At 41.2% G+C, this 123,085-nt stretch overlaps 4 protein-coding genes across 4 annotated transcripts in view; all 4 read left to right on the forward strand.

Annotated features, from left to right (window-relative positions):
* Positions 1–17,373, forward strand: part of LOC115523165 (serotransferrin) — a 25,377-nt gene extending 8,004 nt beyond the window's left edge. The window contains exons 7-17 of the mRNA XM_030328884.1: positions 86–264; positions 1,235–1,412; positions 2,874–3,028; positions 4,612–4,702; positions 5,289–5,327; positions 7,043–7,201; positions 9,762–9,906; positions 11,071–11,135; positions 14,104–14,288; positions 15,484–15,673; positions 17,191–17,373. Coding sequence (XP_030184744.1) covers positions 86–264; positions 1,235–1,412; positions 2,874–3,028; positions 4,612–4,702; positions 5,289–5,327; positions 7,043–7,201; positions 9,762–9,906; positions 11,071–11,135; positions 14,104–14,288; positions 15,484–15,673; positions 17,191–17,225 — 1,421 coding nt within the window. The 3' untranslated portion in view covers positions 17,226–17,373. The remainder of the gene's footprint in view (positions 1–85; positions 265–1,234; positions 1,413–2,873; positions 3,029–4,611; positions 4,703–5,288; positions 5,328–7,042; positions 7,202–9,761; positions 9,907–11,070; positions 11,136–14,103; positions 14,289–15,483; positions 15,674–17,190) is intronic.
* A 5,013-nt stretch (positions 17,374–22,386) lies between these two features.
* LOC115523167 (signal recognition particle receptor subunit beta-like) lies at positions 22,387–28,125 on the forward strand. The gene is made up of 4 exons (XM_030328887.1): positions 22,387–22,578; positions 23,322–23,416; positions 24,250–24,327; positions 28,023–28,125. The coding sequence occupies exons 1-4, from the start codon at positions 22,425–22,427 to the stop codon at positions 28,107–28,109; spliced, it is 414 nt and encodes a 137-aa protein (XP_030184747.1). The 5' UTR covers positions 22,387–22,424; the 3' UTR covers positions 28,110–28,125.
* A 9,271-nt stretch (positions 28,126–37,396) lies between these two features.
* Positions 37,397–60,908, forward strand: LOC115522811. The gene is made up of 12 exons (XM_030328422.1): positions 37,397–37,510; positions 38,098–38,136; positions 39,846–40,004; positions 42,554–42,698; positions 43,859–43,923; positions 46,884–47,068; positions 48,263–48,400; positions 54,239–54,353; positions 55,008–55,364; positions 56,108–56,202; positions 57,036–57,113; positions 60,807–60,908. Exons 1-12 carry the CDS (start codon positions 37,438–37,440, stop codon positions 60,891–60,893), a joined length of 1,536 nt encoding a protein of 511 aa, XP_030184282.1. The 5' UTR covers positions 37,397–37,437; the 3' UTR covers positions 60,894–60,908.
* A 9,283-nt stretch (positions 60,909–70,191) lies between these two features.
* On the forward strand, positions 70,192–117,499 carry LOC115522812. Its single transcript, XM_030328423.1, has 16 exons — positions 70,192–70,305; positions 70,895–70,933; positions 72,650–72,808; positions 75,368–75,512; positions 76,677–76,741; positions 79,711–79,895; positions 81,090–81,279; positions 82,803–82,834; positions 87,069–87,183; positions 87,838–88,194; positions 88,937–89,031; positions 89,866–89,943; positions 93,633–93,715; positions 105,184–105,320; positions 106,459–106,513; positions 115,590–117,499. The coding sequence occupies exons 1-16, from the start codon at positions 70,233–70,235 to the stop codon at positions 115,801–115,803; spliced, it is 2,022 nt and encodes a 673-aa protein (XP_030184283.1). The 5' UTR covers positions 70,192–70,232; the 3' UTR covers positions 115,804–117,499.
* The last annotated feature ends 5,586 nt before the right edge of the window (positions 117,500–123,085 follow it).

A 123,085-nucleotide genomic window follows, 5' to 3' on the forward strand; every position in this document is an offset into this window, starting at 1 on the left:
TGGGATTGCAAGGGATAGGGACAGAGACTACAGCTCATGGCTCTGTCCTGGCTACAGTTGGCTCATCCAGGCTTTCTTCCCCCAGAGAACCTGCCAAACAAAGCTGACAGGGACCAGTATGAGCTGCTCTGTCGGGACAACTCCCGGAAGTCAGTGGATAGATATGAGGACTGCTACCTGGCCAGGGTTCCTTCCCACGCTGTTGTGGCCCGAAGTGTGGGGGGCAAGGAGGACTTGATCTGGGAGCTTCTCAACCAGGCCCAGGTACTGAATTCACTGTTCTCCCTCCTGCTTAGTGGTTCCTGATTGGATTTGGGGCATTTTCCTACATTCCCTTCTGGCCACTATGGAATTCCTTGTTTTCAGGACATAGTGGGAACTGTGCCACATATTATCCACTTGTGTGAAAGTGCCCAGCAGGGACTCAGAGTCACACAGGGTCTAGTCCTGCATTACTGCTTAATTCTATTTCTTTCTATCTAAACCAGGACTTCTAGGCCAAGGGCAAACACCCCCTCCCCCATAAGGCCTTCCATGACATCCCCAGAAGGAAATGATCTCTTTCCCAATGTCCCTCAGCCTGACTACAAGGGTGCTACACATACAGCCAGCTTTATTTCCTTAGAGCAGCAGAATCCCAGCACTGAGCCAACCTCCTCTCATCAAGCCATTCCATCTATCAAGAGTTTAAGTGGTAATCACACAGGGTCAGCCTCTGAAGGAGATCCATTTCTTATACTCAGTAAGCTGTCAACCCAGCCAGGGGGATAGGCCACAGAAACATGTTGCATGACTGTAAGAGGGCTGGGGGTGGGGAAGTTGCTGGGTGGGAAAGAGCAGTCCTTTCTGCCCTCTCTCCTGGAATCTTGAAAATTTCATGGTTTTGGGGCGCCTGGGTGGCGCAGTCGGTTAAGCGTCCGACTTCAGCCAGGTCACGATCTCGCGGTCCGTGAGTTCGAGCCCCGCGTCGGGCTCTGGGCTGATGGCTCAGAGCCTGGAGCCTGTTTCCGATTCTGTGTCTCCCTCTCTCTCTGTCCCTCCCCCGTTCATGCTCTGTCTCTCTCTGTCCCAAAAATAAATAAACGTTGAAAAAAAAAATTAAAAAAAAAAAAAAAAAAAAAAAAAAATTTCATGGTTTTAATTTCATTTTCTGGGGGGTTTGTTTTTCTTCAGTCTCCTTTTGCAGCATTCCTTGTTGCTGTAGCCATTTACTATTGTGTTTTACTATATACAGGAACATTATGGCAAAGACAAATCTACAGCCTTCCAGCTCTTCAGCTCAACTTTGGGGAAGGACCTGCTGTTTAAGGACTCTGCCCAAGGGCTTTTAAGGATTCCCCCTAAAATGGACACCTGGCTGTACCTGGGATATGAGTATGTCACTGCTCTTCGGAATCTAAGGGAAGATATGCGTAAGTACTAGGGAAGGATCATGTGACCTTAGGAGCTAGGAAACCTGGTAAGGGAAGGGACCAGCAATAGACTCTTTCCAGGTACCAGAAGCCCACCCTGACATTTCTTTATCTGCCCAGCTTTGCCACCCAGTGTCAGACTGATGCTAAATGGTATTGGTCATCATGAGATGAGCCTGGATATCACCAAAAGGCATTGAAGGAAACTTATGCTTAAAATGATTTGGATTGATACTAGTATCATTTCCCTTGTATAAATCAGGGCCACCCTGCCTGGCCACTTTGTGAAACCAATTAGCCTGGCACAAAGTAAGGCAAAAAGAACAAAACTACTACAGACTTGTACATCTGCAGCCATATTATGATCAACATGTGCCATAATGAAGCTGGAGCTCTGGACGGGTTAATCCTGCTCCTGAACTTCCTTGGATCATTGTGGGGTTTGCTTGATCATTCTTTCATTCAACAGACATTTATTGATCATCTAGCCATAAACTGTGCTAGGTGCTGCGCATACAATGGTGAGACCAACATATATAAGATTCCGCTGCCATAAAACTTTCTCACCAGTGGAGAAGACAAATAATGAATAGTTACTCTACTGAATGATTGATTACAAATGATAGATTTGCTCAAAAGAAGGGAAAACAAACACAACAGAACAAAATATCATGGTCTGATGAGACCATGAAAACAAAGAAAAATAGATCCTGGAGCTGTGGGAAAGCTTCCCCGAGGAAGTGACTTGAACTGAACTTGAAAATTGAATAGATGTCCATTTATTCAGCAGACATTTATTGCACTGACCACAAGCTAGGCACTGCCTTTGAATAATGAGGGTGCCTTGGAGAATAAGACAGGCATAGCCCTTGCCCTGGCTGAGCTTATGTTTTCCTGCAGGGAACAGATAATAAACAATGAACAAATAAATAAGAACAACTCAGGATGTGCCTGTGTAGCTCAGTCAGTTAAGTGTCTGATTCTTGATTTTGGCTCAGGTCCTGATCTCATGGTCATGAGATCAAGCCCCACATTGGGCTTGGTGCTAACAGCATGGAGCCTGCTTGGGATTCTCCCTCTGTCTCTCTAAATAAATAAATAAATAAATAAATAAATAAATAAATAAATAACTTAAAAAAATAAAGTATTAGAAAAAAAAAGGAACAACTCAGGTAGTTAAGTGCTATTTCAAAAAGAAGAAAAAAAACCAGGAAGAGCCTGACTGAAGTGATAGAGGGGTTGTGAGTGAAGTTGGCTTCTTAGAAGAAATTATCGTCTAAATGATACAACAAAGAGATTGTTACTGCCTTTGTTTTCTAAGGCTATTAATTCCTTGAATGGGATCTGTTTGTGTATTGCTGGCAAAATCCCAGCACTTTCATGAAGACAGTTAGCAGTATTCGTAGCCAGCAGGAACTTCTGAGGCCTCATCTAAATCTGGTTCTCTTCCTTATGCCCTAGGCTCTGATACCTCAAAGGATGAATGCAAGAAGGTGAAATGGTGTGCAATAAGTCACCATGAGAAGGCCAAGTGTGACACGTGGAGTGTAAACAGCGTAGGGAAAATAGAGTGTGAAACAGCCGAGTCTACCGAAGACTGTATTGCCATGATCGCGGTATGTCATTGCTGCCCCCACAGGGCAGCATCTCTACCACGGCTCTCTGCCTGTCCCTAAGGCTGAGTGAGTGTTCTTAGGAATGATATAAAAACCTGCATTCCCAGGAACCTTGCCCTCGTGTGTGGGAGCCCAGCCCCACAGGAGCTTCAGTACTTTTGATTTTATGGATCTGAAGGGCTCCTTAGGGTTCTGTTTCCTCCTGGTGTTAGTACACAGTGGAGGGCACTCTGAGCTGTGTCCGCTTATGGGAGGCTGGACCATGGTGTGGTGTGCCTGAGACCCATGGTGTGCCATGACAAGTGTGACAGGGCTGTGCTGATTGTGCAAGCAGGCAGAAGTTTAGCTTTGTTGATCACAAGAGCATCCCATGTCTGCTTTTGGAATTTTGAAAATCCTGAATGGTACAAAAAAGAAAATGAGAAGTACTTATAATCTTCTAACTCAGAGAAAATCCTGTTAAATGGGATCATATCATATTCACAATTCACTACACTTTTTTCTGATATCTAGTTAGCTTTTCCTATGCCACAAATCATTTTTTAGAAAACATGATCTTTTAATGTTGTAACCTATTTCATAGTGTGGATATGATGCAGTTTACTTAGCCATTTATCCATATTATCTATAATATCATTTAGTCTCTGTCTTTTTGCTGTTATGAATTATACTTGCATGTTTTACATTTTATGAATCATACATTTTACTGAGATAGTTTCCCATATATTTGATTACTCCTTTAGGGTATATTTTGTCAACATTTATTTATTTTTTTTGGGGACAGAGAGAGACAGAGCATGAATGGGGGAGGGGCAGAGAGAGAGGGAGACACAGAATCGGAAACAGGCTCCAGGCTCTGAGCCATCAGCCCAGAGCCTGACGCGGGGCTCGAACTCACGGACCGCGAGATCGTGACCTGGCTGAAGTCGGATGCTTAACCGACTGCGCCACCCAGGCGCCCTATTAGGGTATATTTTGAAAAAGTATATTGCCAGGCCCAATGGTAAGCTTGGCAATCTTGTGGAATTTAAGCATCTCTATAATTCAGGACTTATAAACCTGACAATTAGGTCGTTCAAGAATATTTTACTCATTCAGTAACACTTTGACTACACCAAGCACTGAAAGAGAATGCAACCGCATGGCCATGATTCAGGGCCGGAGCCCCATCAGGAGGCATTCTATGCCACAGACATGGCCTTGTGTCCCTGATGCCACTCATCTGTCTTACAAATAAGAACTTTGGTTTCCAGAAAGTTATTGTAGAAATGTCTGTAGGACAGTGCATCCTTATGAGAGGATAGGAGGACTCAATGTGGGTCTTTGCTCCTGGAAAAGCTAAGCAAGGCACCCCAAAATAATCATCAGTTCATCATGCTTTGGGTGAAAATGAGAGTACATTTTAATTTTCTGTGCTGGGTGTTCCTGACTGATAGATCCTCTGGGGGTCTGGTATAAGTACCTGCTATCTCCTGGGGCCTTCGTGGCCTGTACTGGGAAGGCTGCTTCAAGGAAAGAGCTGGAAGAACAGGTAGGACAGGAGATAGCCTCGTCACCTGCTTTAATGTGCTGTGTCTTTGCAGAAAGGAGAGGCTGATGCCATGAGCTTGGATGGAGGCTTCATCTACATAGCAGGCCAGTGTGGTCTAGTGCCTGTCCTGGCAGAGAACTACAGTAAGTGTAGGGAGTGTCTCTCAGTGTTTTATTTCCTTTGGGCCAGTCAGAAGAGATGGGAAAATCATAGCCTGATTCACACCGCATTGGCCATAAAGCTCTTGCTTACTGAGCACCTCCTGCTTCCTAGGCTCTGGGCTCCCCCCCCCCCCCATCTCTAATCCCCACAGTCATGGCAAAGGACAGAATCTTCTATCATACTTTCCACCAGGGGGATAGGAAGCTTGGCACTGGGAAGTTCCAGCTAAAAGTGACCTCTCTGCAGAGGACAGCTGGGATTCCTGGAAGGTCTTCTTGCTTCCCCAAATCACTTCTCCTGTAGTCCCAGTGCAGGGATTCAAGTATAGCCGGACGACAGTGGCCACAGGACAAAACAGAGCAGGAAACTTGAAATGCACAATTTTTGGCTAACTTCCAGAGGCCAGTGAGTGAAAGTGAACTTGAATCATCCAGACAGCCTGGAATGTTTGGGAATGTGGTAACATATAGATTGTTTTCCTGACTCTTTTTATTCTGAGCTGCACATAGAAATGGCATGACTTTCAATGAGTAAATGTTTAATGATTTTTTCATTTTTTTCTTCCAGAAACTGAAGGCCCTGAGTGTAGCAACATGCCAGAGAAAGGTGAGTTGGGATTGGTACCTCAGGAATTTCATTCTTATTACTTTGGGGAAAGGGTAAGGTATATTTAAATTCAAATCAGAAGTAGGTAAGGCAATAAAAGAGACCAATTTTTAGACTACAAAAGAACCCTAGAAGGATGATAATTGATAATGATGGTTACTCTTTTAGACTTGCCATGACTTGCATGCAGGATTTCTCATTTAATCCTATTAAGTGGGTACTGTCATCCTTTAAGGATGCCATAAGAGGACCAACAGCTCATGCGGTTACAAGTTGTCTAGGCTCCTATATCCAGCAAGCAAATTTACACCCTCCTCACCACTCCCAACTCTTTGTATTACATGAGGCCTGGACAGTTTTAGATGAGAGTTAGCACCAGGAGTCTTGCTCATATGTGCCTGGCAGGCCTGAGCAGAGCGGCTCACACGGGCATATGTCTAGGAGCATGAAATTACCCAGTCTCCCAGCCAGGCTGGGCCCAGGAACCCAGGCCGGTTTGGCTCTCAGTTAATGCTCTGGTGGGGGTGGGTCTAGAAAGATGGGATAGGAACAAGACTGGAAATCTTGTCAAGGTGATCACTGGGTCCCAGAGCTCCGGTGCTCAGATCTCTCCAGCCATTTTCCAGCCATTAGTGTGCAACTTTGTCCTTGTGACCTCCCCTGTTACAACCTCCCAGCCTCTCCCCCTCATTCTAGGAGCCAGACTCTTTAGCTGAAAATAGAAAGACCTGGTCTTACTCCACAGATAAGGCTTCTCTGTTTTCTGGTGTGAACAGTTGACTGAATTAACTAAATTGGAAGGTTGAAATCATGGGTTGATATTCTATTCACAGTTTTAGGAGTAGCCTGTATTTCCTGCTACAGATGGCAGCTGACTTGATTTTGAATTTCTACTTCACATATTTATTTTGGTGCAAACCTGTATTCTCCTCATGGCCAGAATATTCCCTGTAGTTTATTGGGTCATTTACTACTCTTTCCTAATTGTGACTGTATAAAATGTAAGAGTCACATGTGCTTTTCAGTATCCATTCCTCTGATACCCCACAGTGGAAGGTGAGTTGCTGGTTTGTAACTTTACTAGTTTTATGCATTTAGGGAAGACTGGTATACCAACCGTTGCTCTGATGATGATCTTTTCTTACTATTTTGTTTTTTAAGTTCAGAATAATCTCCATCTGACAGAATGACTGGCACTTCCTCTCAGTCTTGCTTTTTTGTTTTTTTAAATTAATTTATTTATTTTGAGAGAGAGAGAGAGAGAGAGAGAGAGAGATCATGAGTGGGGGGGGGGCAAAAAAGAGAGAGGAAGAGAGAGAGAATCAGAGAGAATCCCAAGCAGGCTCTGCACTGTGAGCCCAGAGCCTGACACAGGGCTCAAACTCACGAACCTTGAGATCATGACCTGGGCCAAAATCAAGAGTCAGACACTTTAACGACTGAGCCACCCAGGCACCCCACGTTTTGTTTTTATAAGTAGGCTCCATGCCCAGTGTGGGGTTTGAACTCATAACCCTGAGATCAAGAGTTGCATTCTCTACTGAGCACGCCAGGTGCTACATCTCAGTCAGTTATTGGGAAGACCCTTTCAAAGGCAGAAGGAATGATTCGGGATAATTTTGTTTCCATAGGGAAATGGCAGATTTTGATTGTAGATAGATACTCTGGAAGGCCTGGGGTTGTTAATACTTTCTTTTTTTGTGTCTTTCCTGTAGGGTATCTTGCTGTGGCTGTGGTTAAAAAATCAGCAGATGAATCCCTCACCTGGAACAATCTGAAAGGCAGGAAGTCCTGCCACACTGCAGTAGATAGAACTGCTGGCTGGAACATCCCCATGGGCCTGCTCTACAACAGGATCAACAGCTGTGAATTCGGTAAGTGAATCTTGAGAGGGTGCTGTGATCAGAGCCAGGCTGGAAAGAGGTATTCTGGAAAAAAGTGGTATGGTGCAAAATGCTGTGGCCCTGGTTTTATAATAGTAAAATTTGGTTAAAATGAACCTCAAGGAGATACCTAAAAGGGTTACTAGGGCTGGGGAGCTAAATAAGACTGGTTCTTTTTGGTTGCACATATGGCTTGAGTAAACATATGTTTACTTCTCTCTTTCGTTTAAAAAAAAAAAAAAAGAGGTAAGCAGTCACTAGAAGCCCAGGCTCCTCTCTTTCTGTTCCACCATTGTGAGCACGGGGCCTCTGTCTTCAAGGTCAACCATGGTAGCCATCACATCCATGATTCAGGCAGCCGCAAGGAATAAAGGGAGCTTGAAGTGTAATGCCACCTGCTGTCGCTTTATTAAAGGAGCTATCCAGGAAATCTAAATGAATTACTTCACGTAACTTCTTACTGTTCAAAACTCAGGCACACAGTCACTCTTAGCTGTAACAGAGGTTCGAGAATGTCCTCTTTTATTTGGGCATGTTCTGTCCCAAATAAAACTAGAACTTTGTTCAAAAATTAAAAATAGAACTACTATATGATCTAGCAATTTCACTTTTGGGTATTTGTCCAAAGGAAAACACTAACTCAAAAAATTATATACATCTCCACGTTCATTGCAGCAGTATTTATAACAGCCAAGATATGGAAACAGCCTAAGTGTCCACTGAAGAACGAATAAAATTTGAGATACACACACACACACACACAAAACACTTTTATTCAACCATGAGAAAGGAAGAAATCTTGCCATTTGCAACAACATGGATGGAACTTGAAGTTGTTACACTAAGTGAAGTATTTTAGGTAGAGAAAGACAAATACTACATAATCTCACTTATATCTGGAATCTAAAAAAAACCCCAAGCTCATGGATATGGAAAACAGATTGATAGTTGCTAAAGGTGGGGGGTGGGGCAATGGGCAAATGGGTGAAGGGGCAAAAGATACAAGCTTGTAGGTATAAACTAAATAAATCCTGGGAACGTAATGTACAGCATGGGGACTATAGTTAATAAAACTGTATTGCATTTTTCCAAGTTGTTAAGAAAGCAGATCTTAAAAGTTCTCATTACAAGAAAAAAAATTTTGTGACAACATACGGTGATGGATGTTAACTAGACTCATTGTGGGAATCATTTTGCAATGTATTGCTATAGCGAATCATGTTGCACACCTGAAACTAATGTAATGTTACATGTCATCTATCTCCCAATAAAAAACAATGGAGAAAAAATTAAAAGAAAAAAACCCAACTAGATCTTTGTTACTAAGGAATAAGGGGAAATGACTGTTGGGTGGACAGTACAATCCCTGCCACTGGGCTTTCTAGGTAATGTGAATGTGTGGAATCCTTGGATCTCTTTAAGGTCTTGGCAATCTCACTGAGGGGCTGCCCAGCTCTTAGGCCCTTTCAAAGCAGTGAAAACCAGTTTATTCTCTGTGTCCACTGAATATCTTCAGGTATGAGTTTAGTTCTACCCCTGAAAAATGTATATGTAAGTTAACCATAGACAAATATTTTCTGATGGTTATTTACATCAACTTTCTGAGTACTTCCTCCTTGACACCTCCAAATATGTGCAACTGCTTTAAAAGGAGAGGCCTCTGGGGCACCTGGGTGGCTCAGTCAGTTAAGCGTCCGACTTCGGCTCAGGTCATGGTCTTGTGGTCTGTGAGTTCGAGCCTGGCATCGGGCTCTGTGCTGACAGCTCACAGCCTGGAGCCTGTTTCAGATTCTGTGTCTCCCTCTCTCTCTGACCCTCCCCCATTCACGCTCTGTCTCTCTCTGTCTCAAAAATAAATAAACGTTAAAAAAAATTTTTTTAAATAAAAATAAAAATAAAGGAGAGTCCTCTGAAGACAGTTATGAACCAGACAAGTCCTGTGTGTAGGGACCGGGGATATTTCTGCACTGGGGTGTTCTCTGACAGCAGTTTGAGAGGAGGCAAAGTATGGCTGGGGTGATACCCAGAAAGCTTGGGCTCCCCACCAGCAAGGGCACTACCTCTGCTCTTCTGAACTTCCTGGCAGTTTCATAGCCATCAGAGAGCAGCTGAGCTGTGAGTAAAACCCCCAAGCTCTTAATTGAGTTTGGAGTTCTAAGTTCTATTAAAGTCTCTTCTAAAAAATAGCAATGGAAGGAAAATCCTGAAAACAAGTGGCACATGCTCAGGGAGTGAGACCTTCAATTTTATCCCTTTTATGTCAATTTTCATGTCATTTCCTTCTCTTCTCTCTTTAGATAAATGATGACACTATCCACGTACCCATGGAATCCTCTCTACCTGACTTGTAATGCTCTACTGACATCTATTCCCAGCCTCAATTAAGTTTTCTTTTAAAGCCTGGACCCTGGCAGGTCCTGACTTGGTGGTGGGTCACAGAATGAATATGTTCCACTTATCCTGGGCCATACACACCTGTTATGTGTTAGATGAAAGCTACTCATATTGATTCAGTTAGGAAGAGCTGACTTTCTCTTGTCCTTCTACACAGATAAAATTTTCGAACAGAGCTGTGCCCCTGGATCTATGCGAAATTCCAGTCTCTGTGCTCTGTGTGTTGGCTCGGCAAAAACTCCAGGAAAGGAGTGTTTTCCCAATAGCCATGAGAGATACTATGGTTACACGGGGGCTTTCAGGTGAGTCTTTTAATCCTGACACAAATATAATGATAAACCCAGCCCTGACAAGATTGCTTTTTAGGAACTAAAGTGAGATTATTATGTTCCTGGCCTGTTAGTCTTGCATGTATTAGGATGCCACATTTAGCAACTCTATTAGAACCCTGTGTGAAGGAGCATCCAAGTGCCTCCAGAACACTATCTCTAGACCTGGCTCTCATAGCAAAGACTGACAGTACAATGCAGATTAGAAGTTCTCAACAGGGGGGCGATTTTCCCCTCAGGGGAAATTTGGCAGTGTCTGGAGATGTTTTTGATAATCAAATGGGGTTGGGGGAGGGTGCTACTGGCATCTAATTGGTAGAGGCTGCTAAACATCTTACACACACAGGAAAGCATCCTACAACAAAGAATTGTTTGGCTCAAGATGTCACAATTGCCAAGGTGAGGAAACACTGCCATAGTTGAATACAGGAGTCAGGAGTCTGGTTCATGCTTTTCTAGGCACCTCTGGGGAACCTATGTATGGCCATACTCACCCGGCAATACATAAAAGTAACCTACAGGACTTCTACATTCCCAACTGCCGATTCTATTTCATGGGGTATTTGTTACTTATACAAAGATGCCTATGCACCTTTTGACCTTATTGCTTTTTAACTGTCTTATGATTCAGCCTTTTGTTAGTAGTTCATGAGTCCATCATCTGCACAATGATGGTGGTATTCTAACTGAACTTCTCAGTAGTGAAGGAGAAAAGAAAGGTTATCCTAATTCTCCAGTTAGAACCACCTGGTGAGTTAGTGTAACTACAATTCACAGTCCACAGATTCCCAATTTTTACAAAGTACAGTATGAGTAAGGAATCACCGTATTGGGACACTGCCCCTCTAATATCTCTATTGATGCTAGGGAAGTGCTGTAGCTCTATTGAAGAAACTATGCCATAACTTAGCATTTAGTGTATGGAATTGAGATTAGATAACCACAAAGCTAATTGGAGGTTTTGTTTTCTTTTCTTTATTACTTACATTAGTAATCTGTAAGATTAGTGATAGAATGGGAGTCACAATTGCTGACATCAGATGGCTAGCCCTGGATCTATCAGGTGGCCCTCCTGAATGACAGATGTTGTCTCTCTGACCTTCTCTCTTCTCTTTCTCTCTGTCTGGGACTCTGCAGGTGTCTGGTTGAGAAGGGAGACGTGGCCTTTGTGAAAGACCAGACTGTCATGGAGAACACTGGGGGTATGTTCACATGCTCCTCTGTCCCCACAAATTGGGGTTTCTGGGTTCACTTATGGTCAGGATGCCTTTGTGGATGTGTATGTACTCTGTTAGACTCCAGAGCTCTGACCCTTGACCTGTTTTTTTCAGTGGAGAGAGAAGTGTTCACCTGGGTAGGCAGAATGGTAAGGACCATGAGGTTCTTCTAGTGGCCCTGAATTGGTGCAGGCATTGCCTTTCCCCTAAATACTTCAGTGCACACTTTGTAGGAATGAGGACATTTTCTTACATGCCTACATTATAATTACTGAGACCAGGAAATTGATATTAACATGCATTTAATATTTACCATGTTCACAGCCCATACTAAGATTTTGTGAATTATCCCCAAAAGGTCCTTTTTAACTATTTCCTATATTTCTGGATCCAATATATATTGGTCCAATATATATATTCCAAATATATTCTAGGTCCACTGAAAAAAACCTAGAGACAATAGTACACCAGAGAGAATGAACACCAAGATCTTTACTTCTAGAACCATTCTCCAATAGCAGGAGCCAGGGACACTTGGAAAAATTGCTGATTCTAGGGCTGGGGCAGGAAAAATATAAGGTTGAGCCTGGAACATCATGGTGAAAATTTTGGGATATATCAAAATATACAGGAGCCATTTTTAATGATCCCCACTGGCCAAATCTGGGACATTTTGAGCACTAGAAGAAATAATAATGGTAGTAAGATAATGACTTGTTCAATAAAATGGGAATATGGGATAATAATATCCTGATTAAGCAAATGAGGATAAAGGGAAACATCTTCCTTATTGTGGGACAAGAATAAATGGAGGAATACTGTAATTATACAGTTAAAAAAAAACTATCATTTGGCCAACAGTATAGTAATAATTGTTTCAAGCAAGAATCATCAATGGGTACTAAAACTAGTGGGTGAATATTAGATGCCGTGACATTAAAAAACCTAACAAAAATTTTTTTAAAGTTAGTAAGAATGAGCACTCCACCTGCCCCCTCCTATCACTAACTGCTTAGAGAACCTGCTACAGTGCAGGTAAGTATTATCTCGCTTCCTTTCTCATGTCCCTTCACCCAATCCCAGATCATCCCAGCAACTCATCTAGAATGAACTAGTTTATCACCAACTCCTCTGAGAATCCTTCCAAGATGGCATGCCCCCATCCCACAACAGAATCTTCCATCCATATGACTAGTACATTGGGTTCATCTCATTCTGTAATAAACTGTGGCTACAGAAACTCTTTGAGCTCTTTTTTCCTTCTTTTATACCCCAACTATGGTAAGTGGCACACAGAAGTTGCTAAGTACTTACTTGAAGGACTACTGTGTTGGCTAATTTTTCTTTCTTTTCTCCTATGACTTTTGCTTTTTCCTTTAAAGGCTGCCCTTTTTCCTATGACTTGAGTTTTACCCCTAGATTGGTTCTTTGTTACCCCTTGATTTTTAAATTTTTTTTCTTTGGTACTGTTCTGAGTGGGGTTTCTCTCTCTAGGTCTCACCTCTGCACCCTGCAATGACTCCAAAATCCTTACCCCCTGAGAAGAAGGTAGAGCAGAGGCCTCAACTGCCTTCTAAATAACACCCTGGAGTCTCTATTTGCCATGTGGTCATTTTTATATACAAAGTTCACTGGCACTGCAACCTCAACCGCTATGAGTCCAAACTTCTACTATTTCTTTCAAAATCCACTCCTCTTCTTAGCTTCTATCCCTTTTGAGGCCTTTATCGTCTGCCCTGACAGTTGGGCCTAGGTTAGTCTCCCAGTCAGTATGTATAACACAGGTTACACACCTAAAACCATGTCTCCTCCAGCCATCTCTCCCTAATGAATATGTTCTCACCAAGATGGTTCTCTGCTCATACAGCATTTAGAAATATAAATAGAAAATGTTACTATCTGCATCCGGAATTGTTGCTTTTGGTTTATGTGCTATTTTCCCGCTCCAATAAGACTGTATCTGACAGAGGGCGGACAACATAGTACTGAATAAATGCTTAAATTATGAAGTAGAACAGAATTGGTTTGGAGAGAATGATGGTGGGTTTCATTTGGAGGGAGCTGAGTTGAAGGGAATGGTAAGAAAGGGCAGGATAAATGTTAGAAGGTGAGCAAAGATGTGTGCAGTTACTCATGGGAGAGACACAGGCAATTTGGAGTTTTCTATTAAAACTGTAAATCTATATTTGGGGAGGGTAGGAAAAGAGGTATTTTTACTTTATAAATAATACACAGCTTTATGGTAGCTAATTCATGCATTAGTTGTTCAATTAAATAAAATTAAATAAAAATTAAATTAAGAAAAAGATTGCAACGCTGCCTTTTAGATGAGAAGTAAAAACTAGGAAAATATATTTGAGAAGTGCCTCAGGAGGAAGGAAACCTTGAAAATGGGTGAGATTTTCTTTTTTTTTCAGGGAAATTACAGAAACAATGAAGAAGCTGAGAACAGGATATGGACCTGTACTCACAGAAGCATGTGTGCATTTATTTTCATGTAGAACCAGTATGAGCACATCAGATTTAGAACACTGGTCCAGCTTGCAAAATGGCCCCAGGGGAAGTTCTTTTGCTTGCTGATGCCAGATTGTATTGCACAGAGGGCCACGTTCTTTCTGTGCTAGAGCAAGAAGTCCAGATGCTTTGGAATTTAGTAGAAATGAAGATGTTTTTGGACATCATTCACAGATATATTTCACTTTCTCCTGGTTGGGTGGGACAGGTTGGAAGGGACGGTCACTAGGAATTCTCGGTTGAGTGTTGAATCTGTTGCATCAGACTTATATACATGTGAGTATCTCTTCCTCTCCACATTACTGTGACCCCAGTGTGTGCACTTCTGCTGGCCAATGGCTCTAGGTCCTTCACATGTCAGTGGGTTGGTTATGTACCCTCAGTGAGGGTGCCTGACCAAAGCTATCAGCTGTGGCTGACCCACCTTCTCTGTCCCCAGGAAATAATACTGAAAATTGGGCTAAGGATCTGAAGATGAAAGACTTTATGCTGCTGTGTCCTGATGGCAGCAGGAAGGCTGTGACAGAGGCTGAAAAATGCTTCCTAGCCCATGCCCCGAATCACGCTGTGGTCTCACGGAAAGATATGGCAGCTTGTGTTAGCAAAACGTTACTTGAGCAGCAGGTATGGACAAGCCAGGGCCTGCCATTTTTTCTTCCTGGGTGTGTGTGGATTATTTGGGGGAGTTCAGTGTTAAGCACAGCCCTCACTCCAGCATTCTCTTTCTGGAAACTAGAATTGGGAGGCTGTCACTTGTGGAACTGGATCTCCCAGGCCCAGGTCTGCTTATATCTCCAGGTCACTGGAGATTAGTTCCCACGTGATCCACTGGCTCTGGGGTCCATGCATCTGCTTTCTTGCTCACCCTTGACTTTGCTCTATGGTACCATCATTTTCTCCTTGTATCCTTTTTGAAAATGAAGGAGAGTAATCTTGTGTCCTAGCCCTCACTGATAAAAGTCATGAAATGTGAACTGTATTTCTCTTGTTTAGAGAGACTGAGAACCATTTCAACAGCCAGAAACACAGGACCTCTATCCTCAGGCAGCTTGTCCTCTGGGAAGAACAAGCAACCCAGGGCCAGCCTTGTTGTGAGGGGGAGGGGGAGAGGCTGCCTGAGTATTCTAATCCTGAGAGTCCTCTACCCACAAACACCACTTTCCCCTCAACAATAGCTTCCTGCCTGCCATTAGTTTTCTTTAAAAAAAAAATTAAGATAGCATATTTTCGTGAGCCCTCTTAAGGTAAATGATAATAATAATTAGCATTTAATGAACATTTCTTAGGTGCTAGATGGAATGTTAAACTTTTTGTAATCATCATTTCACTTATAATCCTACAAGGCCTAGAGTTAAGCCTCTTGCCCAAGATGGGATCAAAGATGCAGTCAAACATGAAATTTAACAACTACCTATACCACCCCTTGTTGTGCTCCGTTTAATATCTTCTTTGATAGTAATACTTGGAAGGAACATGTTTCTGTCCTCTCATTTCCTGGAAGCAGTCTCCAAGGCCATAGCCAATGAAGTGGGGAAGAGAGATCAGGGAAGTCAGGAGTGACTAGGTGGGTGGGAGGGACTTTCCAGAGGTGAGACTAGGATGCACCCCATAAAGGACATGGGGGCTCATGAAAACATGAAGCTGGGGCCAAAAATGGGTCGACGCCAGGCGAGACATATGGAAACATCCTGAGGCATCCTCTGCAGCTTCCCTTTCTTCCCCAGGGCTGGTTTCCAGCTTTCATCCCCCTGAAACCAATCCTTGTATTCTCAGCTATTCACTGCCACAGACCCTCATGTGTTTTCCCTCTATCTGACAGGAGATGTTTGGAAAAACTGAAAATGACTGCTCGAGCCAGTTCTGTATGTTCCACTCAGACACCAAGGACCTTCTGTTCAAGGATGACACAAAATGTTTGGCCAAACTTCCGGAAGGCACAACATATAAATCTTACTTAGGACCAGAGTATATCACAGCTGTTGCTAACCTGAGACAGTGCTCCACCTCAAGTGAGTAAGAGAAACAGCATGGGGAAAGATGCCAAGCAAACATGGGTGGGGTTCTAGGTGGTGAGTAGAAAAGGAGGAGTGGGCTGTGGCCCTCTGGGGATGACCAATAGACAAGACGAGATGATGAGAGAACACTGTAATCCCAGCGCGTGTGAAAGGCTTCTTGTATGGGCAGATGGTAAGGTGGACACAGGCTCAGGGCACTAAGGTAATGAACTGCCCAGACATGAAGAATTCCATGTTATTACTAGGGAAAGGAAGAGGTTGTATGTACCCAATGCTCATTGCTCTGCAGTAAACTCCTTTTTTAAAATTAAAAAAAAAAAGTTTATTTACTGATTTTGAGTGAGTGAGAGAGAGAGAGAGAGAGAGAGAGAATCTCAAGCAGGATCCACATGCTGAGCCTGACACAAGGCTTGATCTCACGACTGTGAGATCATGACCTGAGCCAAAATCAAGAGTGGGATGCTTAACTGACTGAGCCATTCAGGCACCCCTACTAAACTCCTTTTTATATAGAGCTGAACTGTCCAATATAGCAGCCTCTAATTATTTATGGCTACTTAAATTTAAATTAATTAAAATTAAACAAAGTTAAAAATTTAGTTCCTCAGCTACACCAGCCACAATTCAAGCATTCAGTAGCTACATGTAGCAACAGACAGGTGAGCAAACAGAATATTTCCATCATCACAGAAAGTTCCCTTACACAGCACTGCTTTTGAGAGCTTGAACAATGACAATTTTTATAATTATAAAGTTGCTATACCTACTGCTCATTGAGAACACCAGTTTTCTAAGCCTCAAAATAACAATAAAACACACCTTTGCACTTTAACTATGCTGGACATCATTGAATCCCTTGAAATCATTCGGAAGAGGTGAGAGAATAACATGTGGATGGAGGGAGGTTATTCTTTAACTCCTGTGTGCATATAAGTGAGCCATGGTCCTTAAAATACTGATTCACAGGCTGTGGGGATACTGATTCGGCAAGTCTGTGCCAGCGTCCCATAGTTCCAACATAAGGAACACGCTTACCCACAGCCACCGTTGTGAGCACCCAGGTTACATTTACCTAACCTATATCCTCCAGAAAAGGACAAAGTCTCGGTCTGCTATTCTTTGCTCCTTCCCCAGCCCCTGGCTTGGAAACTGGCATGTTCCAGGTACTTGTTATTAGTTCCTCACCTGACTAAGGAGGCCAAAGAGGACAGTCCCACCAGGCTCCTTCCAGCTACATGGATTTAGGTGTAGGAAACATGCCTATAAGACACAAGGTGCGGGATGATACAGGGCAGGGAACCCATGTTGCCATCCTTGGTGCACAGTACTGCCCAGAAAGATACAGGAGCTGGGTGGGCAAGTGGAGAAGGCTACTGGGAGAATGGCCTAGTTCACCTGTAGGCCCCTAGTGCGTCTGAGTGCTTTTGTCTCTCGCTTAACTGCTCATTCACTCAACAAAAAATAAATATAAGTAGATTTTGACTGACCTACCTCTCTTCTCTGCTCCACAGAACTCCTGGAGGCCTGTACTTTCCACAAAGATTAAAATTCAAGAGGAGGAGCCACACCAGATGGAGATGGGAGCTCATGTGACCCATAAGCTTCCCTTTAGGTCTTTGTTTGGCTTCACAGTTTGGCAGTGGTGCCTCTGCAGAACATAAAATAAAAATTATTATGGTGTTATCTTTTAAAAACTTCATTCTTTTCTAAATGTTTGGCCTGGAAGAATTTTTTTTTTAAACACTACCTGACTAAATACATTTGCAACTGAGCACTTCCTTCAGAGCTCAAGTTCATCTGACATCTTCCACAGCTTTGATTGTGGTACCACAGCCAAGTAGGAATTCTTTCTGAAAGGGGTCTGCATGGTCATTGTAACAGAATCAAGTGTAAGTGGCTGTGTGTGTGTTGGGGGGGGGCAGGAAGGAGGATGCTGAGTGAGTTATTGAAATGGAGTGTTCAGTGGAGTACAGCTATTTTTGCCTTGAAAAAATATAGAAGATTTATATATTTTTTAAAAATTTTAATGATTTTTATCAGGTACACTTGAGGTTCTGATTTTAATGGGCTGGAAAAGTGAATCACTGAAACATCTGAAAATTATCACTTAACCCTGATTCCCACAGTAGTCACTGCCCTGTCTCCTCTCCTTCTTCTGAAAGGTGGAGGCTCACTCTTTCCATGCCTCTTATTAAAGGCTGAACACACAGAAATCAGTCTTCTGTTCCACTCACTTCCCTGCAGCTACCCTGGCCAAGGTCATGGCCCATCTGCCATCTGTAAAAAACAATTTTAATTCTTTCATTCCTGAGTCTGTTTACTGCAATTGAATGGCTGACTGGTCACTCTTCCTGGGAACTCTCTCAAATTTCTCTGACATGGCAGCTCCCTGCTTTGGCTCCTACCCCTCTCTGTCCATTTGTGGTCTTACCATGGGCTCATCCTGCCAGCCCTGAAATTGTAGGGAAATCTTCTTGGGCTTCTTTTCTTGATCCAATGCTCTTACTTTCTAGGCCCTCCCTACGCAATGTGAATGACTCTGGGGCACCTACATCTCTAACTATATTCCTGGCCCCTGCCTCCTGCATCCCCATACTCATACTTCCTCCTGCCTATGGATCTATACTACACAGTTCTCACAGCAATCAGAAGCCCAACAAATAGAAAACAGAGGGGATCATCTTGCCCCTTCCCTCTTCTGCTTCCCTAACTGTCCAACTGTCATTTCCATATATTTGACAACAGCTGAAGACATGGTCTTCTATCCACGTACAGGAGTCATAAACCAAGGAGTCAAATTTCAATTCACTGTTTTCTCTCACTCCATAGCCAATGCCAGCAGGTTCTGTTGATTTTGCCTTCTAAGTGACTTTCCAGTTTGCCCCTTTATTACTTCACTCCTACTACAGCCTCAATTTACACTTAGTGGTAGAACCGCAGATGGGGGATTTCTGGACACAATAGTTCATATCTCTAACAGGACGCTGGGTCCACTTTGCAGTTAGGACCTGATGTTGACCTTTTTACACACAGCTTTGAGCCTATCAGCACTCTGCCTTATTTGATATTCACCTAAACTCCACCCTTACCCTAAATCCTATAATAACTCTTTACATTTGTTTGGTGAAACAGTTCCTCTGGGGTCTTATTGCAATGAGGCAACAAAGCTAATTTTATCAACAATGTACTGTCTACCACAAGCCTGACACTGTTCTAGTGACTGTAAATGCAGCTATGCATATTGTAGTCTCTTAAAATGATTTCTGCTTATTTTGATTTATTCCTCTCTCTAGACTGCCTTATCAGTATAGATGTACAAAAAAATGAAGTAATGTTCACCAGATACTACAGGTATAAATCTGAAGTGATTTGTGGCTTTCTTCTTTGATCTTTCACTATTGCTTGAGTTTTTAATATGACAAACATGTCCTATTTTAATTCTTTTAGAAAAATCATCTAAGTGTTTTTTTTCCCCCCAAAGAAACAAAGTTAAAGAGATAAGCCAGAATACGGGAATCATACGATTGATGTCCCTGAGTCTGAGATCATTTCCAGTGTGCTTTGGAGCTATTGGGAATAGAAGAAGAGGGGGAAATGTGTCTGGAGAATGGGACATTTTAATTAATGGGAGAGAGGGAAAAATTGTCTATGTTTGTTTCACTAGAACTCTCTTCATTTGCTATTTGAGTAAAGGAGCAAAACACGGTCAGCAAGCAGCAGTCAGTATCTGCCTGTCCTTCCTCTGGGTTCATCTCCACACACCTCCTGGAAGCATGTGTTGACAGACATGTGAGAGGACAGGAAACAGCAGATTCCCTCCTGCTCTCATTCACGAGAATGGCATTTCTTCTGCCTTTAACCAGGAAACATACTGGAAAAAAAAAAATCTGTGTCTTGTTAAACCATTCTTTCATCATTCCTAAATTTTACCACCAAGCACTTTTTCATTCACATAGCTCTGGCCAAAAATTCTTATACAGTTAGGACAGTTATGGTGAGTGTTCTCCTCTTCGGCCCTTCCTCCTTCCCTGCATTTTTAGCTCCTAACAGAGGAATCAATGGTTATTATAAAGGATGTGTGTGCGTGTGTGCATGCACTGGGTAGTGGATACAGAGCAGGGACCAGAACCATAAGAAAGAAAGAAAAAAGAGAATGTGGTAAAATTACTGCCAGTTCTGATAGTTTTAATTGATAGTTCTAATTTAAAATAAAGTCGTTGGTTTACTTTCTTTAGCCTCACATCCTAAACATCCTTTCTTAATCTGGAGTGACTATTGCCTACATTTATCAACGGAATGCCTGGAAAATGAATTGTACTATGTTAGAGCATATAGTTAAGCATAAAGGAGCCCAACTGCCTGGGCTTAATAGATAAGTTACTTAACCCCTGCCTCAGTTTGCCTCTGTAAAATTGGAATAATGGATCACTGTGAGGATTAAACAAATTAATAAATTAAAATTATTTAAAACAATGCCTGGTACTAGCAAGCACTCATTAATGTTGACAATTGTCTTCATTAACCATCCTCTTCTCCATCTACCACAATCTTGCTTCCATACCATGACCCTACCCCCCGACTTACCCCACTGTTTCCTCTGAGCTCACTTTTCATTCAAGCCCTCATCACAGGAGCCCCTCTGTTACAAGACATGCTGCTGACCACTTCCAGGATATGTTTTACTCCTTTGTCACTGACTCTTCCTTATTAGGCTTCTCTGCAAGTTCCTTTCTCCTCACTTTCCATTCTCTCCATGATTTTAATGACCACTTGTTTATGTTTGACACTAAGATGACAATATAGCACCTATTGCTGAAAATGTACATTTGTTTACTGGATCACCAGCTTAACATAAGATTTTAGAATTCTCAGATGTCACAGACTATGAGTCTGGACTTCTGTCTTGTCCAGCAAGAGAGTAAATGCAGAATTGAATATGAGAGAGGCTAATGTCTGAGAGGAGACAAGAGGCCTTAATAGGGGTTTCATCTCCGTATTTATTGAGCACTCAAGATCTTACACACGTGGTGAACGTGAAGAAAACAAGATCCTATACACGTGGTGAATGTGAAGAAAACGATCAGATAGTAATCATTAACTTGTTTGTGTAAGAAGCAAAGGGTCCGGGGGCGGGGGCAAGTGGAGTCTGTGATGAAGATACATTGGCACCAGATGGAAAGTAATTTCCTGCAGGTGATATAACAAATTGCTCATGATCCCATTACAGTATCTGGCTACCTAACTTCAGGCACTTTTGCCTCGTGGCGGGGGTTTTCCGCCCTAAGCTTTTTTCTAACCCATTTATGTAAGTAGAACCTATTTCCCCACGCTCAGAGGCATCCGAAACTCAATATATAGAAAACAGAGGCAATTTTCATTCTGGTTATGCCCTCAGTCCCGAAGCCCCTCTCTAATTCACTTTATGCACTCTGATCTTTCCAGTACCCCGCACCAACTGCTTCAGATGCAGTCCTGATAACTCTCCCTCTTGACTCATCATATCCAATGAATCACCACATTCTATATTTTCCTTCTACACATCTTTCAAATCTGTGGCTTCCTTCCCACATCTACCTCTGTTCTGGTTCAGACCCTGTGCATCTTTTGCCAAAACACTGAACAGCTCCCAGTTGGTCTCCCTGCCTCAGTCTCTCCTCTCTCAAATCACAATTGTCCACTTATCTGCCATTCATCTATGTTACCCCCAAATGACATTTCTCATTGCATTCTGGATAAAGTCTAGGCTGCTCAGCATAACACATTATCCCTTCAGGTCATTCCTGCCAACCTTTCCCGCTTCATCTCCTGCCACTTCTCCAGAAATGATACCAGCTTAATGACAGAATGCAAAGTGGCAGCCCCTAAGCTGACCACTTCTGGCCCCATAGGTGTTTTATTTAGGCGACAAGTGTTTTTTGTTTTTGTTTTTGGTTTTTTTTGATGTTTTTCATGACTTGCTGAAATTTGAAAAACGGAGCATTTCCCTTTCTGGCTTCTCTGGAAAAACTGGAAGAACGGGCCACTTTGGTCCCACATACGTCTGCCTGGCAAAGTAGTGGCTGCCCGCTCTGGAGAGGAATGGCAGCTGTAGTTTTCAACAGCTCCACCCCACGCTCTGATTTTCCTAGTTGCTTCTCTCCGGGTAGAAATCTCAGTCACAGCCCTAGATTTACAGTATAGGTGCATTGAATTGCTCGTTTTCTTCAACATAAAGCTTTCTCCTTTTACACCTGCGGAAGCTAACTCCTCCCTCATGCTCAGTTCCCGTCACGTTGCTCCAGGAGCTTTTCTCTGAACCTAAGGTGGACTAAGCGTCCCTTTCTGTATTTCCATGTCGCACCGTACATCCTCTGTCAAATCCCATGCCATATTATAGTCAGTTGAAATGTTTGTGTAATGCTTGAGTTCCTCACAAGACTCACCTCACAAAGCGAGTGACTGGAAATCCTCAGTGCAGATTTCTTAAGCTATTCATTTTATTCATCCATCATTCCGTCAACAACTATGAAAAGGGTGGCGACATTTGACTCCTATCTTAAAAGATAAAAGTATCACTCGTGAAATACCGCTGGCTCGATGTAGTGTTCATGAGAACTGCAACTCCCATCAGGACTTTCGCGATCCCGGTCCCGAAAGGAGGAAATGCAACTTAGGAACTACCACTCCCGTGATGCTCCGCTCCGGCCGCCTGCGCAGAGCCCAGGGCCACGTCGCTTTCGCGGCGCTGGAGACACGCATCTCAGCCATGGCTTCCGCGGAGTCGCGGCGGATGGGGAATGGCGGCAGTGTCGGGGGCGCCTTCCAACCCTACTTAGACTCCTTGCGGCAGGAGCTACAGCAGAGGGACCCGACGCTGCTGTCAATCGTGGTGGCGCTTCTCGCAGTGCTGCTGACGCTGGGTAAAGAGGTGGCCGGTGGTTTTGGCGGGTTCACGGCGGGCGGGGTCCCGGCTTGGACTCGGCTTGTGCAGATCGCCGACGCCCGGAGGCGAAGGCGTTTGAGGGGCATCTGTAGAGGGAGACTAACTTCTTACACCAACCTGCCCTGTTACCTGAAGCAGCGGGAGTAGTGCTGCGTTAAAGAGGATTTCCCGCTACCCTTGGACGTCTTGGTCCTTGGGTGCACGGGTTACTCTTTCTTCATCGGCCCCTGTTATGCCTGAGCGCGTGGTCCTTACCCCCACCGCCTCTTCCTGTTTTTGCTCTTATTACCAAGACTCTCGGGCTCTTTATTCCAAGTTTGTGTCCTGGGAACTGAGAATATATGGTAAGACAAGATTGCACTTGAGGAGTCCACAGTCGGGATGGGGGTGTAGACACAGGAAGGTTGGCAGTTGATAGTGGCTGGCACTCGGTGGAGTCCCTGGACGGTGTTAAATAGGTTACACGTTAGAAGCCTGGGGGCACAACATCCCACTTTTATGGGAATCCAAGAACCGAGAAGTCTGTTTACACAACTCAGGCCTTCCCACTGTTAACAACAACAAAAACGATTGTAATGGTGGTAAAAATACAATAAAAACTGAGATCCAGCTGAATGAGGTGTTCTGTGGTAGACTTCTGTTAACTTCCCTACCCCAACCGTACAGGCGTACTAGTGATACTACAAGGCATAACTTAGGTTGTTTTTCTCTGTTCCACAGTGTTCTGGAAGTTCATCCGCAGCAGAAGGAGCAGTCAAAGAGCTGTTCTTCTTGTTGGCCTGTGTGACTCTGGGAAAACATTGCTCTTTGTCAGAGTAAATGCTTTGATTTACCTCTCTCCTAAACTTGATAGAAAATTTTAGGCCATCCTAATATTCTTGTGAAAGGAAAGGAGGCTGATGCTGATAACTGGGGAGTTAATTCTTGACTCACTTGAAAAGACTTGAAAAACTTGCTAAGACTCTTGAAAAACTCATAAACTGAATTTTTTTTCACCATTTCTGTTTTCTTGCACTTGCCAGATACTGACATTTAGTCCTTATCCCATTTAAGGGTTTTATGTAACCCTTCTCTTGTGGTGGCCAAGGATGCCAGAAAAGGTGGAAAGATTAAAGACAGTGATGTCTGTAGGGTGTATAATTTGTTGTGTAACAAACTTTTCTGAGAACTTGTCAAGGAAGGTTTTTAAAAGATTGATTCTTTGACATATTGGACTACTTAGCCATCTTTTCACGAATATTTAATCTTTTTAGTATTTTAAACCGTTTTTTGTTACAGAGCATAGCAGAGGTTTTCTTCTTATTCTTCCTTTTGAGAGGATAAATTATTTCCTTTCTACTACAGAAATACAATTTGCAATCATTTGTGATGATTAAAAATATTTATGGAATGTTGGTAAATTTGGCCACTAACCATTTGAAACTAGTTTCCCCCACCCCCATCCTTTCATTGTGGAGAGGGGAATGAAGATGCAATTAATTAGATTTTTCTATAAGGAAAAAACAATATAGTCCTTTTCAGTTGTTGCAAGCAATACTCATTATTTGACCTGACCCATTAGAGAGTTAGAACAAAATTATTTTCTTTATATTTGCTATTTATATATTTACTCTGATCTCCCTCATATTGTTGTTTGTTTTTTTAACAGTTGTTAACTGGCCTTTATAGAGACACTCAGACATCGATCACTGACAGCTCTGCTCTGTACAGAGTCAACAATACCAGGGTAAGGGTTTCCTAGAATGTTGGAAGTCTGACAATTTTACTTTACTTTGGTCTGTCAGGAAAGGACATTTGTAGGATGAATTAGTCTGAGGGTGTAGGTACCATTCATATCTTATTTTTATAGATAAGTAGAGTCCATGTAACACATTCTGCTCTCTGTCATCCAAGCAGCAGATTTAATCATACCATCCCCTGCTTTGTACCTCATGCACACTGATGTTACATCACATTTTACTAGTTTTTGTTTCTTGTCTTTCCAACTTTACCATGAGTTCTTAAGGGTGAGCATTAAGCCTTTTCATTTATATTTTGAATAGGTAATATATGTAATGGGACCAAATTTCAAAAGGTTAAAAAGAATATTCGGTTTGGGACACCTGGGTGGCCCGTTCGGTTGAGCGTCTGGCGTCAGCTCAGGTCATAGTCTTGCAGTTCCTGAGTTCAAGCCCTGCATTAATCTCTCTGCTGTCAGCATGGAGCCCACTTTGGGTCTTCTGTCTCCCTCTCTCTCTGCCCCTCCCCCACATGTTCTCTTGCTCTCCTTCTTTCTGTCTCTTTCTCTCTCTCTCTCTCAAATAAACAAAAAAAAGAATATTAGATGAAAAGTAATTTTGCCTTTCCCATCCCTACTAGGTCTTCTCTTTAGAGGTAATAACTTACCATTTTTCTGTGTACCCTTCAGATGGTCTATGTATATGCAGATATATCTGTGTACCCTTTAATTTTCTCTTAAAGATTTTATTTCTAAGCAGCCTTTTTTTTTTTCCCATTTATTTATTTTTGAAAGAGAGAGAAACAGAGTGCGAGCAGGAAAGGGGCAGAGAGAGAGGGTGACACAGACTCCAAAGCAGGCTCCAGGCTCTTAGGTGTCAGCACACAGCCTGATGCAGGGCTTGAACCAGCAAACCATGAGATCATGACCTAAGCTGAAGGTGGGCTCTTGACCGACTCAGAGACTCAGGCGCCCCTTTAAGCAATCTTTGTATCCAACCTGGGACTCGAACTCAGTGCCGTGATCAAGAGTTACACGCTCCATCAACTGAGCCAGCCAGGCACCTCAATTTTTTTTTCTTTTTTTTCTAACTATTTATTTTTTTTGAGAGAGAGAGAGAGAGTGTGTGTGTGTGTGTGTGTGTGTGTGTGTGTGTGTGTGTGTGTGTGTGAGCGAGGGAAGGGTATAGGGAGAGAGACAGAGGATCTGAAGCAGGCTCTGTGCTGACAGCAGAGAGACTGATGCAGGGCTCAAACTCACAAACTATGAGATGATGACCTGAGTCAAAGTCGGATGCTTAACTGACTGAGCCACCTGGTGCCCCTTTTTTTCTTTTTAATAGTCTGTTCTGCCCACTGTTTTTTGTTTTGTTTTGTTTGTTTTTGTTTTTGTTTTTTTTAAACAATATGATGTGGTTGAGTTGTTTTGTTTTTCTCCCTCATTTGTACACGTAGTCTGCCTGGTTGATTTGTGAGTATTTGGCTGTACCATTCAATTAAGTTCTAATTTAGTAAGAGCTCTATTAATGAACAGTTTGTTATAATCTTTATTTTACAATATTGCAATGGCTACCTTAGTATATATGAGTATATTTCAAAAATACCAGTAAGGAATCATGAGAAGGACTTTTTGTGTATCTGTGGAGCCCCAGAATGTGGAAAGTGACTGCCAAGTCGATTGTAATGCATAGGTATTTGGTGAGTGGAGGAAAGGCTAGGTGGCTGGTTGGAGGGGTAGATGTATAGATCGATGAATTAAAGTGGTTATCTTAGAGACCTTTTCTGCTTTTTTGGTGCCTCCAGAATTAAACATTGTAAACAAAGATAAAGAAACATTCTTTTAAATGTCTTACAGGTATTTTTTGCATTTTTCAATAACAGCACTCTTTCTAGCCCAGTCATTTTTAAACCCCCAAGATTTTAGGTTTTGAAAGTTTAGGTTTGGGAGATCTTTAATTCTTGGGGCACTTGGGCCAGATTTTTTAAGTGGGATATCCCAGGGTATACTTTAAACCTGTGCTTTTCCAATAGAATAGCCATTGGCCATGTGTGACTATTGAGCACCTCAAATGTGACTAGTCCAAATTGAGGGCTGTTGTAAGTGTAAAGTATACACCAGATCTTGAACTTGGCATGAGAAAAAAAAAAGTAAAATGGCAACAATTTCTTGAGTTTTTTACTTGTTAAAAAGATATTTTAGATATATTGGGTTAAAATATTTATTAAATTAAATTTACTATATCTTTTTTTTACTTTTTTAATATAGCTTTTGGAAAACTTAACATTACATATGAGGCCTGCATCTTTTTATTTGAAAATGTAGAACATTCCTGCCTTCTTTTTCAATCCTTCTCTCCACACCCCCCCCCCACCCCAGTATGTTTTAGATCTAGTCCCTCTCTCAGTGTATCATTAATATTCTTTCTGAATTGCTTATAGTGGTGTAGTGCTGATTATGAAATGTGGTAGTGGGTCCCAACCTGAGGTCCCTAGACTCTTAGCAGAATTTTTTTTTTTTTTTTTTTTTTTTTTAAGCTAGCACACATATTTTTACCCATAAAAGACTACACAAAGTGACAGGTCATAATCCAGCTGTAATCATGTCAGATCTGTGCATGATACTGACTCCCTCCTGCTGAACAGTGGTTAAGGCTGGCTGTGGATAAGGTAGAACATCGGAGAAAGGTTCCATGGGCCTGATAAGTGTATCAGGATTATACCAGAGAGTCTATGAGCAAGGCCATATCCATATTGAACCTGAGCTCAAGAATGAAGACCTGGAATGAATAGCCCTTAAATGGGTGCTTAATGAGTCGACTCAGGAGGGACACAACCCCCCCCGTTTCCGTGATTGACACAAAATATTGACATTTGGAACAAATAAATGGTGTGTCTTGTCAACAAATATTTAAAAATTAAATTATAGTGGGAATGTAAAGGAATGTTTTGTTGTTACGAAGATTGGGGATCCCTGTAATGGTAACATGCTGTAGTAAAGTGTAGGTCTCCTATTACTTTATTTACTTTGTTAGAATTTACTATTCTTTTCACATGTTTTTGTTTTTATTCATACTGGTATATTTCTCCAGCCTCAGATGACTCCCTCCCACTTCCATGACTCCCTCACAGGGTCAGGTTTCTTAGGTACCCTTGAAGCATTTATCAAAGTTGTAATTTTACATTTATATATAATTTTGCATTGTGTTGATCTTTCTTTTTTTAGAGTTTATTTATTTTGAGAGCGCATGCGCACGAGAGTGCCTGAGCACTTGAGTGGGGGAGGGGCAGGGAGAGAGAGAATCTCAAGCAGGCTCCAAGCTGTTAGCACAGAGCCCAACGTGGGGCTCAGTCTCCCAAACCAAGAGATCATGACCTCAGCTGAAATTAAGAGTCAGACCCTTAACAGACTGATCCACCCAGGCACCCCGTGTTGATCTTTTATTATATATTATATTATAAACCCTGTTGGAACAGGGATCATGTCTGTTTTTGCTCCCTGTTAAATCCCTGGAGCCTCTACTAATGATTTATAAACAGAAGATGCTTTATGAACTTTTGTTTGATTCATTAATTATGGTGAACCTTTTTTTGTTCATTAATGAATTGGACACTGTTCTGGTACTTGAAATCTTATATGAAAAGTTTATGTTATGAATGTGAATCAGGACCACAATATTCATTTAATGTTATTGCTGTCATCCTTAGGGTGCTAGCCTGACCTTGATTGATCTCCCTGGCCATGAGAGCTTGAGACTTCAATTCTTAGAGCGTTTTAAGGCTTCAGCCAGGTAAGTAGGATTTAGAGTGAACTTGCCTGAATCTGTATATCAAGGTCACCCATATTTGCTCTGGTGGTATTCAGGAGGCAGCCTGGTGCCCTGCCAAGGAAAGCATAGACCCTGGGGTCAACCATTTCTGGTTTGCAAGCCCACCTTTACTAGTTTTTATGAGGATTGTATGAGATAATGTTTGAAAGTGTTTCTCAAGAGTGTTCAGAAAGTGTTAACACTTACCATGTTAATAAAATTTTCATTTCCTTTGAGGACAAATGGTAATTACATGTAGAGCTATTAAAATCTGAAAAAGGAATTTTAAAGCTAGGTGAAATCCTAGAAGTTATTTAAATCCAACATTATATATTTCTGTTCTTAAATTACCCAAATTTAATGTCTCAAAAGTACAGAACAATATTTTCTTATTTCTTTTAGTATTGTCCTAGTGTTACTCTTATTTCCTGAAATTCTTGTGCTGTAGTTGAAGATGCTTTATTCTTGTTTTGTCTCTCACAGTGGTGAAAACTTACGAGGGAAATATACCACATTTCATTGATTTTTTTTTTTTTTAATACCACATTTCATTGATTTTAAGACATTTTATTATCTATGAAATTAGAATGAATGCTTTTTATGGTTGTTTGTGTCATAGTTTAATTGGCAGTATTTTTCTCTTTCTTAGTTGTACCTGAAATAAGAATGTGTCTTTTAATTGAGGAATCTTAGGTTTGATGGAATGTGATAGTTATTTCTTTCATTATTTATGAAGATGTCTTGACTTTTATTTTGTTGTTTCTTCCTTGCCCACAAGATGGTGATGATGAGCAGTCTATCATGGATGAGACTGTTGTGTGAATTTTTTAAAAAATAAACTTTTGGGGCGCCTGGGTGGCGCAGTCGGTTAAGCGTCCGACTTCAGCCAGGTCACGATCTCGCGGTCCGTGAGTTCGAGCCCCGCGTCAGGCTCTGGGCTGATGGCTCGGAGCCTGGAGCCTGTTTCCGATTCTGTGTCTCCCTCTCTCTCTGCCCCTCCCCCGTTCATGCTCTGTCTCTCTCTGTCCCAAAAATAAATAAAAACGTTGAAAAAAAAATTAAAAAAAAAAATAAATAAACTTTTTTAGAGCAGTTTTTGGTTCAGAGCAAAATTGAGCAACAGATGTAGAGATTTCCCGTATTACATCCCCCTGCCCCTGAGCCAGCATATGCACAGCCTTCCCTGTTATAAGCACCCTCCACCAGAATGTTCATTTGTTACAATTGATGAAGCTACACTGACACATCGTAATCATTCTGAGTCTGTGTGTTTTTTTTTAATGTTTATTTTTGTGAGAGACGGAGAGAGTGAGTGAGCGAACGAGCGAGCGAGAGAGGGGCAGGGAGAGAAGGAGACACAGAATCTGAAGCAGGCTCCAGGCTCTGAGCTGTCAGCACAGAGCCTGATTCTGGACTCGAACCTACGGACTGTGAGATCATGACCTGAGCTAAAGTCAGACATTTAACCGACTGAGCCACCCAGGTGCCCGTGAGTCTGTGTTTTGCATTAGGATTCACTCTTGGTGTACATTCTACAGATTTGAACAAATGTGTAATGACGTGTATTCACCATTGACAGTATCATACAGAGTATTTTCACCATCCTGAAAATCCTCCGTGTTATGCTAATTCATCCCTCTCTGTCCACTAATCCCTGAAAACTACTCATCTTTTTTATAGTTCCCATAGCTTTGCCTTTTCTAGAGTGTCATATAATTGGAATCATACAGTATGTAGACTTTCAGGGTGGCTTCTCTTACTAATATATATTCACGTTGCTTCCATATTTTTTCATTGTGTGATAGTTCATTTCTTATTAATGCTGAATAGTATGTCATTGTCTGGATGTAAAAAGTTTATCCTTTCACCTGCCTAACGACTTCTTGGTTGGTATAAAAATTGCGTGTAGGTTTTTGTGTGGACATTAGTTTTTGGGTGAATATCAAGGAGTGCAATTGAAGAATTATATGGTAAGAGTATGTTTAGCTTTGCGAGAAATTGCCAAACTGTCTTCCAAAGTGGCTGCACCATTTTGCATTCTCACCAGCGATAAACGAGAGTTCCTGTTGCTCTTCATCCTGACCAGCCTTTAGTGTTGTCAGTGTTAAAGATTTTAGCTGTTCTAATACATAGGTAGTAATACCTAACTGCTTTAGGTTGCATTTCCATGAAGACGTTGATATGATGTGGAACATCTTTTCATGTATTTATTTGCTCTCTATAAATCTTGTTTGGGGAGGTGTCTATAAAAGTTCCTTGACCTATTTTTAAATGGAGTTATATGAGTTTTTTATATATTTTGGATAACAGTCCTTTATCAGATCTATCTTTTGCAAATACTTCCTACCAGTCTGTGGCTCATTCTTCTGATGCTGACGTTTGTAGAGCAGAAATTTGTACCTTTCAATAAAGATCAGTATATTGATCTTTTTTCATGGATTGTGCCTTTAGGGTTGTATCTAGAAAATCATTGCCAGACTCAAGATATCTTGATTTTCTCCCGTGTTCTCTCTGAGGAGTTTTGTGCTTTTGTGGTTTACACTTAGGTATGTGATCCATTTTGAGCTAATTTTTCTGAAAAGTATACAGCCTATATTTATTCATTGTATGTATTCATATTTTTGCATGTGGGTGTTTAGCTGTTCCAGCATCATTTGTTGAAAAGATTATCTTTGTTTTGTTGTACAGATCTTACTTGACTTATAATAGGATTATATTCTGATAAACCCATAGTAAATTGAAAATGCATCTAATACACCTACCGAATGTCATAGCTTAGCCTAGCCTGCCTTAAATGTGTTTCAGAACACCTAGATTAGCCTACAGTTCATCAAAATCATCTAACACAAAGTCTATATAAAAGTGTTGAAAATCTTAATGTAACTTGTTGAAATCTGTAGTAAAAAGTGAAAACAGACTGGTTCTGTGTATTGATTATTTACCTTTGCAGTCGAGTGCCTGACTGGGAGCTGTGGCTCGTTGCTGCTGCCCGGTATCACAAGAGATTGTTCTGCATATTGCCAGCCCAGGAAAAGATTAAAATTCAAAATTTGGAGTCTGGTTTTTTACTGAATGCGTATTGTTTTCACACCTTTGTAAAGTAAAAAAAATGTTGTAAGTTGAACCATTGTAAGTCAGGGACCATCTGTATTGCCCTTGACTATATTAATGGACTTCGTTCTTTTGATCTCTGTTTTCATCAGGACCTGCTGTCTTGGTTAACTAAAGCTTTATAGTAAGTTGGGCAGAGTCAGTCCTCTAGCTTTGTTCTTCATTATTATGTTCGCTATTCTGGGTCTTCTGCCTCTCCATATAAACTGTAGAATGTGTCAGTATCCACGGAATAAGTTGCTGAGGTTTTGATTGATTTAATTGTATCTATAGATTGAGTTGGGAAGAAGAGACATTTTGAAACTGTTTAGTCTTCCTATCCATGATTGTGGAATGTCTCTGTTTATCTAGTTACACTTTGATTCTGTTGATCGGTTTTGTAGTTTCCTGATACAGATCTTGACATATTTTATTAGACTTATACCAAAGGTTCATTTGCGGGGGGGGGGGGGGGGGCGGATGATAATGGTATTGTGTTTTAATATTTTGTTGTTGTTATGATTGTTTTTTTTTTTTTTTTTTTTTACTGCTTTAGGATATGAAGCCTCTCTCTAGAAAGGATTCATATTTCCTCTTGTTGGGAGCCCTAGGGGTTCATGGAGTCTGGCCCATTTTTTTTTTTCTTTTCTCAATTAGCCTTTTTATTTTAAAGAAAGGCGGGGGGGGGGGGCATTTCTGCCTCCATTGTACGGTTCTTGCCCCATTTGTTTCTTGACATTTGCTTCTCATATACTGTTACTCATATGAAAGAAGCTAATATTTGATAAGTATTAACTTTCTAGAAGATAATTGTTTATAGTATTTTTAAATTTATATCCACATTAGTTAGCATATAGTGCAACAATGATTTCAGGAGTAGCTTCCTTAATGCCCCTTACCCATTTAGCCCATCCCCTTTCCACAACCCCTCCAGCAACCCTCTGTTTGTTCTCTATATTAAGAGTCTCTTATATTTTGTCCCTCTCCCTGTTTTTATGTTATTTGTGCTTCCCTTCCCTTACATTCATCTGTTTTGTATCTTAAATTCCTCATGAGTAAAGTCATATATTTGTCTTTCTCTGACTAATTTCACTTAGCATAATACTCTCTAGTTCCAGCCACTTTGTTGCAAGTGGCAAGATTTCATTCTTTTCATTGCTGAGTAATATTCCATCCTATATATATATATATATGTCACTGTCCAGTTTTCCCAGCACCATTTGCTGAAGAGACTGTCTTTATTCCATTGGATATTCTTTCTTGCTTTGTCAAAGATGAGTTGGCATACACTTGTGGGTCCATTTCTGGGTAGTCCTGTTCCGTTGATCTGAGTGTCTCTTATTGTGCCAGTAGTGTACTGTCTTGATGATTACAGCTTTGTAATACAGCTTGATGTCCGGGATTGTGATGCCTCCAGCTTCGGGTTTTGTTTTGTTTTGTTTTTTGTTTTTATTTTAACATTTATTTTTTTTTGAGACAGAGAGAGACAGAGCATGAGCAGGGGAGGGGCAGAGAGAGAGGGAGATACAGAATCTGAAACAGGCTCCAGGCTCTGAGCTGCCAGCACAGAGCCCGACGCGGGGCTCGAACTCACGAGCTGCGAGATCATGACCTGAGCCGTAGTCAGACGCTCAACCGACTGAGCCCACCCAGGTGCCCCGAGCTTCGGTTTTCTTTTTCAAGATTGCTTTGGCTATTCAGGGTCTTTTCTGGTTCTGTACAGATTTTAGGATTCTTTGTTGTAGCTCTGAAGAATGCTGGTGTTATTTTGATAGGGATTGCATTGAATTGCATTGTAGATTGCTTTGGGTAGTGTTGACATTTTAACATATTCTTCCTATCTGGGAGCATGGAATATTTTTCCTTTTTTGTGTGTGTCTTCTTCAATTTCTTTCACAAGCCTTCTATAGTTTTCAATGTATAGATTTTTCACCTCTTTGGTGAAATTTATCCTGAGGTATTTTATGGTTTTTGGTGCATTTGTACATGGGATCGATTCCTTGATTTCTCTTTCTGTTGTTTCATTATTGGTGTATAGGAATGCAACCAATTTCTCTGCATTGATTTTATATCCTGCGATTTTGCTCAATTCATGGGTCAGTTCTAGCAGTTTTTTGGTGGAATCTTTGGGTTTTCCACAAGAATATCATGTCATCTGCGAAGAGTGAAAGTTTAACCTCCTCGTGACCAATTTGGATGCCTTTTATTTCTTTGTGTTGTCTGATTGCTGAGGCTAAGACTTCCAATACTGTGTTGAATAACAGTGGCGAGAATGGACATCCCTGTTATGTTCCTGACCTTAGGGGGAAAGCTCTCAGTTTTTCCCCCCATTGAGGATGATATTAGTGTTGGGTTGTTCATATATGGCTTTTATGATCTTGAGGTATGATCCTTCTATCCCTACTTTCTTGAGGGTTTTTATCAAGAAAGGATGCTGTATTCTGTCAAATGCTTTCTCTGTATCTATTGAGAGGATCATATGCTTCTCATTTCTTTTATTGATGTGATGTATCACATTGATTGTTTTGCAGATATTGAACCAGCCCTGACGCCCAGGTGTAAATTCCACTTGGGGTCGTGGTGAATAATTCTTTTCATGTATTGTTGGATCCAGTTCGCTAGTATCTTGTTGAGGATTTTTGCATCCATGTTCATTAGGGAAATTGGTCTGTAGCTCTCCTTTTTAGTGGGGTCTTTGGTTTTGGAATCAAAGTAATGCTGGCTTCATAGAAAGAGTTTGGAAGTTTTCTTTCCATTTCTATTTTTTGGAACAGCTTCAAGAGAATAGGTGTTAACTCTTCGTTAAATGTTTGGTAGAGGGGTGCCTGGGTGGCTCAGTGGGTTGAGCGACCAACTGTGGCTCAGGTCATGATCTCACAGTTTGTGAGTTTGAGCCCCGCATGGGCTCTGTGCTGACAGCTCAGAGCCTGCTTCTGATTCTGTGTCTCCTCTCTCTCTCTGCCCCTCCCCCACTCATGCTCTGTCTCTCTCTGTCTCAGAAATAAATAAACATTAAAAAAAAAAAAAATGTTTGGTAGAATTCCTCTGGAAAGCCATCTGGCCCTGGACTCTTGTTTTTTGGGGGATTTTTTATTACTAATTCTATTTCTTTACTGGCTATGGGTCTGTTTAAATTTTCTATTTCTGACTGTTTCAGTTTTGGTAGTTTATTTCTAGGAATTTGTCCATTTCTTCCAGATTGCCCATTTTATTGGTGTATAATTGCTTGTAATATTCTCTTATTGTTTGTATTTCTGCTGTGTTGGTTGTGATCTCTCCTCTTTCACTCTTGCTTTTATTTATTTGGGTCCTTTCCTTTTTCTTTTTGATAAAACTGGCTAGGGTTTATCAATATTGTTAATTCTTTCAAAGAACCAGCTTCTGGTTTCCTTGATCTGTTTGTTTTTTTTTTGTTTTTTTTTTTTGGTTTCCATGGCATTGATTTCTGCTCTAATCTTTATTATTTCCTGTCATCTGCTGGTTTTGGGTTTTATTTGCTGTGCTTTTTCCAGCTCTTCAAGGTGTAAGGTTAGGTTGTGTATCTGAGACCTTTCTTCCTTCTTTAGGAAGGCCTGGATTGCTATATACTCCCCTCTTATGACTGCCTTTGCTGCATCCCAGAGGTTTTGGGCTGTGGTGTTATCATTTTCATTGGCTTCCATGTACTTTTAATTTCCCCTTTAACTTCTTGGTTACCCCATTCATTCTTTAGTAAGATAGTCTTTAGTCTCCAAGTTTTGTTATCTTTCCACAGTTTTTCTTGTGGTTGATTTTGAGTTTCACAGCGTTGTGGTCTGAAATATGCATAGTATGATCTCAATCTTTTTGTACTTGTTGAGGGCTGATTTGTGACCCCGTATGTGATCTATTCTGGAGAATGTTCGATGTGCATTGGAGAAGAATGTGTATTCCACTGCTTTAGGGTGAAATGTTCTGAATATATCTGTTAAGTCCATCTGGTCCAATGTGTCATTCAAAGCCATTGTTTCCTTGTTGATTTTCTGTTTAGTTGATCTGACCATTGTTGTAAATGGGGTGTTGAAGTCCCCTACTATTATGGTATTATTATCAATGAGTTTCTTTATGTTTGTGATTAGTTGATTTATATATTTAGGTGTTTCATGTTTGGAACATAAACGTTTACAATTGTTACATCTTCTTGGTGAATAGACCCCTTAATTATGATATAAAGACCTTCTTCATCTCTTGTTACAGTCTTTATTTTAAAGTCTAGATTGTTTGATGTAAGCATTGCTAGTCCAGCTTTCTTTTGGTGACCATTAGCATGATAGATGGTTCTTCATCCCCTTACTTTCAGTCTGAAGGTGTCTTTAGGTCTAAAGTGGGTCTCTTATAAACAGCATATAGATGATCTCGTTTTCTTATCTACTCTGTCTTTTGATTGGAGCATTTAGACAATTGACATTTAGAGTGAGTACTGAAAGGTATGAATTTATTGCCATTATGTTGCCTGTAGAGTTGGAGTTTCTGGTGTGTTTTCTGGCCCTTTCTAGTCTTTGTTGCTTTGGGTCTATTTTTTTTCCTCTTTTCTCCCTTCAGAAAGTCCCCCTTAAAATTTCTTGCAGGGCTGGTTTAGTGCTCATGAACTCCTTTCTTTAATTTTTGTTTGGGAAACTTTTTATCGCTCCTTCTATTTTGAATGACAGCTTTGCTGGATAAAGAATTCTTGCCTGCCTATTTTTCCAGTTCAGTACATTGAATATATCCTGCCACTCCTTGTAGCTGCCAAATTTCTGTGGATAGGTCTGCTGCAAACCTGATCTGTCTTCCCTTGTAGGTTAAGGACTTTTTTTCCCTTGCTGCTTTCATGATTCTCTCCTTGCCTGAGTATTTTGTGAATTTGACTATGATATGCCTTGTTGATGGTCTGTTTTTATTGAATCTAATGGGAGTCCTCTGTGCTTCCTGGATTTTGATGTCTGTGTCTTTCCCCAGGTTAGGAAAGTTTTCTACTATGATTTGCTCACATAACCCTTCTACCCCTTTTTCTCTCACTTCATCTTCTGGGACTCATATGATTCTGATGTTGTTCCTTTTAAATGAGTCACTGATTTCTGTAATTCTTCAATCATGCTCTTTTGACTTAGTCTCCCTCTTTTTTTCTGCTTCACTGTTCTCCATAGGTTTGTCCTCTGTGTCGTTGATTCACTGCTCTGGATCATCCATCCTTGCCACCATGGCAACCATTCGAGATTGCAGCTCAGTTATAGCATTTTTTATATCATCCTGACTGGTTTTGCTTCTTTTATCTCCACAGAAAGGGATTCTAACCTATTTTCAACCCCAGCCAGTATTCTTATGATCATGATTCTGCATTCTGGTTCAGACATCTTGCTTGTATCTGTGTTGATTAAGTCCCTGGCTGTCATTTCTTACTGTTCTTTCTTTTGGGGTGAATTCCTTCGTTTTGTCATTTTGAAGGAAGAAAAGGAATTAATAAAAATTAAAAAATATAAAAATTAAAAACAACACAAAAATATCAAAGGATACTAGATGCTATATCTGTTTTGGTCTGGTTGTTGAAAGGAGCTTGGTATATTAGAGAAAAAAGACAAAGATTAAAAAGAAAACATTTGAAAAAATGAACACAATAAAATAGAATACAATAAAATGATGGAAGAAAAATAGAATTTTAAAAATTTACCAAAAAGTCAAAACTATAGTAAACAAAAGAAAAAATCTTTTCAATAAAAACATAAAATAAAAATAAATACTTTCTCTTTCTGTATTTAAGAATAAGAAAACAAAAAAAGAAAAAAAAATTGAATAGATGGATCAGTGAAGAAAATACAATTGAAATTACATTGGTTTCCCCTAGAAGTCAAACTAGGAAGCACTTTATAGTCTGTAAACTAAGCATGCAGAGACTTGTGGTGGTCCTCCTGAGGGCAGTTGGCCCAGTTGGATGGGGCCTAGTGTAACAACTCCATTCTCCACTAGGTGGTGCTGCTTAGCTTACTGGGGTAGATTGTTGTGGCGCTTTGGGTGAAAATGAGAGTACATTTTAATTTTCTGTGCTGGGTGTTCCTGACTGATAGATCCTCTGGGGGTCTGGTATAAGTACCTGCTATCTCCTGGGGCCTTCGTGGCCTGTACTGGGAAGGCTGCTTCAAGGAAAGAGCTGGAAGAACAGGTAGGACAGGAGATAGCCTCGTCACCTGCTTTAATGTGCTGTGTCTTTGCAGAAAGGAGAGGCTGATGCCATGAGCTTGGATGGAGGCTTCATCTACATAGCAGGCCAGTGTGGTCTAGTGCCTGTCCTGGCAGAGAACTACAGTAAGTGTAGGGAGTGTCTCTCAGTGTTTTATTTCCTTTGGGCCAGTCAGAAGAGATGGGAAAATCATAGCCTGATTCACACCGCATTGGCCATAAAGCTCTTGCTTACTGGGCACCTCCTGCTTCCTAGGCTCTGGGCTCCCCCCCCCCCCCCCATCTCTAATCCCCACAGTCATGGCAAAGGACAGAATCTTCTATCATACTTTCCACCAGGGGGATAGGAAGCTTGGCACTGGGAAGTTCCAGCTAAAAGTGACCTCTCTGCAGAGGACAGCTGGGATTCCTGGAAGGTCTTCTTGCTTCCCCAAATCACTTCTCCTGTAGTCCCAGTGCAGGGATTCAAGTATAGCCGGACGACAGTGGCCACAGGACAAAACAGAGCAGGAAACTTGAAATGCACAATTTTTGGCTAACTTCAGAGGCCAGTGAGTGAAAGTGAACTTGAATCATCCAGACAGCCTGGAATGTTTGGGAATGTGGTAACATATAGATTGTTTTCCTGACTCTTTTTATTCTGAGCTGCACATAGAAATGGCATGACTTTCAATGAGTAAATGTTTAATGATTTTTTCATTTTTTTCTTCCAGAAACTGAAGGCCCTGAGTGTAGCAACATGCCAGAGAAAGGTGAGTTGGGATTGGTACCTCAGGAATTTCATTCTTATTACTTTGGGAAAGGGTAAGGTATATTTAAATTCAAATCAGAAGTAGGTAAGGCAATAAAAGAGACCAATTTTTAGACTACAAAAGAACCCTAGAAGGATGATAATTGATAATGATGGTTACTCTTTTAGACTTGCCATGACTTGCATGCAGGATTTCTCATTTAATCCTATTAAGTGGGTACTGTCATCCTTTAAGGATGCCATAAGAGGACCAACAGCTCATGCGGTTACAAGTTGTCTAGGCTCCTATATCCAGCAAGCAAATTTACACCCTCCTCACCACTCCCAACTCTTTGTATTACATGAGGCCTGGACAGTTTTAGATGAGAGTTAGCACCAGGAGTCTTGCTCATATGTGCCTGGCAGGCCTGAGCAGAGCGGCTCACACGGGCATATGTCTAGGAGCATGAAATTACCCAGTCTCCCAGCCAGGCTGGGCCCAGGAACCCAGGCCGGTTTGGCTCTCAGTTAATGCTCTGGTGGGGGTGGGTCTAGAAAGATGGGATAGGAACAAGACTGGAAATCTTGTCAAGGTGATCACTGGGTCCCAGAGCTCCGGTGCTCAGATCTCTCCAGCCATTTTCCAGCCATTAGTGTGCAACTTTGTCCTTGTGACCTCCCCTGTTACAACCTCCCAGCCTCTCCCCCTCATTCTAGGAGCCAGACTCTTTAGCTGAAAATAGAAAGACCTGGTCTTACTCCACAGATAAGGCTTCTCTGTTTTCTGGTGTGAACAGTTGACTGAATTAACTAAATTGGAAGGTTGAAATCATGGGTTGATATTCTATTCACAGTTTTAGGAGTAGCCTGTATTTCCTGCTACAGATGGCAGCTGACTTGATTTTGAATTTCTACTTCACATATTTATTTTGGTGCAAACCTGTATTCTCCTCATGGCCAGAATATTCCCTGTAGTTTATTGGGTCATTTACTACTCTTTCCTAATTGTGACTGTATAAAATGTAAGAGTCACATGTGCTTTTCAGTATCCATTCCTCTGATACCCCACAGTGGAAGGTGAGTTGCTGGTTTGTAACTTTACTAGTTTTATGCATTTAGGGAAGACTGGTATACCAACCGTTGCTCTGATGATGATCTTTTCTTACTATTTTGTTTTTAAGTTCAGAATAATCTCCATCTGACAGAATGACTGGCACTTCCTCTCAGTCTTGCTTTTTGTTTTTTAAATTAATTTATTTATTTTGAGAGAGAGAGAGAGAGAGAGAGAGAGAGAGATCATGAGTGGGGGGGGCAAAAAAAGAGAGAGGAAGAGAGAGAGAATCAGAGAGAATCCCAAGCAGGCTCTGCACTGTGAGCCCAGAGCCTGACACAGGGCTCAAACTCACGAACCTTGAGATCATGACCTGGGCCAAAATCAAGAGTCAGACACTTTAACGACTGAGCCACCCAGGCACCCCACGTTTTGTTTTTATAAGTAGGCTCCATGCCCAGTGTGGGGTTTGAACTCATAACCCTGAGATCAAGAGTTGCATTCTCTACTGAGCACGCCAGTGCTACATCTCAGTCAGTTATTGGGAAGACCCTTTCAAAGGCAGAAGGAATGATTCGGGATAATTTGTTTCCATAGGGAAATGGCAGATTTTGATTGTAGATAGATACTCTGGAAGGCCTGGGGTTGTTAATACTTTCTTTTTTGTGTCTTTCCTGTAGGGTATCTTGCTGTGGCTGTGGTTAAAAAATCAGCAGATGAATCCCTCACCTGGAACAATCTGAAAGGCAGGAAGTCCTGCCACACTGCAGTAGATAGAACTGCTGGCTGGAACATCCCCATGGGCCTGCTCTACAACAGGATCAACAGCTGTGAATTCGGTAAGTGAATCTTGAGAGGGTGCTGTGATCAGAGCCAGGCTGGAAAGAGGTATTCTGGAAAAAAGTGGTATGGTGCAAAATGCTGTGGCCCTGGTTTTATAATAGTAAATTTGGTTAAAATGAACCTCAAGGAGGATACCTAAAAGGGTTACTAGGGCTGGGGAGCTAAATAAGACTGGTTCTTTTTGGTTGCACTATGGCTTGAGTAAACATATGTTTACTTCTCTCTTTCGTTTAAAAAAAAAAAAAAAGAGGTAAGCATCACTAGAAGCCCAGGCTCCTCTCTTTCTGTTCCACCATTGTGAGCACGGGGCCTCTGTCTTCAAGGGTCAACCATGGTAGCCATCACATCCATGATTCAGGCAGCCGCAAGGAATAAAGGGAGCTTGAAGTGTAATGCCACCTGCTGTCGCTTATTAAAGGAGCTATCCAGGAAATCTAAAGGAATTACTTCACGTAACTTCTTACTGTTCAAAACTCAGGCACACAGTCACTCTTAGCTGTAACAGAGGTTCGAGAATGTCCTCTTTTATTTGGGCATGTTCTGTCCCAAATAAAACTAGAACTTGTTCAAAAATTAAAAATAGAACTACTATATGATCTAGCAATTTCACTTTTGGGTATTTGTCCAAAGGAAAACACTAACTCAAAAATTATACATCTCCACGTTCATTGCAGCAGTATTTATAACAGCCAAGATATGGAAACAGCCTAAGTGTCCACTGAAGAACGAATAAAATTTGAGATACACACACACACACACACAAAACACTTTTATTCAACCATGAGAAAGGAAGAAATCTTGCCTATTTGCAACAACATGGATGGAACTTGAAGTTGTTACACTAAGTGAAGTATTTTAGGTAGAGAAAGACAAATACTACATAATCTCACTTATATCTGGAATCTAAAAAAAACCCCAAGCTCATGGATATGGAAAACAGATTGATAGTTGCTAAAGGTGGGGGGTGGGGCAATGGGCAAATGGGTGAAGGGGCAAAAGATACAAGCTTGTAGGTATAAACTAAATAAATCCTGGGAACGTAATGTACAGCATGGGGACTATAGTTAATAAAACTGTATTGCATTTTTCCAAGTTGTTAAGAAAGCAGATCTTAAAAGTTCTCATTACAAGAAAAAAAATTTTGTGACAACATACGGTGATGGATGTTAACTAGACTCATTGTGGGAATCATTTTGGCAATGTATTGCTATAGCGAATCATGTTGCACACCTGAAACTAATGTAATGTTACATGTCATCTATCTCCCAATAAAAAACAATGGAGAAAAAATTAAAAGAAAAAAACCCAACTAGATCTTTGTTACTAAGGAATAAGGGGAAATGACTGTTGGGTGGACAGTACAATCCCTGCCACTGGGCTTTCTAGGTAATGTGAATGTGTGGAATCCTTGGATCTCTTTAAGGTCTTGGCAATCTCATGAGGGGCTGCCCAGCTCTTAGGCCCTTTCAAAGCAGTGAAAACCAGTTTATTCTCTGTGTCCACTGAATATCTTCAGGTATGAGTTTAGTTCTACCCCTGAAAAATGTATATGTAAGTTAACCACTAAGACAAATATTTTCTGATGGTTATTACATCAACTTTCTGAGTACTTCCTCCTTGACACCTCCAATATGTGCAACTGCTTTAAAAGGAGAGGCCTCTGGGGCACCTGGGTGGCTCAGTCAGTTAAGCGTCCGACTTCGGCTCAGGTCATGGTCTTGTGGTCTGTGAGTTCGAGCCTGGCATCGGGCTCTGTGCTGACAGCTCACAGCCTGGAGCCTGTTTCAGATTCTGTGTCTCCCTCTCTCTCTGACCCTCCCCCATTCACGCTCTGTCTCTCTCTGTCTCAAAAATAAATAAACGTTAAAAAAAATTTTTTTAAATAAAAATAAAAATAAAGGAGAGTCCTCTGAAGACAGTTATGAACCAGACAAGTCCTGTGTGTAGGGACCGGGGATATTTCTGCACTGGGGTGTTCTCTGACAGCAGTTTGAGAGGAGGCAAAGTATGGCTGGGGTGATACCCAGAAAGCTTGGGCTCCCACCAGCAAGGGCACTACCTCTGCTCTTCTGAACTTCCTGGCAGTTCATAGCCATCAGAGAGCAGCTGAGCTGTGAGTAAAACCCCCAAGCTCTTAATTGAGTTTGGAGTTCTAAGTTCTATTAAAGTCTCTTCTAAAAATAGCAATGGAAGGAAAATCCTGAAAACAAGTGGCACATGCTCAGGGAGTGAGACCTTCAATTTATCCCTTTATGTCAATTTCATGTCATTTCCTTCTCTTCTCTCTTTAGATAAATGATGACACTATCCACGTACCCATGGAATCCTCTCTACCTGACTTGTAATGCTCTACTGACATCTATTCCCAGCCTCAATTAAGTTTTCTTTTAAAGCCTGGACCCTGGCAGGTCCTGACTTGGTGGTGGGTCACAGAATGAATATGTTCCACTTATCCTGGGCCATACACACCTGTTATGTGTTAGATGAAAGCTACTCATATTGATTCAGTTAGGAAGAGCTGACTTTCTCTTGTCCTTCTACACAGATAAAATTTTCGAACAGAGCTGTGCCCCTGGATCTATGCGAAATTCCAGTCTCTGTGCTCTGTGTGTTGGCTCGGCAAAAACTCCAGGAAAGGAGTGTTTTCCCAATAGCCATGAGAGATACTATGGTTACACGGGGGCTTTCAGGTGAGTCTTTTAATCCTGACACAAATATAATGATAAACCCAGCCCTGACAAGATTGCTTTTTAGGAACTAAAGTGAGATTATTATGTTCCTGGCCTGTTAGTCTGCATGTATTAGGATGCCACATTTAGCAACTCTATTAGAACCCTGTGTGAAGGAGCATCCAAGTGCCTCCAGAACACTATCTCTAGACCTGGCTCTCATAGCAAAGACTGACAGTACAATGCAGATTAGAAGTTCTCAACAGGGGGGCGATTTTCCCCTCAGGGGAAATTTGGCAGTGTCTGGAGATGTTTTTGATAATCAAATGGGTTGGGGGAGGGTGCTACTGGCATCTAATTGGTAGAGGCTGCTAAACATCTACACACACAGGAAAGCATCCTACAACAAAGAATTGTTTGGCTCAAGATGTCACAATTGCCAAGGTGAGGAAACACTGCCATAGTTGAATACAGGAGTCAGGAGTCTGGTTCATGCTTTTCTAGGCACCTCTGGGAACCTATGTATGGCCATACTCACCCGGCAATACATAAAAGTAACCTACAGGACTTCTACATTCCCAACTGCCGATTCTATTTCATGGGGTATTTGTTACTTATACAAAGATGCCTATGCACCTTTTGACCTTATTGCTTTTTAACTGTCTTATGATTCAGCCTTTTGTTAGTAGTTCATGAGTCCATCATCTGCACAATGATGGTGGTATTCTAACTGAACTTCTCAGTAGTGAAGGAGAAAAGAAAGGTTATCCTAATTCTCCAGTTAGAACCACCTGGTGAGTTAGTGTAACTACAATTCACAGTCCACAGATTCCCAATTTTTACAAAGTACAGTATGAGTAAGGAATCACCGTATTGGGACACTGCCCCTCTAATATCTCTATTGATGCTAGGGAAGTGCTGTAGCTCTATTGAAGAAACTATGCCATAACTTAGCATTTAGTGTATGGAATTGAGATTAGATAACCACAAAGCTAATTGGAGGTTTTGTTTTCTTTTCTTTATTACTTACATTAGTAATCTGTAAGATTAGTGATAGAATGGGAGTCACAATTGCTGACATCAGATGGCTAGCCCTGGATCTATCAGGTGGCCCTCCTGAATGACAGATGTTGTCTCTCTGACCTTCTCTCTTCTCTTTCTCTCTGTCTGGGACTCTGCAGGTGTCTGGTTGAGAAGGGAGACGTGGCCTTTGTGAAAGACCAGACTGTCATGGAGAACACTGGGGGTATGTTCACATGCTCCTCTGTCCCCACAAATTGGGGTTCTGGGTTCACTTATGGTCAGGATGCCTTTGTGGATGTGTATGTACTCTGTTAGACTCCAGAGCTCTGACCCTTGACCTGTTGTTTTTCAGTGGAGAGAGAAGTGTTCACCTGGGTAGGCAGAATGGTAAGGACCATGAGGTTCTTCTAGTGGCCCTGAATTGGTGCAGGCATTGCCTTTCCCCTAAATACTTCAGTGCACACTTTGTAGGAATGAGGACATTTCTTACATGCCTACATTATAATTACTGAGACCAGGGAAATTGATATTAACATGCATTTAATATTTACCATGTTCACAGCCCATACTAAGATTTTGTGAATTATCCCCAAAAGGTCCTTTTTAACTATTTCCTATATTTCTGGATCCAATATATATTGGTCAATATATATATTCCAAATATATTCTAGGTCCACTGAAAAAAACCTAGAGACAATAGTACACCAGAGAGAAGAACACCAAGATCTTTACTTCTAGAACCATTCTCCAATAGCAGGAGCCAGGGACACTTGGAAAATTGCTGATTCTAGGGCTGGGGCAGGAAAAAATATAAGGTTGAGCCTGGAACATCATGGTGAAAATTTTGGGATATATCAAAATATACAGGAGCCATTTTTAATGATCCCCACTGGCCAAATCTGGGACATTTGAGCACTAGAAGAAATAATAATGGTAGTAAGATAATGACTTGTTCAATAAAATGGGAATATGGGATAATAATATCCTGATTAAGCAAATGAGGATAAAGGGAAACATCTTCCTTATTGTGGGACAAGAATAAATGGAGGAATACTGTAATTATACAGTTAAAAAAAACTATCATTTGGCCAACAGTATAGTAATAATTGTTTCAAGCAAGAATCATCAATGGGTACTAAAACTAGTGGGTGAATATTAGATGCCGTGACATTAAAAAACCTAACAAAAATTTTTTTAAAGTTAGTAAGAATGAGCACTCCACCTGCCCCCTCCTATCACTAACTGCTTAGAGAACCTGCTACAGTGCAGGTAAGTATTATCTCGCTTCCTTTCTCATGTCCCTTCACCCAATCCCAGATCATCCCAGCAACTCATCTAGAATGAACTAGTTTATCACCAACTCCTCTGAGAATCCTTCCAAGATGGCATGCCCCATCCCACAACAGAATCTTCCATCCATATGACTAGTACATTGGGTTCATCTCATTCTGTAATAAACTGTGGCTACAGAAACTCTTTGAGCTCTTTTTTCCTTCTTTTATACCCCAACTATGGTAAGTGGCACACAGAAGTTGCTAAGTACTTACTTGAAGGACTACTGTGTTGGCTAATTTTTCTTTCTTTCTCCTATGACTTTTGCTTTTTCCTTTAAAGGCTGCCCTTTTTCCTATGACTTGAGTTTTACCCCTAGATTGGTTCTTTGTTACCCCTTGATTTTTAAATTTTTTTTCTTTGGTACTGTTCTGAGTGGGGTTTCTCTCTCTAGGTCTCACCTCTGCACCCTGCAATGACTCCAAAATCCTTACCCCCTGAGAAGAAGGTAGAGCAGAGGCCTCAACTGCCTTCTAAATAACACCCTGGAGTCTCTATTTGCCATGTGGTCATTTTTATATACAAAGTTCACTGGCACTGCAACCTCAACCGCTATGAGTCCAAACTTCTACTATTCTTTCAAAATCCACTCCTCTTCTTAGCTTCTATCCCTTTTGAGGCCTTTATCGTCTGCCCTGACAGTTGGGCCTAGGTTAGTCTCCCAGTCAGTATGTATAACACAGGTTACACACCTAAAACCATGTCTCCTCCAGCCATCTCTCCCTAATGAATATGTTCTCACCAAGATGGTTCTCTGCTCATACAGCATTTAGAAATATAAATAGAAAATGTTACTATCTGCATCCGGAATTGTTGCTTTTGGTTTATGTGCTATTTTCCCGCTCCAATAAGACTGTATCTGACAGAGGGCGGACAACATAGTACTGAATAAATGCTTAAATTATGAAGTAGAACAGAATTGGTTTGGAGAGAATGATGGTGGGTTTCATTTGGAGGGAGCTGAGTTGAAGGGAATGGTAAGAAAGGGCAGGATAAATGTTAGAAGGTGAGCAAAGATGTGTGCAGTTACTCATGGGAGAGACACAGGCAATTTGGAGTTTTCTATTAAAACTGTAAATCTATATTTGGGGAGGGTAGGAAAAGAGGTATTTTTACTTTATAAATAATACACAGCTTTATGGTAGCTAATTCATGCATTAGTTGTTCAATTAAATAAAATTAAATAAAAATTAAATTAAGAAAAAGATTGCAACGCTGCCTTTTAGATGAGAAGTAAAAACTAGGAAAATATATTTGAGAAGTGCCTCAGGAGGAAGGAAACCTTGAAAATGGGTGAGATTTTCTTTTTTTTTCAGGGAAATTACAGAAACAATGAAGAAGCTGAGAACAGGATATGGACCTGTACTCACAGAAGCATGTGTGCATTTATTTTCATGTAGAACCAGTATGAGCACATCAGATTTAGAACACTGGTCCAGCTTGCAAAATGGCCCCAGGGGAAGTTCTTTTGCTTGCTGATGCCAGATTGTATTGCACAGAGGGCCACGTTCTTTCTGTGCTAGAGCAAGAAGTCCAGATGCTTTGGAATTTAGTAGAAATGAAGATGTTTTGGACATCATTCACAGATATATTTCACTTTCTCCTGGTTGGGTGGGACAGGTTGGAAGGGACGGTCACTAGGAATTCTCGGTTGAGTGTTGAATCTGTTGCATCAGACTTATATACATGTGAGTATCTCTTCCTCTCCACATTACTGTGACCCCAGTGTGTGCACTTCTGCTGGCCAATGGCTCTAGGTCCTTCACATGTCAGTGGGTTGGTTATGTACCCTCAGTGAGGGTGCCTGACCAAAGCTATCAGCTGTGGCTGACCCACCTTCTCTGTCCCCAGGAAATAATACTGAAAATTGGGCTAAGGATCTGAAGATGAAAGACTTTATGCTGCTGTGTCCTGATGGCAGCAGGAAGGCTGTGACAGAGGCTGAAAAATGCTTCCTAGCCCATGCCCCGAATCACGCTGTGGTCTCACGGAAAGATATGGCAGCTTGTGTTAGCAAAACGTTACTTGAGCAGCAGGTATGGACAAGCCAGGGCCTGCCATTTTTTCTTCCTGGGTGTGTGTGGATTATTTGGGGGAGTTCAGTGTTAAGCACAGCCCTCACTCCAGCATTCTCTTTCTGGAAACTAGAATTGGGAGGCTGTCACTTGTGGAACTGGATCTCCCAGGCCCAGGTCTGCTTATATCTCCAGGTCACTGGAGATTAGTTCCCACGTGATCCACTGGCTCTGGGGTCCATGCATCTGCTTTCTTGCTCACCCTTGACTTTGCTCTATGGTACCATCATTTTCTCCTTGTATCCTTTTGAAAATGAAGGAGAGTAATCTTGTGTCCTAGCCCTCACTGATAAAAGTCATGAAATGTGAACTGTATTTCTCTTGTTTAGAGAGACTGAGAACCATTTCAACAGCCAGAAACACAGGACCTCTATCCTCAGGCAGCTTGTCCTCTGGGAAGAACAAGCAACCCAGGGCCAGCCTTGTTGTGAGGGGGGAGGGGGAGGAGGCTGCCTGAGTATTCTAATCCTGAGAGTCCTCTACCCACAAACACCACTTTCCCCTCAACAATAGCTTCCTGCCTGCCATTAGTTTTCTTTAAAAAAAAAATTAAGATAGCATATTTCGTGAGCCCTCTTAAGGTAAATGATAATAATAATTAGCATTTAATGAACATTTCTTAGGTGCTAGATGGAATGTTAAACTTTTTGTAATCATCATTTCACTTATATCCTACAAGGCCTAGAGTTAAGCCTCTTGCCCAAGATGGGATCAAAGATGCAGTCAAACATGAAATTTAACAACTACCTATACCACCCCTTGTTGTGCTCCGTTTAATATCTTCTTTGATAGTAATACTTGGAAGGAACATGTTTCTGTCCTCTCATTTCCTGGAAGCAGTCTCCAAGGCCATAGCCAATGAAGTGGGGAAGAGAGATCAGGGAAGTCAGGAGTGACTAGGTGGGTGGGAGGGACTTTCCAGAGGTGAGACTAGGATGCACCCCATAAAGGACATGGGGGCTCATGAAAACATGAAGCTGGGGCCAAAAATGGGTCGACGCCAGGCGAGACATATGGAAACATCCTGAGGCATCCTCTGCAGCTTCCCTTTCTTCCCCAGGGCTGGTTTCCAGCTTTCATCCCCCTGAAACCAATCCTTGTATTCTCAGCTATTCACTGCCACAGACCCTCATGTGTTTTCCCTCTATCTGACAGGAGATGTTTGGAAAAAAACTGAAAATGACTGCTCGAGCCAGTTCTGTATGTTCCACTCAGACACCAAGGACCTTCTGTTCAAGGATGACACAAAATGTTTGGCCAAACTTCCGGAAGGCACAACATATAAATCTTACTTAGGACCAGAGTATATCACAGCTGTTGCTAACCTGAGACAGTGCTCCACCTCAAGTGAGTAAGAGAAACAGCATGGGGAAAGATGCCAAGCAAACATGGGTGGGGTTCTAGGTGGTGAGTAGAAAAGGAGGAGTGGGCTGTGGCCCTCTGGGGATGACCAATAGACAAGACGAGATGATGAGAGAACACTGTAATCCCAGCGCGTGTGAAAGGCTTCTTGTATGGGCAGATGGTAAGGTGGACACAGGCTCAGGGCACTAAGGTAATGAACTGCCCAGACATGAAGAATTCCATGTTATTACTAGGGAAAGGAAGAGGTTGTATGTACCCAATGCTCATTGCTCTGCAGTAAACTCCTTTTTTAAAATTAAAAAAAAAAAAGTTTATTTACTGATTTTGAGTGAGTGAGAGAGAGAGAGAGAGAGAGAGAGAGAGAATCTCAAGCAGGATCCACATGCTGAGCCTGACACAAGGCTTGATCTCACGACTGTGAGATCATGACCTGAGCCAAAATCAAGAGTGGGATGCTTAACTGACTGAGCCATTCAGGCACCCCTACTAAACTCCTTTTTATATAGAGCTGAACTGTCCAATATAGCAGCCTCTAATTATTTATGGCTACTTAAATTTAAATTAATTAAAATTAAACAAAGTTAAAAATTTAGTTCCTCAGCTACACCAGCCACAATTCAAGCATTCAGTAGCTACATGTAGCAACAGACAGGTGAGCAAACAGAATATTTCCATCATCACAGAAAGTTCCCTTACACAGCACTGCTTTTGAGAGCTTGAACAATGACAATTTTTATAATTATAAAGTTGCTATACCTACTGCTCATTGAGAACACCAGTTTTCTAAGCCTCAAAATAACAATAAAACACACCTTTGCACTTTAACTATGCTGGACATCATTGAATCCCTTGAAATCATTCGGAAGAGGTGAGAGAATAACATGTGGATGGAGGGAGGTTATTCTTTAACTCCTGTGTGCATATAAGTGAGCCATGGTCCTTAAAATACTGATTCACAGGCTGTGGGGATACTGATTCGGCAAGTCTGTGCCAGCGTCCCATAGTTCCAACATAAGGAACACGCTTACCCACAGCCACCGTTGTGAGCACCCAGGTTACATTTACCTAACCTATATCCTCCAGAAAAGGACAAAGTCTCGGTCTGCTATTCTTTGCTCCTTCCCCAGCCCCTGGCTTGGAAACTGGCATGTTCCAGGTACTTGTTATTAGTTCCTCACCTGACTAAGGAGGCCAAAGAGGACAGTCCCACCAGGCTCCTTCCAGCTACATGGATTTAGGTGTAGGAAACATGCCTATAAGACACAAGGTGCGGGATGATACAGGGCAGGGAACCCATGTTGCCATCCTTGGTGCACAGTACTGCCCAGAAAGATACAGGAGCTGGGTGGGCAAGTGGAGAAGGCCACTGGGAGAATGGCCTAGTTCACCTGTAGGCCCCTAGTGCGTCTGAGTGCTTTTGTCTCTCGCTTAACTGCTCATTCACTCAACAAAAATAAATATAAGTAGATTTTGACTGACCTACCTCTCTTCTCTGCTCCACAGAACTCCTGGAGGCCTGTACTTTCCACAAAGATTAAAATTCAAGAGGAGGAGCCACACCAGATGGAGATGGGAGCTCATGTGACCCATAAGCTTCCCTTTAGGTCTTTGTTTGGCTTCACAGTTTGGCAGTGGTGCCTCTGCAGAACATAAAATAAAAATTATTATGGTGTTATCTTTTAAAAACTTCATTCTTTTCTAAATGTTTGGCCTGGAAGAATTTTTTTTTTTAAACACTACCTGACTAAATACATTTGCAACTGAGCACTTCCTTCAGAGCTCAAGTTCATCTGACATCTTCCACAGCTTTGATTGTGGTACCACAGCCAAGTAGGAATTCTTTCTGAAAGGGGTCTGCATGGTCATTGTAACAGAATCAAGTGTAAGTGGCTGTGTGTGTGTTGGGGGGGGGCAGGAAGGAGGATGCTGAGTGAGTTATTGAAATGGAGTGTTCAGTGGAGTACAGCTATTTTTGCCTTGAAAAAAATATAGAAGATTTATATATTTTTTAAAAATTTTAATGATTTTTATCAGGTACACTTGAGGTTCTGATTTTAATGGGCTGGAAAAGTGAATCACTGAAACATCTGAAAATTATCACTTAACCCTGATTCCCACAGTAGTCACTGCCCTGTCTCCTCTCCTTCTTCTGAAAGGTGGAGGCTCACTCTTTCCATGCCTCTTATTAAAGGCTGAACACACAGAAATCAGTCTTCTGTTCCACTCACTTCCCTGCAGCTACCCTGGCCAAGGTCATGGCCCATCTGCCATCTGTAAAAAACAATTTTAATTCTTTCATTCCTGAGTCTGTTTACTGCAATTGAATGGCTGACTGGTCACTCTTCCTGGGAACTCTCTCAAATTTCTCTGACATGGCAGCTCCCTGCTTTGGCTCCTACCCCTCTCTGTCCATTTGTGGTCTTACCATGGGCTCATCCTGCCAGCCCTGAAATTGTAGGGAAATCTTCTTGGGCTTCTTTTCTTGATCCAATGCTCTTACTTTCTAGGCCCTCCCTACGCAATGTGAATGACTCTGGGGCACCTACATCTCTAACTATATTCCTGGCCCCTGCCTCCTGCATCCCCATACTCATACTTCCTCCTGCCTATGGATCTATACTACACAGTTCTCACAGCAATCAGAAGCCCAACAAATAGAAAACAGAGGGGATCATCTTGCCCCTTCCCTCTTCTGCTTCCCTAACTGTCCAACTGTCATTTCCATATATTTGACAACAGCTGAAGACATGGTCTTCTATCCACGTACAGGAGTCATAAACCAAGGAGTCAAATTTCAATTCACTGTTTTCTCTCACTCCATAGCCAATGCCAGCAGGTTCTGTTGATTTTGCCTTCTAAGTGACTTTCCAGTTTGCCCCTTTATTACTTCACTCCTACTACAGCCTCAATTTACACTTAGTGGTAGAACCGCAGATGGGGGATTTCTGGACACAATAGTTCATATCTCTAACAGGACGCTGGGTCCACTTTGCAGTTAGGACCTGATGTTGACCTTTTTACACACAGCTTTGAGCCTATCAGCACTCTGCCTTATTTGATATTCACCTAAACTCCACCCTTACCCTAAATCCTATAATAACTCTTTACATTTGTTGGTGAAACAGTTCCTCTGGGGTCTTATTGCAATGAGGCAACAAAGCTAATTTTATCAACAATGTACTGTCTACCACAAGCCTGACACTGTTCTAGTGACTGTAAATGCAGCTATGCATATTGTAGTCTCTTAAAATGATTTCTGCTTATTTTGATTTATTCCTCTCTCTAGACTGCCTTATCAGTATAGATGTACAAAAAAATGAAGTAATGTTCACCAGATACTACAGGTATAAATCTGAAGTGATTTGTGGCTTTCTTCTTTGATCTTTCACTATTGCTTGAGTTTTTAATATGACAAACATGTCCTATTTTAATTCTTTTAGAAAAAATCATCTAAGTGTTTTTTTTCCCCCCAAAGAAACAAAGTTAAAGAGATAAGCCAGAATACGGGAATCATACGATTGATGTCCCTGAGTCTGAGATCATTTCCAGTGTGCTTTGGAGCTATTGGGAATAGAAGAAGAGGGGGAAATGTGTCTGGAGAATGGGACATTTTAATTAATGGGAGAGAGGGAAAAATTGTCTATGTTTGTTTCACTAGAACTCTCTTCATTTGCTATTTGAGTAAAGGAGCAAAACACGGTCAGCAAGCAGCAGTCAGTATCTGCCTGTCCTTCCTCTGGGTTCATCTCCACACACCTCCTGGAAGCATGTGTTGACAGACATGTGAGAGGACAGGAAACAGCAGATTCCCTCCTGCTCTCATTCACGAGAATGGCATTTCTTCTGCCTTTAACCAGGAAACATACTGGAAAAAAAAAAATCTGTGTCTTGTTAAACCATTCTTTCATCATTCCTAAATTTTACCACCAAGCACTTTTCATTCACATAGCTCTGGCCAAAAATTCTTATACAGTTAGGACAGTTATGGTGAGTGTTCTCCTCTTCGGCCCTTCCTCCTTCCCTGCATTTTTAGCTCCTAACAGAGGAATCAATGGTTATTATAAAGGATGTGTGTGCGTGTGTGCATGCACTGGGTAGTGGATACAGAGCAGGGACCAGAACCATAAGAAAGAAAGAAAAAAGAGAATGTGGTAAAATTACTGCCAGTTCTGATAGTTTTAATTGATAGTTCTAATTTAAAATAAAGTCGTTGGTTTACTTTCTTTAGCCTCACATCCTAAACATCCTTTCTTAATCTGGAGTGACTATTGCCTACATTTATCAACGGAATGCCTGGAAAATGAATTGTACTATGTTAGAGCATATAGTTAAGCATAAAGGAGCCCAACTGCCTGGGCTTAATAGATAAGTTACTTAACCCCTGCCTCAGTTTGCCTCTGTAAAATTGGAATAATGGATCACTGTGAGGATTAAACAAATTAATAAATTAAAATTATTTAAAACAATGCCTGGTACTAGCAAGCACTCATTAATGTTGACAATTGTCTTCATTAACCATCCTCTTCTCCATCTACCACAATCTTGCTTCCATACCATGACCCTACCCCCCGACTTACCCCACTGTTTCCTCTGAGCTCACTTTTCATTCAAGCCCTCATCACAGGAGCCCCTCTGTTACAAGACATGCTGCTGACCACTTCCAGGATATGTTTTACTCCTTTGTCACTGACTCTTCCTTATTAGGCTTCTCTGCAAGTTCCTTTCTCCTCACTTTCCATTCTCTCCATGATTTTAATGACCACTTGTTTATGTTTGACACTAAGATGACAATATAGCACCTATTGCTGAAAATGTACATTTGTTTACTGGATCACCAGCTTAACATAAGATTTTAGAATTCTCAGATGTCACAGACTATGAGTCTGGACTTCTGTCTTGTCCAGCAAGAGAGTAATGCAGAATTGAATATGAGAGAGGCTAATGTCTGAGAGGAGACAAGAGGCCTTAATAGGGGTTTCATCTCCGTATTTATTGAGCACTCAAGATCTTACACACGTGGTGAACGTGAAGAAAACAAGATCCTATACACGTGGTGAATGTGAAGAAAACGATCAGATAGTAATCATTAACTTGTTTGTGTAAGAAGCAAAGGGTCCGGGGGCGGGGGCAAGTGGAGTCTGTGATGAAGATACATTGGCACCAGATGGAAAGTAATTTCCTGCAGGTGATATAACAAATTGCTCATGATCCCATTACAGTATCTGGCTACCTAACTTCAGGCACTTTTGCCTCGTGGCGGGGGTTTTCCGCCCTAAGCTTTTTTCTAACCCATTTATGTAAGTAGAACCTATTTCCCCACGCTCAGAGGCATCCGAAACTCAATATATAGAAAACAGAGGCAATTTTCATTCTGGTTATGCCCTCAGTCCCGAAGCCCCTCTCTAATTCACTTTATGCACTCTGATCTTTCCAGTACCCCCGCACCAACTGCTTCAGATGCAGTCCTGATAACTCTCCCTCTTGACTCATCATATCCAATGAATCACCACATTCTATATTTTCCTTCTACACATCTTTCAAATCTGTGGCTTCCTTCCCACATCTACCTCTGTTCTGGTTCAGACCCTGTGCATCTTTTGCCAAAACACTGAACAGCTCCCAGTTGGTCTCCCTGCCTCAGTCTCTCCTCTCTCAAATCACAATTGTCCACTTATCTGCCATTCATCTATGTTACCCCCAAATGACATTTCTCATTGCATTCTGGATAAAGTCTAGGCTGCTCAGCATAACACATTATCCCTTCAGGTCATTCCTGCCAACCTTTCCCGCTTCATCTCCTGCCACTTCTCCAGAAATGATACCAGCTTAATGACAGAATGCAAAGTGGCAGCCCCTAAGCTGACCACTTCTGGCCCCATAGGTGTTTTATTTAGGCGACAAGTGTTTTTTGTTTTTGTTTTTGGTTTTTTTTGATGTTTTTCATGACTTGCTGAAATTTGAAAAACGGAGCATTTCCCTTTCTGGCTTCTCTGGAAAAACTGGAAGAACGGGCCACTTTGGTCCCACATACGTCTGCCTGGCAAAGTAGTGGCTGCCCGCTCTGGAGAGGAATGGCAGCTGTAGTTTTCAACAGCTCCACCCCACGCTCTGATTTTCCTAGTTGCTTCTCTCCGGGTAGAAATCTCAGTCACAGCCCTAGATTTACAGTATAGGTGCATTGAATTGCTCGTTTTCTTCAACATAAAGCTTTCTCCTTTTACACCTGCGGAAGCTAACTCCTCCCTCATGCTCAGTTCCCGTCACGTTGCTCCAGGAGCTTTTCTCTGAACCTAAGGTGGACTAAGCGTCCCTTTCTGTATTTCCATGTCGCACCGTACATCCTCTGTCAAATCCCATGCCATATTATAGTCAGTTGAAATGTTTGTGTAATGCTTGAGTTCCTCACAAGACTCACCTCACAAAGCGAGTGACTGGAAATCCTCAGTGCAGATTTCTTAAGCTATTCATTTTATTCATCCATCATTCCGTCAACAACTATGAAAAGGGTGGCGACATTTGACTCCTATCTTAAAAGATAAAAGTATCACTCGTGAAATACCGCTGGCTCGATGTAGTGTTCATGAGAACTGCAACTCCCATCAGGACTTTCGCGATCCCGGTCCCGAAAGGAGGAAATGCAACTTAGGAACTACCACTCCCGTGATGCTCCGCTCCGGCCGCCTGCGCAGAGCCCAGGGCCACGTCGCTTTCGCGGCGCTGGAGACACGCATCTCAGCCATGGCTTCCGCGGAGTCGCGGCGGATGGGGAATGGCGGCAGTGTCGGGGGCGCCTTCCAACCCTACTTAGACTCCTTGCGGCAGGAGCTACAGCAGAGGGACCCGACGCTGCTGTCAATCGTGGTGGCGCTTCTCGCAGTGCTGCTGACGCTGGGTAAAGAGGTGGCCGGTGGTTTTGGCGGGTTCACGGCGGGCGGGGTCCCGGCTTGGACTCGGCTTGTGCAGATCGCCGACGCCCGGAGGCGAAGGCGTTTGAGGGGCATCTGTAGAGGGAGACTAACTTCTTACACCAACCTGCCCTGTTACCTGAAGCAGCGGGAGTAGTGCTGCGTTAAAGAGGATTTCCCGCTACCCTTGGACGTCTTGGTCCTTGGGTGCACGGGTTACTCTTTCTTCATCGGCCCCTGTTATGCCTGAGCGCGTGGTCCTTACCCCCACCGCCTCTTCCTGTTTTTGCTCTTATTACCAAGACTCTCGGGCTCTTTATTCCAAGTTTGTGTCCTGGGAACTGAGAATATATGGTAAGACAAGATTGCACTTGAGGAGTCCACAGTCGGGATGGGGGTGTAGACACAGGAAGGTTGGCAGTTGATAGTGGCTGGCACTCGGTGGAGTCCCTGGACGGTGTTAAATAGGTTACACGTTAGAAGCCTGGGGGCACAACATCCCACTTTTATGGGAATCCAAGAACCGAGAAGTCTGTTTACACAACTCAGGCCTTCCCACTGTTAACAACAACAAAAACGATTGTAATGGTGGTAAAAATACAATAAAAACTGAGATCCAGCTGAATGAGGTGTTCTGTGGTAGACTTCTGTTAACTTCCCTACCCCAACCGTACAGGCGTACTAGTGATACTACAAGGCATAACTTAGGTTGTTTTTCTCTGTTCCACAGTGTTCTGGAAGTTCATCCGCAGCAGAAGGAGCAGTCAAAGAGCTGTTCTTCTTGTTGGCCTGTGTGACTCTGGGAAAACATTGCTCTTTGTCAGAGTAAATGCTTTGATTTACCTCTCTCCTAAACTTGATAGAAAATTTTAGGCCATCCTAATATTCTTGTGAAAGGAAAGGAGGCTGATGCTGATAACTGGGGAGTTAATTCTTGACTCACTTGAAAAGACTTGAAAAACTTGCTAAGACTCTTGAAAAACTCATAAACTGAATTTTTTTTCACCATTTCTGTTTTCTTGCACTTGCCAGATACTGACATTTAGTCCTTATCCCATTTAAGGGTTTTATGTAACCCTTCTCTTGTGGTGGCCAAGGATGCCAGAAAAGGTGGAAAGATTAAAGACAGTGATGTCTGTAGGGTGTATAATTTGTTGTGTAACAAACTTTTCTGAGAACTTGTCAAGGAAGGTTTTTAAAAGATTGATTCTTTGACATATTGGACTACTTAGCCATCTTTTCACGAATATTTAATCTTTTAGTATTTTAAACCGTTTTTTGTTACAGAGCATAGCAGAGGTTTTCTTCTTATTCTTCCTTTTGAGAGGATAAATTATTTCCTTTCTACTACAGAAATACAATTTGCAATCATTTGTGATGATTAAAAATATTTATGGAATGTTGGTAAATTTGGCCACTAACCATTTGAAACTAGTTTCCCCCACCCCCATCCTTTCATTGTGGAGAGGGGAATGAAGATGCAATTAATTAGATTTTTCTATAAGGAAAAAACAATATAGTCCTTTTCAGTTGTTGCAAGCAATACTCATTTATTTGACCTGACCCATTAGAGAGTTAGAACAAAATTATTTTCTTTATATTTGCTATTTATATATTTACTCTGATCTCCCTCATATTGTTGTTTGTTTTTTTAACAGTTGTTAACTGGCCTTTATAGAGACACTCAGACATCGATCACTGACAGCTCTGCTCTGTACAGAGTCAACAATACCAGGGTAAGGGTTTCCTAGAATGTTGGAAGTCTGACAATTTTACTTTACTTTGGTCTGTCAGGAAAGGACATTTGTAGGATGAATTAGTCTGAGGGTGTAGGTACCATTCATATCTTATTTTTATAGATAAGTAGAGTCCATGTAACACATTCTGCTCTCTGTCATCCAAGCAGCAGATTTAATCATACCATCCCCTGCTTTGTACCTCATGCACACTGATGTTACATCACATTTTACTAGTTTTTGTTTCTTGTCTTTCCAACTTTACCATGAGTTCTTAAGGGTGAGCATTAAGCCTTTTCATTTATATTTTGAATAGGTAATATATGTAATGGGACCAAATTTCAAAAGGTTAAAAAGAATATTCGGTTTGGGACACCTGGGTGGCCCGTTCGGTTGAGCGTCTGGCGTCAGCTCAGGTCATAGTCTTGCAGTTCCTGAGTTCAAGCCCTGCATTAATCTCTCTGCTGTCAGCATGGAGCCCACTTTGGGTCTTCTGTCTCCCTCTCTCTCTGCCCCTCCCCCACATGTTCTCTTGCTCTCCTTCTTTCTGTCTCTTTCTCTCTCTCTCTCTCAAATAAACAAAAAAAAGAATATTAGATGAAAAGTAATTTTGCCTTTCCCATCCCTACTAGGTCTTCTCTTTAGAGGTAATAACTTACCATTTTTCTGTGTACCCTTCAGATGGTCTATGTATATGCAGATATATCTGTGTACCCTTTAATTTTCTCTTAAAGATTTTATTTCTAAGCAGCCTTTTTTTTTTTCCCATTTATTTATTTTTGAAAGAGAGAGAAACAGAGTGCGAGCAGGAAAGGGGCAGAGAGAGAGGGTGACACAGACTCCAAAGCAGGCTCCAGGCTCTTAGGTGTCAGCACACAGCCTGATGCAGGGCTTGAACCAGCAAACCATGAGATCATGACCTAAGCTGAAGGTGGGCTCTTGACCGACTCAGAGACTCAGGCGCCCCTTTAAGCAATCTTTGTATCCAACCTGGGACTCGAACTCAGTGCCGTGATCAAGAGTTACACGCTCCATCAACTGAGCCAGCCAGGCACCTCAATTTTTTTTTCTTTTTTTTTCTAACTATTTATTATTTTTGAGAGAGAGAGAGAGAGTGTGTGTGTGTGTGTGTGTGTGTGTGTGTGTGTGTGTGTGTGTGTGTGAGCGAGGGAAGGGTATAGGGAGAGAGACAGAGGATCTGAAGCAGGCTCTGTGCTGACAGCAGAGAGACTGATGCAGGGCTCAAACTCACAAACTATGAGATGATGACCTGAGTCAAAGTCGGATGCTTAACTGACTGAGCCACCTGGTGCCCCTTTTTTTCTTTTTAATAGTCTGTTCTGCCCACTGTTTTTTGTTTGTTTTGTTTGTTTTTGTTTTGTTTTTTTTTAAACAATATGATGTGGTTGAGTTGTTTTGTTTTTCTCCCTCATTTGTACACGTAGTCTGCCTGGTTGATTTGTGAGTATTTGGCTGTACCATTCAATTAAGTTCTAATTTAGTAAGAGCTCTATTAATGAACAGTTTGTTATAATCTTTATTTTACAATATTGCAATGGCTACCTTAGTATATATGAGTATATTTCAAAATACCAGTAAGGAATCATGAGAAGGACTTTTTGTGTATCTGTGGAGCCCCAGAATGTGGAAAGTGACTGCCAAGTCGATTGTAATGCATAGGTATTTGGTGAGTGGAGGAAAGGCTAGGTGGCTGGTTGGAGGGGTAGATGTATAGATCGATGAATTAAAGTGGTTATCTTAGAGACCTTTTCTGCTTTTTTGGTGCCTCCAGAATTAAACATTGTAAACAAAGATAAAGAAACATTCTTTTAAATGTCTTACAGGTATTTTTTGCATTTTTCAATAACAGCACTCTTTCTAGCCCAGTCATTTTTAAACCCCCAAGATTTTAGGTTTTGAAAGTTTAGGTTTGGGAGATCTTTAATTCTTGGGGCACTTGGGCCAGATTTTTAAGTGGGATATCCCAGGGTATACTTTAAACCTGTGCTTTTCCAATAGAATAGCCATTGGCCATGTGTGACTATTGAGCACCTCAAATGTGACTAGTCCAAATTGAGGGCTGTTGTAAGTGTAAAGTATACACCAGATCTTGAACTTGGCATGAGAAAAAAAAAAAGTAAAATGGCAACAATTTCTTGAGTTTTTTACTTGTTAAAAAGATATTTTAGATATATTGGGTTAAAATATTTATTAAATTAAATTTACTATATCTTTTTTTTACTTTTTTAATATAGCTTTTGGAAAACTTAACATTACATATGAGGCCTGCATCTTTTTATTTGAAAATGTAGAACATTCCTGCCTTCTTTTTCAATCCTTCTCTCCACACCCCCCCCCCACCCCAGTATGTTTTAGATCTAGTCCCTCTCTCAGTGTATCATTAATATTCTTTCTGAATTGCTTATAGTGGTGTAGTGCTGATTATGAAATGTGGTAGTGGGTCCCAACCTGAGGTCCCTAGACTCTTAGCAGAATTTTTTTTTTTTTTTTTTTTTTTTTAAGCTAGCACACATATTTTTACCCATAAAAGACTACACAAAGTGACAGGTCATAATCCAGCTGTAATCATGTCAGATCTGTGCATGATACTGACTCCCTCCTGCTGAACAGTGGTTAAGGCTGGCTGTGGATAAGGTAGAACATCGGAGAAAGGTTCCATGGGCCTGATAAGTGTATCAGGATTATACCAGAGAGTCTATGAGCAAGGCCATATCCATATTGAACCTGAGCTCAAGAATGAAGACCTGGAATGAATAGCCCTTAAATGGGTGCTTAATGAGTCGACTCAGGAGGGACACAACCCCCCCCGTTTCCGTGATTGACACAAAATATTGACATTTGGAACAAATAAATGGTGTGTCTTGTCAACAAATATTTAAAAATTAAATTATAGTGGGAATGTAAAGGAATGTTTTGTTGTTACGAAGATTGGGGATCCCTGTAATGGTAACATGCTGTAGTAAAGTGTAGGTCTCCTATTACTTTATTTACTTTGTTAGAATTTACTATTCTTTTCACATGTTTTTGTTTTTATTCATACTGGTATATTTCTCCAGCCTCAGATGACTCCCTCCCACTTCCATGACTCCCTCACAGGGTCAGGTTTCTTAGGTACCCTTGAAGCATTTATCAAAGTTGTAATTTTACATTTATATATAATTTTGCATTGTGTTGATCTTTCTTTTTTTAGAGTTTATTTATTTTGAGAGCGCATGCGCACGAGAGTGCCTGAGCACTTGAGTGGGGGAGGGGCAGGGAGAGAGAGAATCTCAAGCAGGCTCCAAGCTGTTAGCACAGAGCCCAACGTGGGGCTCAGTCTCCCAAACCAAGAGATCATGACCTCAGCTGAAATTAAGAGTCAGACCCTTAACAGACTGATCCACCCAGGCACCCCGTGTTGATCTTTTATTATATATTATATTATAAACCCTGTTGGAACAGGGATCATGTCTGTTTTTGCTCCCTGTTAAATCCCTGGAGCCTCTACTAATGATTTATAAACAGAAGATGCTTTATGAACTTTTGTTTGATTCATTAATTATGGTGAACCTTTTTTTGTTCATTAATGAATTGGACACTGTTCTGGTACTTGAAATCTTATATGAAAAGTTTATGTTATGAATGTGAATCAGGACCACAATATTCATTTAATGTTATTGCTGTCATCCTTAGGGTGCTAGCCTGACCTTGATTGATCTCCCTGGCCATGAGAGCTTGAGACTTCAATTCTTAGAGCGTTTTAAGGCTTCAGCCAGGTAAGTAGGATTTAGAGTGAACTTGCCTGAATCTGTATATCAAGGTCACCCATATTTGCTCTGGTGGTATTCAGGAGGCAGCCTGGTGCCCTGCCAAGGAAAGCATAGACCCTGGGGTCAACCATTTCTGGTTTGCAAGCCCACCTTTACTAGTTTTTATGAGGATTGTATGAGATAATGTTTGAAAGTGTTTCTCAAGAGTGTTCAGAAAGTGTTAACACTTACCATGTTAATAAAATTTTCATTTCCTTTGAGGACAAATGGTAATTACATGTAGAGCTATTAAAATCTGAAAAAGGAATTTTAAAGCTAGGTGAAATCCTAGAAGTTATTTAAATCCAACATTATATATTTCTGTTCTTAAATTACCCAAATTTAATGTCTCAAAAGTACAGAACAATATTTTCTTATTTCTTTTAGTATTGTCCTAGTGTTACTCTTATTTCCTGAAATTCTTGTGCTGTAGTTGAAGATGCTTTATTCTTGTTTTGTCTCTCACAGTGGTGAAAACTTACGAGGGAAATATACCACATTTCATTGATTTTTTTTTTTTTAATACCACATTTCATTGATTTTAAGACATTTTATTATCTATGAAATTAGAATGAATGCTTTTTATGGTTGTTTGTGTCATAGTTTAATTGGCAGTATTTTTCTCTTTCTTAGTTGTACCTGAAATAAGAATGTGTCTTTTAATTGAGGAATCTTAGGTTTGATGGAATGTGATAGTTATTTCTTTCATTATTTATGAAGATGTCTTGACTTTTATTTTGTTGTTTCTTCCTTGCCCACAAGATGGTGATGATGAGCAGTCTATCATGGATGAGACTGTTGTGTGAATTTTTTAAAAAATAAACTTTTGGGGCGCCTGGGTGGCGCAGTCGGTTAAGCGTCCGACTTCAGCCAGGTCACGATCTCGCGGTCCGTGAGTTCGAGCCCCGCGTCAGGCTCTGGGCTGATGGCTCGGAGCCTGGAGCCTGTTTCCGATTCTGTGTCTCCCTCTCTCTCTGCCCCTCCCCCGTTCATGCTCTGTCTCTCTCTGTCCCAAAAATAAATAAAAACGTTGAAAAAAAAAATTAAAAAAAAAAATAAATAAACTTTTTTAGAGCAGTTTTTGGTTCAGAGCAAAATTGAGCAACAGATGTAGAGATTTCCCGTATTACATCCCCCTGCCCCTGAGCCAGCATATGCACAGCCTTCCCTGTTATAAGCACCCTCCACCAGAATGTTCATTTGTTACAATTGATGAAGCTACACTGACACATCGTAATCATTCTGAGTCTGTGTGTTTTTTTTAATGTTTATTTTTGTGAGAGACGGAGAGAGTGAGTGAGCGAACGAGCGAGCGAGAGAGGGGCAGGGAGAGAAGGAGACACAGAATCTGAAGCAGGCTCCAGGCTCTGAGCTGTCAGCACAGAGCCTGATTCTGGACTCGAACCTACGGACTGTGAGATCATGACCTGAGCTAAAGTCAGACATTTAACCGACTGAGCCACCCAGGTGCCCGTGAGTCTGTGTTTTGCATTAGGATTCACTCTTGGTGTACATTCTACAGATTTGAACAAATGTGTAATGACGTGTATTCACCATTGACAGTATCATACAGAGTATTTTCACCATCCTGAAAATCCTCCGTGTTATGCTAATTCATCCCTCTCTGTCCACTAATCCCTGAAAACTACTCATCTTTTTTATAGTTCCCATAGCTTTGCCTTTTCTAGAGTGTCATATAATTGGAATCATACAGTATGTAGACTTTCAGGGTGGCTTCTCTTACTAATATATATTCACGTTGCTTCCATATTTTTCATTGTGTGATAGTTCATTTCTTATTAATGCTGAATAGTATGTCATTGTCTGGATGTAAAAAGTTTATCCTTTCACCTGCCTAACGACTTCTTGGTTGGTATAAAAATTGCGTGTAGGTTTTTGTGTGGACATTAGTTTTTGGGTGAATATCAAGGAGTGCAATTGAAGAATTATATGGTAAGAGTATGTTTAGCTTTGCGAGAAATTGCCAAACTGTCTTCCAAAGTGGCTGCACCATTTTGCATTCTCACCAGCGATAAACGAGAGTTCCTGTTGCTCTTCATCCTGACCAGCCTTTAGTGTTGTCAGTGTTAAAGATTTTAGCTGTTCTAATACATAGGTAGTAATACCTAACTGCTTTAGGTTGCATTTCCATGAAGACGTTGATATGATGTGGAACATCTTTTCATGTATTTATTTGCTCTCTATAAATCTTGTTTGGGGAGGTGTCTATAAAAGTTCCTTGACCTATTTTTAAATGGAGTTATATGAGTTTTTTATATATTTTGGATAACAGTCCTTTATCAGATCTATCTTTTGCAAATACTTCCTACCAGTCTGTGGCTCATTCTTCTGATGCTGACGTTTGTAGAGCAGAAATTTGTACCTTTCAATAAAAGATCAGTATATTGATCTTTTTTCATGGATTGTGCCTTTAGGGTTGTATCTAGAAAATCATTGCCAGACTCAAGATATCTTGATTTTCTCCCGTGTTCTCTCTGAGGAGTTTTGTGCTTTTGTGGTTTACACTTAGGTATGTGATCCATTTTGAGCTAATTTTTCTGAAAAGTATACAGCCTATATTTATTCATTGTATGTATTCATATTTTTGCATGTGGGTGTTTAGCTGTTCCAGCATCATTTGTTGAAAAGATTATCTTTGTTTTGTTGTACAGATCTTACTTGACTTATAATAGGATTATATTCTGATAAACCCATAGTAAATTGAAAATGCATCTAATACACCTACCGAATGTCATAGCTTAGCCTAGCCTGCCTTAAATGTGTTCAGAACACCTAGATTAGCCTACAGTTCATCAAAATCATCTAACACAAAGTCTATAATAAAAGTGTTGAAAATCTTAATGTAACTTGTTGAAATCTGTAGTAAAAGTGAAAAACAGACTGGTTCTGTGTATTGATTATTTACCTTTGCAGTCGAGTGCCTGACTGGGAGCTGTGGCTCGTTGCTGCTGCCCGGTATCACAAGAGATTGTTCTGCATATTGCCAGCCCAGGAAAAGATTAAAATTCAAAATTTGGAGTCTGGTTTTTACTGAATGCGTATTGTTTTCACACCTTTGTAAAGTAAAAAAAAATGTTGTAAGTTGAACCATTGTAAGTCAGGGACCATCTGTATTGCCCTTGACTATATTAATGGACTTCGTTCTTTTGATCTCTGTTTTCATCAGGACCTGCTGTCTTGGTTAACTAAAGCTTTATAGTAAGTTGGGCAGAGTCAGTCCTCTAGCTTTGTTCTTCATTATTATGTTCGCTATTCTGGGTCTTCTGCCTCTCCATATAAACTGTAGAATGTGTCAGTATCCACGGAATAAGTTGCTGAGGTTTTGATTGGATTTAATTGTATCTATAGATTGAGTTGGGAAGAAGAGACATTTTGAAACTGTTTAGTCTTCCTATCCATGATTGTGGAATGTCTCTGTTTATCTAGTTACACTTTGATTCTGTTGATCGGTTTTGTAGTTTTCCTGATACAGATCTTGACATATTTTATTAGACTTATACCAAAGGTTCATTTGCGGGGGGGGGGGGGGGGCGGATGATAATGGTATTGTGTTTTTAATATTTTGTTGTTGTTATGATTGTTTTTTGTTTTTTTTTTTTTTACTGCTTTAGGATATGAAAGCCTCTCTCTAGAAAGGATTCATATTTCCTCTTGTTGGGAGCCCTAGGGGTTCATGGAGTCTGGCCCATTTTTTTTTTTCTTTTCTCAATTAGCCTTTTTATTTTAAAGAAAGGCGGGGGGGGGGGGGCATTTCTGCCTCCATTGTACGGTTCTTGCCCCATTTGTTTCTTGACATTTTGCTTCTCATATACTGTTACTCATATGAAAGAAGCTAATATTTGATAAGTATTAACTTTCTAGAAGATAATTGTTTATAGTTATTTTTAAATTTATATCCACATTAGTTAGCATATAGTGCAACAATGATTTCAGGAGTAGCTTCCTTAATGCCCCTTACCCATTTAGCCCATCCCCTTTCCACAACCCCTCCAGCAACCCTCTGTTTGTTCTCTATATTTAAGAGTCTCTTATATTTTGTCCCTCTCCCTGTTTTTATGTTATTTGTGCTTCCCTTCCCTTACATTCATCTGTTTTGTATCTTAAATTCCTCATGAGTAAAGTCATATATTTGTCTTTCTCTGACTAATTTCACTTAGCATAATACTCTCTAGTTCCAGCCACTTTGTTGCAAGTGGCAAGATTTCATTCTTTTTGATTGCTGAGTAATATTCCATCCTATATATATATATATATGTCACTGTCCAGTTTTCCCAGCACCATTTGCTGAAGAGACTGTCTTTATTCCATTGGATATTCTTTCTTGCTTTGTCAAAGATGAGTTGGCCATACACTTGTGGGTCCATTTCTGGGTAGTCCTGTTCCGTTGATCTGAGTGTCTCTTATTGTGCCAGTAGTGTACTGTCTTGATGATTACAGCTTTGTAATACAGCTTGATGTCCGGGATTGTGATGCCTCCAGCTTCGGGTTTTGTTTTGTTTTGTTTTTTGTTTTTATTTTAACATTTATTTTTTTTTGAGACAGAGAGAGACAGAGCATGAGCAGGGGAGGGGCAGAGAGAGAGGGAGATACAGAATCTGAAACAGGCTCCAGGCTCTGAGCTGCCAGCACAGAGCCCGACGCGGGGCTCGAACTCACGAGCTGCGAGATCATGACCTGAGCCGTAGTCAGACGCTCAACCGACTGAGCCACCCAGGTGCCCCGAGCTTCGGTTTTCTTTTTCAAGATTGCTTTGGCTATTCAGGGTCTTTTCTGGTTCTGTACAGATTTTAGGATTCTTTGTTGTAGCTCTGAAGAATGCTGGTGTTATTTTGATAGGGATTGCATTGAATTGCATTGTAGATTGCTTTGGGTAGTGTTGACATTTTAACAATATTCTTCCTATCTGGGAGCATGGAATATTTTTCCTTTTTTGTGTGTGTCTTCTTCAATTTCTTTCACAAGCCTTCTATAGTTTTCAATGTATAGATTTTTCACCTCTTTGGTGAAATTTATCCTGAGGTATTTTATGGTTTTTGGTGCATTTGTAAATGGGATCGATTCCTTGATTTCTCTTTCTGTTGTTTCATTATTGGTGTATAGGAATGCAACCAATTTCTCTGCATTGATTTTATATCCTGCGATTTTGCTCAATTCATGGGTCAGTTCTAGCAGTTTTTTGGTGGAATCTTTGGGTTTTCCACAAGAATATCATGTCATCTGCGAAGAGTGAAAGTTTAACCTCCTCGTGACCAATTTGGATGCCTTTTATTTCTTTGTGTTGTCTGATTGCTGAGGCTAAGACTTCCAATACTGTGTTGAATAACAGTGGCGAGAATGGACATCCCTGTTATGTTCCTGACCTTAGGGGGAAAGCTCTCAGTTTTTCCCCCCATTGAGGATGATATTAGTGTTGGGTTGTTCATATATGGCTTTTATGATCTTGAGGTATGATCCTTCTATCCCTACTTTCTTGAGGGTTTTTATCAAGAAAGGATGCTGTATTCTGTCAAATGCTTTCTCTGTATCTATTGAGAGGATCATATGCTTCTCATTTCTTTTATTGATGTGATGTATCACATTGATTGTTTTGCAGATATTGAACCAGCCCTGACGCCCAGGTGTAAATTCCACTTGGGGTCGTGGTGAATAATTCTTTTCATGTATTGTTGGATCCAGTTCGCTAGTATCTTGTTGAGGATTTTTGCATCCATGTTCATTAGGGAAATTGGTCTGTAGCTCTCCTTTTTAGTGGGGTCTTTGGTTTTGGAATCAAAGTAATGCTGGCTTCATAGAAAGAGTTTGGAAGTTTTCTTTCCATTTCTATTTTTTGGAACAGCTTCAAGAGAATAGGTGTTAACTCTTCTTTAAATGTTTGGTAGAGGGGTGCCTGGGTGGCTCAGTTGGTTGAGCGACCAACTGTGGCTCAGGTCATGATCTCACAGTTTGTGAGTTTGAGCCCCGCATTGGGCTCTGTGCTGACAGCTCAGAGCCTGCTTCTGATTCTGTGTCTCCTCTCTCTCTCTGCCCCTCCCCCACTCATGCTCTGTCTCTCTCTGTCTCAGAAATAAATAAACATTAAAAAAAAAAAAAAATGTTTGGTAGAATTCCTCTGGAAAGCCATCTGGCCCTGGACTCTTGTTTTTTGGGGGATTTTTTATTACTAATTCTATTTCTTTACTGGCTATGGGTCTGTTTAAATTTTCTATTTCTGACTGTTTCAGTTTTGGTAGTTTATTTCTAGGAATTTGTCCATTTCTTCCAGATTGCCCATTTTATTGGTGTATAATTGCTTGTAATATTCTCTTATTGTTTGTATTTCTGCTGTGTTGGTTGTGATCTCTCCTCTTTCACTCTTGCTTTTATTTATTTGGGTCCTTTCCTTTTTCTTTTTGATAAAACTGGCTAGGGTTTATCAATATTGTTAATTCTTTCAAAGAACCAGCTTCTGGTTTCCTTGATCTGTTTGTTTTTTTTTTTGTTTTTTTTTTTTTGGTTTCCATGGCATTGATTTCTGCTCTAATCTTTATTATTTCCTGTCATCTGCTGGTTTTGGGTTTTATTTGCTGTGCTTTTTCCAGCTCTTCAAGGTGTAAGGTTAGGTTGTGTATCTGAGACCTTTCTTCCTTCTTTAGGAAGGCCTGGATTGCTATATACTCCCCTCTTATGACTGCCTTTGCTGCATCCCAGAGGTTTTGGGCTGTGGTGTTATCATTTTCATTGGCTTCCATGTACTTTTTAATTTCCCCTTTAACTTCTTGGTTACCCCATTCATTCTTTAGTAAGATAGTCTTTAGTCTCCAAGTTTTGTTATCTTTCCACAGTTTTTCTTGTGGTTGATTTTGAGTTTCACAGCGTTGTGGTCTGAAATATGCATAGTATGATCTCAATCTTTTGTACTTGTTGAGGGCTGATTTGTGACCCCGTATGTGATCTATTCTGGAGAATGTTCGATGTGCATTGGAGAAGAATGTGTATTCCACTGCTTTAGGGTGAAATGTTCTGAATATATCTGTTAAGTCCATCTGGTCCAATGTGTCATTCAAAGCCATTGTTTCCTTGTTGATTTTCTGTTTAGTTGATCTGACCATTGTTGTAAATGGGGTGTTGAAGTCCCCTACTATTATGGTATTATTATCAATGAGTTTCTTTATGTTTGTGATTAGTTGATTTATATATTTAGGTGTTTCATGTTTGGAACATAAACGTTTACAATTGTTACATCTTCTTGGTGAATAGACCCCTTAATTATGATATAAAGACCTTCTTCATCTCTTGTTACAGTCTTTATTTTAAAGTCTAGATTGTTTGATGTAAGCATTGCTAGTCCAGCTTTCTTTTGGTGACCATTAGCATGATAGATGGTTCTTCATCCCCTTACTTTCAGTCTGAAGGTGTCTTTAGGTCTAAAGTGGGTCTCTTATAAACAGCATATAGATGGATCTCGTTTTCTTATCTACTCTGTCTTTTGATTGGAGCATTTAGACAATTGACATTTAGAGTGAGTACTGAAAGGTATGAATTTATTGCCATTATGTTGCCTGTAGAGTTGGAGTTTCTGGTGTGTTTTCTGGCCCTTTCTAGTCTTTGTTGCTTTGGGTCTATTTTTTTTTCCTCTTTTCTCCCTTCAGAAAGTCCCCCTTAAAATTTCTTGCAGGGCTGGTTTAGTGCTCATGAACTCCTTTCTTTAATTTTTGTTTGGGAAACTTTTTATCGCTCCTTCTATTTTGAATGACAGCTTTGCTGGATAAAGAATTCTTGCCTGCCTATTTTTCCAGTTCAGTACATTGAATATATCCTGCCACTCCTTGTAGCTGCCAAATTTCTGTGGATAGGTCTGCTGCAAACCTGATCTGTCTTCCCTTGTAGGTTAAGGACTTTTTTTCCCTTGCTGCTTTCATGATTCTCTCCTTGCCTGAGTATTTTGTGAATTTGACTATGATATGCCTTGTTGATGGTCTGTTTTTATTGAATCTAATGGGAGTCCTCTGTGCTTCCTGGATTTTGATGTCTGTGTCTTTCCCCAGGTTAGGAAAGTTTTCTACTATGATTTGCTCACATAACCCTTCTACCCCTTTTTCTCTCACTTCATCTTCTGGGACTCATATGATTCTGATGTTGTTCCTTTTAAATGAGTCACTGATTTCTGTAATTCTTCAATCATGCTCTTTTGACTTAGTCTCCCTCTTTTTTTCTGCTTCACTGTTCTCCATAGGTTTGTCCTCTGTGTCGTTGATTCACTGCTCTGGATCATCCATCCTTGCCACCATGGCAACCATTCGAGATTGCAGCTCAGTTATAGCATTTTTTATATCATCCTGACTGGTTTTGCTTCTTTTATCTCCACAGAAAGGGATTCTAACCTATTTTCAACCCCAGCCAGTATTCTTATGATCATGATTCTGCATTCTGGTTCAGACATCTTGCTTGTATCTGTGTTGATTAAGTCCCTGGCTGTCATTTCTTACTGTTCTTTCTTTTGGGGTGAATTCCTTCGTTTTGTCATTTTGAAGGAAGAAAAGGAATTAATAAAAATTAAAAAATATAAAAATTAAAAACAACACAAAAATATCAAAGGATACTAGATGCTATATCTGTTTTGGTCTGGTTGTTGAAAGGAGCTTGGTATATTAGAGAAAAAAGACAAAGATTAAAAAGAAAACATTTGAAAAAATGAACACAATAAAATAGAATACAATAAAATGATGGAAGAAAAATAGAATTTTAAAAATTTACCAAAAAGTCAAAACTATAGTAAACAAAGAAAAAATCTTTTCAATAAAAACATAAAATAAAAATAAATACTTTCTCTTTCTGTATTTAAGAATAAGAAAACAAAAAAGAAAAAAAATTGAATAGATGGATCAGTGAAGAAAATACAATTGAAATTACATTGGTTTCCCCTAGAAGTCAAACTAGGAAGCACTTTATAGTCTGTAAACTAAGCATGCAGAGACTTGTGGTGGTCCTCCTGAGGGCAGTTGGCCCAGTTGGATGGGGCCTAGTGTAACAACTCCATTCTCCACTAGGTGGTGCTGCTTAGCTTACTGGGGTAGATTGTTGTGGCGCTTTGGGTGAAAATGAGAGTACATTTTAATTTTCTGTGCTGGGTGTTCCTGACTGATAGATCCTCTGGGGGTCTGGTATAAGTACCTGCTATCTCCTGGGGCCTTCGTGGCCTGTACTGGGAAGGCTGCTTCAAGGAAAGAGCTGGAAGAACAGGTAGGACAGGAGATAGCCTCGTCACCTGCTTTAATGTGCTGTGTCTTTGCAGAAAGGAGAGGCTGATGCCATGAGCTTGGATGGAGGCTTCATCTACATAGCAGGCCAGTGTGGTCTAGTGCCTGTCCTGGCAGAGAACTACAGTAAGTGTAGGGAGTGTCTCTCAGTGTTTTATTTCCTTTGGGCCAGTCAGAAGAGATGGGAAAATCATAGCCTGATTCACACCGCATTGGCCATAAAGCTCTTGCTTACTGAGCACCTCCTGCTTCCTAGGCTCTGGGCTCCCCCCCCCCCCCCCCCTCTCTAATCCCCACAGTCATGGCAAAGGACAGAATCTTCTATCATACTTTCCACCAGGGGGATAGGAAGCTTGGCACTGGGAAGTTCCAGCTAAAAGTGACCTCTCTGCAGAGGACAGCTGGGATTCCTGGAAGGTCTTCTTGCTTCCCCAAATCACTTCTCCTGTAGTCCCAGTGCAGGGATTCAAGTATAGCCGGACGACAGTGGCCACAGGACAAAACAGAGCAGGAAACTTGAAATGCACAATTTTTGGCTAACTTCCAGAGGCCAGTGAGTGAAAGTGAACTTGAATCATCCAGACAGCCTGGAATGTTTGGGAATGTGGTAACATATAGATTGTTTTCCTGACTCTTTTTATTCTGAGCTGCACATAGAAATGGCATGACTTTCAATGAGTAAATGTTTAATGATTTTTTCATTTTTTTCTTCCAGAAACTGAAGGCCCTGAGTGTAGCAACATGCCAGAGAAAGGTGAGTTGGGATTGGTACCTCAGGAATTTCATTCTTATTACTTTGGGGAAAGGGTAAGGTATATTTAAATTCAAATCAGAAGTAGGTAAGGCAATAAAAGAGACCAATTTTTAGACTACAAAAGAACCCTAGAAGGATGATAATTGATAATGATGGTTACTCTTTTAGACTTGCCATGACTTGCATGCAGGATTTCTCATTTAATCCTATTAAGTGGGTACTGTCATCCTTTAAGGATGCCATAAGAGGACCAACAGCTCATGCGGTTACAAGTTGTCTAGGCTCCTATATCCAGCAAGCAAATTTACACCCTCCTCACCACTCCCAACTCTTTGTATTACATGAGGCCTGGACAGTTTTAGATGAGAGTTAGCACCAGGAGTCTTGCTCATATGTGCCTGGCAGGCCTGAGCAGAGCGGCTCACACGGGCATATGTCTAGGAGCATGAAATTACCCAGTCTCCCAGCCAGGCTGGGCCCAGGAACCCAGGCCGGTTTGGCTCTCAGTTAATGCTCTGGTGGGGGTGGGTCTAGAAAGATGGGATAGGAACAAGACTGGAAATCTTGTCAAGGTGATCACTGGGTCCCAGAGCTCCGGTGCTCAGATCTCTCCAGCCATTTTCCAGCCATTAGTGTGCAACTTTGTCCTTGTGACCTCCCCTGTTACAACCTCCCAGCCTCTCCCCCTCATTCTAGGAGCCAGACTCTTTAGCTGAAAATAGAAAGACCTGGTCTTACTCCACAGATAAGGCTTCTCTGTTTTCTGGTGTGAACAGTTGACTGAATTAACTAAATTGGAAGGTTGAAATCATGGGTTGATATTCTATTCACAGTTTTAGGAGTAGCCTGTATTTCCTGCTACAGATGGCAGCTGACTTGATTTTGAATTTCTACTTCACATATTTATTTTGGTGCAAACCTGTATTCTCCTCATGGCCAGAATATTCCCTGTAGTTTATTGGGTCATTTACTACTCTTTCCTAATTGTGACTGTATAAAATGTAAGAGTCACATGTGCTTTTCAGTATCCATTCCTCTGATACCCCACAGTGGAAGGTGAGTTGCTGGTTTGTAACTTTACTAGTTTTATGCATTTAGGGAAGACTGGTATACCAACCGTTGCTCTGATGATGATCTTTTCTTACTATTTTGTTTTTTAAGTTCAGAATAATCTCCATCTGACAGAATGACTGGCACTTCCTCTCAGTCTTGCTTTTTTGTTTTTTTAAATTAATTTATTTATTTTGAGAGAGAGAGAGAGAGAGAGAGAGAGAGAGATCATGAGTGGGGGGGGCAAAAAAAGAGAGAGGAAGAGAGAGAGAATCAGAGAGAATCCCAAGCAGGCTCTGCACTGTGAGCCCAGAGCCTGACACAGGGCTCAAACTCACGAACCTTGAGATCATGACCTGGGCCAAAATCAAGAGTCAGACACTTTAACGACTGAGCCACCCAGGCACCCCACGTTTTGTTTTTATAAGTAGGCTCCATGCCCAGTGTGGGGTTTGAACTCATAACCCTGAGATCAAGAGTTGCATTCTCTACTGAGCACGCCAGGTGCTACATCTCAGTCAGTTATTGGGAAGACCCTTTCAAAGGCAGAAGGAATGATTCGGGATAATTTTGTTTCCATAGGGAAATGGCAGATTTTGATTGTAGATAGATACTCTGGAAGGCCTGGGGTTGTTAATACTTTCTTTTTTTGTGTCTTTCCTGTAGGGTATCTTGCTGTGGCTGTGGTTAAAAAATCAGCAGATGAATCCCTCACCTGGAACAATCTGAAAGGCAGGAAGTCCTGCCACACTGCAGTAGATAGAACTGCTGGCTGGAACATCCCCATGGGCCTGCTCTACAACAGGATCAACAGCTGTGAATTCGGTAAGTGAATCTTGAGAGGGTGCTGTGATCAGAGCCAGGCTGGAAAGAGGTATTCTGGAAAAAAGTGGTATGGTGCAAAATGCTGTGGCCCTGGTTTTATAATAGTAAAATTTGGTTAAAATGAACCTCAAGGAGATACCTAAAAGGGTTACTAGGGCTGGGGAGCTAAATAAGACTGGTTCTTTTTGGTTGCACATATGGCTTGAGTAAACATATGTTTACTTCTCTCTTTCGTTTAAAAAAAAAAAAAAAGAGGTAAGCAGTCACTAGAAGCCCAGGCTCCTCTCTTTCTGTTCCACCATTGTGAGCACGGGGCCTCTGTCTTCAAGGTCAACCATGGTAGCCATCACATCCATGATTCAGGCAGCCGCAAGGAATAAAGGGAGCTTGAAGTGTAATGCCACCTGCTGTCGCTTTATTAAAGGAGCTATCCAGGAAATCTAAATGAATTACTTCACGTAACTTCTTACTGTTCAAAACTCAGGCACACAGTCACTCTTAGCTGTAACAGAGGTTCGAGAATGTCCTCTTTTATTTGGGCATGTTCTGTCCCAAATAAAACTAGAACTTTGTTCAAAAATTAAAAATAGAACTACTATATGATCTAGCAATTTCACTTTTGGGTATTTGTCCAAAGGAAAACACTAACTCAAAAATTATATACATCTCCACGTTCATTGCAGCAGTATTTATAACAGCCAAGATATGGAAACAGCCTAAGTGTCCACTGAAGAACGAATAAAATTTGAGATACACACACACACACACACAAAACACTTTTATTCAACCATGAGAAAGGAAGAAATCTTGCCATTTGCAACAACATGGATGGAACTTGAAGTTGTTACACTAAGTGAAGTATTTTAGGTAGAGAAAGACAAATACTACATAATCTCACTTATATCTGGAATCTAAAAAAAACCCCAAGCTCATGGATATGGAAAACAGATTGATAGTTGCTAAAGGTGGGGGGTGGGGCAATGGGCAAATGGGTGAAGGGGCAAAAGATACAAGCTTGTAGGTATAAACTAAATAAATCCTGGGAACGTAATGTACAGCATGGGGACTATAGTTAATAAAACTGTATTGCATTTTTCCAAGTTGTTAAGAAAGCAGATCTTAAAAGTTCTCATTACAAGAAAAAAAATTTTGTGACAACATACGGTGATGGATGTTAACTAGACTCATTGTGGGAATCATTTTGCAATGTATTGCTATAGCGAATCATGTTGCACACCTGAAACTAATGTAATGTTACATGTCATCTATCTCCCAATAAAAAACAATGGAGAAAAAATTAAAAGAAAAAAACCCAACTAGATCTTTGTTACTAAGGAATAAGGGGAAATGACTGTTGGGTGGACAGTACAATCCCTGCCACTGGGCTTTCTAGGTAATGTGAATGTGTGGAATCCTTGGATCTCTTTAAGGTCTTGGCAATCTCACTGAGGGGCTGCCCAGCTCTTAGGCCCTTTCAAAGCAGTGAAAACCAGTTTATTCTCTGTGTCCACTGAATATCTTCAGGTATGAGTTTAGTTCTACCCCTGAAAAATGTATATGTAAGTTAACCATAGACAAATATTTTCTGATGGTTATTTACATCAACTTTCTGAGTACTTCCTCCTTGACACCTCCAAATATGTGCAACTGCTTTAAAAGGAGAGGCCTCTGGGGCACCTGGGTGGCTCAGTCAGTTAAGCGTCCGACTTCGGCTCAGGTCATGGTCTTGTGGTCTGTGAGTTCGAGCCTGGCATCGGGCTCTGTGCTGACAGCTCACAGCCTGGAGCCTGTTTCAGATTCTGTGTCTCCCTCTCTCTCTGACCCTCCCCCATTCACGCTCTGTCTCTCTCTGTCTCAAAAATAAATAAACGTTAAAAAAAATTTTTTTAAATAAAAATAAAAATAAAGGAGAGTCCTCTGAAGACAGTTATGAACCAGACAAGTCCTGTGTGTAGGGACCGGGGATATTTCTGCACTGGGGTGTTCTCTGACAGCAGTTTGAGAGGAGGCAAAGTATGGCTGGGGTGATACCCAGAAAGCTTGGGCTCCCCACCAGCAAGGGCACTACCTCTGCTCTTCTGAACTTCCTGGCAGTTTCATAGCCATCAGAGAGCAGCTGAGCTGTGAGTAAAACCCCCAAGCTCTTAATTGAGTTTGGAGTTCTAAGTTCTATTAAAGTCTCTTCTAAAAAATAGCAATGGAAGGAAAATCCTGAAAACAAGTGGCACATGCTCAGGGAGTGAGACCTTCAATTTTATCCCTTTTATGTCAATTTTCATGTCATTTCCTTCTCTTCTCTCTTTAGATAAATGATGACACTATCCACGTACCCATGGAATCCTCTCTACCTGACTTGTAATGCTCTACTGACATCTATTCCCAGCCTCAATTAAGTTTTCTTTTAAAGCCTGGACCCTGGCAGGTCCTGACTTGGTGGTGGGTCACAGAATGAATATGTTCCACTTATCCTGGGCCATACACACCTGTTATGTGTTAGATGAAAGCTACTCATATTGATTCAGTTAGGAAGAGCTGACTTTCTCTTGTCCTTCTACACAGATAAAATTTTCGAACAGAGCTGTGCCCCTGGATCTATGCGAAATTCCAGTCTCTGTGCTCTGTGTGTTGGCTCGGCAAAAACTCCAGGAAAGGAGTGTTTTCCCAATAGCCATGAGAGATACTATGGTTACACGGGGGCTTTCAGGTGAGTCTTTTAATCCTGACACAAATATAATGATAAACCCAGCCCTGACAAGATTGCTTTTTAGGAACTAAAGTGAGATTATTATGTTCCTGGCCTGTTAGTCTTGCATGTATTAGGATGCCACATTTAGCAACTCTATTAGAACCCTGTGTGAAGGAGCATCCAAGTGCCTCCAGAACACTATCTCTAGACCTGGCTCTCATAGCAAAGACTGACAGTACAATGCAGATTAGAAGTTCTCAACAGGGGGGCGATTTTCCCCTCAGGGGAAATTTGGCAGTGTCTGGAGATGTTTTTGATAATCAAATGGGGTTGGGGGAGGGTGCTACTGGCATCTAATTGGTAGAGGCTGCTAAACATCTTACACACACAGGAAAGCATCCTACAACAAAGAATTGTTTGGCTCAAGATGTCACAATTGCCAAGGTGAGGAAACACTGCCATAGTTGAATACAGGAGTCAGGAGTCTGGTTCATGCTTTTCTAGGCACCTCTGGGGAACCTATGTATGGCCATACTCACCCGGCAATACATAAAAGTAACCTACAGGACTTCTACATTCCCAACTGCCGATTCTATTTCATGGGGTATTTGTTACTTATACAAAGATGCCTATGCACCTTTTGACCTTATTGCTTTTTAACTGTCTTATGATTCAGCCTTTTGTTAGTAGTTCATGAGTCCATCATCTGCACAATGATGGTGGTATTCTAACTGAACTTCTCAGTAGTGAAGGAGAAAAGAAAGGTTATCCTAATTCTCCAGTTAGAACCACCTGGTGAGTTAGTGTAACTACAATTCACAGTCCACAGATTCCCAATTTTTACAAAGTACAGTATGAGTAAGGAATCACCGTATTGGGACACTGCCCCTCTAATATCTCTATTGATGCTAGGGAAGTGCTGTAGCTCTATTGAAGAAACTATGCCATAACTTAGCATTTAGTGTATGGAATTGAGATTAGATAACCACAAAGCTAATTGGAGGTTTTGTTTTCTTTTCTTTATTACTTACATTAGTAATCTGTAAGATTAGTGATAGAATGGGAGTCACAATTGCTGACATCAGATGGCTAGCCCTGGATCTATCAGGTGGCCCTCCTGAATGACAGATGTTGTCTCTCTGACCTTCTCTCTTCTCTTTCTCTCTGTCTGGGACTCTGCAGGTGTCTGGTTGAGAAGGGAGACGTGGCCTTTGTGAAAGACCAGACTGTCATGGAGAACACTGGGGGTATGTTCACATGCTCCTCTGTCCCCACAAATTGGGGTTTCTGGGTTCACTTATGGTCAGGATGCCTTTGTGGATGTGTATGTACTCTGTTAGACTCCAGAGCTCTGACCCTTGACCTGTTTTTTTCAGTGGAGAGAGAAGTGTTCACCTGGGTAGGCAGAATGGTAAGGACCATGAGGTTCTTCTAGTGGCCCTGAATTGGTGCAGGCATTGCCTTTCCCCTAAATACTTCAGTGCACACTTTGTAGGAATGAGGACATTTTCTTACATGCCTACATTATAATTACTGAGACCAGGAAATTGATATTAACATGCATTTAATATTTACCATGTTCACAGCCCATACTAAGATTTTGTGAATTATCCCCAAAAGGTCCTTTTTAACTATTTCCTATATTTCTGGATCCAATATATATATTGGTCCAATATATATATTCCAAATATATTCTAGGTCCACTGAAAAAAACCTAGAGACAATAGTACACCAGAGAGAATGAACACCAAGATCTTTACTTCTAGAACCATTCTCCAATAGCAGGAGCCAGGGACACTTGGAAAAATTGCTGATTCTAGGGCTGGGGCAGGAAAAATATAAGGTTGAGCCTGGAACATCATGGTGAAAATTTTGGGATATATCAAAATATACAGGAGCCATTTTTAATGATCCCCACTGGCCAAATCTGGGACATTTTGAGCACTAGAAGAAATAATAATGGTAGTAAGATAATGACTTGTTCAATAAAATGGGAATATGGGATAATAATATCCTGATTAAGCAAATGAGGATAAAGGGAAACATCTTCCTTATTGTGGGACAAGAATAAATGGAGGAATACTGTAATTATACAGTTAAAAAAAACTATCATTTGGCCAACAGTATAGTAATAATTGTTTCAAGCAAGAATCATCAATGGGTACTAAAACTAGTGGGTGAATATTAGATGCCGTGACATTAAAAAACCTAACAAAAATTTTTTTAAAGTTAGTAAGAATGAGCACTCCACCTGCCCCCTCCTATCACTAACTGCTTAGAGAACCTGCTACAGTGCAGGTAAGTATTATCTCGCTTCCTTTCTCATGTCCCTTCACCCAATCCCAGATCATCCCAGCAACTCATCTAGAATGAACTAGTTTATCACCAACTCCTCTGAGAATCCTTCCAAGATGGCATGCCCCCATCCCACAACAGAATCTTCCATCCATATGACTAGTACATTGGGTTCATCTCATTCTGTAATAAACTGTGGCTACAGAAACTCTTTGAGCTCTTTTTTCCTTCTTTTATACCCCAACTATGGTAAGTGGCACACAGAAGTTGCTAAGTACTTACTTGAAGGACTACTGTGTTGGCTAATTTTTCTTTCTTTTCTCCTATGACTTTTGCTTTTTCCTTTAAAGGCTGCCCTTTTTCCTATGACTTGAGTTTTACCCCTAGATTGGTTCTTTGTTACCCCTTGATTTTTAAATTTTTTTTCTTTGGTACTGTTCTGAGTGGGGTTTCTCTCTCTAGGTCTCACCTCTGCACCCTGCAATGACTCCAAAATCCTTACCCCCTGAGAAGAAGGTAGAGCAGAGGCCTCAACTGCCTTCTAAATAACACCCTGGAGTCTCTATTTGCCATGTGGTCATTTTTATATACAAAGTTCACTGGCACTGCAACCTCAACCGCTATGAGTCCAAACTTCTACTATTTCTTTCAAAATCCACTCCTCTTCTTAGCTTCTATCCCTTTTGAGGCCTTTATCGTCTGCCCTGACAGTTGGGCCTAGGTTAGTCTCCCAGTCAGTATGTATAACACAGGTTACACACCTAAAACCATGTCTCCTCCAGCCATCTCTCCCTAATGAATATGTTCTCACCAAGATGGTTCTCTGCTCATACAGCATTTAGAAATATAAATAGAAAATGTTACTATCTGCATCCGGAATTGTTGCTTTTGGTTTATGTGCTATTTTCCCGCTCCAATAAGACTGTATCTGACAGAGGGCGGACAACATAGTACTGAATAAATGCTTAAATTATGAAGTAGAACAGAATTGGTTTGGAGAGAATGATGGTGGGTTTCATTTGGAGGGAGCTGAGTTGAAGGGAATGGTAAGAAAGGGCAGGATAAATGTTAGAAGGTGAGCAAAGATGTGTGCAGTTACTCATGGGAGAGACACAGGCAATTTGGAGTTTTCTATTAAAACTGTAAATCTATATTTGGGGAGGGTAGGAAAAGAGGTATTTTTACTTTATAAATAATACACAGCTTTATGGTAGCTAATTCATGCATTAGTTGTTCAATTAAATAAAATTAAATAAAAATTAAATTAAGAAAAAGATTGCAACGCTGCCTTTTAGATGAGAAGTAAAAACTAGGAAAATATATTTGAGAAGTGCCTCAGGAGGAAGGAAACCTTGAAAATGGGTGAGATTTTCTTTTTTTTTCAGGGAAATTACAGAAACAATGAAGAAGCTGAGAACAGGATATGGACCTGTACTCACAGAAGCATGTGTGCATTTATTTTCATGTAGAACCAGTATGAGCACATCAGATTTAGAACACTGGTCCAGCTTGCAAAATGGCCCCAGGGGAAGTTCTTTTGCTTGCTGATGCCAGATTGTATTGCACAGAGGGCCACGTTCTTTCTGTGCTAGAGCAAGAAGTCCAGATGCTTTGGAATTTAGTAGAAATGAAGATGTTTTTGGACATCATTCACAGATATATTTCACTTTCTCCTGGTTGGGTGGGACAGGTTGGAAGGGACGGTCACTAGGAATTCTCGGTTGAGTGTTGAATCTGTTGCATCAGACTTATATACATGTGAGTATCTCTTCCTCTCCACATTACTGTGACCCCAGTGTGTGCACTTCTGCTGGCCAATGGCTCTAGGTCCTTCACATGTCAGTGGGTTGGTTATGTACCCTCAGTGAGGGTGCCTGACCAAAGCTATCAGCTGTGGCTGACCCACCTTCTCTGTCCCCAGGAAATAATACTGAAAATTGGGCTAAGGATCTGAAGATGAAAGACTTTATGCTGCTGTGTCCTGATGGCAGCAGGAAGGCTGTGACAGAGGCTGAAAAATGCTTCCTAGCCCATGCCCCGAATCACGCTGTGGTCTCACGGAAAGATATGGCAGCTTGTGTTAGCAAAACGTTACTTGAGCAGCAGGTATGGACAAGCCAGGGCCTGCCATTTTTTCTTCCTGGGTGTGTGTGGATTATTTGGGGGAGTTCAGTGTTAAGCACAGCCCTCACTCCAGCATTCTCTTTCTGGAAACTAGAATTGGGAGGCTGTCACTTGTGGAACTGGATCTCCCAGGCCCAGGTCTGCTTATATCTCCAGGTCACTGGAGATTAGTTCCCACGTGATCCACTGGCTCTGGGGTCCATGCATCTGCTTTCTTGCTCACCCTTGACTTTGCTCTATGGTACCATCATTTTCTCCTTGTATCCTTTTTGAAAATGAAGGAGAGTAATCTTGTGTCCTAGCCCTCACTGATAAAAGTCATGAAATGTGAACTGTATTTCTCTTGTTTAGAGAGACTGAGAACCATTTCAACAGCCAGAAACACAGGACCTCTATCCTCAGGCAGCTTGTCCTCTGGGAAGAACAAGCAACCCAGGGCCAGCCTTGTTGTGAGGGGGAGGGGGAGAGGCTGCCTGAGTATTCTAATCCTGAGAGTCCTCTACCCACAAACACCACTTTCCCCTCAACAATAGCTTCCTGCCTGCCATTAGTTTTCTTTAAAAAAAAATTAAGATAGCATATTTTCGTGAGCCCTCTTAAGGTAAATGATAATAATAATTAGCATTTAATGAACATTTCTTAGGTGCTAGATGGAATGTTAAACTTTTTGTAATCATCATTTCACTTATAATCCTACAAGGCCTAGAGTTAAGCCTCTTGCCCAAGATGGGATCAAAGATGCAGTCAAACATGAAATTTAACAACTACCTATACCACCCCTTGTTGTGCTCCGTTTAATATCTTCTTTGATAGTAATACTTGGAAGGAACATGTTTCTGTCCTCTCATTTCCTGGAAGCAGTCTCCAAGGCCATAGCCAATGAAGTGGGGAAGAGAGATCAGGGAAGTCAGGAGTGACTAGGTGGGTGGGAGGGACTTTCCAGAGGTGAGACTAGGATGCACCCCATAAAGGACATGGGGGCTCATGAAAACATGAAGCTGGGGCCAAAAATGGGTCGACGCCAGGCGAGACATATGGAAACATCCTGAGGCATCCTCTGCAGCTTCCCTTTCTTCCCCAGGGCTGGTTTCCAGCTTTCATCCCCCTGAAACCAATCCTTGTATTCTCAGCTATTCACTGCCACAGACCCTCATGTGTTTTCCCTCTATCTGACAGGAGATGTTTGGAAAAACTGAAAATGACTGCTCGAGCCAGTTCTGTATGTTCCACTCAGACACCAAGGACCTTCTGTTCAAGGATGACACAAAATGTTTGGCCAAACTTCCGGAAGGCACAACATATAAATCTTACTTAGGACCAGAGTATATCACAGCTGTTGCTAACCTGAGACAGTGCTCCACCTCAAGTGAGTAAGAGAAACAGCATGGGGAAAGATGCCAAGCAAACATGGGTGGGGTTCTAGGTGGTGAGTAGAAAAGGAGGAGTGGGCTGTGGCCCTCTGGGGATGACCAATAGACAAGACGAGATGATGAGAGAACACTGTAATCCCAGCGCGTGTGAAAGGCTTCTTGTATGGGCAGATGGTAAGGTGGACACAGGCTCAGGGCACTAAGGTAATGAACTGCCCAGACATGAAGAATTCCATGTTATTACTAGGGAAAGGAAGAGGTTGTATGTACCCAATGCTCATTGCTCTGCAGTAAACTCCTTTTTTAAAATTAAAAAAAAAAAGTTTATTTACTGATTTTGAGTGAGTGAGAGAGAGAGAGAGAGAGAGAGAGAGAGAGAATCTCAAGCAGGATCCACATGCTGAGCCTGACACAAGGCTTGATCTCACGACTGTGAGATCATGACCTGAGCCAAAATCAAGAGTGGGATGCTTAACTGACTGAGCCATTCAGGCACCCCTACTAAACTCCTTTTTATATAGAGCTGAACTGTCCAATATAGCAGCCTCTAATTATTTATGGCTACTTAAATTTAAATTAATTAAAATTAAACAAAGTTAAAAATTTAGTTCCTCAGCTACACCAGCCACAATTCAAGCATTCAGTAGCTACATGTAGCAACAGACAGGTGAGCAAACAGAATATTTCCATCATCACAGAAAGTTCCCTTACACAGCACTGCTTTTGAGAGCTTGAACAATGACAATTTTTATAATTATAAAGTTGCTATACCTACTGCTCATTGAGAACACCAGTTTTCTAAGCCTCAAAATAACAATAAAACACACCTTTGCACTTTAACTATGCTGGACATCATTGAATCCCTTGAAATCATTCGGAAGAGGTGAGAGAATAACATGTGGATGGAGGGAGGTTATTCTTTAACTCCTGTGTGCATATAAGTGAGCCATGGTCCTTAAAATACTGATTCACAGGCTGTGGGGATACTGATTCGGCAAGTCTGTGCCAGCGTCCCATAGTTCCAACATAAGGAACACGCTTACCCACAGCCACCGTTGTGAGCACCCAGGTTACATTTACCTAACCTATATCCTCCAGAAAAGGACAAAGTCTCGGTCTGCTATTCTTTGCTCCTTCCCCAGCCCCTGGCTTGGAAACTGGCATGTTCCAGGTACTTGTTATTAGTTCCTCACCTGACTAAGGAGGCCAAAGAGGACAGTCCCACCAGGCTCCTTCCAGCTACATGGATTTAGGTGTAGGAAACATGCCTATAAGACACAAGGTGCGGGATGATACAGGGCAGGGAACCCATGTTGCCATCCTTGGTGCACAGTACTGCCCAGAAAGATACAGGAGCTGGGTGGGCAAGTGGAGAAGGCCACTGGGAGAATGGCCTAGTTCACCTGTAGGCCCCTAGTGCGTCTGAGTGCTTTTGTCTCTCGCTTAACTGCTCATTCACTCAACAAAAAATAAATATAAGTAGATTTTGACTGACCTACCTCTCTTCTCTGCTCCACAGAACTCCTGGAGGCCTGTACTTTCCACAAAGATTAAAATTCAAGAGGAGGAGCCACACCAGATGGAGATGGGAGCTCATGTGACCCATAAGCTTCCCTTTAGGTCTTTGTTTGGCTTCACAGTTTGGCAGTGGTGCCTCTGCAGAACATAAAATAAAAATTATTATGGTGTTATCTTTTAAAAACTTCATTCTTTTCTAAATGTTTGGCCTGGAAGAATTTTTTTTTTTTAAACACTACCTGACTAAATACATTTGCAACTGAGCACTTCCTTCAGAGCTCAAGTTCATCTGACATCTTCCACAGCTTTGATTGTGGTACCACAGCCAAGTAGGAATTCTTTCTGAAAGGGGTCTGCATGGTCATTGTAACAGAATCAAGTGTAAGTGGCTGTGTGTGTGTTGGGGGGGGGGGCAGGAAGGAGGATGCTGAGTGAGTTATTGAAATGGAGTGTTCAGTGGAGTACAGCTATTTTTGCCTTGAAAAAAATATAGAAGATTTATATATTTTTTAAAAATTTTAATGATTTTTATCAGGTACACTTGAGGTTCTGATTTTAATGGGCTGGAAAAGTGAATCACTGAAACATCTGAAAATTATCACTTAACCCTGATTCCCACAGTAGTCACTGCCCTGTCTCCTCTCCTTCTTCTGAAAGGTGGAGGCTCACTCTTTCCATGCCTCTTATTAAAGGCTGAACACACAGAAATCAGTCTTCTGTTCCACTCACTTCCCTGCAGCTACCCTGGCCAAGGTCATGGCCCATCTGCCATCTGTAAAAAACAATTTTAATTCTTTCATTCCTGAGTCTGTTTACTGCAATTGAATGGCTGACTGGTCACTCTTCCTGGGAACTCTCTCAAATTTCTCTGACATGGCAGCTCCCTGCTTTGGCTCCTACCCCTCTCTGTCCATTTGTGGTCTTACCATGGGCTCATCCTGCCAGCCCTGAAATTGTAGGGAAATCTTCTTGGGCTTCTTTTCTTGATCCAATGCTCTTACTTTCTAGGCCCTCCCTACGCAATGTGAATGACTCTGGGGCACCTACATCTCTAACTATATTCCTGGCCCCTGCCTCCTGCATCCCCATACTCATACTTCCTCCTGCCTATGGATCTATACTACACAGTTCTCACAGCAATCAGAAGCCCAACAAATAGAAAACAGAGGGGATCATCTTGCCCCTTCCCTCTTCTGCTTCCCTAACTGTCCAACTGTCATTTCCATATATTTGACAACAGCTGAAGACATGGTCTTCTATCCACGTACAGGAGTCATAAACCAAGGAGTCAAATTTCAATTCACTGTTTTCTCTCACTCCATAGCCAATGCCAGCAGGTTCTGTTGATTTTGCCTTCTAAGTGACTTTCCAGTTTGCCCCTTTATTACTTCACTCCTACTACAGCCTCAATTTACACTTAGTGGTAGAACCGCAGATGGGGGATTTCTGGACACAATAGTTCATATCTCTAACAGGACGCTGGGTCCACTTTGCAGTTAGGACCTGATGTTGACCTTTTTACACACAGCTTTGAGCCTATCAGCACTCTGCCTTATTTGATATTCACCTAAACTCCACCCTTACCCTAAATCCTATAATAACTCTTTACATTTGTTTGGTGAAACAGTTCCTCTGGGGTCTTATTGCAATGAGGCAACAAAGCTAATTTTATCAACAATGTACTGTCTACCACAAGCCTGACACTGTTCTAGTGACTGTAAATGCAGCTATGCATATTGTAGTCTCTTAAAATGATTTCTGCTTATTTTGATTTATTCCTCTCTCTAGACTGCCTTATCAGTATAGATGTACAAAAAAATGAAGTAATGTTCACCAGATACTACAGGTATAAATCTGAAGTGATTTGTGGCTTTCTTCTTTGATCTTTCACTATTGCTTGAGTTTTTAATATGACAAACATGTCCTATTTTAATTCTTTTAGAAAAATCATCTAAGTGTTTTTTTTCCCCCCAAAGAAACAAAGTTAAAGAGATAAGCCAGAATACGGGAATCATACGATTGATGTCCCTGAGTCTGAGATCATTTCCAGTGTGCTTTGGAGCTATTGGGAATAGAAGAAGAGGGGGAAATGTGTCTGGAGAATGGGACATTTTAATTAATGGGAGAGAGGGAAAAATTGTCTATGTTTGTTTCACTAGAACTCTCTTCATTTGCTATTTGAGTAAAGGAGCAAAACACGGTCAGCAAGCAGCAGTCAGTATCTGCCTGTCCTTCCTCTGGGTTCATCTCCACACACCTCCTGGAAGCATGTGTTGACAGACATGTGAGAGGACAGGAAACAGCAGATTCCCTCCTGCTCTCATTCACGAGAATGGCATTTCTTCTGCCTTTAACCAGGAAACATACTGGAAAAAAAAAAATCTGTGTCTTGTTAAACCATTCTTTCATCATTCCTAAATTTTACCACCAAGCACTTTTTCATTCACATAGCTCTGGCCAAAAATTCTTATACAGTTAGGACAGTTATGGTGAGTGTTCTCCTCTTCGGCCCTTCCTCCTTCCCTGCATTTTTAGCTCCTAACAGAGGAATCAATGGTTATTATAAAGGATGTGTGTGCGTGTGTGCATGCACTGGGTAGTGGATACAGAGCAGGGACCAGAACCATAAGAAAGAAAGAAAAAGAGAATGTGGTAAAATTACTGCCAGTTCTGATAGTTTTAATTGATAGTTCTAATTTAAAATAAAGTCGTTGGTTTACTTTCTTTAGCCTCACATCCTAAACATCCTTTCTTAATCTGGAGTGACTATTGCCTACATTTATCAACGGAATGCCTGGAAAATGAATTGTACTATGTTAGAGCATATAGTTAAGCATAAAGGAGCCCAACTGCCTGGGCTTAATAGATAAGTTACTTAACCCCTGCCTCAGTTTGCCTCTGTAAAATTGGAATAATGGATCACTGTGAGGATTAAACAAATTAATAAATTAAAATTATTTAAAACAATGCCTGGTACTAGCAAGCACTCATTAATGTTGACAATTGTCTTCATTAACCATCCTCTTCTCCATCTACCACAATCTTGCTTCCATACCATGACCCTACCCCCCGACTTACCCCACTGTTTCCTCTGAGCTCACTTTTCATTCAAGCCCTCATCACAGGAGCCCCTCTGTTACAAGACATGCTGCTGACCACTTCCAGGATATGTTTTACTCCTTTGTCACTGACTCTTCCTTATTAGGCTTCTCTGCAAGTTCCTTTCTCCTCACTTTCCATTCTCTCCATGATTTTAATGACCACTTGTTTATGTTTGACACTAAGATGACAATATAGCACCTATTGCTGAAAATGTACATTTGTTTACTGGATCACCAGCTTAACATAAGATTTTAGAATTCTCAGATGTCACAGACTATGAGTCTGGACTTCTGTCTTGTCCAGCAAGAGAGTAAATGCAGAATTGAATATGAGAGAGGCTAATGTCTGAGAGGAGACAAGAGGCCTTAATAGGGGTTTCATCTCCGTATTTATTGAGCACTCAAGATCTTACACACGTGGTGAACGTGAAGAAAACAAGATCCTATACACGTGGTGAATGTGAAGAAAACGATCAGATAGTAATCATTAACTTGTTTGTGTAAGAAGCAAAGGGTCCGGGGGCGGGGGCAAGTGGAGTCTGTGATGAAGATACATTGGCACCAGATGGAAAGTAATTTCCTGCAGGTGATATAACAAATTGCTCATGATCCCATTACAGTATCTGGCTACCTAACTTCAGGCACTTTTGCCTCGTGGCGGGGGTTTTCCGCCCTAAGCTTTTTTCTAACCCATTTATGTAAGTAGAACCTATTTCCCCACGCTCAGAGGCATCCGAAACTCAATATATAGAAAACAGAGGCAATTTTCATTCTGGTTATGCCCTCAGTCCCGAAGCCCCTCTCTAATTCACTTTATGCACTCTGATCTTTCCAGTACCCCGCACCAACTGCTTCAGATGCAGTCCTGATAACTCTCCCTCTTGACTCATCATATCCAATGAATCACCACATTCTATATTTTCCTTCTACACATCTTTCAAATCTGTGGCTTCCTTCCCACATCTACCTCTGTTCTGGTTCAGACCCTGTGCATCTTTTGCCAAAACACTGAACAGCTCCCAGTTGGTCTCCCTGCCTCAGTCTCTCCTCTCTCAAATCACAATTGTCCACTTATCTGCCATTCATCTATGTTACCCCCAAATGACATTTCTCATTGCATTCTGGATAAAGTCTAGGCTGCTCAGCATAACACATTATCCCTTCAGGTCATTCCTGCCAACCTTTCCCGCTTCATCTCCTGCCACTTCTCCAGAAATGATACCAGCTTAATGACAGAATGCAAAGTGGCAGCCCCTAAGCTGACCACTTCTGGCCCCATAGGTGTTTTATTTAGGCGACAAGTGTTTTTTGTTTTTGTTTTTGGTTTTTTTTGATGTTTTTCATGACTTGCTGAAATTTGAAAAACGGAGCATTTCCCTTTCTGGCTTCTCTGGAAAAACTGGAAGAACGGGCCACTTTGGTCCCACATACGTCTGCCTGGCAAAGTAGTGGCTGCCCGCTCTGGAGAGGAATGGCAGCTGTAGTTTTCAACAGCTCCACCCCACGCTCTGATTTTCCTAGTTGCTTCTCTCCGGGTAGAAATCTCAGTCACAGCCCTAGATTTACAGTATAGGTGCATTGAATTGCTCGTTTTCTTCAACATAAAGCTTTCTCCTTTTACACCTGCGGAAGCTAACTCCTCCCTCATGCTCAGTTCCCGTCACGTTGCTCCAGGAGCTTTTCTCTGAACCTAAGGTGGACTAAGCGTCCCTTTCTGTATTTCCATGTCGCACCGTACATCCTCTGTCAAATCCCATGCCATATTATAGTCAGTTGAAATGTTTGTGTAATGCTTGAGTTCCTCACAAGACTCACCTCACAAAGCGAGTGACTGGAAATCCTCAGTGCAGATTTCTTAAGCTATTCATTTTATTCATCCATCATTCCGTCAACAACTATGAAAAGGGTGGCGACATTTGACTCCTATCTTAAAAGATAAAAGTATCACTCGTGAAATACCGCTGGCTCGATGTAGTGTTCATGAGAACTGCAACTCCCATCAGGACTTTCGCGATCCCGGTCCCGAAAGGAGGAAATGCAACTTAGGAACTACCACTCCCGTGATGCTCCGCTCCGGCCGCCTGCGCAGAGCCCAGGGCCACGTCGCTTTCGCGGCGCTGGAGACACGCATCTCAGCCATGGCTTCCGCGGAGTCGCGGCGGATGGGGAATGGCGGCAGTGTCGGGGGCGCCTTCCAACCCTACTTAGACTCCTTGCGGCAGGAGCTACAGCAGAGGGACCCGACGCTGCTGTCAATCGTGGTGGCGCTTCTCGCAGTGCTGCTGACGCTGGGTAAAGAGGTGGCCGGTGGTTTTGGCGGGTTCACGGCGGGCGGGGTCCCGGCTTGGACTCGGCTTGTGCAGATCGCCGACGCCCGGAGGCGAAGGCGTTTGAGGGGCATCTGTAGAGGGAGACTAACTTCTTACACCAACCTGCCCTGTTACCTGAAGCAGCGGGAGTAGTGCTGCGTTAAAGAGGATTTCCCGCTACCCTTGGACGTCTTGGTCCTTGGGTGCACGGGTTACTCTTTCTTCATCGGCCCCTGTTATGCCTGAGCGCGTGGTCCTTACCCCCACCGCCTCTTCCTGTTTTTGCTCTTATTACCAAGACTCTCGGGCTCTTTATTCCAAGTTTGTGTCCTGGGAACTGAGAATATATGGTAAGACAAGATTGCACTTGAGGAGTCCACAGTCGGGATGGGGGTGTAGACACAGGAAGGTTGGCAGTTGATAGTGGCTGGCACTCGGTGGAGTCCCTGGACGGTGTTAAATAGGTTACACGTTAGAAGCCTGGGGGCACAACATCCCACTTTTATGGGAATCCAAGAACCGAGAAGTCTGTTTACACAACTCAGGCCTTCCCACTGTTAACAACAACAAAAACGATTGTAATGGTGGTAAAATACAATAAAAACTGAGATCCAGCTGAATGAGGTGTTCTGTGGTAGACTTCTGTTAACTTCCCTACCCCAACCGTACAGGCGTACTAGTGATACTACAAGGCATAACTTAGGTTGTTTTTCTCTGTTCCACAGTGTTCTGGAAGTTCATCCGCAGCAGAAGGAGCAGTCAAAGAGCTGTTCTTCTTGTTGGCCTGTGTGACTCTGGGAAAACATTGCTCTTTGTCAGAGTAAATGCTTTGATTTACCTCTCTCCTAAACTTGATAGAAAATTTTAGGCCATCCTAATATTCTTGTGAAAGGAAAGGAGGCTGATGCTGATAACTGGGGAGTTAATTCTTGACTCACTTGAAAAGACTTGAAAAACTTGCTAAGACTCTTGAAAAACTCATAAACTGAATTTTTTTTCACCATTTCTGTTTTCTTGCACTTGCCAGATACTGACATTTAGTCCTTATCCCATTTAAGGGTTTTATGTAACCCTTCTCTTGTGGTGGCCAAGGATGCCAGAAAAGGTGGAAAGATTAAAGACAGTGATGTCTGTAGGGTGTATAATTTGTTGTGTAACAAACTTTTCTGAGAACTTGTCAAGGAAGGTTTTTAAAAGATTGATTCTTTGACATATTGGACTACTTAGCCATCTTTTCACGAATATTTAATCTTTTTAGTATTTTAAACCGTTTTTTGTTACAGAGCATAGCAGAGGTTTTCTTCTTATTCTTCCTTTTGAGAGGATAAATTATTTCCTTTCTACTACAGAAATACAATTTGCAATCATTTGTGATGATTAAAAATATTTATGGAATGTTGGTAAATTTGGCCACTAACCATTTGAAACTAGTTTCCCCCACCCCCATCCTTTCATTGTGGAGAGGGGAATGAAGATGCAATTAATTAGATTTTTCTATAAGGAAAAAACAATATAGTCCTTTTCAGTTGTTGCAAGCAATACTCATTTATTTGACCTGACCCATTAGAGAGTTAGAACAAAATTATTTTCTTTATATTTGCTATTTATATATTTACTCTGATCTCCCTCATATTGTTGTTTGTTTTTTTAACAGTTGTTAACTGGCCTTTATAGAGACACTCAGACATCGATCACTGACAGCTCTGCTCTGTACAGAGTCAACAATACCAGGGTAAGGGTTTCCTAGAATGTTGGAAGTCTGACAATTTTACTTTACTTTGGTCTGTCAGGAAAGGACATTTGTAGGATGAATTAGTCTGAGGGTGTAGGTACCATTCATATCTTATTTTTATAGATAAGTAGAGTCCATGTAACACATTCTGCTCTCTGTCATCCAAGCAGCAGATTTAATCATACCATCCCCTGCTTTGTACCTCATGCACACTGATGTTACATCACATTTTACTAGTTTTTGTTTCTTGTCTTTCCAACTTTACCATGAGTTCTTAAGGGTGAGCATTAAGCCTTTTCATTTATATTTTGAATAGGTAATATATGTAATGGGACCAAATTTCAAAAGGTTAAAAAGAATATTCGGTTTGGGACACCTGGGTGGCCCGTTCGGTTGAGCGTCTGGCGTCAGCTCAGGTCATAGTCTTGCAGTTCCTGAGTTCAAGCCCTGCATTAATCTCTCTGCTGTCAGCATGGAGCCCACTTTGGGTCTTCTGTCTCCCTCTCTCTCTGCCCCTCCCCCACATGTTCTCTTGCTCTCCTTCTTTCTGTCTCTTTCTCTCTCTCTCTCTCAAATAAACAAAAAAAAGAATATTAGATGAAAAGTAATTTTGCCTTTCCCATCCCTACTAGGTCTTCTCTTTAGAGGTAATAACTTACCATTTTTCTGTGTACCCTTCAGATGGTCTATGTATATGCAGATATATCTGTGTACCCTTTAATTTTCTCTTAAAGATTTTATTTCTAAGCAGCCTTTTTTTTTTTTCCCATTTATTTATTTTTGAAAGAGAGAGAAACAGAGTGCGAGCAGGAAAGGGGCAGAGAGAGAGGGTGACACAGACTCCAAAGCAGGCTCCAGGCTCTTAGGTGTCAGCACACAGCCTGATGCAGGGCTTGAACCAGCAAACCATGAGATCATGACCTAAGCTGAAGGTGGGCTCTTGACCGACTCAGAGACTCAGGCGCCCCTTTAAGCAATCTTTGTATCCAACCTGGGACTCGAACTCAGTGCCGTGATCAAGAGTTACACGCTCCATCAACTGAGCCAGCCAGGCACCTCAATTTTTTTTTCTTTTTTTTCTAACTATTTATTATTTTTGAGAGAGAGAGAGTGTGTGTGTGTGTGTGTGTGTGTGTGTGTGTGTGTGTGTGTGTGAGCGAGGGAAGGGTATAGGGAGAGAGACAGAGGATCTGAAGCAGGCTCTGTGCTGACAGCAGAGAGACTGATGCAGGGCTCAAACTCACAAACTATGAGATGATGACCTGAGTCAAAGTCGGATGCTTAACTGACTGAGCCACCTGGTGCCCCTTTTTTTCTTTTTAATAGTCTGTTCTGCCCACTGTTTTTTGTTTTGTTTTGTTTGTTTTTGTTTTTGTTTTTTTTTAAACAATATGATGTGGTTGAGTTGTTTTGTTTTTCTCCCTCATTTGTACACGTAGTCTGCCTGGTTGATTTGTGAGTATTTGGCTGTACCATTCAATTAAGTTCTAATTTAGTAAGAGCTCTATTAATGAACAGTTTGTTATAATCTTTATTTTACAATATTGCAATGGCTACCTTAGTATATATGAGTATATTTCAAAAATACCAGTAAGGAATCATGAGAAGGACTTTTTGTGTATCTGTGGAGCCCCAGAATGTGGAAAGTGACTGCCAAGTCGATTGTAATGCATAGGTATTTGGTGAGTGGAGGAAAGGCTAGGTGGCTGGTTGGAGGGGTAGATGTATAGATCGATGAATTAAAGTGGTTATCTTAGAGACCTTTTCTGCTTTTTTGGTGCCTCCAGAATTAAACATTGTAAACAAAGATAAAGAAACATTCTTTTAAATGTCTTACAGGTATTTTTTGCATTTTTCAATAACAGCACTCTTTCTAGCCCAGTCATTTTTAAACCCCCAAGATTTTAGGTTTTGAAAGTTTAGGTTTGGGAGATCTTTAATTCTTGGGGCACTTGGGCCAGATTTTTTAAGTGGGATATCCCAGGGTATACTTTAAACCTGTGCTTTTCCAATAGAATAGCCATTGGCCATGTGTGACTATTGAGCACCTCAAATGTGACTAGTCCAAATTGAGGGCTGTTGTAAGTGTAAAGTATACACCAGATCTTGAACTTGGCATGAGAAAAAAAAAAGTAAAATGGCAACAATTTCTTGAGTTTTTTACTTGTTAAAAAGATATTTTAGATATATTGGGTTAAAATATTTATTAAATTAAATTTACTATATCTTTTTTTTACTTTTTTAATATAGCTTTTGGAAAACTTAACATTACATATGAGGCCTGCATCTTTTTATTTGAAAATGTAGAACATTCCTGCCTTCTTTTTCAATCCTTCTCTCCACACCCCCCCCCCACCCCAGTATGTTTTAGATCTAGTCCCTCTCTCAGTGTATCATTAATATTCTTTCTGAATTGCTTATAGTGGTGTAGTGCTGATTATGAAATGTGGTAGTGGGTCCCAACCTGAGGTCCCTAGACTCTTAGCAGAATTTTTTTTTTTTTTTTTTTTTTTTTTAAGCTAGCACACATATTTTTACCCATAAAAGACTACACAAAGTGACAGGTCATAATCCAGCTGTAATCATGTCAGATCTGTGCATGATACTGACTCCCTCCTGCTGAACAGTGGTTAAGGCTGGCTGTGGATAAGGTAGAACATCGGAGAAAGGTTCCATGGGCCTGATAAGTGTATCAGGATTATACCAGAGAGTCTATGAGCAAGGCCATATCCATATTGAACCTGAGCTCAAGAATGAAGACCTGGAATGAATAGCCCTTAAATGGGTGCTTAATGAGTCGACTCAGGAGGGACACAACCCCCCCCGTTTCCGTGATTGACACAAAATATTGACATTTGGAACAAATAAATGGTGTGTCTTGTCAACAAATATTTAAAAATTAAATTATAGTGGGAATGTAAAGGAATGTTTTGTTGTTACGAAGATTGGGGATCCCTGTAATGGTAACATGCTGTAGTAAAGTGTAGGTCTCCTATTACTTTATTTACTTTGTTAGAATTTACTATTCTTTTCACATGTTTTTGTTTTTATTCATACTGGTATATTTCTCCAGCCTCAGATGACTCCCTCCCACTTCCATGACTCCCTCACAGGGTCAGGTTTCTTAGGTACCCTTGAAGCATTTATCAAAGTTGTAATTTTACATTTATATATAATTTTGCATTGTGTTGATCTTTCTTTTTTTAGAGTTTATTTATTTTGAGAGCGCATGCGCACGAGAGTGCCTGAGCACTTGAGTGGGGGAGGGGCAGGGAGAGAGAGAATCTCAAGCAGGCTCCAAGCTGTTAGCACAGAGCCCAACGTGGGGCTCAGTCTCCCAAACCAAGAGATCATGACCTCAGCTGAAATTAAGAGTCAGACCCTTAACAGACTGATCCACCCAGGCACCCCGTGTTGATCTTTTATTATATATTATATTATAAACCCTGTTGGAACAGGGATCATGTCTGTTTTTGCTCCCTGTTAAATCCCTGGAGCCTCTACTAATGATTTATAAACAGAAGATGCTTTATGAACTTTTGTTTGATTCATTAATTATGGTGAACCTTTTTTTGTTCATTAATGAATTGGACACTGTTCTGGTACTTGAAATCTTATATGAAAAGTTTATGTTATGAATGTGAATCAGGACCACAATATTCATTTAATGTTATTGCTGTCATCCTTAGGGTGCTAGCCTGACCTTGATTGATCTCCCTGGCCATGAGAGCTTGAGACTTCAATTCTTAGAGCGTTTTAAGGCTTCAGCCAGGTAAGTAGGATTTAGAGTGAACTTGCCTGAATCTGTATATCAAGGTCACCCATATTTGCTCTGGTGGTATTCAGGAGGCAGCCTGGTGCCCTGCCAAGGAAAGCATAGACCCTGGGGTCAACCATTTCTGGTTTGCAAGCCCACCTTTACTAGTTTTTATGAGGATTGTATGAGATAATGTTTGAAAGTGTTTCTCAAGAGTGTTCAGAAAGTGTTAACACTTACCATGTTAATAAAATTTTCATTTCCTTTGAGGACAAATGGTAATTACATGTAGAGCTATTAAAATCTGAAAAAGGAATTTTAAAGCTAGGTGAAATCCTAGAAGTTATTTAAATCCAACATTATATATTTCTGTTCTTAAATTACCCAAATTTAATGTCTCAAAAGTACAGAACAATATTTTCTTATTTCTTTTAGTATTGTCCTAGTGTTACTCTTATTTCCTGAAATTCTTGTGCTGTAGTTGAAGATGCTTTATTCTTGTTTTGTCTCTCACAGTGGTGAAAACTTACGAGGGAAATATACCACATTTCATTGATTTTTTTTTTTTTTAATACCACATTTCATTGATTTTAAGACATTTTATTATCTATGAAATTAGAATGAATGCTTTTTATGGTTGTTTGTGTCATAGTTTAATTGGCAGTATTTTTCTCTTTCTTAGTTGTACCTGAAATAAGAATGTGTCTTTTAATTGAGGAATCTTAGGTTTGATGGAATGTGATAGTTATTTCTTTCATTATTTATGAAGATGTCTTGACTTTTATTTTGTTGTTTCTTCCTTGCCCACAAGATGGTGATGATGAGCAGTCTATCATGGATGAGACTGTTGTGTGAATTTTTTAAAAAATAAACTTTTGGGGCGCCTGGGTGGCGCAGTCGGTTAAGCGTCCGACTTCAGCCAGGTCACGATCTCGCGGTCCGTGAGTTCGAGCCCCGCGTCAGGCTCTGGGCTGATGGCTCGGAGCCTGGAGCCTGTTTCCGATTCTGTGTCTCCCTCTCTCTCTGCCCCTCCCCCGTTCATGCTCTGTCTCTCTCTGTCCCAAAAATAAATAAAAACGTTGAAAAAAAAAATTAAAAAAAAAAAATAAATAAACTTTTTTAGAGCAGTTTTTGGTTCAGAGCAAAATTGAGCAACAGATGTAGAGATTTCCCGTATTACATCCCCCTGCCCCTGAGCCAGCATATGCACAGCCTTCCCTGTTATAAGCACCCTCCACCAGAATGTTCATTTGTTACAATTGATGAAGCTACACTGACACATCGTAATCATTCTGAGTCTGTGTGTTTTTTTTTAATGTTTATTTTTGTGAGAGACGGAGAGAGTGAGTGAGCGAACGAGCGAGCGAGAGAGGGGCAGGGAGAGAAGGAGACACAGAATCTGAAGCAGGCTCCAGGCTCTGAGCTGTCAGCACAGAGCCTGATTCTGGACTCGAACCTACGGACTGTGAGATCATGACCTGAGCTAAAGTCAGACATTTAACCGACTGAGCCACCCAGGTGCCCGTGAGTCTGTGTTTTGCATTAGGATTCACTCTTGGTGTACATTCTACAGATTTGAACAAATGTGTAATGACGTGTATTCACCATTGACAGTATCATACAGAGTATTTTCACCATCCTGAAAATCCTCCGTGTTATGCTAATTCATCCCTCTCTGTCCACTAATCCCTGAAAACTACTCATCTTTTTTATAGTTCCCATAGCTTTGCCTTTTCTAGAGTGTCATATAATTGGAATCATACAGTATGTAGACTTTCAGGGTGGCTTCTCTTACTAATATATATTCACGTTGCTTCCATATTTTTTCATTGTGTGATAGTTCATTTCTTATTAATGCTGAATAGTATGTCATTGTCTGGATGTAAAAAGTTTATCCTTTCACCTGCCTAACGACTTCTTGGTTGGTATAAAAATTGCGTGTAGGTTTTTGTGTGGACATTAGTTTTTGGGTGAATATCAAGGAGTGCAATTGAAGAATTATATGGTAAGAGTATGTTTAGCTTTGCGAGAAATTGCCAAACTGTCTTCCAAAGTGGCTGCACCATTTTGCATTCTCACCAGCGATAAACGAGAGTTCCTGTTGCTCTTCATCCTGACCAGCCTTTAGTGTTGTCAGTGTTAAAGATTTTAGCTGTTCTAATACATAGGTAGTAATACCTAACTGCTTTAGGTTGCATTTCCATGAAGACGTTGATATGATGTGGAACATCTTTTCATGTATTTATTTGCTCTCTATAAATCTTGTTTGGGGAGGTGTCTATAAAAGTTCCTTGACCTATTTTTAAATGGAGTTATATGAGTTTTTTATATATTTTGGATAACAGTCCTTTATCAGATCTATCTTTTGCAAATACTTCCTACCAGTCTGTGGCTCATTCTTCTGATGCTGACGTTTGTAGAGCAGAAATTTGTACCTTTCAATAAAAGATCAGTATATTGATCTTTTTTCATGGATTGTGCCTTTAGGGTTGTATCTAGAAAATCATTGCCAGACTCAAGATATCTTGATTTTCTCCCGTGTTCTCTCTGAGGAGTTTTGTGCTTTTGTGGTTTACACTTAGGTATGTGATCCATTTTGAGCTAATTTTTCTGAAAAGTATACAGCCTATATTTATTCATTGTATGTATTCATATTTTTGCATGTGGGTGTTTAGCTGTTCCAGCATCATTTGTTGAAAAGATTATCTTTGTTTTGTTGTACAGATCTTACTTGACTTATAATAGGATTATATTCTGATAAACCCATAGTAAATTGAAAATGCATCTAATACACCTACCGAATGTCATAGCTTAGCCTAGCCTGCCTTAAATGTGTTCAGAACACCTAGATTAGCCTACAGTTCATCAAAATCATCTAACACAAAGTCTATAATAAAAGTGTTGAAAATCTTAATGTAACTTGTTGAAATCTGTAGTAAAAGTGAAAAACAGACTGGTTCTGTGTATTGATTATTTACCTTTGCAGTCGAGTGCCTGACTGGGAGCTGTGGCTCGTTGCTGCTGCCCGGTATCACAAGAGATTGTTCTGCATATTGCCAGCCCAGGAAAAGATTAAAATTCAAAATTTGGAGTCTGGTTTTTACTGAATGCGTATTGTTTTCACACCTTTGTAAAGTAAAAAAAAATGTTGTAAGTTGAACCATTGTAAGTCAGGGACCATCTGTATTGCCCTTGACTATATTAATGGACTTCGTTCTTTTGATCTCTGTTTTCATCAGGACCTGCTGTCTTGGTTAACTAAAGCTTTATAGTAAGTTGGGCAGAGTCAGTCCTCTAGCTTTGTTCTTCATTATTATGTTCGCTATTCTGGGTCTTCTGCCTCTCCATATAAACTGTAGAATGTGTCAGTATCCACGGAATAAGTTGCTGAGGTTTTGATTGGATTTAATTGTATCTATAGATTGAGTTGGGAAGAAGAGACATTTTGAAACTGTTTAGTCTTCCTATCCATGATTGTGGAATGTCTCTGTTTATCTAGTTACACTTTGATTCTGTTGATCGGTTTTGTAGTTTTCCTGATACAGATCTTGACATATTTTATTAGACTTATACCAAAGGTTCATTTGCGGGGGGGGGGGGGGGGGGCGGATGATAATGGTATTGTGTTTTTAATATTTTGTTGTTGTTATGATTGTTTTTTTTTTTTTTTTTTTTTTTCTGCTTTAGGATATGAAAGCCTCTCTCTAGAAAGGATTCATATTTCCTCTTGTTGGGAGCCCTAGGGGTTCATGGAGTCTGGCCCATTTTTTTTTTTTTTTTTCTCAATTAGCCTTTTTATTTTAAAGAAAGGCGGGGGGGGGGGGCATTTCTGCCTCCATTGTACGGTTCTTGCCCCATTTGTTTCTTGACATTTTGCTTCTCATATACTGTTACTCATATGAAAGAAGCTAATATTTGATAAGTATTAACTTTCTAGAAGATAATTGTTTATAGTTATTTTTAAATTTATATCCACATTAGTTAGCATATAGTGCAACAATGATTTCAGGAGTAGCTTCCTTAATGCCCCTTACCCATTTAGCCCATCCCCTTTCCACAACCCCTCCAGCAACCCTCTGTTTGTTCTCTATATTTAAGAGTCTCTTATATTTTGTCCCTCTCCCTGTTTTTATGTTATTTGTGCTTCCCTTCCCTTACATTCATCTGTTTTGTATCTTAAATTCCTCATGAGTAAAGTCATATATTTGTCTTTCTCTGACTAATTTCACTTAGCATAATACTCTCTAGTTCCAGCCACTTTGTTGCAAGTGGCAAGATTTCATTCTTTTTGATTGCTGAGTAATATTCCATCCTATATATATATATATATATGTCACTGTCCAGTTTTCCCAGCACCATTTGCTGAAGAGACTGTCTTTATTCCATTGGATATTCTTTCTTGCTTTGTCAAAGATGAGTTGGCCATACACTTGTGGGTCCATTTCTGGGTAGTCCTGTTCCGTTGATCTGAGTGTCTCTTATTGTGCCAGTAGTGTACTGTCTTGATGATTACAGCTTTGTAATACAGCTTGATGTCCGGGATTGTGATGCCTCCAGCTTCGGGTTTTGTTTTGTTTTGTTTTTTGTTTTTATTTTAACATTTATTTTTTTTTGAGACAGAGAGAGACAGAGCATGAGCAGGGGAGGGGCAGAGAGAGAGGGAGATACAGAATCTGAAACAGGCTCCAGGCTCTGAGCTGCCAGCACAGAGCCCGACGCGGGGCTCGAACTCACGAGCTGCGAGATCATGACCTGAGCCGTAGTCAGACGCTCAACCGACTGAGCCACCCAGGTGCCCCGAGCTTCGGTTTTCTTTTTCAAGATTGCTTTGGCTATTCAGGGTCTTTTCTGGTTCTGTACAGATTTTAGGATTCTTTGTTGTAGCTCTGAAGAATGCTGGTGTTATTTTGATAGGGATTGCATTGAATTGCATTGTAGATTGCTTTGGGTAGTGTTGACATTTTAACAATATTCTTCCTATCTGGGAGCATGGAATATTTTTCCTTTTTTGTGTGTGTCTTCTTCAATTTCTTTCACAAGCCTTCTATAGTTTTCAATGTATAGATTTTTCACCTCTTTGGTGAAATTTATCCTGAGGTATTTTATGGTTTTTGGTGCATTTGTAAATGGGATCGATTCCTTGATTTCTCTTTCTGTTGTTTCATTATTGGTGTATAGGAATGCAACCAATTTCTCTGCATTGATTTTATATCCTGCGATTTTGCTCAATTCATGGGTCAGTTCTAGCAGTTTTTTGGTGGAATCTTTGGGTTTTCCACAAGAATATCATGTCATCTGCGAAGAGTGAAAGTTTAACCTCCTCGTGACCAATTTGGATGCCTTTTATTTCTTTGTGTTGTCTGATTGCTGAGGCTAAGACTTCCAATACTGTGTTGAATAACAGTGGCGAGAATGGACATCCCTGTTATGTTCCTGACCTTAGGGGGAAAGCTCTCAGTTTTTCCCCCCATTGAGGATGATATTAGTGTTGGGTTGTTCATATATGGCTTTTATGATCTTGAGGTATGATCCTTCTATCCCTACTTTCTTGAGGGTTTTTATCAAGAAAGGATGCTGTATTCTGTCAAATGCTTTCTCTGTATCTATTGAGAGGATCATATGCTTCTCATTTCTTTTATTGATGTGATGTATCACATTGATTGTTTTGCAGATATTGAACCAGCCCTGACGCCCAGGTGTAAATTCCACTTGGGGTCGTGGTGAATAATTCTTTTCATGTATTGTTGGATCCAGTTCGCTAGTATCTTGTTGAGGATTTTTGCATCCATGTTCATTAGGGAAATTGGTCTGTAGCTCTCCTTTTTAGTGGGGTCTTTGGTTTTGGAATCAAAGTAATGCTGGCTTCATAGAAAGAGTTTGGAAGTTTTCTTTCCATTTCTATTTTTTGGAACAGCTTCAAGAGAATAGGTGTTAACTCTTCTTTAAATGTTTGGTAGAGGGGTGCCTGGGTGGCTCAGTTGGTTGAGCGACCAACTGTGGCTCAGGTCATGATCTCACAGTTTGTGAGTTTGAGCCCCGCATTGGGCTCTGTGCTGACAGCTCAGAGCCTGCTTCTGATTCTGTGTCTCCTCTCTCTCTCTGCCCCTCCCCCACTCATGCTCTGTCTCTCTCTGTCTCAGAAATAAATAAACATTAAAAAAAAAAAAAATGTTTGGTAGAATTCCTCTGGAAAGCCATCTGGCCCTGGACTCTTGTTTTTTGGGGGATTTTTTATTACTAATTCTATTTCTTTACTGGCTATGGGTCTGTTTAAATTTTCTATTTCTGACTGTTTCAGTTTTGGTAGTTTATTTCTAGGAATTTGTCCATTTCTTCCAGATTGCCCATTTTATTGGTGTATAATTGCTTGTAATATTCTCTTATTGTTTGTATTTCTGCTGTGTTGGTTGTGATCTCTCCTCTTTCACTCTTGCTTTTATTTATTTGGGTCCTTTCCTTTTTCTTTTTGATAAAACTGGCTAGGGTTTATCAATATTGTTAATTCTTTCAAAGAACCAGCTTCTGGTTTCCTTGATCTGTTTGTTTTTTTTTTTGTTTTTTTTTTTTGGTTTCCATGGCATTGATTTCTGCTCTAATCTTTATTATTTCCTGTCATCTGCTGGTTTTGGGTTTTATTTGCTGTGCTTTTTCCAGCTCTTCAAGGTGTAAGGTTAGGTTGTGTATCTGAGACCTTTCTTCCTTCTTTAGGAAGGCCTGGATTGCTATATACTCCCCTCTTATGACTGCCTTTGCTGCATCCCAGAGGTTTTGGGCTGTGGTGTTATCATTTTCATTGGCTTCCATGTACTTTTTAATTTCCCCTTTAACTTCTTGGTTACCCCATTCATTCTTTAGTAAGATAGTCTTTAGTCTCCAAGTTTTGTTATCTTTCCACAGTTTTTCTTGTGGTTGATTTTGAGTTTCACAGCGTTGTGGTCTGAAATATGCATAGTATGATCTCAATCTTTTTGTACTTGTTGAGGGCTGATTTGTGACCCCGTATGTGATCTATTCTGGAGAATGTTCGATGTGCATTGGAGAAGAATGTGTATTCCACTGCTTTAGGGTGAAATGTTCTGAATATATCTGTTAAGTCCATCTGGTCCAATGTGTCATTCAAAGCCATTGTTTCCTTGTTGATTTTCTGTTTAGTTGATCTGACCATTGTTGTAAATGGGGTGTTGAAGTCCCCTACTATTATGGTATTATTATCAATGAGTTTCTTTATGTTTGTGATTAGTTGATTTATATATTTAGGTGTTTCATGTTTGGAACATAAACGTTTACAATTGTTACATCTTCTTGGTGAATAGACCCCTTAATTATGATATAAAGACCTTCTTCATCTCTTGTTACAGTCTTTATTTTAAAGTCTAGATTGTTTGATGTAAGCATTGCTAGTCCAGCTTTCTTTTGGTGACCATTAGCATGATAGATGGTTCTTCATCCCCTTACTTTCAGTCTGAAGGTGTCTTTAGGTCTAAAGTGGGTCTCTTATAAACAGCATATAGATGGATCTCGTTTTCTTATCTACTCTGTCTTTTGATTGGAGCATTTAGACAATTGACATTTAGAGTGAGTACTGAAAGGTATGAATTTATTGCCATTATGTTGCCTGTAGAGTTGGAGTTTCTGGTGTGTTTTCTGGCCCTTTCTAGTCTTTGTTGCTTTGGGTCTATTTTTTTTTCCTCTTTTCTCCCTTCAGAAAGTCCCCCTTAAAATTTCTTGCAGGGCTGGTTTAGTGCTCATGAACTCCTTTCTTTAATTTTTGTTTGGGAAACTTTTTATCGCTCCTTCTATTTTGAATGACAGCTTTGCTGGATAAAGAATTCTTGCCTGCCTATTTTTCCAGTTCAGTACATTGAATATATCCTGCCACTCCTTGTAGCTGCCAAATTTCTGTGGATAGGTCTGCTGCAAACCTGATCTGTCTTCCCTTGTAGGTTAAGGACTTTTTTTCCCTTGCTGCTTTCATGATTCTCTCCTTGCCTGAGTATTTTGTGAATTTGACTATGATATGCCTTGTTGATGGTCTGTTTTTATTGAATCTAATGGGAGTCCTCTGTGCTTCCTGGATTTTGATGTCTGTGTCTTTCCCCAGGTTAGGAAAGTTTTCTACTATGATTTGCTCACATAACCCTTCTACCCCTTTTTCTCTCACTTCATCTTCTGGGACTCATATGATTCTGATGTTGTTCCTTTTAAATGAGTCACTGATTTCTGTAATTCTTCAATCATGCTCTTTTGACTTAGTCTCCCTCTTTTTTTCTGCTTCACTGTTCTCCATAGGTTTGTCCTCTGTGTCGTTGATTCACTGCTCTGGATCATCCATCCTTGCCACCATGGCAACCATTCGAGATTGCAGCTCAGTTATAGCATTTTTTATATCATCCTGACTGGTTTTGCTTCTTTTATCTCCACAGAAAGGGATTCTAACCTATTTTCAACCCCAGCCAGTATTCTTATGATCATGATTCTGCATTCTGGTTCAGACATCTTGCTTGTATCTGTGTTGATTAAGTCCCTGGCTGTCATTTCTTACTGTTCTTTCTTTTGGGGTGAATTCCTTCGTTTTGTCATTTTGAAGGAAGAAAAGGAATTAATAAAAATTAAAAAATATAAAAATTAAAAACAACACAAAAATATCAAAGGATACTAGATGCTATATCTGTTTTGGTCTGGTTGTTGAAAGGAGCTTGGTATATTAGAGAAAAAAGACAAAGATTAAAAAGAAAACATTTGAAAAAATGAACACAATAAAATAGAATACAATAAAATGATGGAAGAAAAATAGAATTTTAAAAATTTACCAAAAAGTCAAAACTATAGTAAACAAAAGAAAAAATCTTTTCAATAAAAACATAAAATAAAAATAAATACTTTCTCTTTCTGTATTTAAGAATAAGAAAACAAAAAAAGAAAAAAAATTGAATAGATGGATCAGTGAAGAAAATACAATTGAAATTACATTGGTTTCCCCTAGAAGTCAAACTAGGAAGCACTTTATAGTCTGTAAACTAAGCATGCAGAGACTTGTGGTGGTCCTCCTGAGGGCAGTTGGCCCAGTTGGATGGGGCCTAGTGTAACAACTCCATTCTCCACTAGGTGGTGCTGCTTAGCTTACTGGGGTAGATTGTTGTGGCGCATGTAGGCATGTATGTGCATGCGTGGGAGGAGTGAAAATGGCATCATCCAGCTACTCAGTCTGTAGTATCAGAACTCTGTTCTCTCCCCGACCATCAGTTAAGCCTCCCTCCTTTGTCTCTGGCTCCTGTGCACTTCCCGTGTTTACACTGTCCGTGACCAAACTGTCAGGCTTCTAGGCGGCACCTTCCTCCTGAGCTTTATCTAAGGTGGGCTGTGTTTCCCAGTCCCTCACTTTTGAGGGACTGCAGCTTTGACCCGTTCTGTCTGGGGAGGGTCTCATTGAGCAATGGCCGGGTGCCTGCCCACCCCCAGGAACTTTAGGGAGACCGTGCTGCTGCCGGATGCCCAGAGACTGTGGCTGGGTGCCATCCCGCCCCAGAAGAAGTTCGTGTGATCATCTAGCAGCAGAGTTTCAGGGATTATGGTAAATCACAACACACATTTGGCACCAGATTTTCCCCTTTATGCCCTTGTCCCAACACCAATGAATATGGTTATTCTCTGGGGTCTGCTGGGACCTTTGCCTGTGGGGAGGCTGCACAGCCTCTACCAAATGTCCTCCCAGGAGGGGAACTGCCTCTCCACATGTGGCCCGAGGATCCCTTGGACCTCACTCTCTGCTCCTGGGGATTCACTCTTCCCACCGGAGCACTGCCAGGTATTGAGCTGCGGAGTTTCAGACTCTGTGCTCTCCCTGTCTTAATGGAATTTAACCCCCCTCTTTTCTCCTTTCTCCCTTCTTTGTTCAGTCCCTCGCAGACTCTTCCTTTTCTCCCCAACTGCTTTTGTGTGGGGGGGGTGCTTTCCCATAGTCTCCCCCTGTCCCTGTCCTCTCTCCACAAGCAAAAACAGCTCCCTGCCTTCTGTGGCTTCTCTCTCCTCCAGTTCACCTCTCTGTGCCGTGTACCTGCTGAGTTCTGTGGTTCAGGTCGTACAGATTGTTGTGTTAATCCTCAAATCAGTTTTCTAGGTGTGCAAGATGGTTTAGTGTTGATCTGGCTACATTTCAGGGACAAGACACACACAAAAAACTTTCATGTTGTTCTGCCATCTTGGCCCCACCTTTTGGGGGCCTCCCTCTTTCTGCTTGAGAATCTTACACCATGACAGAATGTAAATTCATACCCCTGCTGTGTGAGGCTCAAGATACCTGATACTTCAATTCCTCCTGGATTATTTTCCCACATCAGACTCCACTAGACTGCTTTTAAGTTCTAGGCTTTGTGCTAGGTGTTCACTTCCAGCTCCCCAACTGCATTCTGGCCATTGCTCTTTTCCAGCTACACCTGAGTATTCAAACCGTGGTCCCTACAGTCTATTATCTGTTATTTTTCCTGAACTGCTTTGCTTAAGCTTTGATACCTCTTTATTTCTAGCACATGAGAATTCTCACTGTTGCTGCCTTAGGTTGGGCCCTACTTGGTCACTTTGCTTCTAGTTTGATTACCCTCTTACATGTATCTGTCTTTCATTAAGCACCAATATTCTTTGTAATGGAAGAGCATAAATTTTGTAGCTCAGTGTGTCTTTCCCCTTTGCTACCTGGTTTCCTCCCTCCCCTTTCCTACCTTCAGTTCTCTAGGCCATGCTGTTCCACTCCTTTGTGCTCTGCACGCACTACTTTGCAGACTATCTGTGTCCCAGTTTTGTGTCTGGCTAAAATTCAGCTCTGCTATTAATGTCTTCATATATATATGTATATATATGTATAGGTATATATGCATGTATATATATATGCACATACGTGTGTATACATAAGTGTGTATATGTGTATATATGTACGTATACATATGTATTATATTAGCGTATGTATATTAGAGCACGTGCACGCACAGGGGAGATCGGTGTGGGGGGGTAGGAATCCTAAGCAGGCTCCACACTGTCAGTGTGTTAACCAACATTGGGCTCAGTCTCACACATTGTGAGATAATGACCTGAGCCAAGACTGAGTCTGATGCTTAACTGACTGGGCCACCCAGGCACTGATCTTTTTAGATCAGTCATTGATACATAGTAACACTTGGTAGTCCTTTGTTTTGTTTTTGGGTTTTTTTTTTTTTTTGCATTTTTATACAACTCGATAAAAAATAGTATTTTAAGCTGTACAGTCACCAGAAGTACACAGTTATCAAAAAAGCACACACTTCACTTGGCGTCTCCTCAGCAGTCCTTTGTTAAGTATTTGTGTGGTGTGATTACATGTGTGCATATCTGCATGTGAGTCTGTTGTGTGTTATTCATTAGCATTGAACTGGCTGAGGTTAAGGATATGATTTTTCAACACCCTGCTGCACTGTTGCATGCTCACATGCTGCTTTTTCTTTCTCCCCCTCCAGGGCTGTTGTGTTTGTTGTGGATAGTGCAGCCTTCCAACGAGAGGTGAAGGATGTGGCAGAGTTTCTCTATCAAGTTCTCATTGACAGTATGAGTTTGAAGAACACACCGTCATTCTTAATCGCCTGCAATAAGCAAGGTGCCATCATGTTTTCCAGCAATCATAATTGAGATTTTTGTGGGATTGCTACTAACAGTTAATACATTTATCTATGATTGTTATTATTGAGAAAGAGAGCTAATTATTAATGGACTACGAAGAATTTTAAATCTTAAAATTGTTTATACATCTGCATTTTCATTAGTTTTACCATACAAAGGAGTGACTATGATCAGTTTTTCTTCGATACAGTGTTTTGCATTTTTTTTAAATTATAAATCATTTTACTTTATTTACCAAGCTGTTTTGTCAGATTGACAATATGTCATCTCACACACAGTTGTGGAGGGCCAGAGGGGGAGTCTCTCCTTTCAAACAAGTTTACCTTCCAGCACATTTCATCAAGGGGAGTTTGCAGAAGTTGTTTTTCTTTAACCTCATAGCCATTAAAAACTTTTCATCATACCAAGTAAAACTAGGCTTCAGTTTCATTACCTCTAAAATAAGATAAACTAGTTGATTTTATGGTCCTCTTTCAAATTAAAATTCTGATTCTATGAAGAGCCCATTGCATTTCTCAGAAGTGATCAGGTAGTAATAACCTTAATGATGTCTAATCAGGAATCGGTCTTAGAATCATTACCTGACCTCTCTGTTTTTTCTCTTCAGTATAAAGAGAGAAAGTAATATTTATTTGGGTTCTGCTATGTGCCAAACCAGTGTTTATCTCTTACCAAGGTGCACTTGAGTAGCATACCATCTTAGTATCAGCTGGAAATATGCTTAGTTTACTTTTATATGACAGGGTTTTTCTGTTAGAGTGAAGGCTCTTGTTACAATAAAAAACTGGTAGGTGTTCTTTCTGTTACACTGGCTGGACTTCTGTACATATTAATTTAAAAGGTCTGTAAGATGTAGAAAACTTTCAGGAAAGAACTAGTCAATTTTAGGGTCACAAGCTTAATACATTTGTAAGCATTTTTGTAGGAAAACCCATGCATGCAAATACAAAGCTTATTACTTTGATAGTGGAGCTACTAATGGTAAAAAGCTCTTTTAAAAAACTAAAGGGAAAAGAAACTTACTGGTTTAAATAGGAATTTTCCATATGTGCAAGAAGTTTTGGGAAGAGACCCTTTCTGGTTTAAACTATAACAGTGTCTTTATTTCTGTACAGACATTACAATGGCAAAATCTGCAAAATTAATTCAGCAGCAGCTTGAGAAAGAACTGTAAGTATGAATAAGTCATATTGGTTAATGTAGATCTTAACTCTTAGGAAATACAGATATATTGCTTAAAGTCTGGTTGTATATGATTATCATAGTCTGATAAATAGTGTGAAATATATTTGTTAAATGACAAAATTAATGGAATTTTAAAAAGCCTCAATGGGATGTTCATGGATACTTTAAAAATTCATGGATAGGGGCACCTGGGTGGCTCAGTCGGTTGAGCGGCCGACTTCGGCTCAGGTCATGATCTCGCGGTCCGTGAGTTCAAGCCCCGCGTCGGGCTCTGTGCTGACAGCTCAGAGCCTGGAGCCTGTTTCAGATTCTGTGTCTCCCTCTCTCTGACCCTCCCCTGTTCATGCTCTGTCTCTGTCTCAAAAATAGATAAACGTTAAAAAAAAAAAAAAAAATTCATGGATAGAAGATCTCAGCTTTTTTGAGGCTATAGATTCAGTGTATTTTCCCACTGTTTCTAGTTCATTTATAGTAGTTATGAAAGGTTTTAGAAACTACAGACTTTGAAAGCCATGGAAATTTTTGTTGTTGGAGTAAGAAAGGAGCACTTTGGAAGAATTTAAACATCTATGATACTATATTTTATAGCTTATTTTATTGTTTTCAAGCTACATGACATTATTTAGCTTGATTTTAATGTTTAAACATTTGTAAATTGAGCTGTAACCTTTTGAATTTTAAGGAATCTAACATATCTGTACTCTGCCACTTTGTAAGAGCTAGCTTACCTAGGAGATAACATCAACCTTATAATGAAGCAAGTTTGTTTTCTTATTGCTGTGTATAAGGACTTTTTTTTTCAAATGTTTATTTTTTTTTATTTTGAGAGAGAGCTGTGGAGGGGCAGAGAGAGAATCCCAAGCAGGCTTCACACTATCAGTGCAGGGCCCAATGCAGGGCTTGATTCCCATGGTTCGTGAGGACATGACCTGAGCTGGGATTAAGAGTTGGACACCCGGACGCCTGGGTGGCTCAGTCGGTTGGGCATCCAACTTCAGCTGAGGTCATGATCTCACGGTCTGTGAGTTCGAGCCCCGCGTCGGGCTCTGTGCTGACAGCTCGGAGCCTGGAGCCTCTTCAGATTCTGTCTCTCTCTCTCTCTCTCTCTCTCTCTCTCTCTCAATCTCTCTCTCTGCCCCTCCCCCCTCACACTCTGTCTGTCTCTCTCAACAATAAATAAACATTAAAAAAAATTTAAAAACAAAAAGAGTTGGACACCCAACCAACTGAGCCACCCAGGCGCCCCAGGATTTTCTTTTATTAAAGAAAAGAACCTGATGAGGAAAAATTGCATAAATTCAACTTTGAGCACATTTTTTCCCACTAGGATTTACTTATTACTCCTTTATTCATTTAACAGGCACCTATAATTCATCTAGTATATGGTAAGCCCTGCATTTAGAATGTAGCTACAGGGGGAAATACAATGTGGTTCCTGTACTCAGGAGCTTAGGGTTGACAAATTCCTGCTCAGGGTGTGCAAACAAGGAATAGTTTTACATTTATTTATGTATTTATGTATGTGTGTATGTATGTATGGGTTTTTTTGTTTGTTTTTTTTTTTTTAGTTTTATATTTTTAAAGGACAGGTAAAAAAAAAATAATAAGAAAAGTAGAAAAATATGTGACAGAGACTAAATTTCACCTACAAGCCCAAAACATTTAATTTATGGCTCTTGACAGAAAAATTTTACCAGGCCTAGTCTGCCATTTTCTGTGGTTTCTTTCTTTCTTTTTTTTTTTTTCTTTTAGTTGAGAATGATATATTTAATTCCATATGCTTTAAACTTCTTAAAATATAAAGAGTAAAGTTAGCTCTTCAATCAGATTTATCAAAGATACCATTTATCAAAGATATTCAAGTTGAATATCAAGAGATTTTTTTAAACCCCTTAATGGAGGTGTAAATGATATTTAGAAAGCTGTGCATATTTAATATATACAACTCAGTGCATTTGGGGATAAATATCCACCTTTGATACCATCACCACCATTGAGGCCATCAAAATATCCATTACTTCCCAGTTTCCTCCTGCTCCCTTAAGTGTGTGTGTGTGAGAGGAGAGATTCATGAGAATACTTAAGATACCCTATTAGCAGATTTTAAGTGTACAAGGTAGTATTGTTAGCCATAGATACTATCCTGTATAGTAGATCTCTAGCATATGCTTGTTTGCATAACTGTAACTTTATAACCTTTGACCTAATGGTCAAAGGCTCCCCATTTCTCCCTCCCCCACCCCTGGTAACTGCCATTCTACTCTGCTTCTTTGTGTTTGATTTAGATTCCACATATAAATGTGATCATACAGTATTTGTCTTACTGTGCCTGTGTCTGCTCTTTCACTTAGCATAATGTCCCCTAGGTTCATCCATGTTGTTCTAAGTAGTAGGATTTCCTTCTTTTTCAGGGCTAGATAATATTCCACACTATGTATGTTCCACATTTTATTTGTCCCTTCATCCTTTGTTTCTTCTATTTCTGTGAAAAATTCCATTGGAGTGTCAATAGGGATTGCATTGAATCTATAGACGGCTTTGCATAGTATAACCATTTTAACAGTATTATTCCAATCCAGAAACAAGGGACATCTTTTCCTTTACTCATGTCTTCACTTTCTTTCATGAATGTCTTACAATTTTCAGTGTATAGATCTTTCACCTACTTCATTACATTGGTGCCTAAGTATTTTATTTTTGATGCTATTGTAAATAGGATTGTTAATTCTTAATTTCTCTCATAGTTTATTAGTAATACATAGAAACATAACTGATTGTTGTGTATCAATTTTGTTATCCTGTAACTTTATTGAATTTGTTTAGTAGTTCTGCTTTTTAGTGGTCTTTAGGGATTTATGTATATAAGATTAAGTCATCTGTGAACAGCGATAATTTTACTTCTTCTTTTCTGATTTGCATGCTTTTTATTTCTTTCTTTGCCTAATTACTCTGTCTAGGACTTCCAGTGCTATGCTAAATAGAAGTGGTGAGAGTGAGCATCCTTGCCTTTTCCTGATCTTAGAGGAAAAGCTTTCAGCTTTTCACCGTTGAGTATTTTCTGTGGGCTTGTCATATATGACCCTTATTATTTTGAACTACATTCCTTCTCTGCCTATTGTTGAGTTTTGATCATGAAAGGATGTTGATTTTTGTCGAATGATTTTTCTGTATCTATTGAGATGATTATATGATTCTTATCCTTCATCCTTTTACAGTGGTGTATCACCTTTATTGATATGTTGAACTTTTCATCTTGAGTAAATCCCATTTGATCATAGTGTACAATCCATTTAACGTATGTACTGTTGAATTTGGTTTTCCAGTATTTTGCTGAGGAATGTTGCATCTATGTTCATTAGGGATGTTGGCCTATACTCTTCTTGTAGTGTCCTTCTCTTGCTTTGATATCAGGGTAATGCTGGCCTTATAAAATGAGTTTGGAAGTGTTACTTCCTCTTTAATTAGGAGATTTGAGAAGAATTAGTATTGATTCTTCTTTAAATGTTTGGTAGAGGGGTGCCTGGGTGGCTCAATGTTTTAAGCATCCTACTTTGGCCCAGGTCATAATCTCACAGTTTGTGAGTTTAAGACCTGCATCAGGTGAGCTTGAGCCCTGCTCCAGGGCTCTGCACTCTCTCTCCCTCTCTCTTTCTGTCCCTTGCTCACTTGCATTCTATCTCTCAAAAAAAAAAAAAAAAAAAAAAATTTAATTAAAAAAAAAAGTTTGGTAGAATTCACTAGTGAAACCATCTTGTTCTGGGCTTTTCTTTATTGGTGGCTTTTAATTACTGATTCAGTCTCCTTACTCATTATCCGTCTGTTCCAATTTTCTGTTTTTTCATGATTAGGCTTTGGTGTGTTTTGTGTTTCTTGGAATTTATCCATTTCTTCTAGGTGTCTAATTTGTTGATAGTGTCTTATCCTTTGTATTTCTGTGGTGTAAGTTAGCCCTTTCATTTCTGATTTTATTAATTTTAGTCTTCTTTCTTTTCCTCCTCACTAAGGGATTGTCAGTTTTATTTTTCAAAAAACCAGCTCATAGTTTCATTGATATTTTCTATTGTTCTCTAGTCTATATTTCATTTCTTTATGCTCTGATGTCTATTTTTTCTTTCCTTCTGCTAAGTTTGTGGTAGTTTGTTCTTTTTTCTAGTTCCTGGAGGTGTCAAGTTAGGTTGTTTTTCTGAGATCTTTCTTTTTTCTTAGAGTAGATGTTTATTGCTACAAATTTCCCTCTTAGAACTGCCTTTGCTGCATCCTGTAAGTTTTGGTGTGTTGGGCTTCCATTTTTATTTGTGTAAATATTGTTTTATTTGCCTTGACTTCTTAGTTCTTCAGAAACATGTTATTTACTCCCCACAAACTGGTGAATTTTAAAATTTTCCTTCTATTACTGATTTCTAGGTTCATACCATTGTGGTCAGAAAGATACTTGATGTGATTTCAGTCTTAAATTTGTTGACTTGTTTTATGGCCTAACATGTTATCTATCCTGGAGACTGTTCTGTGTAAACTTAAAAAGAATGCGTTCTTGGGGCACCAGAGTGGCTCATTCAATTAAGCATCTGACTTCGGCTCAGGTCATGATCTTGCAGTGAGTTCGGGCCCCATGTTGGGCTCTGTGCTGACAGCTCAGAGCCTGGAACCTGCTCCAGATTCTGTGTCTCCCTCTCTCTCTGACTCTCCTGCTCGTTTTCTGTCTCTCTCTCTCTCTCAAAAGTAAATAAACATTAAAAAAAAAAAAAAGAATGCGCTCTTGCAGTTGTTGGATGGAATGTTCTATATTTGTTAGTTATATTTGTGTTTAGTCTTGTTCACATACTTTGTTTTCTTACTGATTCTGTGTCTGGATTATCTGTTCATTGTTGGAAATGTGGGATTAAAGTCCCCTGCTATCATTGTGTTGATATCTATTTCTCCCTTTAGTTCTGTTAATCTGCTTTATGTATTTAGATTCTCTGATGTTAGGTGCATATATGGTTACAATTATTATATCCTCTTGATGAACTTATGCCTTTATATAATGACCTTCTTTGTCTCTTGTGACAATTTTTGACTTAAAAGTCTGTTTTGTTGAAATAAGTCTAGCCAGCCCTGCTCTGTTTTGGTTACCATTTGCGTGGAATATCTATCTCTATCCCTTCATGTAGAACCTTAAATCTGGTGTGTCTCTCGTGGAGATAGAACATAGTTCAATCTTGTTTTTTAATCCATTCATCCACTCTGTTTTAAGAATTTAAGTCATTTACATTTAAAGTAATTACTGATAGGTAAGGATTTACTCTGTTTTGTTTTGTGTTATAATTCCTTTGTCCCTTTCTTCTCTTTATAATTTAATTATTTCGGGGCGCCTGGGTGGCGCAGTCGGTTAAGCGTCCGACTTCAGCCAGGTCACGATCTCGCGGTCCGTGAGTTCGAGCCCCGCGTCGGGCTCTGGGCTGATGGCTCAGAGCCTGGAGCCTGTTTCCGATTCTGTGTCTCCCTCTCTCTCTGCCCCTCCCCCATTCATGCTCTGTCTCTCGCTGTCCTAAAAATAAATAAACGTTTAAAAAAAAAAATTTATAATTTAATTATTTGTTTGTGGTGCTTTATTTTGTGCATCTACTATAATCAGATTGACAAAAGTCAGAGACAGAGAATTTTGAAAGCTGCAAGAGAAGCCAGTTGTCACAAACAAGGGAAACCCTGTAAGACTAGACTTCTTAGTCTTAGCATATACTTTATGTGCCAGTAGAGTAAAATCATATATTCAGAGTGCTGAAAGAAGAAAAATGCCACCAAGAATATTATACCCAGCAAAGCTGTCCATCAGACATGAAGGAGAGAGAAAAAATTTCTCTTCATGTTTAATTCGTTGGGGGTTCTTTGGGCTTAATGGATCTGGATGTTCATTTCCCTTTCTAGATTTGGGTTTTGTTGTTGTTGTTGTTTTATTTCTTTGAATAAGATTTCTGTTTCTTTGTCTTTCTCTGCTCCTTTTGGGACTACCATAATGCATGTACTTTGTTTATTTAATGATGTCTTATAAGTTATATAGGCTTTTTTTTTTTTTTTTTAATGTTTGCTTCTTTTTGCAAGAGACACAGAGTGTGAGTGGGAGAGGGGCAAGAGAGTGAGGGAGACGTAGAATCCGAAGCAGGCTCCAGGCTCTGAGCTGTCAGCACAGAGCCCAAGGTGGGACTCAAACTCACCAACTGTGAGATCATGACCTGAGCTGAAGTCTACGCTTAACTGACTAAGCCACCCAGGTGCCCCTATATAGGCTCTCTTTACTCTTTTTTTTTTTTTTTTCTTTTTGTTCTTCTCACTAGGTAACTTCAAATTCCTGATTTTAAGCTCCTCTGATTCTTTCTTCTGCTTTGGCAAGTCTGCTGTTAAAGGTCTCTGAATTTTTCACCTTAGTCATTGTGTTATTTAGCTCCAGAATATCATAAAAAAGTTTCATGGTTTCTTTTTGTTGAACTTTATTTTTTTAAGTAGGCTTCATGCTTAATGTGGGGCTTGAACACCCCACCCTGAGATCAAGAGTCACATGCTTTACTGACTGAGCCAGCCACATGCCCTGAACTTCTCATTTTTATTCATATATTGTTTTTCTCATTTTATTGAGTTGTCTTTTTCTTTTATAGCTCAATGAACTTTCAAAGGATTATTTTGAATTCTTTGTCAGTTAGTAGATCTCCGTTTCTTTAAGGTTAGTTATTGGTACTTTATTTTGTTCCTTTGGTGGGCTTGCTGCTGGAGCCCTTGGGCAGGTTGGCCTGGCTCCTAGATCCGTGGGTAGGTGGGCCTACTGCCTGGGTCCACGGAAGCGGGCCTGGCACCAGGGTCCACTCAGGCAGGCTCGAACCTGAATCTCTCCTGTCTTGCCAGGTGCCTGGGTCTCCTGGGGCAGGCCTTGTGCTGGGGTCCATTGGGGTGGTCCTGGAGCTTGGGTCCATATGCGTGGGCTGGGGCCGTGAGGGTCAGCCTGGTGCTGGGTTTTCTGGGATAGTGAGTGCTCACTTCACTGTCCTTCCCCCAAGTGAAGCATATCTCTCCATGCTTGCAGGAGAAGTAATGTGGGTAATGTGAAGCTGTCCTTCCTACTCTCTTCAGTGCATCTTTTTTTATTTCTGTATAATACCCAGGTCCTGTGGGTGGTTATTCAGATTGATGGTTCTGTGACAAGACTTGTGCTGGAAATTGCTATTCTGCCCTCTTGCTGATGTCACTGTTAGTGGTTTCTGTCCCTTCTGAAATTGCACGTTTTTCATCTCTTCCCTTACTCTTGATGCTCTCTCTTGAGACTGTAAATTGTTTATTGTTAGACTAAGAAAATTGGAACAGTTAGTTTATTTTTTCTAGAAACTCTGTTGCAATTGTTGGGAATTGGGGGAAGAAGTGATCATATTTGTGTATCCCATTTTTTTTTTTTCTATTTAGCAGTATAGTCCCAAGTCTTCCTGTGTTCAAAGTACATATTTTCCTTGGTCCATTTGCTTTTTACTCTAAAGAGCCATATAAAAGCAATACAGAAGAAAATGCATTACAAGGTAACTTAGCAAAATGTTAAAAGTTAGGAAGGTTAATATCAGTTAAATTAGGAGCCTGATTTTATTTTACTTTTTAAAGTTTATTTATTTCTGTTAGTAATCTCTACTCCTAATGTGAGGCTTGACCTCATGACCCCAAGATCAAGAGTCATATGCTCTTCCAACTGAGCCAGCGGGGCATCCCAGGAGTCTAACTTTAGATTAATCCTGTGTTTGTGAGAATTAGGCCCTATCAGCTTTGAAGCATTTCATAGTCTCCTGAATAACAAGGTTAACTATGTTCATGTGGCTTTATGGCAAGAGCTGAGTACATATTTAATGTTTGGCCTTTTTTCCTTTTTAAGTCTTTTTTTTTTTTTAATTTATTTATTTATGTACTTGAGAGATAGAGACAGCATGAGCAGGGAAGGGGCAGAGAGAGAGGGAGGGAGAGAAAATCCCAAGCAGGCTCCATGCTTTCAGCACAGAGCCCAGTGTGGGGCTCAAACCCACAAAACCATGAGATTGTGACCTGAGCCAAAATTAAGTGTTGGATGCTTAACTGACTGAGCCACCCAGCCTCCCCTAAGGTTTTTGGTTTTTGTTTTTACTGTAAAATATCTTACATATAAAGGGATAGATATGACACATATATTGACTTTAAAGAATATTAAAATGAATACCCATGGACCCACCACCTTGCTTAGAAGGTCCTAGGGGTTTCTCCCCAAAAGTTTTTCTTCCTTTCCATCAAGAGGTAAGTAATATCTTGAATTTTGTATTAATTGTTTCTTAAAAATAGTTTTTTCATGTGTGTCTTTTTCTAAGCAAGGTATTGTTTAGTTTTTCTTGGAGATTCTTCACTAATTTTCATGCAGCCTTACAGCTTCAAGAAATGCTTTTTATTTTGTTAAGAAAGCACTTTGGGGAGCATGTATTCCTCTGCTTCTGGATAGCAGAAAGTGTGGGAGAAGTAGACAAATGAGCATTGCTATGCACTCTTTTTGGGGGCCAGCAGGTGGCAGTAAGACAACTTAAATTGGGAAGGTTTTAGTGGGTAAAGAGGTTGGAGAATAGTGATTGGGCCCAAACTGGATATGAGAATTTGGAGTTTGTGGATTTCTAAGCTCTGTATCCACATAGACTTGTGATAAATGTAAATGTAATTTCAGAGACTTAAGTTATTATAACATTTACAACGTGTATTTAAAAAATGTGTTCAGGGCACCTGGGTGGCACAGTCATTTGAGTGTCCGACTCTTGATTTTCTGCAGATATATAAAGGGGGCACTGGTATGACCTGGGGATGTTACTGACCTACTCTTTATCAAGCGAAGTCAGGCCGGACCCACATCTCTCCTAGCTGAGAACAGTATATGAATGCAAAGAGTTATTCAACAGTCTTAATAGTGTAATTGACAGGTTTATGATTAAGTATTTAAATGAATACTGAAATATTTAGGAATGAATGTGGTTTTCTAAAGGCCTTTAATCACTATATAAAAGTTACTCTCTCCTTCCTGACTCATTTTTCTTTTGTGTCACAGCAACACTTTACGAGTCACCCGTTCTGCTGCCCCCAGCACACTGGACAATTCCAGCACTGCCCCTGTTCAGCTGGGAAAGAAAGGCAAAGAATTTGAGTTCTCACAGTTGCCCCTCAAAGTGGAGTTCCTGGAGTGCAGTGCCAAGGGCGGAAGAGGGGACGCTGGCTCTGCTGACATCCGGGACCTGGAGAAATGGCTGGCTAAAATCGCCTGAGGGGCAGAGCTAAAGTGCAGGACAGTTGAACTTGTATGTGTGTGGAAAAGGGTGTGGTAGCCTTGAGTTGATAAAGAAGGGGTACAGAATGTAATAAGAAACATTTTCTTGTTCTGGAAACAAATTACTGTCGAAAGTAACTTGGAATTTTTGTTTTTAAGTTTAGTTCTCCCTCATTGCTTTCTTTTATTTGTGTGCTTCCCTTTGTTAAGGTGTTGTCCCTTTAACATAAGCTTGACGTAAGGTTAGGAGGGTATTATGAGAATATGATTATCATCTGAAAATTTCTTATCCTCTGCCTCTGTGCTTTAGTCCCTTTTGCTGAAAACAAACCCTGTCTGTGTATGGAACTAGTTGATTTCCATTTGTCCTTGGCTGGTTCACGGTCAATACATCATCTGGTCCTTTGTGAATTCTCAGATGTGTGGGTGTAGTTACAAGGTGGTCTCCTGACGTGTGAAGACAGGTAGAAAACAGCAAGGCTGTGTTGACAGCGGGTCTGTTTTTCATCAGCTTGGTGACTTGTCCACACTCCAGCCTCATAACACTTAGGTTTCAAAAACATGCCCTGAACCCTTGGAGTCATTCCCAGATGACAGAACTGTAAATGCTAAATCCCCAATGCCAAGGGCCTCGTGTGTTCTGGTGGTTTCCCTTAATTGAGGAGTCTGTGAAGATTTAGAAACTGTTGTGGTTTTCTGGATGGCCGAGGGCTCCTGGATGTGTTCGTGTGCTGTTTGGCCCCTGTTTTGTACTCCTAGCTAGAATGCAGTGGAACACATAGGAATGATAAAAGTTCTCCATAGTTTTAACCAGCAGTGAATATACACTTTAAAAAAGAAAAGTCAGCCTCTTCAAAGTGATGCTCTTTGTTGTCTTCTTGAATGTTGGCTTTTTAAATGGCTTTTATAAATTATTAATGCATTTCTTGGCAAATAAAATAACCTGTCTGGCTCAAAGCAAGGAAATGGAACGGTATGGTGAGTACAAATGGGAGCATGTGTTAGGAAGGGTGCAGGCCTGGTTCCACATCTCCAGGGCCTGCAGATTGCAGCGTACACAGGAACAAACAGCTGTCCCTACTTCACACACTCAGGGACAAGCTCGGCCAAAGCTTCAGATGAGATCAGGGTGGCTGTGGCTAAGTGAGAAGGTAATCCCAGAAGAGTGTGGTCAGAGCATGATGGGGGTGTGGGTGCTCGGAAAGCACGCAGCACGGGCACCCACCCTGGCTCTGAGGGGTCAGGGGGAGTCTGTATAAACACGGAGCCAATAACATCCGAGTGCGGGAGGTCCCCGCATGTGCTACAGCCCAAGCCTCTGGCTGCCGTCACGTCTTCCTTTGAGTGATTCTAGCTCCGCGTGAGACTACAGCTCCCCTCTGCCCTCAACCCTGTTTCCTACACCTCGCTGCTCGCATATGGAGTAAGTGCAGGCTGACACGGGGAAGACCTTGGACCTTGACCCTGGTAGAGTTATTATCCTAAAGCCTCAGTGCTGCTAGTGTTCTTTCTGTCCTTTGGATTCTTGGTTTTTGTCCTTATTAGCTAGCAGTGATTTAAGGAAATAGGTAAGAGTAACGAAGCAGAAATCAAAAAGGGTTGTGATAAATGTGACATGTTCACATAATCACAGGTGCTTGTGTGAATAAAAATCAATGGCCTGATGCTTCTGTTAAGAGGCATGTAATCTCTCAGTTTTGCTTTTTTGTTTTTTTCTGGTTAATAAATTGTTATACTTTATTGGAGGAGGCAATATACCAAAAAAGTGACAAGGGGAGCAAGGTTGAGTTGTCTTCAAGGCTGAAAGATGATCTTCCGAAGAAGTAATGTCGTACCTCAAACACTGATTCTCAGATGCTGGTGTGCGTCTGAACTATCCGTGCTGCTTGTTAGCCCTTCTGAGGATCCTGGTCCTAAACTTTCAATTCAGCGGCAGATCTGGTGTGGTGTCAGGAATCCGCGTACTTAGTATATGCTTTACCAGGTACGTGGGCTCTTAGGAACACCGTCAGAAGTCCTCTGCCCTGGAGTATCACATGCACCTTCAGTAGGTTTTGTTTTTAAGTCTTTGGGCCATGAGCCCTGTTTAGTTCTTCTAACAGGATGAAGTAAGCACTCATCCTGCTTCCTATTCCTGTGCTACAGTCATTCCACTCTTGTGCATTTTGGGCCAGGATGAGACCACGAGGGGACTTCCCTCGGGTGCTGGGTAGGAGTTTTGATAGGTCACATGTGTTCTCTCCTCTGTTGGTATCCTCTTGTGGCCCTGCAGCCATTTCTTCATGAGGTGGGAGGCAAGTGTGGCCAGAGTGGAAAGAGATGTCAATCACGGGGGCTGGCAGACAAGGCACAACTGTATGTCACAGATGAGACAGTCATGGCTTGAAAGAGCTCCTTCTTGGGAACATAGCAGTGTCTGAGCCACTGGGTGTGTATGGGTACTGAGACCTGCCCCCAGGCTGGCTGCCACCTGATATGAATGATCCTGTTCCTTGATGAGGGAGAGGTGCAGGCCGCGGGAGATGCCATTGTAGGGGGGTGGCTGCGATGAATACGCCCTGGGCCCGCCATTGCTTCTGGCATGCAGTCTTCCACAAGGTATGGGGCACACTACAGACTGGGGGCTCTGGGGGCTGGCCATCCTGTTCTTGATCCCAGCTCTTTTTTCAAGCCCTTTTCCAAGGGGGCCCCTCCACTGCCAGGCACCTGCCAGTTTGCTGGGGTCCTAGCCAACAACAGCTGTTGTTAGCGGGGAGTGCCTGGGTTTGCCACTTCTCTCTTCCCACGGTCTCTGTCTCGGCACCTCCTGGGATCCCAATGTCCCCCTGTGGTCCTGTTAATGTGCGAGGTGCTGACGTTCTGTTGACTTAAGATTATGTTTGAACTGAAATACGTGTTTTTGTTTGTGGTATTTTTGGTATATTTGTGTGTATCAGTATACTTACTTTGGTAGTTTTTCATTTGAGATTAGCAAAGGATTACCAAAGCTCCTTTCTCCATTCTTGCTCACTGGACACCAATACAGCTACAGTGATAAGGAAGGCCACCTTGAGCAGCATCCCTCAGTGCCATGTGGGGCACTTTAGACAGGTCGTTCACCAGCGCTCTGTAATCTTCCCATTGGTGTCTGGGGAGCCCCAGCTGTGCTCTCTTCACCTGGCAAGGGGAGGGGTGCCGGACGGCCGTGCGGGTAAATGCTGTGTCCTCCTCAGGGAGATTATTCCTTCCCCTTGCTGTCTCAAGTCCTGTCACCCTGAGCACTATAATCCTGGGAAGTGGCTTCTGGTCTTAGAACAGCTGGACTCTGGCTTTCATCTGGTGTGTGCACTTCGGCTGTCGTCAGGCCTCTGCCCCTTGACATCCCCTGTACCTCCTCTACCTCACATTTTATATCTGGCAGCCAGGAAAGTTAGGCTTAGTGGGCAGAGACATCTATTTCCTGTCCCTCCTAATTTAGAGGTACCTTCCCTGAGGTGGCAGATTAGAGGATATTCCAGAAACTTTAGAACTTTTGAAGGGAAGAGATATGTAGTGAAATTGAACTCGAACAAGAATGAGACCTGGTACTCTAGGAATCCCAGCATTCTCGGACTGGGGCAGTTCTATGCCTGATCTTGGCCTTTGTGTCCTCTTTGGATTGGTCCCACAACTGTCCTGGCCTTCAAGGCATCTTTTAGTCTGGAGATGACTGAGCCCTGAAGGGGCCTCTCAAGGATATTCTCTACTTAGTGCAGGAGGAGTGGGAGGTTGTTTGTGGCTGCTTGGTGTCACCTCAAGAATGATTATGGTTCACCTTAAATTCTTTTTTTTTTTTTTTTTAATTTTTTAATGTTTATTTTTGAGAGAGAGACAGAGCATGAGCAGGGGAGGAGCAGATAGAGAGGGAGACACAGAATCCGAAGCAGGCTCCAGGCTCCGAGGTGTCAGCACAGAGCCGAAAGCAGGGCTCCAACTCACAGACCGTGAGATCATGTCCTGGGCCGAAGTCAGCCGCTCAACCAACTGAGCCACCCAGGCGCCCCACCTTAAATTCTTTAAATGGCTTTCTGGAAATGATCAGAAGGAAGAGAGATTCAGTCCCCGTACCCACCCTTCAAACCCCCAGCCATGGTAAGTGGAGACCAGGGGTGACACACCCCTGAGTCTCAGTGCTGCCTGGGGCTTTCCCTTCCATCAGTCTTTAGGGAGAGTGGAGATCATGGAAATGAGTGTGGCTTTAACCTCATCAGTGTGCCTTGCTTTTCCCCCTTCCAAGTATGTGGAGGACCCAGGTCAAGAGGAGGAAGAAGCAGTGGGCTTTGGGTGGTGGGCCCAGTGCCCAGAGAGGAGAAGAGGGTCTTTGTGGAGCAGGCACTTGAAGAAATCTGTTTTTGCACCCCACACCCCATATATGACTGCACCACTTAGAAACATCAGACAGGAGGTTTTGTGTTGAGAATCAGGACAGTTTATTGTTTGATCAACATGCTGAATCTTCCACATTTTACACAGTTTTATGTAAAGTCAATGTGGCCACTTACGCCTGCTGAGCCAGTAAAAGATGGAAACGCCACCCTCTGTGCTCCTCGTGGCCAACCACTTTTAAGGAGATGGGGGAGGGAAAGTGAGGGGACAAGTCGACACACCATGCGATGCTGGCTAGCCTTCCGTGTATGGAGCCTTCCCACTGGAAGGAAGCTCCCAAACCCCACTGTGAGGAGAAACCATGCCCTGCGGGGAGCGTCAGCCACGTAGGGCTCTGGAGCAGAGTTTACACATGAGAGCCCAACGTTTTGGAACACCTAAATAGTTCATCTCAAACAAAAATTCAAAGGGTGCCCTGGTCTGCAGGCGCCCATGACGATCAGAACGTACTTGGAGACCAGGCCTTGTTGGCAATGGAGGAGCGTGAAATGTATGTGCATTCTTTCCCAGCTTGCTCGGATACGCTGGACAGAACCTTACACGCTAACCGGAGAAGAGCTGGTCTGAGGAGCCCCCATGCACAGCAGCCCTTCCCGTGCAAGTGCACACGTTTGTACACACAAGTTGGCGATGAAGAATGGAGACACCTTGGCCCTGACTGCTTCTGACTTGCTGGGTGATCACGAGCAAGTCGCCCTCTCGCCTCTGTCTCCCTGCCTGTGAGGCAGGAAGGGTGCCTGTGAGACCGCTGCCTCATGCTGCTGTTGCTGGGTGGCGACGCCTCCCATGCCTGGGGAGAGGTGGTCTGGAGACTAGAGAGCACACGGCCCTGCTTGGTCGCTGCACAAAGACATACTTCTGTTAGGTCACCCCTCACGTGGCTCAGAGCGGACTCCGTCCTTGGCTACCTGTTCTCACTTCCTGACATCCTCACCTGCCTTCTGCCGTGTGAAGGAATGAGGCTGCTCTACCTGCAGGACACCGAAGCCAGCGGTGCCATTCTGTCACACCTGGTACTTGAGGGCAGGGACGCCCAGCACCGCCTTGCCATCAGGAGGACAGAGCTGTTGCACTCAAGATATGTCTGTACACTTAGCTGCTGACATTTGAATCCTGGTTTCTGTTGCCTGAGACACTTGAACTGATCTGGCCACTGCTCCTCAGACCCAGGAGTGTTTCAGGATGTTTGAGGGTGCCTACGGGAAGAGAGTGGGGACAGTGATGGCAGAGAGGCCTCTTGACCCAAAGAGACTTGCTCACAATCACCCAGCTTGCTAACCTTGGACTACACACTCAAGCTGCTGATGTCACACCTTCATTTCTGGCATGTGTGTACATCTATAAATATGCTCTCTGCTTCCTGCATCTCATGCTCTTTTCAGATGTCTGTGGAATAGGAGCTTTACTGCCAGCTTTTCTTTGAGACCCCCAAATTAAAAAAAGGGGGCCTGAACACAATGACCCTGGCCGTCTCCCAGGTGAGGGCTAGTCCTCAGGGAGAAGGACTGAACGACGGCTTTGCCTCGTGCTGGCCCATCTGGATTTAGGATGTAACACTCACTAGGGATGCAGAGGCAATTTCATCACCTCTTCTTCAAGGGAATCTGGCCATTTGATGATTGAACCTTAACTCCAAGTCAAGATACCATCTACAGGCAAGAGAACGGTGATGGCACCTGCTCAAAACTAGAGCCAAGGAACCAACCCACGTCTGTGTGAGAGATCTGGCTGCCCCAAGAGACCAGAGAGTGAGGTGTGGAAACCAGGCCTGAGGGAGGGAGCGTCATGGGATGGCATGGCACCACTAAGATGGGAGGACAAGAGGAGACAACTGCCCCTGCCTCAGAAGCCACAGGGCTAGGGAGAGCCTGGACTCGAGAGAGGACCCCGTGTATGTGTGAGGAAGGCACGGCTCATTGAGGCCACATCAAGCCAAATGACATCTACTGCATCTCTTACTGCTCCTAGGCTGTGATGGAAAGAAAAAATGTTCGTGATGCCTTAAACTGTGTGTGTGCACTTGAGAAGGTAACTGAGTTTCTACTCTGTTTTTACAGTAATATTTAAGAAAAGCTACTCTTTAGTACCAAGAAAATTATAATCCACCATACATTCATTCACCGGGACCCAGTGCAGATCCCAGCAAATGGGGCTGTCCCAGAGGCCACAAACAATGGCCCTCACTGCCAACCAGGCCAGCTGCTGTAATGTGGACTCCTAGAAATTCTCACGAGGTAAGTAAGCACTCTGTTGTTCCAACAAGCACCACTTGGGGGTGTGCCACGGTGGGGGGGTACTGGCCCACATGGGCGTGCACACCTGTGCATATAAGTATAGAGAGATACGGTGCACATATTCCCATGGCTGTTTTTGCCTGTAGTTTAACACATCTATGCATTAGTTTATTGATGGCAAGACAATCACAAGTTTTTTGACAATATTAAGTATTTCTTATTTCAACACGTTGCAGTACTTCTGAATTTCCAAAACTGTTATCACAATGCAAGTTCCAACTTGAGAGCAGGAAAAACAAGAATATACATTGAGCACATGTATCTCTGTGAGAATGTGTGGAAGGTGTATACACAAGTCTATCTCTATATATAATTATGTACACACATATAAAAACTAAACACATGACATCGGAATTACGTTCATACATCGGTCTTTGCCTACTAGAAGAGCTCAATGTGAATCCTGCTTCCTCTTTTCTTCACCTGAAGATCAATTCCTCTCTAAAGATCAGCTCTGACATACAGTCTCCTTAAACTGAAAGTGTGTGGCAGGCCCACGAGACAAATATCAGTGAGTCCTGCCAGGCTCTACTCCACTTAATTCGGCTGCCATTTTGGATTAGTTTCTGAGAAGTTCTAATG

Source organism: Lynx canadensis, chromosome C2, assembly GCF_007474595.2.
Source record: "Lynx canadensis isolate LIC74 chromosome C2, mLynCan4.pri.v2, whole genome shotgun sequence".
NCBI classification, from domain to species: Eukaryota; Metazoa; Chordata; class Mammalia; order Carnivora; family Felidae; genus Lynx; species Lynx canadensis.

Coding starts and splice junctions, on each gene's coding strand:
- LOC115523167 (XM_030328887.1), top strand. CDS start 22,425: ATGGCTTCCGCGGAGTCGCGGCGGATGGGGAATGGCGGCAGTGTCGGG. Junction 23,417..24,249: donor AAACATTGCTCTTTGTCAGA/GTAAATGCTTTG, acceptor TTTTTTTAACAG/TTGTTAACTGGCCTTTATAG. Junction 24,328..28,022: donor ACAGAGTCAACAATACCAGG/GTAAGGGTTTCC, acceptor TGTCATCCTTAG/GGTGCTAGCCTGACCTTGAT.
- LOC115522811 (XM_030328422.1), top strand. CDS start 37,438: ATGAGCTTGGATGGAGGCTTCATCTACATAGCAGGCCAGTGTGGTCTA. Junction 54,354..55,007: donor GACCACTTCTGGCCCCATAG/GTGTTTTATTTA, acceptor CTATCTTAAAAG/ATAAAAGTATCACTCGTGAA. Junction 57,114..60,806: donor ACAGAGTCAACAATACCAGG/GTAAGGGTTTCC, acceptor TGTCATCCTTAG/GGTGCTAGCCTGACCTTGAT.
- LOC115522812 (XM_030328423.1), top strand. CDS start 70,233: ATGAGCTTGGATGGAGGCTTCATCTACATAGCAGGCCAGTGTGGTCTA. Junction 88,195..88,936: donor CGCAGTGCTGCTGACGCTGG/GTAAAGAGGTGG, acceptor TCTGTTCCACAG/TGTTCTGGAAGTTCATCCGC. Junction 106,514..115,589: donor CAGCAGCTTGAGAAAGAACT/GTAAGTATGAAT, acceptor TTTGTGTCACAG/CAACACTTTACGAGTCACCC.